This window comes from Pipistrellus kuhlii, unplaced genomic scaffold (genome assembly GCF_014108245.1).
Source record: "Pipistrellus kuhlii isolate mPipKuh1 unplaced genomic scaffold, mPipKuh1.p scaffold_m20_p_93, whole genome shotgun sequence".
Taxonomy (NCBI): domain Eukaryota; kingdom Metazoa; phylum Chordata; class Mammalia; order Chiroptera; family Vespertilionidae; genus Pipistrellus; species Pipistrellus kuhlii.
In genome coordinates this window covers 685,618-829,796 of record NW_023425599.1, presented here as the reverse complement: position 1 = coordinate 829,796, position 144,179 = coordinate 685,618, and the positions used below count along the sequence as shown (strand labels likewise).

The window sequence follows — 144,179 nt, the reverse complement described above, 5'->3', positions numbered from 1 at the left end:
TGGAGTGTTTTGGGGTTTTTATGTACAATATCATGTCATCTGCAAACAAGGATAACTTTACTTCTTCTTTATCAATTTGGATGCCTTTTATTTCTTCTTCTTGTCTAATTGCAATGGCTAGTTCTTCCAGTTCTATATCAAACAGGAGTGGTGAGAGTGGTCATCCCTGTCTTGTTCCTGTTCTTAGAGGGAATGGTTTTAGTTTTTCCCAATTGAGTATGATTTTTGCTGTGGGTTTATCATACATAGCTTTTATTATGTTGAGGTATGATCCTTATACTCCCACTATGTTAACAGCTTTTATTAGGAAAGGGTGTTGGATTTTATCAAATGCTTTTTCTGCATCAATTCATATGACTATATGATTTTTATCTTTCAATTTGTTTATGTGATGTATCATGTTTATTGATTTGTGGATATTGTACCATCCTTGCATTCCTGGAATATATCCTACTTGGTCATGCTGTATGATCTTTGTGATGTTCTGCTGGAGCCGATTTGCTAGAATTTTGTTGAGGATTTTGGCATCTATGTTCATGAGGGATATTGGCCTGTAATTCTCTTTAATTGAGTTGTCTTTATCTGGTTTTGGTATTAGGGTGATGCCTGCTTCACAAGAGGAGTTTGGAAGTGTTCCTTCCTCTTGAATTTTTTGGAATAGTATGAGGAGGATAGGTTTTAGTTCTTCCTTGAATATTTGGTAAAACTCTCCTCTGAAGCCATCTGTGAAGCCGGGGGCTTTTGTTTTCTGGATGCTTTTTGATGACTGTTTCAATTTCTTCCCAAGTCACTGCTCTATAGAGAATTTTAGATTCTTCCTGATGGAGTTTTGGAAGTTTCTATTTTTCTAGTAATATGTCCATTTCCTTCAGGTTGTTCAGTTTGTTGGAATAGAGCTGTTCGTAGTATTTTGTAACAATCCGTTGTATTTCAATGGAGTCTGTTGTTATTTCACGCCTTTCGCTTCGGAGTTTGTTTATTTGGGTCCTCTCTCTTTGTTTCCTGGTTAGCCTGGCTAGAGGGTCATCAATCTTGTTTATCCTTTCAAAGAACCAGCTCTTGGTTTTGTTGATCTTGTGTATTGTTTCTTTGGTCTCTATGTCATTTATCTCCACTCTGATATTTATTATTTCTTTCCTTCTGCTTACACTGGGCTTTTCTTGTTGCTCTTTTTCTAACTCTTTGAGTTGTAGAATTAGATTATTTGTTACCATTTTTTCTTGTTTTCTGCAATGGGCTTTAGAGATATGAACTTCCCTCTCAAAACTGCTTTTGCTGTGTCCCATAGATTTGGGATTGTTGTGTTTTCATTGTCATTTGTTTCCAGGATGTTTTTAATTTCTTCCTTGATTTCTCTGGTAACCCAGTCCTTGTTTAATAGCATGCTGTTTAGTCTCCATGAGTTAGATTTCTTTGGATTATTTTTATTGTAGTTAATTTCCAGTTTTATGTCACTATGATCTGAGAAGATGCTTGATATGATTTCTATCTTCTTGAATTTGAAAAGACTTTGCTTATGTCCCAACATGTGGTCTATCTTTGAAAATGACCCATGTGCACTTGAGAAGAATGTATATTCTGTGGCTTTGGGGTAGGATGTTCTGAAGATGTCGATTAATTTCATGTGGTCTAATGAGTCATTTAGGATTAATATTTCTTTGCTGATTTTTTGTTTTGATGATTTGTCCAAAGATGATAATTAGGTATTAAAATCTACTGTTATAATTGTATTGCTATTAATCTCTCCTTTAATGTCTTCCAGCAATTTTCTTATGTATATATTTGGGTGCTCCCATATTGGGTGCATATATATTTATCAGGGTTATTTCTTCTTGTTGGATTGCTCCCTTTAGTATTATGAAGTGGCCTTCATTATCTCTTGTTATATCCTTCACTTTGAGATCTAATTTTTCAGATATAAATATTGCTACCCCACAATTTTTTTTTTTTTTCCATTCGCCTGGAAAACCTTTTTCTATCCCTTCACCCTCAGTCTGTGTGTGCCTTTTTTTCTGAAGTGGGTTTCTTGTAAACAACAGATATACGGGTCTTGTTTTCATATCCAATCTGTTACCCAATATGTCTTTTGATTGGAGCATGTAATACATTTACATTTAAAGTTATTATTGATAGGTACTCATTTACACCATTTTTATTCTATACCCATGTGTTCCTTCTTCGCTTCCTATTCTTTATTTTTACAATAGACTCCTTGCATTGCTTGTTTAGTGGTGATAAATTCCCTTAGTCTATTTTTGTCTGTGAAGCTCCTGATTTCCCCTTCAATTTTGATTGATAGCCTTGCTGGGTACAGTATTCTTGGATTCAGACCCTTCCTTTGCATGACTTTGTATATTTCATCCCATTCTCTTCTGGCCTGATGATTTTCTGTTGAGAAATCCGTTGCTAGTCTGATGGGGATTCCTTTATATGTAACTTTCTGTCTCTCTCTGGCTGCTTTTCAGATTCTTATTTTGTCATTGGTGTTTACCACTTTAATTAAAATGTGCCTTGGCGTCGGTCTTTTGGGATTCATTTTGCTTGGGACTCTGTGAGCATCTTGGATTTCTGTGGGTTTTTTCTTCTCTATCTCAGGAAAGTTTTCTGTCATTATTTCTTTTTTTCCTTAATATATTTTATTGATTTTTTCACAGAGAGGAAGGGAGAGAGATAGAGAGCTAGAAACATCGAAGAGAGAGAAACATTGACCATCTGCCTTCTGCACACCCTCCACCAGGGATGTGCCTACAACCAAGGTACATGCCCTTGACTGGAATCGAACCTGGGACTTTTCAGTCTGCAGACAAACGCTCTAACACTGAGCCAAACCAGCTTTGGCTGTCATTATTTCTTGAAATACATTTTCCATGTCTTCCTCAGTTTCCTTTCCTTCTGGAATCCCTATTATTCGAATATTGTTTTGTTTTATATTGTGCCAAAGCTCCTGTAGGCTCTCCTCCTGCTTTTTAATTTTTTTTCTAGAAGCTGCTGTAACTGAGTATTTTTTTCCATCTTGTCTTCTAGCTCACTGATGCGGTCCTCTGCTTTTCTAGTCTACTCTTGATGCTTTCTATTGAGTTCTTCACAGTAGCAATGTCATTTTGCATTTCTTCTTGGTTCATCTTCATTTCCTCTTGGTTCTTTTTCAATTCCTCTTGGTTCTTCTTCATTTATTTTTGGTTCTTCTTCATTTCTTCTTGTTTATTGTCAAATTTCTCTTCTATTCTTTTTTAGCCATCTTATGATCATTACTCTGTATTCTTGCTCTGGTAGGTTGCTTGCCTCTAACTCATTTACTTCCTTTTCTGGTGATGCCTGGTTTTCTTTCATGTGCAGGCTATTTCTTTGTCTCCCCATGGTCTCTCTTTTCGGTATGTCTGGTTATGTGTTTTCTTTCTCCTGCGTTGATTTAAAGGGCACAAAATACAACACTACCAGGTACAACGCAAAAGGCACTGAACAGGAATGTATTTTCGATATTAATAACCTGTAATAAAGGTGACCACTAGAGAAAGGCAAATAGGGGATAGGAGAGAAAGAAGAAAGGTTAAAAAAAGAGAAGGATAAATAAAGAGATAGAAAAAAGAAGAAAAAAGTAGTATCGAGATGAAATTGGGGAACAGGAAGAGAGAGAGAGAGAGAGAGAGAGAGAGAGAGAGAGAGAGAGAGAGAGAGAGAGAGAGAGAGAGATATTATGGGGAAAATTCCCTTAGAACAACCACTAATCCCAGCAAATGCCAGCAACAATAGAGATTAATACAACCTACAATATCTGCTATTATTAAGCAAGGCTAGGATAAACAGAAGTAAAAAAACAAACAAAAACAAAGGAATTAAAAAATGCTAAGCAACAATAACAACAAAAGAATAAACATATCAATTTCACTAAAAAGCAAAAAAATTCAATATAATCAACATTCATGCAAACAACAGAAGGATAGAGAGGAAAACAGTTTTGTTTTTGTTTTTTTTAACTAGTTAATATAGTGAAGAGAGTGTTATTTATGCACTTGGTCTATAAGTATGGTGAGAATTTAGCAGGGGGTATACAGAAAGAATAGGGGAAAACTAAGGCCAGAAAGGGATAAGATAAACAGGAGATGAAAAGGGTAAAGGTTAGTAAGAGAGTGATGGCATAAAGATCGAGTTGAGATAGGGTTGAATGATGCTATAGTAGAGATTAAAATAGAATGTAAAATAAAAAGTAAATAAAATGGTACTTAAAAAAGGAAAAAATGCAAAATAGCAGTAGTAATAATGATGATTGAAATTGAAAAATGTAATAATTGAAAAGGTAAAATCAAGTGAGGAAAAAAGAAAAAAATTGTTTCTTAAGTAAAAGATGTAAAAAATGAAAATAAAATAAAAGATGTACAAAATAGAAAAATTAGCCTAAAAATGTGCAGTAATGGTCCTTCACTTCCTCTGTTATTTTATTTGGCATGCCTGTTTCTCAGTCCAGACAGTATTGCAGTTCCCTGCATTCCACTGCACCTCAGTTTTGTAAGCTAGTCCTTAATTTTAAGTAGGCTATTTATTTTTGATCAATTAAAAGTAATAAAAAAAAATAAATAAAAGAAAGAAATGGAAAAAAGGGGGGGGGGGTTCAGTTTGTAATTCAGCCCTAAGGTGGCAGTGTTTCTGGTTTGACTTCCCAGTCTTTTTGGCTGCTTTAGCCTTCTTTCTCTATGGCTATATGTTTTGTTAAGGTAGGCTGCCTGAGTGCCAGCTCCCAGATTGTCTCTTCTCGCTCTGATCCCCTGTTTCCAGGAAGGCAATTTCCCCCGACAGTCTCCCAGGATATGCCAAACTGGTCAGTCCTTCCCTAGTACTCAGAAGCAAGGGGGTGAAGGGGATAAGGCGCAGATGGGTCTGCGCCAAGGTGTCTAGATGTTCCACTTTTGGTGGGGCAGCCCCGATTCTTAACAATTTGTCCCACGTCCCTTGGCGTTTTAAAAAAAGTCCTGATTTTTAGGAAGATCACGCCAAACCCAGTACTGGGTCTTGCAGTGCACAATTCTCTCTGGAGCCACTGTCTCTTTAGGCGCAGCTCTGGCTGCGGAGCCACTTGGGCGCGCAGCAGCTACAGTCGCTGCCTGCACAGCGGGTATCCAGATCCCTCACATTATCCTCGCAAACTCTGACCTTTCCATGGGTGATTGAAGAACTCCCTTGAATCCACGTGTTTGTGATGATTGCGGTGTCACAGCTGTTCAATGGTCTCCTCTATTGTGAGTTTTTCAGGCCTCAAAGAAGATACTTTTTCTTGGTAAGATGGCGTAGTTTTCCCTCTCAGCCCGTAGCTTCAGGAGAGGTCTCCACCGCCACAGTGCTGGCTGCTTGGTCAGGAAATCCTGTCCAGCGGACCCTTACCTTCTTTTAGAGTTCTGCTACCCCTTAGCTTGCCAATTAATACTCTCTGAGCGACTCTCAGATGCTCCTTCTATCTGTTCTGGGACTAGGCTCAGCACAAGTCCATCTGTTTGGCCACCATGTTGTCTCCCTCTGTGATTATTTCTTGAAATACATTTTATTTCCTTCTGGAACCCCTATTATTCCAATATTATTTTGTTTTGTATTGTCCCAAAGTTCCCTTAGGCTCTCCTCCTGCTTTTCAATTTTTTTTCCAGAAGCTGCTCTAATTGGGTATTTTTTTCCATCTTGTCTTCTAGCTCACTGATGTGGTCCTCTGCTTCTTCTAGTCTGCTCTTATGCTTTCTATTGAGTTCTTCACAGTAGCAATGTCATTTTTCATTTTTTCTTGGTTCTTCATTTCCTCTTGGTTCTTACTCATATTGTCAAATTTCTCTTCCATTCTTTATAGCACCTTATGATCCTTTCTCTGAATTCTTGCTCTGATAGGTTGCTTGCCTCTAACTCATTTCCTTCCTTTTCTGGTGATGCCTGGTTTTCTTTTATCTGCTGGCTGTTTCTTTGTCTCTCCATGGTCTCTCTTTTCAGGGTGTCTGGTTAAGTAATTCTCTCTTTCCAGCATTGCTTTAAATGCACAAAATACAACACAACCAGGTACAACACACAAGGCACTGAACAGAACTGTATTTGCAATATTAATAATCTCCAATAAAGGTGACCACTAGAGAAAGGCAAATTAGGGGATAGGATAGAAAGAAGAAGAGTAAAAAGAGAAGAGGGAGGGAGAAAAAGAAAAAGATGAGGAAAAAGGGAGGAGGGTCAAAATGAAATTGGGAAACAGGGAGAAGAGAGAGAGAGAGAGAGAGAGAGAGAGAGAGAGAGAGAGAGAGAGAGAGAAGAAAGAGACTAAGAGAGAAAAGAGGAATAAACTATATATATATATGGGGAGAAAATTTCAATAGAACAACCACTACCCCAGCAAATGTCAGCAACAGTACCTGGAGATTAATACAAACTACAATACCCACTAATATCCAGCAAATCAAGGGAAAACAGAGGTAAAAGAAGAAGAAAAAAAGAAAAACAAAGCAAATAAAAAATACAAAGCAACAGCAACAACAAAAGAATAAGCAAAATAATCTTACTAAAAAGCATCAAAATACAATATAATCAACATTCACGCAAACAGCATCAAAAGGACAGAAAGGAAAACAATTTTTTTTTTGCCAGTTAATACAGCTAAGAGAGGGTGTATATGCACTTGGCACAGGGGATTGGAAATTAGATATATAAGTAGGGTAAAATTTTTAGCAGGGGGTAGACAGAAAGAGTAGGGAAAATCTAAAGCAGGAAAGGGTTAAGATAAAAAGGACAGCAAAAGGGGAAAGGTTAGGAAGAGAGTGATGGTGTAAATGTCGTGTTGAGATAGGGTTAAACGATGCTAAAGAAGAAATAAAAATAGAATGAAGAACACTAATTCCAATGTAAAATAAAGAGAAAATAAAATGGCACTTAAAAAAAAAGAAAAAGGAAATAAAAAAGTTAAAATAGCAGTAGTAATAATACTGATTGAACCTAAAAATGTAATAATTAAAAAGGTAAAATCAAGTGAGAAAAAAAGAAAAAAATGTTTCTTAAGTAAAAGATGCAAAAAAATGAAAATAGAATAAAAAATTTTAAAATAGCAAAAAAAAAAAAAAAAAAAAGTGTGAAGTTGTGAAGGCTATTGACTTCCTCCGTTATTCTGTTTGGCATGCCTGTTTCTCAGTGCAGACAGTATTGCAGTTCCCTGTTCCGCTGCACCTCAGTGTTGTAAGCTAGTCCTTAATTTTAAGATGGCAATTTCTTAGTTTCTTGGTTTTTGATTAAATAAAACTAATAATAAACAATCAGTTTGTACTCCAGCCCCTAGGTGGCAGTGTTTCTGGATTGATGTCTCCATCTTTTTGGCTGCTCTAGCCTTCTTTCTCTATGGCACTCAATACCGATTTTGCCTAAGAGCTGGTTCCCAGATGGTCTCTCCCCTCTCTGCTTCCCAGCATCCAGAAAAGCAGTTTCCCCCTGCTGTCTCTCAGGACCAGCCAATCTGGGTGGTCTATCCTTTGTAATCAGAAGCAAAGAGCTTCAGGGGAACCAGCCTAGGTGCGCGATGGGCCAGTCCGCATGCACTTACAAACAGATTGCATACCTTTCAAACTCCTATGCTCTCCCTCCGTGTCAGATCATAATGGGTTGCTCCTAGAGAACCCCACTATTAGCAACCTTGGGGACCTCTGTCCACTCTCACAGATCACGCCAGACCCAACAGTGAGGGGCTTTTGTGGACACAGATTTCCGCGGTCCTCTGGGTCTTGCAGCACGTGCGTCGCTCGCCGAGATGGCTGCAGCTTCTGCTGCCACCGTCTCTGCAGCTGCTGCCTCTGCTGCCAGGACCCAGACACCCCATGTTATCCCCGGCAAAATCCAACCTTTCTGTGGAATCCGAGTGTCCTCACTAACTAAAGCCCCACAGCTGCTCAGTGGTCTCCACAGTTGTGGTTTTCTCAGGTCTCAGATAAGATCCCTAATTACAATTTTTATGTGGTTGTGAGAGGCAGCAAGTACATGTGTTTACCTATGCTGCCATCTTCCCTCATTCCTACCTAGCTTATATTAATAACCTCCTAGTCTCAATTCAACAACACAAATATTAATTCATAATAAAAAGGGCCACACTTGAAAGCTTATATTAATCTTACTAATTATTTGTTTTGGTTTAACAAACTTATTAGATCTTTTACCCAATTCATTTACTCCTACTGCTAAACTTTCAATGAATCTTGGAATAGCTTTCCTTCTACTAGTATGAGAACACAGTATTTTTTGGCTTTTGACATGAAACTAAAGCACACTTGCACACTTTTTACTATAAGGAACCCCAATTCCCTTTATCTCCATATTAGTAATCCTCAAAACAATCAGCCTGTTCATGCAAGTACAACTGACAGCCAACATTACTGCAGATCACCTACTTATCCACTTAACTATCTTTACTGATGGATCATTGAATGAATTCAGACCGAGTCATACTGACAAGTCATACTTTCATACAAAGAATTGAATTAGAGGCTATTAAGGCTGCATTGCAGGATTTTTAAGAGCCTCTTAATATATCTCTGACTTTTCTTACCTGTGGGCCTAGTGGATAGAATTGAAACATCTCATTTAAAATGGCTTAGTAACCAAAGTTTATTTTTACTATTTAAACAAGTTCAGCAGATTGTACAACAGAGACAATATCTTTTTTATATCACTCACATCAGGGCTCACAGTGGCCATCTAACAAAATGAAATTCAAATGCTGATCAATTGGCTTTATTAAAACAGGCCTCAGAATCTCATCAGTTTTTATATCAGCCTGCCAAAATGTTGTCCAAATAATTCTCGATCATTCAACAGCAGGTAAAACAGATTATCAGATAATGTCTCACTTGCATGTTACATCTCTCACAAGGGAATTAACCCTTGAGGATTAATAATGGATGTAACACATTATACTGTCAAATGAATGTAACACATTATACTTTTTTTGGATGACTTGGGGCATTGCATGTCTCTGTAGATACTTTTTCAAAGAGCCTATGGACTACTGTATCTACAGGGGAAATGGCAAAACAGGTTATTAATCATTGCCTAGCTGCTTTTGCCATCATGGGAATTCAAAAAAATATTAAAACTGACAATGGCCTTGCTTACACAAGCTGTCATTTCCAGCAATTTTGTAAAAATAACCTAAAAAGTGTAAAATTCAGCACAATGCAGGAATACCATATAATTTGCAAGGACAGGCAATTATAGGATGCCAAAATCAAAGGCTAAAATCCCAACTTGAAAAACAGAAAAGGGGGAATATGGAGAAATTGCCTGTAGGTAGACTACACCAAGCCTTAATTACTTTAAATTTTTTCATTTGTGATGCCGATGGCAAGACACCATGGAAATATACTGGTGTCAGAGTAAGCCAAAGGAAAATGGTCTGGTTAAATGGAAAGATCCCGAGTCTGGTTTATGGAAGGGCCCTGATTCACTGTTAACATTTGGTCAAGGATATCCTTGCATATTTCCAGAAAATTTCTCAAACCCCACGTGGATACCCACAAGAAATAAACTTCAACATGGATCTGAGGGAGGAACTGGCCAGGTTAATGAGGAACTTGCATTTGGAGCCATGGCTTACAGCTTCATGGCTTACAGCTTCAGACAATCAACTACCTCAGTCACAGATAACAGCAGCCCCAAGCAACCCACTGAAGATAAGGAGCGGGGAGGACGAGACAAATAACCCAGAGGTCACCTGGGGGTTGGTGAAGAAGACAGTCCAGAAAGCTGAGCAAATTTGTAAGGAGACCAGAACCCCAAGAACACCTAATAGTGTCTTTCTTGCCTGCTAGCAGTCATTAGCTGTGCAGTAATGCTACCTGGGAAAACTGGAAGTATTTTGGACTTATGTTGTGATCCTCCATGGGTAAGACCCCTTACTTGAGCTGATCCCCTGCCTAATGTAGTCACCAATAACACCAAACACTTTGGTCACCCAGGAGGACCATGGGTGGGGCAAGGAAGTATATGGGAAAAGTATAATTACATGGGTGTTGACACCCAGCTTCCCTTTTATATGACACAGAACCAAACCACTCTCCTTTGTGTGCAAAATTAAAAAGAGGCTTCTGGCTAACAGGGACACCAAAGGTGGGGGAAGCAAAAGCCCAATACATCTACTATCACTACTTGCTGTGGGTAGAAGTGCAAAAACTGTAACTTTACTAAGACACCCACCACTAACCCATTATGTAAAAAGTCACTGAGGAAGAAATTAATTGGCAAGACTATTATAGTCATCCCTCAGGTGACCTCCGAGCTGTTTTTGGTCTACCTCATTCTCCTCCCATTCCTTATCTTCAGGAGGTTGCTTGGGGCTGCTGCTATCTGCAGCTGGGGTAGTCAATTGTCTGCAGCTGCAAGGTGCGACTCCAGGTGCAAGGTCCTTATTAACCTTGCCAACTTAATAATAGTTTTTCCTTTGTGGATAGGAGCCCCTACTGGTCTGCACACAGTAACAATTGCACCCTAAAATGGAAGGGGACTGCATCATATCATGTTGAAGCTAATCACTCCACCTCATGATATGGAGGAGGATTTGTTGTATCTCAATTATGACAATTGGCCCCTACAAAATACAAAATGGAAATTATCCGATGCCCTTGCACCTATTAAATGATATAGTTTTAATTACGGCTCATATAATTTCATTCGTACCTTATGGGGAACTCCCAATAAGACAGTATTTGACACCGCCTGTATATTTGATCTGTTTGTACTTTTCTCAGGCCCCATCCAGATGCACCTTAATATTACATCTGTATGAGGTGTCTTGCACTGGCTGCACACTATCTCACTGTATTAATTTTACAGTCCAGAAGGATTCCCTCATGATTTTAAAACAACCTGCTTTCACTTGGGTTCCTACTAACCTGAGCCTTGGGAATCGCACCAAACCTACTAACTGTTGTTACATGATCTGGTAAAAATCTTAAAACCACAAAAAAGATTTCTTAGAATGTTAATTGCAGGACTCTTTGCCCTTATAATGTTACTTAATCCTGTGGGCATTGCTGCTTCATCCATTGTACAAACTGTTCAAACATCTGTTTGTACAACCAATTAAGGAAAATGTAACTAAGACCTGCCTATACAAAAAAGAACTGACAGCCAGTTTGAGATAGAATTGTCAGCACTAAGGTCTACAGTCTTGTGGATAGGGGATAAAATCCACATCTTAGAGCAAAGAATATCCTTGCAGTGTCATTATAATTTTTCCCAGATTTGTGTTACCACCATTCCCTATAATAGTACCTTGTGCCCTTGGGAATTAATTTTAAAAAATCATCTTCTTGGTGCTTGGGGTAAAGGTAACACAACCCTTGATATTTTAGAATTTCAACAGCATATTGTACAATTATCCCAGGCAAACTTACAAACTAATTCTTTAGATGCCTGGCAACAATTTTAAAAAGACATGAAAGAATTTAATCTTTTCCACGGGATCTCCTTACATTTTGCCTCTTAGCATAACCACTATTGCCTTTCTCATTCTTGTTCTTATATGTTTATTTCTAGTCCTCAGGTACAGAATGAAGAATCTTAAAAGAACCTTTTAGGCAGCATTCACTTTTCAAGATTTATTATGTAAACAAAAAGGGGGATATGCTGGAAGCTACCTATTATTCTACACTATCAGGAAAGTGCAAACAAGAAATCCAGAAGACTGATGGACCTTGAGTTTTGGCAAGGGCTAAAGCTATGTACCCATTGTTTTGTTGAGACAATGGTGGCTCAAGCAATTTCCTGAACAAATAGTCTCAAAGTAAATCTTTACTAATATTTACTGACCTTTAAGATAGACTGTCTCCTACTGGAATTGCCTGCCTGACTAAGGGCAAGATATTTATGTAAAATTGAATAAAAAGCTAGCAGGGCTTAAACACCAGTGAATCCCTTCCTCTTGAGAAAGACTCTCTGCCTGGCCCCCTGTAATTTCAAAATTCATATTTCTTGTCTAGTCTCTTCATTTGTATGTGGTCCTTCTCCAGTTCCTGAACTCAGGCCACCCAGGTCATGGATTTCACAACCATTCACATTTCACAGCTCTTTAATCATGAATTCTCTGTCCCTATAGATTTCCAAGCTCTGTAAAGGTGAATTCTAAGTATTTCAAACACATTCCTAAATATTTCCCAGTTCTATCAATGATTTTTTTAAGTATTTCAAACACTCCCATAAACATTCCCCAGCTCATTCAATGATAATTCTAAGTGTTTCAACCACTCACCTACATATTCCAATATCTTGAAACGTGAAATCTAAGGATTTAAACGACTTTCCTACATATTTCCAAGCTCTTTCAACATGAATTATAACTGTTTTTAAAGACTTTCATACATATATCCCAGTGTTTTCAACATGAATTCTGTTTTCACATTTCCAGCTCTTAAACATGAATTCTCAGTAAACATTTCCCAGCATTTTTAAAGATATTTTAAGTGTTTCAAACAGTATCCTAACCATTTCCCATCTCTTTCCATGTGAATTTTAAGTCTTTTAAACATAATTCTACAAATTTCCCTACAACAAATACTAAAGGATACACCTAAAAGTAAGCCCTAACCCTAACTACTAACTCTAACCCTAATCCTAACCTTAACTTTAACCCTTACTTGAACACTATCTTACGCATTGTGAAGCTCTATCAATGTGAATTCTAAGTGTTTTAAACACTCTTCTACACATTTCCAAGCTTTAAATGAGAATTCTAAGGGTTTTGACAATGTTCCTACACATTTCACAGCTCTATAAACAGATTGAATTCTACATTTCAAACACTTTCCTATACATCTCCCATATATCAAAGTGAATTCTGAGTGTTTTAAACACTTTCCCACACACTTCACAGCTCTTTAAACAAATATTTTCAGTGTTTAAACACTTTCCTACACTTTTCACATTTCTTTATATATGAATTCTAAGTTTTTAACCACTTTCCTACATATTTTCTATTGCTTTCAACGTGAATTCTAAGAGTTTTAATCACTATTCCACACATTTCCCAGCTCTATAAATGTGAATTTTTGGCATTTCAAACACTTCCATATAAACATTTACCAAACTATTCAAAGATAATTTTAAGTGTTTCAAACAATATCCTAACCATTTTCAGCTCTTTCAAGTGAATTCTACATCTTTCAAACATAAACCTATACATTTCCCTAATCCAAACACTAAATGCTAACCCTAACAGTAATCCTTAGTGGTAGACCAAATCCTACTGCATAACCTCAACTCCTAATTCTAACCCTAACCCTATACCTATCCGTAAACCTGATTCTAATAATAACCCAAACCCAAACCCTAACTCTTACTCTAACTGTAAACCTAAAATTAACTGTAACCCTAACCCTACCACTCCTACACATTTCCTAGATCTTTTAACATGAATTCTAAGTGTCTTAAACACTTTTCTAGCCATTTTCAATTCTTTAAACATGAATTCATTGCTCAGTGGTTGAGTATCAACATATGAACTAGGAGGTCACAGTTCAATTCCTGGTGAGGGCATCTACCAGGGTTGTGAGCTTGATCCTGGTGTGGGGTGTTCAGGAAGCAATCAATCAATGATTCTCTCTCATCATTGATGTTTCTATCTCTCCCTCTCCCTTCCACTCTGAAGTCAATAAAAATTTATTTTTAAAAAAGATTAAACAGAATGAGGAACATAGTTAAAGGAGAGCCCATAAGTAGCTCTTCTGTTTGTTTACATAACATAGCTGTAGCAGAGATGGCCCTCATACAGGAAGAAAACCCCTTTGCTGTGGAGTTTGTTGGTTGACTATAATCTCCGATAGGTCTATGATGATCTCCATGTTGCTGACCTAGAACTTGTAAAGCATTTTCTTTATTTTTATGTGAAAAAGAAGAAAAATGTATAAATGCCCAGGAGCTGGAGCTTCACACAGAACTTCCTTTAGGACTTCTACAGCTTGTTTCCCCGCAGGGTTCTGTTGAATTGGACCAGGCGAATCTGACTTTAATAGGACACATAGACACTCTAAGGTTGAGGTTTCTCTCTCTCTCTCTCTCTCTCTCTCTCTCTCTCTCTCTCTCTCTCTCTTTCTCTCTTTCTTTCTCTCCCCCCCCCCTTTCTTGGTCTTTATCCTTCTCCACACTACTCACTACTCAATCTAAAACTCTATTAAAATAATAACAAAATAATAAATAATAGAATTAAAATAATTAAAAAAAAATAGGACACATAGAGTCTGGGCTTTTAATGAAAACTTTGAAACCCAGTTTTGATAATATCCAGTCCAACCCAGGAATCATCTAAAGTGCTTTATTATTTTGGGAAGAGGGAAAGACAGGAATCCTCCAAGTCTTTTAGAGATAATCAGTAGCCCGTCTTTAAATATGAGATGGTCAAGGTATTTTACATGAGGCAAGCAAAATGTAAGCTTACCTTTTGAGAACTATGTCCTTTTATAGCTAGCTGTTTTAATGTATAGATTATGTCCTTTTGGAAGTGAAATAATGTCCCAGAGCAAGGGTGGTGAACATCTGGCCTGTGGGCCACATAAGACCCAAGAAATAATTTGATCTGGCACTGCCAAGGCATTAGGGGTGATTTAATTAAATGTTTGACCAGAAAAAGAGATCCAAGATGGCTGCTCGGGTAGACACCTAACCGCAGCAGCACACAACAATTTCAATGGAATACAACTAAAATGTAGAGTGGACATCGCCCAGAGCTACAGGTAGTCGACTGACTGAAAATTCTACAACAAGAAGGAAAGAGAAAACCAGAAGAAAAATCAGAGGAGCTGAAAAAAAGCCTAAGGTACAGAGACATGCTGCATCCGCACGCACGCGCGCGCGGAGAGGTCGCAGCCGGAGAGGAGGAGAGGGCTGGGTGCTGCCTGGCGTTCCCTAGCAGGAAGGAAATAAAACCCCCAGCCTGGGCTGAACCCCCGAACCGGCAGCACTGAGCCCCAGTTATGGGCCAGACCCTGGGGACCCAGGCTCCGGGGGGGGGGGAGACGGGGCTGTGAGGCGGAACCCCAGGAGAACAGCGAAAATCAGGACCCCCAGAGTCCGTGCACATTGCACACAGAGGACTGAATGTTGACTCTGATGCTGGATTACCCTAGCGGGAAGAAACAAAGCCTCCGGCGGTGCTGAGCCTCAGTCTGGACTGCTCTGAACCCCAGTCCTGGACCAGACCCTGGGGACCCAGGCTCTGGCACGGGGAGACGGGGCTGTGAGGCGGAATCCCAGAGGAGTGGTGAAAAGCGGAGCCCCCAGAGTCGCGCGCACTGCGTGCGGAGGACAGTCTGTTGACTCTGATCCTAGACTCCCCTAGCGGGAAGGAGAAAAAAAAAAAAAAAAAAAAAGCTCCAGACTGGAGGAATGTGACAGGGAGCAGGAGCCCCGGCCGGACACCAGCCAGCCGGGGCCGGCAGGGAGCCGGGCGATGGGGCCCCCAGAGGGGGGATGCCCCTGAGCCTTCGACCTCTGAGCGTGGGCAATGGAGCCAAGGCCGGGGGCTGCTTCCTGGGCGGCGCCGACCCCGGCAACAGGCTGAAGCAGTGCAGGAGCCCACGGAGAACAAAGGGGTGCCACAGGCCAATCTGCTGAGCTCCCAGGACAAGGAGGAAGAAACCAAAGTTCTCAATGTGAAGAAATCAAGTGAGAGCAAAAGATAGTAAAATTACTTAAGAAAGAATACAAAGAAGATCTTGAAAAATCAAAGGCTAAGTGAGAACTCAACTCACCAGCCAACATTGCAACATAAATGCGTTTAAAAAAAAAATGGACAGAATGTTGGAACAGCGGCGGCCAGGCCTAGAGTGCCCAGGCACAAAGCAGTGGCAACCAGGCCCGGAGCAGCAACGGCCAGGCCCCAGAGCAGCAGCAGCCAGAACCAGAGCAACAACAGCCAGCACTGGAGCAGCCAGACCTGGGGCAGTGGCAGCCAGGCCTGAGGCAGAGGCGGCCAAGCCCAGGGTGGCCAGTCCAGGAACACCCAGACCTGGAGTGGCCGGGCTCGAAGAAGCCGGGCCCAGAGCAGCCGGGTTGGGAGCAGCCAGGCCCAGAACAGCAGTAGCCAAGCCTGAAGCATCCAGGCTGGGAGTGGCCAGACTCGGAGCGGCTGGGCCCGGAGCAGCTGGGCCCAGAGCAGCCGGGTCTGGTGCGGCCAGGCCCGGAGCAGCAGCTGCCAGGCTGGGAGCGGCCAGGCCCAAAGCAGCCGGGTCTGGTGTGGCCAGGCCCGGAGCAGCGGCTGCCAGGCTGGGAGCGGCCAGGCCTGGAGCAGCCGGTTCTGGTGCGGCCAGGCCCGAAGCAGCGGTTGCCAGGCTGGGAGCGGCCAGGCCCGGAGCAGCGGCTGCCAGGCTGAGAGCGGCCAGGCCCAGAGCAGCCGGGTCTGGTGCAGCCAGGCCCGGAGCAGCAGCTGCCAGGCTGGGAGCAGCCAGGCCCGGAGCAGCGGCTGCCAGGCTGGGAGTGGCCAGGCCCGGAGCAGCCAGGTCTTGTGCGGCCAGGCCTAAAGCAGCGGTTGCCATGCTGGGAGCGGCCAGGCCCGGAGCAGCGGCTGTCAGGCTCGGAGTGGAGCGGCCAGGCCTGGAGCAGCCGGGTCTGGTGTGGCCAGGCCCGGTGCAGCAGCTGCCAGGCTGGGAGTGGCCAGGCCCGGAGCAGCCGGGTCTGGTGCAGCCAGGCCTGGAACAGCGGCTGCCAGGCTGGGAGCGGCCAGGCCCGGTGCAGCAGTTGCCAGGCTGGGAGCGGCCAGGCCCGAAGCAGCAGCTGCCAGGCTGGGAGCGGCCAGGCCCGGAGCAGCCGGGTCTGGTGCGGCCAGGCCCGGAGCAGCGGCTGCCAGGCTGGGAGCGGCCAGGCCCGGAGCAGCGGCTGCCAGGCTGGGAGCGGCCAGGCCCGGAGCAGCCGGGTCTGGTGCGGCCAGGCCCGGAGCAGCGGCTGCCAGGCTGGGAGCGGCCAGGCCCGGAGCAGCGGCTGCCAGGCTGGGAGCGGCCAGGCCCGGAGCAGCGGCTGCCAGTCTGGGAGCGGCCAGGCCCGGAGCAGCTGGGTCTGGTGTAGCCAGGCCCGGAGCAGCGGCTGCCAGGCTGGGAGTGGCCAGGCTGGGAGTGGCCAGGCCCGGAGTGGCCGGGCCTGGAGCAGCCGGGCCCAGAGCAGCCGGGTCAGGGGCGGCCAGGCCCAGAGCAGCAGCAGCCAGGTCCAGAGCAACTAGGTCGGGAGCGGCGGTGACCAGACCCGGAGCAGCTGGTTGTGGAATGGACCAGAGCAACAGAGGCCAGGCCCGGAGTAGCCAGGCCCGGAACAGCTCGCTCCTCGCCTGCCCCTGCCCCACGGCTGCCTCTCAGACATGGCTGGAAACTTTTGCGGGAACTTGAGGGTCTGCTGAATCAAGTGATGAAGGCTTAGATCTGGATGTGTTGAGTTAGTATAGGACTGGGGTGTTGATCTGTGTTGATCTGTGAGTGCCTTGGGTGGGGCCTGGATGAGGCTGGTTAACCTATTTGGAAATGTCTTTTGTGTGAAATGCATCATTGGGCATGTGGAGGTATTATTGATATGAGAAAATGCTAAGTAACTGATTTACTGTCTGAAAAGGGATTTACTATCGGGGAAAGGGAGGGAGGAAGAGACTGAACATAAACTGCACCTATGGATGAGGACAATGGGGGATGGGGAGGGGTTGAAGGGTGGGGTGGGAACCTGATGGAGGGGGGAAGAAATGAGGAACCTTTGTAACAATATGAACAATAAAGATTGATAAAAATAAATAAATAAAAAAGAAAAAGAAAAAAAGAATATATAAAAATAAAATAAATAAATGATAAAAAAAAAAAAATGTTTGACCAAATACAACAGGATAATTTCTACGTTGATTATTTTCTATGGTCCATGAATGTTGTGGATTTATAGCTCTGAAATCCTGTACAAATTTCCATCCTTATCTATTTGGTTTCTCCTATCCATTGGCTGTGAGAATCAGCTGTATCTACAATGGGAAAACTTCTATGCCAGAGACACCCTTATGAGGCAAGACTTTCTTCAGTGGGGCTATGGTGCTCACCGAGTCTGGTGCTCACTGGAAGGATAGGAGAATTAGAGGGACTAGCACATGGAATTATAAGTCCCCTTTTTAGAAGAAAAATCAAGATGGCCGCATAGGTAAACACTTGAACTTGCTGCCTCATTCAACCACTTCAAAACTACAACTAAAAGACAAAATGGACATCATCCAGAACCACAGGAAGGATAGCTAAATGGAAATTCTACAATTAGAAAGGAAGAGAAAATCACACTGAGATTAAGAGAAGGTGCGGAAGTAAAGTGCAACGGTATGGAGGAGCGCATGTGGGGAAGACTGGCAACTGAGTACACGGCTGGCTTTTTCAATCCACAGGGAGTCACAAGCTCCCAACTGCTCTTAACTCCAGTTCCTGGTGAGACTTTGGGGATCCATATTCATATAGGGAGAAACTGGACTGTCTGACAGTGGGAAGAATGCGATGGGAGCTTTCTCTCATAAGTACTTGCAATGATTACCGATTACCATGGGACACTGAGATCCAGGGGCCTCTTAGGGCAGGGCTGATGGGAAGCCATTGCTGTTTTCTCTGCCCTGAGAATCCTCCCCATTCAAGTTGTTCGCAGAGGCTTTTGCATATGAATGGCCTGGTCCTTTGAAACATAAACCTAACAATTGAAGCTGAGTCAGAGAAACCAAGAACATCCAAATGAAGGCCCAAGGCCCCACAGCAGTTTGCATTGCTTCACAGCTGGGCTTCATCCAGGCACCTCCAAAACCCAAATAAAGAATAGGAATCTTCAGATCTCTCCATAGTTCCTGCTGGGTGGCCTTAGGAAAAGGCTAAATTATCACCTCCTTGGAGATCCAAGAGCCAGTGTACCCAGGGGTCAGATTAGGACCATCCAGATTAGTTCCATAAGGGACACATTCAGGGGGCAGACTCAGTGAGCACCAAAGCCCCACTGAAGCAAGTCTTGCCTCATAAGAGTGTCTCTGGCACAGAAGTTCTCCCATTGTAGATACAACTATCCTCACAGCCAATTGGCCTGGAGGTCAATTCCTCCCAGTGATACCAACAACAATCAAAGCTTAACTACAACAAGACTGTGCACACATCCCACAAAGGGGTGCATCAAGAGCATCCACCTCAGGTAACTGGGGAGAATGAGCCTAGCACACAAAGCCACTCTATCAACACAGGGAAGCAGCCAGAATGTGGAGACAAAGAAACAGGTTATAAATTATAGAAACGGAAGAAAGCAAAGGACTGGATATAGAGTTCAAAACCATGGTTATAAAGTTTTTCAAGAATTTTCTATAAAAAGCCAAAAAATTTAGTGAGATCCTCGAGGATATGAAAAAGGACACAGCAACCAGAAAAGCAAAAAGAAATAAGAAGAAAAAAATATGAAGATAGTGTAAGAAGCCTCTGGGACAACTTCAACCATACCAACATCCAAATTATGGAGATGCCAGAAGAAGAGAGAGAGCTAGATATTGAAAACCAATTTGAAAAAATAATGACAGAAAACTTCCCTCACCTGGTGAAAGAAATAGACTTACAAGTCCAGGAAGTCCACAGAACCCCAAGCAAAAGGAATCCATAAAGGACCACACCAAGACACATGATAATTAAAATGCCAAGAGCAAAATACAAAGAGAATATTAAAAGCAGCAAGAGAAAAGTAGTTAGTTACCTACAAGGGAGCACCCATACAATTGTCAGCTGATTTCTCAACAGAAACTATGCAGGCCAGATAGCAGTGGAAAGAAATATTCAAAGTGATGAATAGCAAGAACCTACAACCAAGATTACTCTACCCAGCAAAGCTATCATTCAGAATTAAAGGTTAAGGGGGATAGGGGGCAATGGAAAGATATGTACACATATAATACCTTAATAAAAAATGGGGGAGGGGAATTGAAGATTAGATAAAGAGCTTCACAGATAAGAAAAAGCTAAAGGAGTTCATCACTGCCAAACCAGTATTATATAAAATGCTGAAAGGTATTCTTTAAGAAGAGGAAGAAGAAAAAGGTAAAGATAAAAAATATGAACAACAAATATGTATCTATCAACAAGTGAATCTAAAAATCAAGTGAATAAAAAACCTGATGAACAGAATAAACTGGTGAATATAATAGAATCAGGAGCATAGAAAGGGAGTAGACTGATAATCCTCAGGGGGAAAAGGGCTGTGGGAAATTCGATCAGAGACTGGACAAAAATCATACACCTATGAATGAGGACAGTAGGGGGAGGGAGGGGGGCAGGGGAAAGGGTAGGGGGTTGGATGGGAATCGGATGGAGGGTAGCTATGGGGTGGGGGGGAGAGGAACTGTAATATTTGAAACAATAGAGATTTAATTTAAAAAAGAAGTTAAAAAAAAATAAGTTCCCCTTTTAAGTAATCTTGTATTATGGGGTTAATTCCAGCTAGTGTATCAGTCTAAAGGATATTGGTGAATATTAGGTAAAGGCAGAGTATTACCAATAGTTACTTTAAGAGGAGTGGCTGATTTGACCTTGTCAATGTCTGCTGCAAAGGGCCGAAAGTTGCGAGGGAACATCCTACAACAAATGTTCAGTTTCAGAATTATGTTCTTGTGGAAATTCCTTTAAAATCATTACTTTCCCAATTGGTTCAACTGTTGCAGAAGAACAAAGAAATATCAAACATGCTTCCTAGAGAAACAAGGGACTTTATAACCTTCTGGGGTCTTTGTCTTGCAGGTATGGTTCCACCTCTTTCATGAGCTTACAGGCAGGCCCCCATGTGTTGGGGATCCCCAGGCCATATCCAATTACCTGTCCTGGGGCCAGCGATAACAACCCTTCCCCCTCCTCAGGGCAGTGCATTGTTCACAGTTTTTATGGCCTGACATGCCTTGCAAGACCAGTTTCCTCCTCATTCCCCCCTTCGCCCCCCCCCCCCCCCCCCCCCCGAGTCCCACAAGCTTCTTTTAGCCTTATGGAACAACAATCATGGGATGTTATAGTGAACAGGGGTGATGACCACTCTTAGCTACTTCCTACTGGAAAGAGACAATGACCAAAGGGTTAGCATCCTGCTTCTTCCTCTCAGAGGGGTTTGTAGGGAGTTATGTTGTGTATGACCATTTGAAGTTTAAGGCATTCCTGTCCAGTTTGCAGGCAGGCAAAGGTAAGCAGTGGTCTCACAGGCATAGAATGTTACTGCAGGAGGCTTCAGGGTAGGTGGTATTTTCAGCCTTGAGGGTAGAGTTGCATAGTTCATCTGGCTGACGACCTGTTGGATGTTGGCCTTGGGTACTCCTGAAACAAATAGGAGCAACATTAATTAGTGCACATAGGTCCTATCGTTTTTTTCATCCAATACAATCCCCCCTCCCTCCAATGTGCATTTGGTGGTGGAGTCATAAAATGCCACAGGCTGATAAGTATAGCTAACAAACATCTGGCTTGATTGGGTTTTCTCATGGACTACCCAGTCTATCATATTTGGGTAGTGAGTTTATAAGCAAGGAGCAAAAGATGGCATGACAAGATGTAGTCCAACAATTTATGATGAGGCCTTTGTTTCCTTGCTGTGTTGGGAGCAGTAATTTTATTGTGCTTCTGTGTCCCAGTGTTAACGAAAAAAAACATTGAAACCTGTAAAGAATTTTTTTGTGAGTTTTTTTTGAGCCTTACTGTCAACATATGCCGGGAAGCAGGACCTCAATGGATTGAGATAATGTTCCGAAGAATGGCAGGTTACATTTCTATATTTATACATTGCAATCAAAGGAAAGGGATGTAGGTGAGTTACATGAAATTCATTGGTGATAGGGAGGTGGGACAAAGCGAAACGGGGAAACCTCTGGGATAGGGTAAAAGGTTAAATTGAGAAGGAATGAGAAGGAAACCCCTATTTGTAATAAACTGCTGTTTGGAATTTTCTGCTGTTATTCTTAGATAAAATGTTGCTTTCTAGTCTGCATTAGCCTGTTTAAAGAATGATGATAAAATTAGCTGTCTGACCTTGCAGGTCAAGACTAGGTATGCCCATAAATTTAGCTGTGTTTGTTTTCAAGGACAGCAGCAAGATAACCACTAATTGCACAGAGAGCTGGCTCCTTTATAAAAAGGGAAGCTCTTCTTGTACCTATGCTTAGAATTTGAAGTCATTTTCTCTAAGCCCATCCGATGAATAAACTAAGTCTCTCCAAACTCTCCTTCTGCATTGTTTGATTGTTTGGGAACTCTGCAACAAAATGATGGACATGAGCTTCTTTTACAGAGATGGATACAGGATACTCTGAAGTAATTAATAGTTGATAATTAATTTGATAACAATAACAATGAGGAATGTCTCCAGGCCATTTGTTGTGCCCTGAGGGATCCGGGGTAAAAAGGAAGTTACAAGTTACCCAGACATCTCACAGATATGTTATCTCAAATGCAGGAAGGCAGAGGGGCTCAGTAAAAGATCAAAGTTAATCTTTATCAGGTGAAATATCTGGGACATGACTACCTACTATAACCTGCGAGATATTTAATTTTCAAACCATCTTTTGTGATTATCTTACGTCTCTGGGTTTGCAAGACTGCCACGCAGGCCTTCCCTGAACTTGTCAGGTTAGCATGTGGCTCTTTTCTTTCACACCAGCAAGAGCATATGAGTTCTACTCCTGGTACTAGTGTCAGATTCCACTGCACTCATAAAAAGACAAAGTAAGAATTATTAGATAAAACCAGTGACTATCCAGAAATATTAGAACATGTTACATTAGGAGAAGATAAGAAAGATTAATGTTAGGGAGAATTTAGCAGAGTGTTATCTGAATTCCTTGGAGCAGGTTGATTGGCCAGATCTGCTGTCTTCTTAAGAGTGATCCTCACGAGGTGTTTCTGGTCAGAGGTCACCTTCCCCAGGATGTCACTCAGCTGGTGGGCTGCCTTCACCCAGGAGTGGTGGATCCAGGTGTTTAGTCCTGCAACCTTAAGAGCTGAGGGGGTGGTTAGTATGACTGGATAGAATCCCTTCCAGTCATATAAGATCTAGGCTTGAGGGGCTCCTTTTTCCAATCCTTTACCCAAACCTGGTCTCCAGGTTTATAAGGATGTATAGCTGTTCCTGTTGTCCTCAAAGACAGTTTTTTCAAGTCCTTGTAGTTGTTTCTGGATTTCTAAGTTCCCTATTTCCCCCCAAATATCCCTTTGTCCAAATTAAGGGAGGGGATCTGCCATATAGAATTTCAAAGGAAGAGAAACCTTCCCTGGCCCTTGGGGCACAGCATACCCGCAGGAGTACAAGAGGCAAAATATCTGTCCAGGGTAAGGTTGTCTCTCGGCATAGCTTAGCCATAGTCTGCTTTAGAGTCCGGTTCATGAGCTCTCCCTTCCCTGAACTCTGAGGCCTGTAAGCTGTATGTAGGTTCCATCTAATTCCTAAAGCCTTAGCTACCTGTTGTACTATTTCTGCTACAAAGGCTGGGCCATTATCAGACCCTCTGGTCAGAGGCATTCCATACCTTGGAATTATGTCCTTCGGCTATGCCTTAGTGACTTCTCTCACCTTTCAGTGTGAGTGGGATAAGCCTCGACCCAGCCTGAAAAGGTGCAAACAAAGACTACAGGTATTTATTCCCGCTGCTAGGCCCTATTTCTGTAAAATCTACTTCTAAGTCCTCAAAAGGAGCTTGCCCACAGTGCTGAACTCCTATCTGTTCCATAGGACCCTGTTTGGCATTATTCTGTGCACAGAGGAGGCAATGCTGAGAGACTGAGGCACACAAGGAAGGTAGATAGGCAATTAGTACCTGCATAACAAAGCTTCTAGGGCAGCCTTTTCTAAAAGAGTGAGTTCATGATGCTGGAGGAATACCTTATGTGCTAATTGTTCTGGGACATAGACCCTATGATCTGGAGTATCCACCAACCTTCCTCATCCTCTTACCCGCTTCTTGCTTAGCCCATTCCTCTTACTGGAGACTGTATTTCGGAGGTTCAGGTAATTTGGGGGCCAACATGATCCGTGCTGGGGCCACTTGTTCTTTAGCAGCCAGCTGGGCTGCGGCATCAGCACGCTGGTTTCCTTCTGACACTGAGTCTTTCCCTTTCTGGTGACCTTTGCAATGGATGATGGCTATTTCGTTAGGCTCCCAGACTGCTTTAAGATCTCATTCTGATATTTGATTCCTTTTCCTCCTGCTGTCAAGAGCCCGCTTTCCTTGTATATGGCCCCATGGATATGCAGGGTGGTGAAGGCATAGTGTGAATCAATATAGATGTTGGCACACTTATCCTTACTGAGTTCTAGGGCTCTGGCAAGGGCCCAAAGTTCTGCCCTCTGTGCTGACCATCCTTCAGGCAGGGCCTGTGCCTCAGTTGTCTCAAAGTTTGATACTACTGCATACCTGGCTCGTCTTTTTACTTCATCTAAGAAGTTGCTGCTGTCTGTGAACAATACCAAGTTCGGGTTTTGCAGGGGCCTATCCATTAGATCTGGCCAGCTGGGGTAAAACTCCTCTAGGACTTCCAAGCCATCGTGTTCAGGGGCCCCCTCAGCGATGGATAGAAAGGTAGCAGGATTAAGTGTTCTCACTGCTTCTAATCCTACCTGCAGACTCTCATATAACAGCCCTTGATACTGAGTCATTCAAGCATGAGTCAGCCAGTGCTGCCCCCTAGCTTCCAATAGGGTAACAAGAGCATGAGGTACTTTTACATTTAAGTTTTGTCCTAGGGTAAGCTTATTGGCTTCCTTGACTAATAATGCTGTGGCTGCAAGGACCCTGAGGCAACCGGGTCAATCTGCTTGGAGAGACAGGCTACTGGTTTTTGCCAGAATCCAAACTCCTGGGTTAGAACTCCTAGGGCTACCCTGCTGTTCTTGTGAACAAAAGAATTAAACTCTCATGTCACATGTGGTAGCCCTAGTCCCAGGGCCTCAGTGAGCTTTGCCTTTATGGTGACGAAGGTTTTCTCCTATTCGGGACCCCAGTTGATGGGTGCCTTCTCTTCTCCTTTAAAAGCTTCATAGAGAGGTTTACCCAGGTCTGAAAACCCTGAGATCCAAATTCGACAGAACCTTGCCATTCCCAGGAATTCCCGAATCTGCCGCCAGGTGCTAGGGACTGGGATGGCACATACTGCCTGCTTCCTTTCAGTCCCTAGTCTTCACTTCCCCTGGATGATCCAAAAGCCTACATACTTGACTTCTTTCTGAGAAATCTATGCCTTTTTCTTAGACACTCAATAACCTGTTTCAGTTAGTAGTCTCAGAAGGGCTCGTGTTCCCTCCCAACACTGAGCTCGTGTGTTGTTGGCGTGTAGGAGGTCGTCTACATACTGGAGTAGAACACACCCCAAGTCCTGTCCTTAGACAGATCAGATGCTAGTGCTTCACTAAAGAGAGTAGGGGAGTTCTTGAACCCTTGTGGCAGTAAGGTCCAGGTGAACTGCTCCTTGGCCCCTGTAGTTGGGTTTTCCCATTCAAAAGCAAACAGGGGCTGACTGGAAGATGCTAATCAAAGACAGAAAAAGGCATGTAAACCATTCAGCCTCTGATGGGATGTAGTGTAGGGGTTCAGAAGAGTGTAGGGGTTCAGCAGTGCTGAATGAAGGGTTATAACAGCCTCATTAACAGCCCGTAGATCCTGTACAGGCTTTTTGACAGGCACGAGAGGAATGTTCCATGGAGACCTGCATCGTTTAACAAGTCCCCACTGAAGCAGCCGGTCTAAGTGGACCTGGATACCTAGGCGTGCTTCTCTTGGAATGGGATATTGGCAGATTTTAACAGGCTGTGCTCCAGGCTTTAACTCAACTAGCACTGGGCATGGTCCTTAGCCAGGCCTGGAGGATTCCCTTCTGCCCAGACCAGTGGGAATTCTTTTTCTAATTCAGGTTCTAATGGTGAGGCCTTTGGCTGGGGAGTATAAAGTCTCCGTCCTTCCTCCCTCAGCACTGCTAAGGATGGGATCTCTAAAAACTGCTGCTATTATATTGGCCCTTCTTTGTATTCTCTTTTCTTCCCCCTTTCTTGATTGATGAAAACCTTGTTAGCTATCTCTAGCAGTTCAGCAGCATTCTTTCCTGCAGATCCTTCCAGTTTCTGTAATTTTCCTCACTTAGGTGAAGCTGTGCTGAGCCATTTGGAGCAAAAGTGATTTCTACCTAAACCAGTTTGGCTCAGTGGATAGAGTGTCAGTCTGTGGACTGAAAGGTCCCAGGTTCGATTCCGGTCAAAGCATGTACATCAGTTGCGCGCACATCCCTTGTAGGGAGTGTGCAGGAGGCAGCTGGTCGATGTTATTCCTCTCCCTTCCTCTCTGTGGAAAATCAATAAAAATATATATATTTTAAAAAATGATTTCTGCCCACATTTTGGCTAAAAGGTCTCTACCTATTAGAGGCCCTGAGCAGTCTGGCAAGTACAGGAATTCATGAATTACTTGATGACCACCAATTTGGCATTGATGAGGGCGGCAGCATGGTCTGCGGGTCTGGTCCCCAGTAGCTCCAATAATGGTGACCTCCTTTCCTGAGAGAGGCACTACTTTCTGAGTGACTACTGAGTGCTCCGCTCCCATATCAACCATAAAGTCCACAGTCTGGCCCTTGATTTTCATTCTGACCATGGGCTGGTGGGGGCCCAGCTGAAAAGAGCCTGGTCTGTCCTAGTTGGAATCAGCCATCACTAGCCCAACGAGATCTGCTTCAGGTGGCTCTGGTTGATAGCGCCTGGGCGGAAAAGGGGGCCCAGCTTTCTTACTTTGCTGTTTGGGACATTCATTCTTCCAGTGTCCTGTCTCCTTACAATAGGCTAAGGTGACCAGATTTTAACATTGGTAAAGTGGGACACTATTGGGGGGAGAGGGGGTGTTGTTCTTGATTAAAAATTTGGTCTGTATGAAGCAACAAAAATTTTCATAGACGGCAAAAATCGTATTGTAATATATTTTTTTCAATTTCAACAGTACAATTTACAAATGTAATAAATAAATAAAAATTATGTATAGTATTATTTTATTCTTTGGCATATTTCTCATTTGAGTGAATTCTAACAACTGATCAACAATGGGAACTTTGATAAGCAGTTCTCGATAATCAGTTCTCAACAATTATTTGTTATTAAAGTTTAACATTATAAAATTAACAAAAATAATATAAAACTCATATTCTGGCTAAATAGCCATATGGCCACTGAAAACCATATATTCCCTTCCCATTCTCCCACCGTTCCCTAGTTTGTCGTGCATTCTTTCAAAAAATTGGGACCTTTTCTGTTTTGTTTTTTTTAATTTTTTAAAAATATATTTTATTTATTTTTTACAGAGAGGAAGAGAGGGATAGAGAGTTAGAAACATCAATGAGAGAGAATTATGCCACCTGTGTCTTGGTGAGAAACTACCAGAGGAGTTAAGACTTCGTCTAGCTTCCCTTCTCTGTAGCAAATTGACTAGTCCAACACAAACAAACAGAAGAGTGAACACATAATTTCTTAATCAAATCTGAATTCACTCACCTAGGAAGGAGGGAGGTGGAGGGCAAGTCTGCACAAGGAAGCTAAGCGAGCAAAGGATATAGTGGAGGAACTATATAAAAGGGGAAGAAATGGGGTCTTGGCATTTAGTGGCTTCAGAAGCCATTTTCAGTTTAGAGACAGTCCTTAAATTTTTCTTAATTTTCTGAAGGAAAGAAATTTTATCTGAGACTCTCATACCATGTTTCCCCGAAAATAAGACATCCTCCGAAAATAAGACCTACTTACAGGTTTCCTTCTGAGTGAAATATAAGGCATTCCCCCAAAAATAAGGCCCCTCCAAGCTAAACATGAGAGATTTGGTCCACTGATTCTGAAAGAAATGGAGTCACAAGAAATTCACCAGGAAATTCAGAAATTGGATTGTTACGATGATGTTCCAGAAAATGATGACATGATTGTCATTGAATAAATGAATAAATTCTTGATACTGTAGGATTCACATTTTGTCTGGTTTGTGTTGACAACTACCGAACTACCGTACCGTATACAGGTAATAAATTTCCTTTATTTTCATTTAACAATAAATGTGTACCGTATTCTTCTTCATGAAAAAATAAGACATCCCCTGAAAATAAGACCTGGCACATCTTTGGGAGCAAAAATTAATATAAGACACTGTCTTATTTTCAGGGAAACAGGGTAGAGGCTTCTACTTTCCAATCAAGACAAGTTTCCCACTCATTCTATTTAAAGCTGGCTCTTTCTAATTGAGCACACATAATAATAAATCAGAAGGTATGAAAAAAATTTAAAGGTGTCAACAATTCCCTATTTGGGCTATTTCAAGCTAATATTAATTTAGTTAAAATTTCCCATTTTTGTAGACACTTGCAAGTTGAGGTACCATACAAACTATACATATAAATTGTGGGATTATTAATGGGGGACTGAGATTCTTGGGGTTCTTCAACCTTAGCAGCACAATTTCCCATTTTAATTTTAGTTTTTATTTGGATATCTGCAGTATCTGAACACTTTCTCTAGGGCTAGTGTGTTGCAGGTCGAAGTGAGCTGCTTACGGTTTGAGCGCCACAAGGATCTTATCCCCTGAGTTCCATCAACCCTCTTTTATGCCTCAGTTTCTCTCCTTGGCTGTCTAATTCAGCCAGGAGGATTCAGAGTGCTACGTGACCAACTGTTAAATGTGCAGGAAAATGAGTTGGAATTTCCCTATGAGGCTCCTTTAAGTCATGAGGATTGCCTTTGGACACCTCTACAAAGATTCCTAGTTGCCTAAGAATTCAGGCTGGAGGAAGAAAGTGCATTGTCTTAGGAACTGCACAAGTCAGGCTCTCATTTCAGTAAAAGATTTTGTTCAGAGTCAGAGTAAAGTAATTCCAATTGAAAAGTTGAAATTAAAACTAGCAACCCATCTCAACTCCTAACATTTAGTGCCACCCTGAGGATTTTCTAAGAACAACTCAAATAAAGTTAGACCCCACAACCAAGGGAAGGTCCTGGATTCTAAGAAAAAACTTACCCAAGTTTACCTGAGATGGCAGGGCAGCCAGTGGGCTCAATGGATCTCTTGCTGGATCCTTGCACTGGGTGCCTGTCCACAGGGTGGTCCTGGGTGAGTTTCTTTGGAATCCTGCCACACTGTGCCAAGTAAATGTAAACATAAGTAATGTTCATACTTGTGTAGAATTTTTGAGAGTTTATTTGAGTTAAATTGATGACAATTGCTGGGAAACAAAATCTCAACAGATTGAGAAAATGCTCTGGAAGATGACAGTTCTGCACCTTGATTTGTGCATTAAAATAAAAAGAGAAGATATAAGTGAGTTACAGGAAACCCATTGATGATAGATGAGGGAGGCGAGAAAAACAAAGCCAGGGGTGGAGGCAGGGAACCTCTGGGATGGGATAAAAAGTAAAATGAAAGACACATACTTTTTTTACATGGATGGGTACAGGATAGTTAACAGTCAACAATTACATCACAACAATAGCAATGAAGGCATTTATGGTTTCCTCTCTGGTGTGGTGACTACTTTGAGGGGTCTGGAAAAAAAGGAATTTACTTTGATATTCCAGAGGTATGTCATTGTAAAGACAATAGATGGGGCTCAATTAAGGTAAAGATTGACCTTTGTCAGGGGAGATTCTAACCTAGAACAATGACTATGTGCCATAAACAGCTTTTAGTTAAAAAGTTTTAATTTCAGGTCATTCTATGCGGTTACTTAGGACTCTGAGTTTGTAAGACTGCCATGCAGGCCTCCCCTGAAATTTCAGGTATAGTATGCGGCCAATTTCTATCCACATTTGGATGCTGTATGGAACAACCAAGAACCTACAGAATATCTCATAGCTATGTGTTAGTGACATTGTTTAAAGCAAAAAGCAGAAACTATACATCTTGGACTATTGCTGGTGTTTTGGCTTCACTATTTCATGCTTAACTAGCTATATTTTTTACCTGCTCTTACACATTTATCTGGAACTTGCTGTATAGATAGTCCTTCAGAACATGATTAATATACTTAGTCTTTGACTATAAACTACATGGCAACCAAAGAACTGGAAACATTAAAGCCTGTACCTGCATCTCCAGGTGTTGACTGTCACCTTCGGTCACTTATATTAAATGACACGAATAAAACTATGAAAAAAAGGTATATAGGTGGTTGTGCACAGTTAAATATGCAAGTACTTTGTCATTTAACTATGCACAATGGCCCATATACCTTTTTTTCATAGTTTTATTTTTGCTTTATTTTATTGTTGACAGTATTAGATATGTCTCCCATCTACCCCCACCTTTAACCCCCTTCTACCAGCCCCTATTCACCACCCCAGGTCTTCACCACACTATTGCCTGTGTCCATGGGCTATGCATATCCTATATAATAAAAGCCCAGTGACAAAATGGCAGAACGACCAGAGACCATAATGACCACAGCCCCTCACCTCAGCCAGTTACCCCTAAGTGAGCAGTTAGGGGCAATCAGGCAGACAGAGTGCTAAGGGGCAATCAGATAGGCTGACAGACTGGTTAGGGGCTAACAGGCAGGCAGGCAGAGTGCTTAGGGACAATCAGGCAGGCAGTGGCAGTTAGGATCAATCAGGAAGGCAGGCAGAGGCAGTTAGAATCAATCAGGAAGGCAGGCAGAGGCAGTTAGGGTCGATCAGGAAGGCAGGAAGAGTGGTTAGTAGTGATCAGGCAGGCAAAGGTGGTTAGGAGCAATCAGGCAGGCAGGCAGAGTTGGTTAGGGATGATCATGCAGGCAGGCAGAGGCAGTTAGAGGCCAGCAGTCCCAGATTGAGAGAAGGATGTCCACAACTGCTAGTTTAGTACTGATCTTCAGGGATACCTGTGGGATTAGGCCTAAACCAGCAATTGGACATCCCCTAAGTAATCCCAGATTTTGAGAGAGTACAGGCCAGGCTGAGACCACCCCCTCCCCAAGTGCATGAATTTCGTGCACTGGGCCTCTAATAAGTATATATATTCTCTGGTTTAAGTCTTATCCCCCACCCCCGCATCAAAGTATGTCAGTCTGTTCCAAGCCTGCTCTGGGTCTTTTGTTCATCAGTTCACTTTGTTCATTAGATTTCACAAACAAATGAGATCATGTGATATTTGTCTTTCTCAGATTGTCTTATTTCACACAGCACAATATTTTCCAGGACCATCCACGCTGTCCCTCTTTCACAGTTGCATGGTGTTCCATAGTGTGCAGTGTAAACGTCCCCATTTTGTTTTTTTTATCCACTTATCTACTGATCGAGACGGGCTGTTTCCAAACCTTAGCTATTGTAAATGAACATTGCAATGCCAATTTCCTTTCTGATTAGTGTTTTGGGGTTTATAGGATATATTCCCAGAAGTGGGCTCACTGGGTTAAAGGGAAGTTCCACTTTTAAATTTTTGAGGAAACTCAGGCAAAGGTGGTTAGGAGCAATCAGGCAGGCAGGTATACTGTTTTTCTGTAATGGCTATACCAATTTGCATTCCCACCAGCAGTGAACTAGGGATCCCTTTTCTCCATATCCTCTCCAGCACTTTCTATTTGTTAATTTGTTGATGGTAGCCATTCTGACAGGTGAAGTGATACCCCATAGTCATTTTAATTTGCATCTCTCTAATGATTAGTAAGATTGGGCATTTTTTCATATGTCTATTGACCATTTGTATGACCTCTTTGGAGAAGTGGCTATTCAAGTCCTCTGCCCATTTTTTATTATGTTTATCTTTTTATTGATTTCAGAGAGGGTGAGGAAGAGATAGAAGCATCAATGATGAGAATCATTGATCAGCTGGCTCCCTCCCCTCCCCACACTGGGATTGAGCCCATAGTCTGGGCACATGCCCTGACCAGAATCAAATTCAGGAACCTTCATTCCGAAGGCTGATGCTCTATCCATGAGCCAAACCATCCAGGCCATCTCTCTGCCCATTTTAAAATTTTTATCTTCCTTTTTTTGAGTTGTATGACTACTTTATATATTTTGGATATTAACCTCTTATCAGCTGAATCATTGGTAAATATGTTCTCCCATATAGTGGGCTCCCTTTCCCCATTTTGTTGATTTCTCTTGCTGTGCAGCTTTTCATTTTGATGTAGTTCCATTTGTTTATTTTTTCCTTTATTTCTTTTGCCCTATGGGAGGTATTGGCAAAAATACTGCTACCTGAGACATCTGAGATTATACTGCCTGTTTTTTCCTTAGGGTTTTTATGGTTTCTTGGCTTACATCTTTTATCCATTTTGAGTTTTTTCTTTATGATGTAAGTTGATGGTCTAGTTACATCTTTTTGCATGTATCTTCTCATTTTCCCAGCACCATTTGTTGAAGAGACTATCTTTACTCCATTGTATGTTCTTGCCTCCTTTGTCAAAAATATTGACTGTAATGATGTGGGTCAATTTCTGGGGTCTCTGTTCTGTTCCATTCATCTATTGATATATGCCTGTTCTTGTGCAAGTACCAGGCTGTTTTGAGTACAATGGCTTTGTACTAAAACTAGGTATCTGGTATTGTGATCCCTCCAATGTTATGCTTCTTTCTCAAGATTGTTGCAGCTATTCAGTCTTTTATGGTCCCATATAAACTTTTGGAGCATTTATTCTAGTTCTGTGAAGTATACCTTTCGTGTTTTAAGAGATTGCATTGAATCTATAGATGCATTGGGTAGTAGGGACATTTTGTTAATTCTTCCAATTCATGAACATGATATATTCTTCCTTTTTTTTTTTTTTAATATCTTCTTTTTCTGTAGTTTTCACAGGACAGGTCTTTTACCTCTTTGGTTTATTTCTAGGTTATCTTATTTTGTTATTGTTTTGTAACAATGGTAAATGGGATTTTTTTTTCTTCTGAGAATTCATTAAATAAGCTATGGCTCATCTCTACATTGAAATATTACACAACTACTCAAATGACTGGGACAGCTTTCTGGGTCCTGGTATAGAAATATCACAAAAATACATGAAACATTTTTATGGAGACAAGTTGCATTTCAATGTGTATGTACTCACTATGGAAAGGAAAACTTTGGGCTTGCAATGGTATAAGGTTACCTTTGGACACATATAGCCTATTTCTTTTAAAATGCTAATATTTAAACTCATATGCATATAGTGCATGCTATATGCCAGACCCTTTTCCAATGGTTAATTCATAACAGCCCCATGCAGTAGGTACTCATCTTATACAGAGATCACACAGCCAGCAAAATGGCAGAGCACACAAATATATTTAAGAAACAAAATCCTCACCCTGACCAGTTTGGCTCAGTGGATAGAGCATCAGCCAGGTTCAATTCCGGTCAAGCACATGCACCTTGGTTGCGGGTACATCCCCAGTAGGGGGTGTGCAGGAGGCAGCTGATCAATGTTTGTCTCTCATTGATGTTTTTAATTCTCTATCCCTCTCCCTTCCTCTCTGTAAAAAAGAAATCAGTAAAATATGTACTTTTTAAAAACCCTCTTGATAAACTTTAAGGGAGAAATTGACCCTTCACTGAAGTGTAGGTCTTCTGGTAGGTCTTCTAGACAAACCATCACCAAAGGAACAGATTCCTTAAATAACACACTAGACCACACAGATGTAACTGATTCTCATAGAACATTTCACTCCAAAACAGTACACACATTCTTCTCCAGCCTCCCCAGAGCAGATGAGCTGCACTTATGGGTCTCACCTGTGCATCTCAAGCCCAGGGACATTGCTATTGTTCCCGAAAGGGGACCGAGTTCTGCTCTTTTAGACCCCATTACAAACAACTCACACAGGCTGCTTCCTCACAAGGGACAAATACTTGCTCATACCTGTATGTCCTGTGTACTTTTTCAATGTTTATTGGAGTGAAATTTGAAAACCTAGACTCCAAACTGAACAAACACTTGGAATTTTTTTTTATATGTATTTTATTGATTTTCCACAGAGAGGAAGAGAGAGGGATAGAGGGTTAGAAACATCAATAAGAGACAAACATCGATCAGCTGCCTCCTGCACACCCCCTACTGGGGATGTGCCCGTAACCAAGGTACATGCTCCTGACTGGAATTGAACCTGGGACCCTTCAGTCCGTAGGCCGAAGATCTATCCACTGAGCAAAACCAGAATTCTTAAATATATTGGAAATTTACCTCCAATTTCCTATATCTGCAATGTATTTCTAGTATTCAATACAAAAACATAATGATCACAAGGCACTACAAATTCTATTTTGTATCACCAAATATTAATATATATTTAGTTGTTCATGTTGCCTCCATAAACCTTATTTTTTTATTTTTATTTATTTTTTTAAAAAATATATTTTATTGATTTTGTACAGAGAGGGAGAGTTAGAAACATCGATGAGAGTCATCGATCAGCTGCCTCTTGCACACCCCCTACTGGGGATATGCCCACAACCAAGGTACATGCCCTTGACTGGAATCGAACCCGGGTCCCTTCAGTCCCCAAGCCGACGCTCTATCCATTGAGCCAAACCGGTCTCGGCCATAAACCTTCTTTAAAAAACAACCTGGCAAACTGCTGAATCCCCCAACACACCTCAATCTATGGAATTCAAACTTATACTGCAAACACTGTGAGAGGAGTCTTAAACCCTCATTAGGAACTGGGCCACAATTCCCAAAAGAAATATTACAAATGCTTAATTAACTACTAAATTACAGTAAGGACTAAACAGCTTCATGTGTAGTGGCCTGACAATTAGCTACACTTCTAATAATTTAGTTAAGAAACTGTATTCTGAATCCAAGTAACTTAAGTTTAGGTACCCAGCCAGGCTGAAGAGGCGGTTGTGTGCACTACTAAATAAATGCACAGGAGAATGGTCAGTCACAGCAAGGAAGCTTACCCTCCTTGCTGTAGTTGTACGAGCAATGCGAAGAAAACCCACTATCTAAAATGAAGACAGCCAAATACCATGTTTATCCCTCAAATAGCCAGCATTAAGACTTGGAAGCCTACTCAACTGCAAAGACTTCTTGATGCAAACATCACTGACCACATATCAAGTACCATTACACCACATCGAAAGCAAAACTTGGGTAGCTAATGATACGGCCCACTTGTAGAAACACCCATCCCCCACCATGTGAGGGTGTGTTGTGCCTCTCTACGGTCAGGAGGGTGTGTTGTGCCTCTCTATGGTCAGGGTAACTGGTCTTGTCACAAAAGTTTTGTTACTGGGACGCACATTTCTTAGTGATTCACCGTCTGCCTGAGGCTCCCAACAGCACAAACCAAGCAACACAAAAAGCTCAGGGATAAACTCAGTACCTTGAAGAGAGAAGTAGTCTCACAATACATTTTCGTTTTAATAAATGTATTGCCTTTGGAAAAACCTTGACATTTACAAATAAGTTCAAAGACCAGATACTCAAATGCTCAATATTAAACTAAAGGGGAAAAAATATCTGTTGTTCTAAGACTGTTAGAACACAAGGGAACAGTATACTCTTCATTCTAGACAGCCAAGAAGCCAGACCTCTCTCCTAGTCAACTGAAGAATTAGTCTTACTATCATTAATTCAAAACACTGTATTAGCTATACCATCTAGTAAATGAAGTGTGGATAAGTGAAATTAAATGAGTTAAAACTCAAAAGTATTTCCATTTAGAAACATGCTAGTACCTACATTTTTTTTTTTTACTTCAGAATATCACCTCTTGTGCAATATCCTACCAAATAAGAGTAATATGCAAATTAACCATCACTCTACACCACAAAGCCAATCAGAGTGCATATGCAAATAAACCCAACCAAGATGGCTATAGCCATAGAGAGCAGGAAGGAGGCGTTTCCCCAGCAACAGAGAAGCCAAGCTTTCTGCCTGCCCAGGTAAACAAATCCAAACAGAAACAGCTGCTGCCACTGAGCCTGCAAGAGGCTTGGCTCTGCTCCAGGCTACAATTGTAGAAGGTAAATATATCCTTATATATTTAAAGTTTCAATTGTAGAAGATAAATATACCCCAGATCCCAGGGCCTCCGGTAGGGTCACTGGGTGTGTGTGACTGGCCTGCAAACCACCACAGGCCCCTCGCAATTGGGAGGCACCAGGCCTGCAAGGGAGGGCAGTTGAATGCTATCAACTCTGCAGGGGAGGGCAGTTAGACCAGGCTGGCAGAGGGAAGCCGGGGGCAAATGGGCTAGTAGGGGAGCAGTTAGACATCAGTCAGGCTGGCAGGTAGAAACAGTTAGGGGCGATAAAGAAGGCAGGCAAGTGAGCAGTTGGGAGCCAGCAGTTCTGGATTGTGAGAGGGATGACCAACTGCCCATTTAGTCGGACATCCCTCTAGGGGTCCCAGATTGGGCTGAGGGACAACACCCTACCTCCCACCTGCCCCGGTGCATGAATTTTGTGCACTGGGCCTCTAGTGTATCGATATAAAGAAATGAGAATCCAGAATTGAAAACAATCTCTCCACTTAGGGGGATTCTATTGATACACATCTTACCATGTAGTTGCCTGAAAGTGAGATTTCTAAAACTATTCTAAACAAATGTTAAAATTGCCAAGAGAAATTTGACATAGTAAATATAAATTGTCAGATGTTTAAATTGCTCAGCAAAAAACAATTGTCCATTCAACTCAGATGCACCCTCTTTGCAAAAACAGTGTACCACTTAAGTAGCAGAGCTATAATAAAGTAATGACTAATTAACCGTTCCTCCCTGTAGATCAGGGAATACTAATGGATGCTGGACTCTGAGGTCAGTAGGATGAGGGAAGCAGGGGAGGGCTTTGTGAATTACTACAGCAAAAAAAAATATTCCACACACACGTCTTCTAATTTATATTTTATTGCATTATGAAAATAATACATTTGGCAAAGTAATCTAGACTCCAAGTTGAATTAAAATTCTCCAAGTGTACTGATTTTTTAAATGTGAAATATTAGATGTATTCTAACATCCTAGCATTCATATTAGGCCAATAATCCAGTAAACTTAATAACTGCATATGAAATGACAGTGATTTTTGCATTCATCCATTTTAATAGCACGTATCACGAGAACTGAACTTCATTTGATCAAAATGAAAAAATTTTAAAAAATTCCTGTTCAAAGACAATTTGAAACATTACCCCCCCCCCCCATTTTATTTCTTTTGCTTCTACAAGTTGCATTTTCATCCTTACCGCAAGATACATTTCTCATAATCACATTATAGCAGTTTTAGATGCTGCCCAACTATTTTTATAGGTAAACTACTTTATTATTTTAAAAATAGCTAATTTTGCCCTGGCCTGTTTCCTCAGTGGCAGAGCCTCAGCCCACAGATGGAAGTGTCGTGAGTGGATCCAGCCAAGGGCATGGACCATGGTTGCAGGCTCAATCCTCTTGCCTGCCGAGGAAATGTGCAGAAGGCACCAAATCATTGTCTCTCTCTCACATTCATTTTACTGTCTCTCCCCCTCCCACTTGTTCTAAAAAAAAAATTTTTTTTAAATATCCTCATGTGAGGATTAACAGTAAAGTTGCTGATTTTACAAATGCATAAATACATGCCTATCTACACCAGCAAAGCAAATACTCTGAGCCTCAATGTTTCCACAGGCCATCCCTTCTGGCCACGATTTCATGGATGCCTTTCCATGCTGAAGGGTTATGGCCCCCTACCAGTGCTCAGATCACACTTTTGACAGATACAACTAATAATAAATCCTAACTGGATTGAATTTACCTAATAATTAACACTTTCCCACTAATTTCTCTCCTGCTATACAGAACTGAAAAGCTACGTTTTAAAAAATGTAGTAAGGATAATGTTACTTTTTTGACCAGCAAAATTTTCAAATTCTTTTTGCATGCTGGGTTCAGAATATTATAGTCTTATAGGTAAACAATCTGCTCCAAGCCAAAAAAGTAAATTTTAATCACTGAAATTAATATTAATCATTACAATTCTTTTAAAAAATATATATTTTATTGATTTTTTTTTTTTTTTACAGAGAGGAAGGGAAAGCGATAGAAATATTGATGGTAGAGAAACATTGATCAGCAGACCCCTGCATACCCCCTACTGGGAATGTACCTGCAACCAAGGTACATGCCCTTGACCAGAATCGAACCCGGGACCTTTTAGTCCACAGGCCGACGCTCTATCCACTGAGCCACACTGGTTTCAGCTCATTACACCTCTTTAGGTCTTTTAATATGACTTTGCTGATGGTATGTTAATAAAATGTGCCTAAAATTAGTAGTCTTTAAAAAAAAGTCTCATCTGACCCTGGCCAGGGTTCTCAGTGGTTAGAGCATCAACACATGGACTAAAGGGTGGTAGGTTCAATTCCCAGTCAAAGGCACATAATTTAATACAAGCTCAATCCCTGGCCCTGGCTGGGGCATATGCAGGAGGCAACCAATCCATGTGTCTATCTCATATCTATGTTTTTCTCTCTCTCTCCTCCACTCCCATCCCCCCTAAAAATTAAATTAAAATTTAAAAAAATCAACGGAAAAAATATCTTCAGATGAAGATTTTAAAAAAAATTCACATCTAAATCAGTTATGAGTAGAACCGACATTTTCATGAAGCAAAGTCTAAGTGCACCTATGCATATCTGTGGAAATTTACTTCCAAATGGGCATCGATATCTTAAATCAGCGGAACAAGGTTCCTCAGCTTAACTACAGAGGTAGTGCATCTATTCTAAAGATATTCATGAGCATTCTACAGTTTTCTGTATAAAAAGCAACAAATTTGATCTATGATCAATATATGAAACTTATAAATATGAAATTAAGCTTTAGATCAAAATGCAAATCTCTCATAGAGTTAAGTGACAGCATTTTGGTACATTCACCATTATTGTACTTTATTTAATAAAGATATACATTTGCCCTTGCAAAAATAACAATCGCAAGTTTACAAATGAATCACAGACCTCAAAGTCATGATTGTTAAAACTTCAACCTAAAGCAACAAAGTAAATCTATTTGTTTACAAATAGTCCATGGCACAATTAAAATAAAAATATCAAAAGTTCACAGGATCTTAAAGAACAGGTTTATTGACAATAATTTCATAAATATGCTAAAGAAAATTTCAAGATTTCTTAACATGTTTACAAATCTGTTCTCATTGGCAAAATACCCTTCAACAAAATAAGGTTAATAAGTCACTAAAAAGAATATTACATTTAAAATTTGCTTCATTTTAATATTTTTGCAACATTAAAAAATTTGTATGATTTTTCTCCGAGTACAATAAATCAGTATTGTTCTTATTTCGACTACTAGACATATTCATAAATATATCTAGCTGCTGTGAACCTGACAGTCAAGCCAGTCAGTAGTATGTTATCCTACAAACATAAACAGAGCCAAATCGTTCTAGTTTTTTTAGTCATAGCAATTTAAGTAGTCAAAATGCAAAACTGTAGTTGCCATTCAAATCACCCAAAAGCATATGATACAGTGTCAGAAATTGTTTGCATCAGTTTTATAAGTTCATCTGTGTACTTCAGGTATCTGAAACTAAAAAAGAGATTTTATTTTTGATAAAAATGTACTCAAATATTTCATAACATTAGTATTTATTGCTTTATATGAATACTGTATTGAAAGCCCAAGCACTCAATTTACACACAGAAATTATACAGTTATATATACGGCGTCACAAAGGCAGTGAACACATTACATCCTACAAAATCTACTTTACAGAAATTTAAAAATTCTAAATATCAAAAGGTACAGCCAAAGAAAACAGGTATAAATTTGGCAGCCAGTAATTTGACAGGAAAATTGCATCTTACATGACATCAGACATGTGAATTTGAAAATACTGAGTTTAAAGTAATTACTGTGCTTTGTGTTGATCTGAAAAATAGAACACTGGCTGTTGAAGAAGCATGTTCAAAAATATTTAATTCACTTCAAAATGTCATACAAATTATTGTGATTTCTATGCACCCCTAAGCTTCTGTCATTTAGCTCCAGTACATTAATAAAGTAATATATTAATTCTTCCGGTATAGTGGTGTTTCATATCATTGACATCTGTATACTCTAGAATAATTTAGAAAGAAATGTGTAATATTCACAATGTTCAGAAAAGCAAGCAAAAAGTTAAGGAAACTGCTCAGTTGTGAGATGTTCTCATGTCAGCTTTATAAGCGTTCGTTCTACAAAACAGTAAGCTCATGTTTGAACACAATTTCCAAGATAAAGCACATTTTCTCATAAATAATGAAGTCATTTTCTCAGGCACCTCAGAGGTATAGAAAATAATTTTAGTTTGAACAGATCTCTTGGAATGTGTTTAACCTGGTATTTAACCCTCTAGATTTCCAGGGTTTCACAAGGGACAAATTTTATTTGAATTACTTAGAAGAGAAAGAAACTGTCTTCTGAAAGAGTGAAGTCATGACCAATAGAAAAAGTATCCACTGTATTTATTCATCTTATAGAAACAGAAAAATATAACATTTCCCCCCTTAGAATAATATATGTGTGTATATATATGTATATATATATATGTATGTCTATATGACTTACAAGTTCCATTGTACAGTCAAACAATAAAATCTGGAAATCAGCATGAAACCCTAAAATTCACGTTAAAATGTTGAAACTATGACCAAAATATGAAAACTGTCAGAGCTGTCAGAAAAAGACAAGACAAAAAGCCTTTTTTGTGTATGTATAAGCTAAATAATCTCCAAAAGGTTTTCAAAATTATAATTACTTTCCAGTTAAAAAACTTTTAATTCTAAAAAAAAAAAAAAAAAAAAAAAAAAAAAAAAAAAAATCTATACACACAAACCACTGATTTGACCAAACCAAAACAGTCAGCGGTAAGCAGGACCCATGGAACTGATATTCATAGTTCTTACAACTCTTTCAGGATTTATCCCACAAAATACTTTATATTACAACCTGCTTCTCTTGTAAAACTAAAGGTCCACTTTATTACATAAAAGTTTTATACAGTGTAAAACCAGAACTATGTAAAATACTATATCTAATTAGTCTTGTTCCATTGGTTCCTCTGTGACCTCTGTGGCTGCATCATCATTTTCCATGGATGATTCTGAAAGAATCTCTCCAGTTTCACTAGAGCTGGATTCTACCAATTCCTCTGTTTCATGGCAATCAGAACCACTACTGTCAGGGCCTGTATTTTCACTACCTTCAGAATGTAAATCTTTCCCAGCTTGAGTCAGATCAGATTCCTCCATCTGCTTATTTTCCTCAGAAGTCTCTTCATTCACAGTTAAGGCATCAGATTCTTTTTCTTGATTTTTTCTTTCAGGGATCATTTCTCTTGATGTCATAAAAGATTCTAAAAATAAGCAAATATTTAGTTAAATTTTATTTTCAAAATACCTCTAAGAATTAAGTTTCATGAATTGTGATATTATATAGTTCAAAATCACATCCCCTGAAATTGAGCAGCAACTACTTAAGTGTGGGATAAAAGCCCAACATCAGCATTATGTTACATTCTTTATTTGAGGATCTCCTCACTCCACCCTTTTACAGATGGTTTCTAAATACCTTCTTCTTCTTCCTCCTCCTCCTCTTCCTCCTCCTCCTCTGTACAGTGTTGCCTGGTAGAACCACTTTCTTTGTCTTTATCCTGAGATGAAGATGATGCATCTGTTTCTTCTACTGTAACTGGAGGAATTTCACTGGAAGATGTCTGACTGGCCATCTCCCTGACTTCACTTTCTCTGTCAAACCGAAGCCTTTTTACCTCAAGCCCCTCCCCTTCCATGGCATCTTCATCCGGATGCTTAGTTTTCAAAGGGCTCACTGAGGAGCTTTCTGGTCCAGGTGTTGGAGAGTTACTGTAAAAGGTTTTTCAAAGTGTCATTAATAAAATTATTTTCTTCACCCTCTACATTCTCATTTTAAAGATCTAATTAATTTTTTAATTATATTTCAGTGTCAAGGTTAAATTATACCACCTGGGCCAAGAAAACACGAGAACATTTTCAAAAGAACCTAAACTGTTTAATGAATGTTTACCATTAGGAACTAGTCAACAAGTTATATGACCTTTCTGGTTCAATTCTCTGATAAGTTAAATGTTCTCCTATAATAGAACTACAAGTCTTCTATATGGGCATGCTCTTTAAATCTTCTCACTCATTCAGTCTTCTTTCCCTTAAGTGATGCAGAAAATTTGATAAGTTATAAATAAATGTTTCATTTTATGATCTATATAAGAAATTATTCACAAAATTTCAACTCATTTACAAATATATTTTCTAGTAATTTTCAAAACAAATTAAAATGCATCAAGACCACCTTATTTTCTTAAGAGCCTATTATAAAGAGGACCTCCATAATTTAGTTGTTTTAGTCTTTCTATGCCCATCTTCAGTGTGTACTAATAGTTCCTATAACCACATTAAAACCTGTGTATACCTCAAACATTAGTAAATTATGGATAGTAAACAATGAGTGCTGAAAATCACCAATGTTAACATTTTATAAACAATTTTTGTTTTTAAATATAAATCTCAAACACACCTGTGACTTTTGTCCTCAGTTTGCTGTAAGTTTGACTCTTTGTCATCTGTGCTCTCAGGCAAGCCATTGGTTGTCATGGGGACTGACAAAGAAACCTTTGGTCGATTAAGTGGCCTAGGTGTTCCTGGCCCATTTATATTAGCCCTGTGGTAAGACAAGTGAACATAATTTTCCCATTTTGCTAAAGTCATCCCTTTGAAGGTCATTCTGACTTTCAATCCACATTAACTAATATGTTCTATTATCCTCCTAATGACAAATTTAAAAATATATATATATTGAGCCTGCTACTCAAAACTAAGAATACGTTGCCCTAATTGGTTTGGCTCATTGGATAGAGTGTCAGCCTGCGAACTCAAGGGTCCCAGGTTCGATTCCGGTCAAGGGCATGTACCTTGGTTGCCAGAACATCCCCAGTAAGGATTGTGCAGGAGGCAGCTGATCGATGTTTCTCTCTCATTGATGTTTCTAACTCTCTATCCCTCTTCCCTACTCTTTGTTAAAAAAAAAAAATCAATAAAATATATTAAAAATATATATTTTAAAAAAACAACTAAGCATATGTAAATTCTTTCTTTGGATATTAAAAATCAAGAGTCTTACCTTTCAGTATAAGTTGGTGAATTTCCAGGAAACATAACACCATTCATTCGATTTAAACTATTAGCATTATTTTTCCTTTGAGACAAAACAAATAAACACTGTTATGGATGGTTTCATGTACTAGTTTTGACAGGAATCAAGAATTTTCATCTTTTATAAGATATCACTGTTGCAAAACCAAACAATAAGACCTCTGTGAAAAATAACAATCATGGGATTATCTTAATTCATAACATGTATAATCTTAAAAAAAAATTATAAAAAGAAATTCAGGGTTTTTTGTTTTGTTTTGTTTTGTTCTGTTTTTGCCTGACCAGTTTGGCTCAGTGGATAGAGCCTTGGCCTATGGACTGAAGGGTCCTAGGTTCAATTCTGGTCAAGGGCATGTACCTTACTTGCAGGCACATCCCCAGTAGGGGGTGTGCAGGAGGCAGCTGATTGATGTTTCTCTCTCATTGATGTTTCTAACTCTCTATCCCTCTCCCTTCCTCTCTGTAAAAAGTCAATTAAGTATATGAAAAAAAATATTCAATTTTTGTCTATTAAATCAGAGGTATTTTTAACCTTAACATGTTAAGCGCCCAGTCAATCACCAATGACTGACACTATACTTTCTGTCAGGAAGAAACAACAGGCTGGCGCTTAACCTTGTTAAATCAACTTTTCTCAATGAGAGTCAACTTCCTCCTCACAATCTCTCTACCACCCACTGCATCCCGGAAGACATTTGACAGTGTCTGAAGACTTTTTTTTTTTTTTTTTTTGGGGGGGGGGGGGGGTAGTGGAGAAGAGAAGGGGATGGGGATACTAGTGACAGTCAGGGGGTAGAGGCCAGGGACACTGCTAAACTTCCTGTAATTTCTAAGATATTCACTCATTAACAAAACGTAATAGTGCCAAGGACTGTGCCCTTAACCGGTATCTTATAAATCTGGAGAGGAATGTAATCAAGTAGCTAAATTTCTAAAGATGGCCTGGGAAAATTTATAGGATAGGATCACAGGGCCCTGAGAGCCATGACAATACTTAAATCCAACAATGTGAAGATTATGGTAAATCACAAATCTCAATCCAAATCCCTTTATTGCAGAAACACACAGGTAATATTATTGGTAATATTCAATTTTTAAAACTGGGTGGTGAATTCACAGGTATTTATAAATGTAATTATTTTTTATTACATATTAAATAAATGCAATTTTTAAAGATCAACATATAGAAAAGTTTCTCTACTTACTCTGAAGAAGGATATACACAGCTAACAACCATCACATTCTGCAAACAAAAATTGGTGATTTAGCTTGAGGAAAAGTACTACAACTAAGTTTAATCATTTGTTTCTAATTTTTCAAATTCATCCTAATAGGTTAAATTTCTATTTATTCTGATTTTACTAATAAAAGTTTTAAAATAAAAACTTACAAAACAAAAAAATCTAACCTAATATCCTATTAACGCATTTATTTTGACAGTCTTATTTATTTCTTTTTTACTCTAGTTTCTTTGGAGCCCTAACATTATATATTGCAAATAATAAAGTAGAGCCACCTTCTCATTTTAGTTAGACTCGCCCCCAAGCTACTTAGACATTAAAGTTCTAGGCCAAGTATGAATGAATTTCTTTATAAAGCAGTATCAAAGCATCACATGTAGTATCAAGTACCACAGAAATTAAACATTAGTCTGGTAAGGCCTTGATTATAAATGACTAATTAACAGTTTTGGATTCCAGCTTCCAGGGTAAATAAACTGAATTTGAATTATAACCTTAAAATGAACACTGGACTAGGATCAATTACCAAATGAGGGGATTAGCCACCCACTGATCCAATCTTGGTTTCCAAGGGCTCCTTCACCTTCTTTACACAAGTCAACTTCCTCAAACACCTTAATGTTTTTGCTCATCATGCTCTTCCCTCTGTCCAAAATATCCTTTCCTTATCACTAATATCTCCTCAACTCACAGAAAGCCTAATGTTTTCTTCATTCTTCAACCTGACCTTTACCTTTCACGACATCTAATTTAAATGCTTTGTATCAGTGATTTTCCAGAGTTGTGTACATTTGAATTCCAGAACTGAAATAAATGAATTCCATGGATTAAGAAGTTTGCAAAATACTCTATTAAAGTTAAAATATCAATTATAGAACTTCACAGAACATTAAATATACTGATGTATAGTATGAATATCCAGGAGAGAATTCCTAAGTTGCTTTCCTAAACTTAATTGATCATAAGCCTTCCTCTGCCCCTCTATTAACTCTCTCTGAAACTCTGACAATTCAAACAATAATTTGGGAAAAATTTCAAGTAGGTTGAGAAACTTATTTCAAGAAAAGGTGACTACAATTCTTACTCAATGCGTTTTTCTGAAATCTATTATGTTACAGTTTAATATAATTTCAATAACAAAATACATACCTTCTCTACTCCTCTGAGAAATTTGTCTGTTCCTGTATAATTTCTCCTTGGATCTGTAAGCAATTCACATAGCCGCTGAATAGTAAAAGGGATACTGCAAAAGAATATAATTTTATAATGAGATAGTTAATTAGAAATATTATCAGTCTCACTTTTTATCTAGTCAAGCATGTGTTAAACTATAAAATAAAATGCTACAATAGGGGAATGAATGACTCATTTAAAAACAGGCAAAACAATAGGCACACCTTTTTGTTTACAAAAAAAACCACCCCAAAACAAAAACAAAATACAATTTTCCCTTCCTTGTCTTAAAAAGCAATACAGAATATCCAAAATTAACAGGAAGTTTAAAAACTGAGCGAGAAAAAATTTGTTTCAACTCAAAATTTTTTCCTCATTCAATTAAAATTAAGGCATGGGTGGAGTTTCCTGGGATGTTGGCCAAGGGAAAACACACCAGGGGGCAGCTCCTGCATTAAGCACCTATCCCCTGGTGGTCAGAGCACATCATGGCTACTTAGCCGGCTATCCCATTGTAACAGTCGCTTAGGCTTGTGCATATAGATACCCTGTTTCCCCGAAAATAAGATAGTTTCTTATATTTTTTCTCCCAAAGTTGCGCTAGGTCTTATTTTCAGGGGATGTTTTATCTTTACATGCACTAGGTCTTATTTTTGGAGAATGTCTTATTTTCAGAGAAACATGGTAGATACATCTTAAGTATATTACATGATTTCAGAGTATTGCAATATACCTGAATCTCAGCCCTTCTTCTAGATCACTACTCTCCAATCTTAAACACACACATCATCACCACACCTGTTATTTTCTCAATAAATGTCTCACAGTGATACTGTAATTAAAAGGTTATCTATTAACAAAAAATAAACAAAAAAGCATTCCGTGTTAAGAATTTTAAATCCTTAACTGGTAAATATTTAAACAGATAATGTATTTCCTCAAAGTAAAATTCTTTCATACATCAAAAGCTAATACTTTTTTTTTAAATTAAAATAAGCTTTAAAAAATTAATATCGGGTGAAACCAAGATGGCGGCATAGGTAAACACCTAAAATGCTACCTCGCACAATTTCAAAACTACAACTAAAAGACAAAACCGACACCACCATCTAGTACAACAGGAAAGCTGGCTGAGTAGAAATTCTACAACTAGAAGGAGATAAACACATTGAAACTCAAAGGAGCTGCAAAAGGCTGAGGTATAGAGATGCGCATGCGGAGAGGGCGGGCAATTGAGTGTGTGGATCCTTACTCAAGCGCGAGACAGAAGCTCCTGAATTTGCTGAACTCCAGTTCCAAGGGAGACTCTGGGAACTCAGACTCAATCGGGGAGAAACTGGACTGTCAGGCAGCAGGCGAAACTCGAGGGCAGTTTTCTCTCAAAGGTGCTTGCAGCAATTACTGAGGGTTACTGAGACCCAGGGGCCTCATAGGGCAGGGCTGACGGGAAGCCAAGACTGTCTGCTCAGCCCTGAGACTCCGCCCTATCCAGTTGGGCACAGAGGCTTTTGCAATTTTGCAAGTCTTATCTCATAAGGCTGTATCCAACACAGAAGTTCTCCAGGCATAGACACAGCTGATCTTCACAGCCAATTGGCCTGGAGGTCAATTCCTCCCAGTGATACCAACAACAATCAAGGAATAACTACAACAAAGCTGTGTGCACAGCCCACAAAGGGGTGCATCAAGAGTGTCCACCTCAGGTAACTGGGGAGGCTGATCCACTAGGCCCTATAGGACACCTATCACACAAAGCCACTCTATCAACACAGGGAAGAAGAGAAAATGCAGAGACAAAGAAACAGATCACAAATGAAAGAAAAGGAGTAAAGTAAAGGTCTGGATCTAAAGTTCAAAACCAGTTATAAGGTTTTTCAAGAATTTCCTAGAAAAGGCCAATAAATTTAGCGAGACCCTCAAGGATATGAAAAAGACCAACTAGAAATTAAACATACACTAACTGAAATAAAAAACATTATACAGAGACCTAACAGCAGACTAGATGACTACAAGAAACAAGTCAAAGATTTGAAATACAAAGAAGCAAAAAACACTCAACTGGAAAAGCAAAAAAGAAAAAAGAATAAAAAATATGAAGATAGTGTGAGAAGCCTCTGGAACAATTTCAAGCATATCAACATCAGAATTATGGGGGTGCCAGGAGAGAAAGAGCAAAATATTGAAAATCTATTTGAAGAAATAATGCCAGGAAACTTCCCCCACCTGGTGAAAGAAATAGACTTACAAGTCCAGGAAGTGCACAGAACCCAAACATGAGGAATCCAAGGAGGACCACAACAAGAGCAAAATACAGAGAATATTAAAAGCAGCAAGAGAAAAAAACTTACCTACAAGGGAGCACCCAAAGGATTGTCAGCTGATTTCTCAACAGAAACTATGCAGGCCAGATGGGAGTGGCAAGAAATATGAAGAGTGATGAATAGCAAGAACCCACAACCAAGATTACTCTACCCAGCAAAGCTATCATTCAGAATTGAAGGTCAGATAAAGAGCTTCACAGATAAGAAAAAGCTAAAGAAGTTCACCACCACCAAACCAATATTATATAAAATGCTGAAAGGTATTTTTTAAGAAGAGGAATAAAAAGATAAAAATTATGAACAACAAATACATAGCTATCAACAAGTGACTCTAAAAATCAAGTGAATTAAAAATCTGATGAACAGAATAAACTGGTGACTATAATAGAATCAAGGGCATAGTAAGGGGTGTGGGACTTACAATTCTCAGGGTGAGAGGGGTGCAATAAGAGACTGGACAAAAATCATACACCTATGGATGAGGACAGTAGGGGGAGAGGAGAGGTAAGGGAACCAGGTGGAGGGGAGCTATGAGGGGAAAAAAGAGGAACAATTGTAATAATCTAAATAATAAAGATTTATTAAATAAAAAAATTTAGTATCTATTTAAGCTTCCCATTTAACAACATTTACACTAAATGTTTGGCTTTCTTTAGGAAGATAATTAAAACTGCAGTCAATTATGAACAATTCATGTGTAGGTGATTATCATTACTGCTTTCAGGAGGAAAAGGTACATTATGTTTGCACAGCAATGTCGGCAAAATTAGTTTTCATTCACAGACATTTACAGAAGCCTTTAAAGTCATTTTATCAAATGCCCAAGAGATGGCACTAAAATGTCATACAACACTTCCTCACTTGAACAGGATAATATATTATTTACTTTAAATAACAGAATCAATTGGAAATTTTAACATTGTAAAACTGACAACTACACTAAAACGTGTTTTTACATAGTTAGTATTTTCAAATAAATAGGAGAGCCTATTATATGCTGGAAAAACTTACTAGCCATGAAGACAAACATGTAAATAATTACAATAATAAAAGGTAATAATATTGTGTATCAGTGCAATGAAAATAGAATAAAATGCATGCCAGGGAAGTAAGCATGAACGTGGGAACATTTAATTTGAGGTAGGTCTTTGAAAGGAGGCATAAGAATAAACCAGACAAATCCAAAAATGAATGTTTGGTCCAACTACAAGAAAGGTTTGGTTTCTGTTACTCTTCTATTAGACATAGTACAAAAAATAATTTATCTCCTGAAAATATTAAGGCTCTTCCCAATAAAGTTCACTAAACTAAATTCAGATACATGTGCCAAAAAGGAAAAGGACGTGACTCACTTTCAATGAAAAACATGAAACAGAATCCCTAAATTTGGTTAAGGGGGGAAAGATGTTCATTAGAAAACGTAGACAGTAAAATAAATAACTTAATAGAAATAATATTTTGGGTTATTTTAAAAAATAATGCATTCAGTTTACTTTGTAATGTATCACCTTTATTCTGCCCACATTGTAAGATGGAATTTTTTTCCAGTATTTAAGAAAAATACCAAGAAATGCTACTGAACATAAAGACATCTAAGCATAAGTCAGCAACCTAATGCTATTTTTTTTTTTAATTTTAAACAATATGGCTAAGGTCTAAAGGAGCAATTTCTTATCTTTAAAATTGCACTTCAGATTTAGAAAGGACAACCAAAATGGCAGCATAGATAAACACCTGTACTATCATGTTTCCCCGAAAATAAGACATCCTCCGAAAATAAGACCTAGCGCATGGAAAGATAAGACATCCCCTGAAAATAAAACCTAGCACAACTTTGGGAGAAAAAATTAATATAAGACACTGTCTTATTTTCATGGAAACAGGGTAGCAGCCGCTCACAACCACATCAAAATTAAAACTATCCCTAGCTGGTTTGGATCAGTGAATAGAGCATTGGCCTGTGGACTAAAGAGTCTCAGGTTCGATTCTGGTCAAGGGCACATGCCCAGGATGCAGGTTCTATTCCCAGTAAGGGGCGTACAGGAGGCAGCCAAATATGATTCCCTGTCATCATGTCTCCGTCTCTCTCTCTCTCTCTCTCTCTCTCTCTCTCTCTCTCTCTCTCTCTCCCCGTTCCTCTCTGAAATCAATAAAAATATGTCCTATATAATAAAAGGCTAATATGCAAATTGTCCCCTCATCCAGGAGTGGGGCCAGCAGGCCAACTGCCTTCAGCCCCTCCCTCTGACCCCATGGGGCAGGCCAGCCAGACCCCACCCATGCACAAATTCATGCACCGGGCCTCTAGTATAAAAAAAAAATTTTAAAAAACTGCTGAAACTGGTTTGGCTCAGTGGTAGAGCGTCGGTCTGTGGACTGAATGGTCCCAGGTTCGATTCCCGTCAGGTGCAAGAGACAGCTGGTCGATGTTCCTCTCTCATCGACGTTTCTAGCTCTCTATCCCTCTCCCTTCTTCTCTGTAAAAAATCAATAAAATATATTTTAAAAAATAAAAATTAAAATTTTTTTTAAAAATTTAAAAACTACATTCAGAACTGCCTAAAATCTGACTGAATGAAGTCCTACAACTAGAGAAGCAAAGAAAAAAGCACATTAAGATTGATAGGAGAGGTGGAAGCTTGGTTAGGGCTGGCCCAACACCCATGTGTGACATTTTTTTAGATCAGGAGGGAGACAGTCCCAGTAGAGGCTGTGTGTGAGGAGCAAGGGGACCCAGCCCAGAGTTCCAGAACTGGGAGGAGCAATGGGTCCCAGCCCCAAACCAGACCCCAGCCCAGTGTTCCAGAGTTGGCAAGAGAAAGCCCTATAAACTATGGACTAGCTGTAAAAACCAGCAGAGATTGGGGCTCAGGGACACTCAGGGAAGCTGCTGAAGACCTTAGGTTCTGCTCTTAAAAGGCCAGCACACGAACTTACTCAGACACACTTCCTCTGATCTCCATTACATAGGGGAGGGTCTAGATTATCTGGCATTAGGGTAGGAACTTAGAGGTGGCTTTCTCCCAGACTGAGGGTGCTTGTAGGGGTCACTGTTCCTGTGCTGGGACCTTCCCTGTCACAAGGCTGACTGGCAGCCATATCTGAATCTTGGCCCTGGCAATTCCCTGAGAATCCGCCCCACCCAAGCTGTTTGCAGCAGCTTTTCCATATGAATGGCCTCTCCTGGCTTAGGCTTCAGACTTTGCTAAAATCTCTCAAATAAGCTGCAGCTAGTGACAGTGTCTCTCAAACCTATGAGGGCTGGCTGAGGCTTGCACTGCTCGTAGAGGCAGCAGAGGTGCGATGGGCATCACCTTCCCCTGATTGCAGGGTTGCCTTCCGCCCCTAAGGGCTCCTAGAGAGGGAGAAGGGACAGGCCGGGCTGAGGGACCCAACCCCCGGCCAGTGCATGAATTTTCATGCACCGGGCTTCTAGACAACAATAAAATGGCAACAGGAGATCCTGAAAATGGTTGCCAACAGGACAGCAGGGAGAGAGTGTGACAGAGTAAAGAAGTGAGAAGAGCATGTGTGGATGTGTGTGGTGTATGCATGGATGAGTGAGGGAGGACATATAAATATCTCAGGAGTGCCAGGGACTGGCAGATTTGAGCTTGCCTGGATGAGGAGCCCTTGCTATCGCCACTGGCATCCCCACGCCAGTTCGGCTGTGACTTGGAAAGCATGCCATCTTGTAGAGGGGAACAAAGGAGGCCAAAAGTGCTGCCCCACCAACATCCAGACTGACCTGGGGCAGCACCCTCAGACCTGGGCAGGGAGCCACTTGCCAGCCATAACCCATGTGGAACCACCACTGTGCCCCAGACGTCTTTAGTGGGAGAGATCAGACAGACCTCCGAAGCTGAGCTTCCTATTTAGAGCCCAAACCCAGCATCCCAGGATACCATGCTTCAGGTCCTCGCTCTGTGAGTGCAAGCTATGGTCCCCCACTCCCTGCTCAATCCTTGACACCAACACAGAACCTCAGCCTGGTGTGTCCTCCAGCCCTGCTCAAATGGAACCCTAGCCAGGCAAGTGTGCAGACCCTTACACAAAGCACGCTCACCAACAGTCCAGACAGAGCTCTCACAGAGCGAGGACCGTACCCCTTGCGCAAAACTAAATGTGCTCTGTCATGAGCTTTGTGCTCCGCCAACTTAGGCAAAGCCTGTGAAGGGCAAGTCCCCTGCCTCTGGCTCAGCCAAAGTGCGCTCCACTGCCAGCTTTGCCCTCTACCTCCAGCTTAGGCAGAGCCCTTGAAGGGCAAGCATTCCACCTCTGGCATAGACTAAGTGCGCCCAGCCACCAGCATAGACTGAGCATGCTCGGTGGCACCCCAACAAAGACAGAGCTGCAGCCCAGTGTGTGCTACGCATCTGGCTGAGATAGAACTTGAGCCAGTGGGTGCTCTGCTATCAGCACAGAAAGAGTCTTTGGCTGGTGCATGCCGTACCCACAGCCCAGGTCAGAGCTGCTGGCGCCAACTGGTGTGCCAAATCACAGGTCACAGGTCCATGCTGCAAGTGCACTACCAGAGGGACTTACGATACCATCCTGCCTTAGAGGCTGGACGAGCACAGCCAACTGCATGTCAGAGGGCTCTGGGCTCTTACAGAGAGTTGCACACTAAAGATGCTATGCACGTGCCCCCATCAACCTCAAGAAATGGAAAATTAAGGGACCAGAACTGTGGGAGAAAGGGGTACAACTTAGACACACACACACACACACACACACACACACACACACACACACACACAAAGGTGTTAACCAAAGGCAGACCCAGGCCCAGAGGCTAGTGAGTCCACAACCATTGGACTGAGAGGGGCCTCAACCCTTGAACACCAAGCAGGTAGCCTAGGGACCGAAAGAGACAGCAAAAATGGGGAGACAAAAGAAAAAAACACCCCAAAGGAAATAAATGAAGGAATCACCAAAAAGAATTTAAATGAAATTGAGGCATGCAATTTATCAGAAAAAGAATTCAGAATGAAGAGTCATAAAATCCATAAGCCAGATGGATGAGAAAATCAACAATGAACATAAGAATCAGGAAGAAATAAAGTGTGATAATGCTAAAATAAAAACCTCCATGGAAGCTTTCAAAAATAGACTAGGAGAAGCAGAGGACCAAATTATCAAATTAGAAGCCAGGGAAGCAAAACACCCACTCTGAACTGCAACTGGAGAAAAAAATCAAAACACAGGAGGACAGCCTGAGGGAGTTTTGGGACAACATGAAACGAAGCAACATAGTATTAATATATAGCAGGGGTGTTAGAAAGACAAGAGGAGGAGCAAGTGTTAGAACACCTATTTGAATGTCAGAAAAATTCCCTGAGTTGGGGAAGAAACAAATTACACAAGCTCACAGAGTCCCCGTCAAAAGAGATGAAGCCCAAAAGACCCACACCAAGACACGTTGTAATTACAATGGCTAACGTTAAGAACAAAGAGAGAATCTTAAAGGATGCAAGAGAGACAGAAAGTTACTTACAAGGAATCTCCCATGAAATTATCAAATGATTTCTCAACAGAAAGACACAAGAACGGAAAGGAAGGGAATATACAAAGTGATGCAAAGCAAGAGACTGAATTCAAGAATACTCTATCCAGCAAGGCTATCATTCAAATGGAAGGGGAAATAAAAATAGGCTAAGGGAGTTTATCATCACCAAGCTAGCAATACAGGAAATGCTAAATGAACTGGTATAAAAAGAATAAAAAGAGAAGAAGAAACACAGGCACAAAAAATAAAATGGCTACAAACAAGTACCTATCAATAATAACTTTAAATGTAACTGGACTGAATGATCCAATCAAAATAAATCAAGTGGCTGAATTGATAAGAAAACATGACCCATACATATGCTGTCTACAAGAGACTCACCTTTAAACAAGGAACTCACACCGACTGAAAGTGAAGGGATAAAATACTATCTTCCAGGGGCAAATGGGAAAAAAAAAAGCTGCGATAGCAACACTTATGTCGGACAAAATAGACCTCAAAGTGAAGACCATAACAAGAGATAAAGATGGCCACTTCATAATACTAAAGGGATCGATACAACAAGAGGATATAACTCTGGAAAACATTTATGCATCCAATACAGAAGCACCCAAATACATTTATAAACTCCTCAAAGATATCGAGGAAGAGATCAAGAACAATACAATCATACTAGAGGACTTTAATACACCACAGGCATCACTGGATAAATCGTCTAGACAAAAACAAACAAAGAAACAGCAATCATAAATGACTCACTAGATCAGATGGACTTAATACCTATAGAACATTTTACCCCAAAGCCACGAATAGACCCCCATACTTGTCACGGGCAAAATCTCTCCAAATTCAAGAAGATTGAAATCATATCAAGTATCCTCTCAGATCACAATGGCATAATACAGTGGTGCCTCGCATAAAGAACGCCTCGCACAGCGAACGCTGCACACAACGAACTTCATTTCATGATTCATACAACGAACTTCGTTTCACACAACGAAGTCGCCCGAGCTTCCACGACTGCTTCGCCCGAGCTTCCACGATCGCTGCCGATGTATTGCATCCTTCCGCGCAGGCACTGCAGGCAGTCGTTAGTCACTGCGCTTAACTTAAGCACGTATCGCGGCAATCGTTCTTCATTACGAATTAAATCACGCACGTATCACGGCAGTCGTCCTTTTAAGTTAAACTCAATATTTTTTTTATATCATGGCTTCTAAAAAAAGCAGGAAGGTGATTTCTGTTGAAATGAAACAGGAAATAATTAGAAGGAGTGAATGTGGGGTAAAACAGTGTGACCTCGTCAAAGAATTTGGCCTCAGCAAGACCACCATTTTCACCATTTTGACAAATAAGGATGCAATCAAATCAGCCAAAGTAGCCAAAGGAGTATCAAAACTATTTCATGAAAAACATAGGTCTTCAATCCACGAGGAAATGGAGAGGCTATTAGCGATTTGGATTAAGGACAGGCAGGTGAAAGGTGACGTAACAACCCAAGATATTATCTGTCACAAAGCCAAGAGAATTTATGACGATCTAAAGAAAAACGTCCCTGGAAGTAGCAGCAATCAAGATAATGAAGAAGAATTCAAAGCCAGCAGGGGGTGGTTTTTTAGATTTAAGAAAAGGTGTGGAATCCACAGCGTTACTATGCATGGTGAGGCTGGCAGTGCTGACAAGAAAGAAGCAGAAAAGTTCTCTATTAACTTTCAAAAATGTATTAAGGATGAAGGATACTGCCCACAACAAGTGTTCAATGCCGATGAAACGGGTCTTTTCTGGAAAAGAATGCCGAGCAGAACCTTCATTACAAAAGAGAAGAAATTGCCAGGACACAAAGCCATGAAGGACAGACTTACCCTTATGTTTTCGTCTAATGCCAGCGGAGACCTCAAGATCAAACCTCTATTGGTTTATCACTCTGAAAATCCAAGAATTTTCAAGAAAAATAACGTTATTAAGTCCAAACTGCCCGTTCATTGGAAGTCCAATCAAAAAGCCTGGGTGACCCAAGTTATCTTCAACGAATGGATTCTGGAAACCTTTGCTCCTGCCGTGAAGAAATTCTTGCTGGAAAAAGAACTGCCGCTCAAAGCCCTTCTGATACTACTTGACAATGCCCCTTCTCACCCAAAAGACCTAGAGGAAATATTGCAGGAAAATTATCCTTTTATCAAGGTGCAGTATTTGACACCAAACACCACATCCATTCTTCAGCCAATGGATCAGCAAGTTATTGCGAACTTTAAAAAACTCTACACTAGAGCCCTCTTTAATAAGGTGTTTGAAGAATGCGAGTTTGGTGGAGACAATATGACTGTCCGAAAGTTTTGGAAGGAGAAATTTGATGTCCTTATGGCAATACGACTTATACAGAAGGCCTGGGAAGAAGTGTCACAAAGGACCCTCATTTCTGCTTGGAAGATGCTTGTGCCTTCGTGGACCCAGGAAGAAGCAGTACAGTAGTTGATGACACAGAAGTGGTGAAGGACATCATCACAGTGGCCCAAAGGTTGGAATTAGAGGTAGAGGAAGAGGATGTAGAGGAGCTTATTGAGGAACACGAAGAAGAGCTGACAACTGAAGAGCTCCAAGCACTTCTGGTCCAGCAACAGGACAATGCTCAAAGGGAAGCGTCATCTGATAACGAGGAGCAACAATCAAACAATCAACCAATCCCAACTGCTGACATCAAGAACATCCTGGTCAAATGGAAAGCAGTTCAGGAGTTTACCAATGCCCACTATCCGGATTCAGCTGAAGCAAACAGGATCAACGATCTTTACTCCGATACTCTTGTCCGTTATTTCCGGCAGATGTTGGAGAAAAGAGAAAAACAAACGACTTTGGACAGGTTTTTCATGAAACCATCGGCCAAAAAGCAGAAAATGGATGAAGATGTGCAAGATTCGGTAGACTCTACTTAGTCTGTCTTAAAATTAAAAAAATGTGTTTTTTTTAAAAAAAAAAATTATGTTTTTAGATGTATCTAAATAAAAATAATAACAAAAAATTTATCTTTTTTTATGTCATCTTAGCATATTTTATGCTACAGAACGAATTATTTTTTTTAACATGTACTGTATTGTTATGGGAAAACGCGTTTCACATAACGAACTTTTCGCATAACAAACTTGCTCCTGGAACGAATTAAGTTCGTTGTGTGAGGCACCACTGTATTAGAAATAAACTACAATAAAAACATTCAAAAAAATTCAAACACTTGAAAGCTGAATAGCATGCTATTAAACAATGATTGGGTTACCAAAGAGATCAAAGAAGAAATTAAAAATATTCTAGAAATGAATGACAATGAAAACACAACAATCCAATATCTATGGGGCACAGTAAAAGCAGTCCTGAGAGGGATGTTTATAGCTCCACAGGCCTACCTCAAGAAAACAAGATAAATTGGTAATAAACCATGTAATTATGCAATTTAAAGAATTAAAAGAGAAAAGCCCAGAGTGAGCAGAAGAAAGGAAATAATTAAGATTAGAGTGGAGATAAATGACATAGAGATCAAAGAAACTATAAAAGATCAACAAAACCAAGAGCTGGTTCTTTGAAAGAATAAACAAGATTGATGAACCTTTAGCCAGGCTCACCAAGAAGCAAAGAGAGAGGACCCAAATAAACAAAATCAGAAATGAAAGAGGTGAAATAACAACATACCCCACAGAATTACAAAGGATTGTAAAAAAAAAAAAAAAAAAACTATGAAGACCTCTACTCCAACAAACTGTCCAACAGAGAAGAAATGGACATATTCCTAAAAAAAAAATACAATTGTCCAAAACTCAATCAGGAAGAATCTAAAAATCTCAATAGGCTAATAACTATGGAGGAAATTGAAGCAGTCATCAAAAAAGCGTCCAGCAAAAGAACGACCTGAGCTGGATGGACAGCTTCACAGGTGAGTTTTACGAAACATTCAAAGAAGAACTAAAACCTATCCTCCTCAGACTATTCCAAAAAAATTCAAGAGAAAAGAACACTTCTAAGCGCATTCTATGAAGCCAACATTACCCTAATACCAAAACTGATAAAAACACAATGAAAGAGAATTACAGGCCAATATCCCCCATGAACATAGATGCCAAAATCCTCAAAATTCTAACAAATCGGATCCAGCAGTACATCAGCAAGATCAAACACCATTACCAATGAGAGATAAAAATCATAGTCATAATCAATTCATAAAAAGTATTTGACAAAATCCAATCCCTTTCTTGATAAAAAAAAAACCTAAGCAAAATTGGAATAAAGGGATCATACATCAACATAATAAAAGCCTTCCTTATACAATCTGCAGCTAACATCATACTCATGGGCAGAAACTAAAACCATTTCACCTAACAGGAACTAGAAAGGGATGTCCATTTTCACCACTCCTGTATGACATAGTACTGGAAGTGCTAGCCATAGCAATTAGACAAGAAGAAATAAAAGGTATCCACACTGAAAAGATGTAAAACTGTCATTATTCCCAGATGACATGATACTGTACACAGAAAACCATAAGACTCCATCAAAAAATTATTAGACTTAATAAATGAATTCAGCAATGTAGGATACAAAATGAACACCAAGAAATGTATGGCATTTTTACACACCAATAGTAAACTTACAGAAAAGAGAGATTAAAGAAAACAAAAACAATCCCACTTACCATCACACCAAAAAAATTAAGATACCTTGGAATAAACTTAACTAAGGAGGTAAAAGACCTATACTCAGAAAACTAAAAGACAATGAAAAAAGAGATAGAGGAAGACATAAACAAATGGAAGAACATATCATGTTCATGGACTGGTAGAATCAACATCATTAAAATGTCCATACTACCCAAAGCAATCTATAGATTGAATGCACTCCCCATTAAAATACCAACTGCATATTTCACAGACCTAGAAAAGAACTCTCCAAAAATTCATCTGGAATAAAAAGACCCTGAATAGCTGCAGCAATCCTGCAAAAGAAAAATAAAATAGGAGGGATCTCAATACCAGATTTCAAGCTGTATTACAAAGCTACTGTTCTCAAAACTGCCTGGTACTGACACAAGAACAGACATATAGACCAATGGAATAGAACAGAGAACCCAGAAATCGACCCAAACCACTATGCTAAATTAATATTTGATGAAGAAGGCAAGAGCATACAATGGAATCAAAAGTCTCTTCAATAGCCGAAATCAGTTTGGCTCAGTGGAGAGTGTCGGCCTGTGGACTGAAAGGTCAGTCCCAGGTTCAATTCTGGTCAAGGGCATGTACCTTGGTTGCGGGCACATCCCCTAGGCAGCTGATAGATGATTCTCTCATCGATGTTTCTAACTCTCTATCCCTCTCCTTCCTCTCTGTAAAAAAATCAATTAAAAAAAAAGTCTCTTCAATAAATGGTGTTGGGAAATTGGACAGATACATGCAAAAAAAAAAAAAAAAAAAGGAAAAGAAAAAAGAAACTAGACCACCAACTTACACCATACACAAAAATAAACTCAAAATGGATATAGGACTTAAACGTAAGATGAGAAAACATAAAAATATTACAGGACTCCACAGGCAGCAAAATCTCAGGCATATATCAAAGCAATTTCTACAAATACTGCTTCTATGGCAATGAAAATCAAAAGAGAAAGTAAATAAATGGGACTACGGTACATCAAAATAAAAAGCTTCAGCACAGTGAAAGAAACCATCAACAAAACAAGAAGAAAGCCCACTGTATGGGAGAACATATTTGACAATGTTATCTCCAACATTTAGAGAACTCATACAACTTAAAAGGGCACACCACTGGGTTGTGGGCTCCATATCCAGTGAGGGGGTGTGGAGGAAGCAGCTAATCAATGATTCTCTCTCCTGAATATACATCAACTGATGTCTCTATCTCTTTCTCTCCCCCTTCCTCTCTGAAATATATATATATATACATATAATTTTAAAAGATGCAAATCAAAACAACAATGTGGTACCATCTCACACCTGTAAGAATGACTGTCATATCAACAAATCAAAAAATGGCAAGTCCTGGCTAAGATGCAGAGAAAAAGGAACCCTCGTGCACTGCGAGGGGGAATGCAAACTGGTGCAGCCACTGTGGAAAACACTGGAGTTTCCTCAAAAAACTGAAAATGGAACTGCCATTTGACCCAGTGATCCCCCTTCTAGGAATATATCCCAAGAAACTAGAAACACCAATCAGAAAGGATATATGCACCCCTATGTTCATAGCAGTACAATTCACCATAGCGAAGATTTGGAAACAGCCTAAGTGCTCATCAGCAGATAAGAGGATTAAAAAACTGTGGTACATCTATACAATGGAACACTATACTGCAATAGAAAATGAAAAAAAGAAATCCTAGCAGCATGGATGGAACTAGAGAGCATTATGCTAAGCGAAATAAGTCAGTCAGAGAAAAATAAATATCACATAATCTCACTCATTTATGGAATATAATGAACATAAACCAATGAACAGAAACAGATCCAGAGACAGAAAAGCATCGATCAGATGATCAAACCTCAGAGAGAAGGTAGGGGAAAGTGGGGGTAAAGAGGAGAGATCAACCAAAGGACTTGTATGTCTGCTTATAAGCATAACCAATGGACACAGACACCAGGAGGGTGAGGGCATGAGCAGGAGTGGGAGGCAGGGAAGGGTGGTGGTGGTGGTGGGAACAATGGGAGAATAAGGACACATATGTAATACCTTAATCAAAAAGAAAAAAAAGTGAAAAAAAAATGGCAGCAAATAGATATTTATTAACAAATGAATCTAAAAATAAAAATGAACAAGAAATCTAATGGACAAAATAAACTGGTGAATAAAACAGAATCAGAAGCATGGATTCATGGAACAGACTGACGAATCTCAGAAGGAAGGGAAGAGGCAGGGACAGGAAGAGATTAACCAAAGATCTTACCAATGGACACAGACAGTAGGGTGGTGAAGGCCTGGGGTGGGACAGGAATGGGGTAGCAGGGCAATGGAAGAAATCTCTAATACTCTCAACAATAAAGATTAAACAAAAAATAAAATAAAAATATAAAAAAACAAATATGCATTTGACTTGAAGTCTAAGAAAAACAAATTCAGATAATTAACTATGTGTATATACATATCATCTCTATGTTTATAAGCAACTTTCTTCACGAAAAAGATAAATACAGCCCAGCAGGTGTGACTCATTGGTTAAGTTTGACCCAGGAACCAAGAGGGCACAGTTTGATTCCCTGTTAGGACACGTGCCTGGGTTTCAGGTTCCATCTTCAGTAAGAGGGTATGCAGGAGGCAGCTGTTTCTCAGTCGTAGATGTTTTTATATCTCTATTCCTCTCCAATCCTCTTTAAGTCAATAAAAACAAATTTTTTTAAAAAAAGATAAATACAAAATATAACAGGCCAGCAGTGTAAAAGGCTAAGGAGATAATCATTAAATCAAACATCTTATTTAAGAAAAAAGCTAAAATAGCCAATTCACTTTTGTGCTTTAGTTAACACTATTTAGGTGGAAACTAAGTTAAATATCTCATAATTTTTAAAGGCTGAATGGGTTCAGTTTTGTTTCCTCTGAAGTTCCCACAAAAGACAGAAATGTCACTGGTTTTCTGCAACATTAAACTGCAAGCATGTCACACTCACGACCTGGGAACAGAGTTTGACATGCTTGAAAGCAATAGGTTCTATACTCGGACGTTAACATGTGGATAAAATATACACATATATCAATATTCATATACATATACTAGAGGCCTGGTGCATGAATTCATGCACAGGTGGGGTTCAGCCGGCCCACCCCAATTAGGGTCAATAGGGCAGGGCCCACCCCCTGGTCGAACTCTAGTCAAACTCCCAGTGATGGGGACAATATGCATATTAACCATTTATTATATAGAAGGATTTTATACCTTAAACCAAACTCCAGAAATTCTGAAATTTATTAAGATGTTATTGTGAAATGCTAAGTATAAAAAATGAAGAAAATAGCCCTAGCAGTTTGGCTCAATGGATAGTGTCTGTGGACTGAAGGGTCCCAGGTTTGATTCCTGTCAAGGTCACATGCCTGGGCTGTACACTCAGTCTTCAATAGGGGGCTTGCAGAAGGCAGCCAATCAATGATTCTCTATCACTGATGTTTTTATCTCTTTTTCCCTCTTTCTCTCTGAAATCAATAAGTATGTATTTTTTTTTAATTAAGAAAGTAAAGAAGCAGTCTCTTGCAATAAGGGTAAATAAACTAATACTGTACCTTTTCCCATCCCAAAATAAATCTCTAGCAATTTTCAATACTTTTAATCAAAAGCCCACAGTAGTATTAGTATCAAAAGCCCAAACTTTATTTAACTTGCATCAAATAAAGTTGTCAAGAAAAAATTCATTAGATTTCTGCTAATTCCTACCTTTCAATTTAAAATTTTTTATTAGAGAGAGCATCACCTCAGACCATATTTCCATGAGACAACATTTTCTTGGGGGAGGGGAGTAGGGTAAGGAGGGGAGGTTACTAAATTAATCTGATTAGCAATTAGTTATGCTAAATAGAATGAAAGGGAGTGAAGAAAAAGTAAATAAACACATTTGAACTACTAGAATAAATATGTTCAACCAGCAATGACACAAATACTTTTAAAAGTACAAAAACTCTATTTTTCCAAACCAACCAACCAGCAGAAAATCCAGTAAGTACTAATAGGTCAGGTAAGTAAGAGAACAAAGTAACAAAGAAGGCTAGAATAATCTTAAACTGTAAAGCAAACAAAAATAAAATATGAAGTGATTTATATCTAAAAGGCAGACCTAAGAGTATAAAAATCTCACGTGACTTAAAAGACGTGGAAAGAGGTTTTGAAGTGCAGCAACTTACAAGAAATGTCTGTGTGTGTGCATACACATAATAGACTAAGCAAAATCTCATTAATCATGTATATTAGAATAACTTTAGAGAAGAAATTTAAAAGTTGGAAAGACTATCATGCCAGAAGATGAAAGCACCTTAGTTATGACTATGCCTGCCTTAGAGATGATGTACCAAAGGTTTTTAGGTATCAGATGGTTCTGTCCTTTATCCAGACCCCCCTTGCATAGCCACAATATATTTTAGTCAACTACCCAAAATAATAAAACTTCCTGCTTATTGTCGGGGTCGTGAACAACTGACCAGCAGGGGGGAGGGGCCACAGGTGGTTGGCAGCCAGCCCTGCCCCCGATCGGGGTATTAGGGACTGATCAGGACCTGGATCAGGCTAGTTGGCTGCTGCAGTGTACGCCATAGCCACAGGTCGTTCTGCTGTTCTGGTCACTGGGCTTATACATTTAGGCACCTGTTGCAGGAATATGCCTGCAAGACTTCCAGCGGGCTTCCCTCCTGCCACTGCCACCTCTCTTGCTCCCCCAACTCTCCCGCTGTGGCAGGCAGTGCCACGCCCGCTGTCGCGTGCCTCTGGGGCCGCTGCCCGCTGCCGTGTTCCCCAATGCACCCATCCGACCCACTGCCCCGATGCCTCCATCTGCCTCCGTGGCCAAGCGTGCGGCAGCTGCACACCTTACTGCCAGTGCTTTTCCTGCTTTCCACTTTCCCTCCCTCTTCCATCTATGCTGTCTTCAGTCTTCACTTCTCCCTCCCTCCACGTATGCAAATTAGCTGCCATCCTTGTTGGGTTAATTTGCATACTTGCTCTGACTGGCTGGTGGGTGTGGGTGATGGGTGTGGTTTGAGCAGCAGAGTGATGGTTAATTTGCACATTAGTATATTATTAGGTTAGACTAGAAGCCTGTTGCAGGAAGATTCCTGCAAGAACAGGGCTTCCCTCCCACCAACACCATCATCCCCCCCCTCCCCCGCCACGTGCTTTCCCTGCCGCCTCTGCCCTCCATCCCCCACTTTTCTGCCCGCCTCTGCTGCCCCAACCCTACACACTTTCCCTCCTGCAGACGCCTGGCGCTTTCTCTTCCCTCCCGCTGTCTCTGCCCTCCACCCCACGCTTTCCCTCCCGCCACTGCTGCCCCATGCTTTCCCTTCTGCTGCCGCCCTGCACTTTTCCGCCACTCTTTCCCTACCACAGCCTGCTTGCTTTCTGCCTTCCCTCCCTATTCCTTCTATGCTGTCTTCAGTCTTCACTTCTCCCTCCCTCAGAGTATGCAAATTAACCACCATCTTTGTTGAGTTAATTTGGATACTTGCTGATTGGCTTGTGGGCATAGCGAAGGTACAGTCAATTAGCATTTTTCTCTTTTATTAGTGTAGATACATATTTATTTATTTTTCTTCCTGCTTATTTTAGAGAGGTTGTAGGACTAACATTATTGTCAAAGGAGAGACAAGACTTAATTGACTTACGTTTCCATTCATTAATCCTTTCTTTCTCAATAATTCAGAAAACAATTTTTTAAAACCTCTAGAAATATGTTACATTTCCTCTACCCCTCAAAACTAGGAGTTTCTAAATTATATTCACAGTGTCCATGATAAGAGGAGGATTTTAAAAAATGGCCCTGGTTTAATAGAATTCAAGTCCATATACCGTATTTTTCTGACCATAAGACGCACCGGACCATAAGACGCACCAGTTTTTAGAGAAGGGAAATGAAGAAAAAAAAGATTCTGAAACAGTGTCCTAAAATATTTAATGTGCATTAAAACCCAACATCACAGTCATAAACACATGTAATCAACCCTGTAAAGTAAACAGCAGCATTTAGAACCATTTTAGAGCTGGGCAAGCACACAGAAACCACACAGAGCCGGGCAAGTAAAAAAACTTTTTTTTTTAAAGTATATGTGTAGGCTATATTTGGACCATAAGACGCAGGGATTTTTCCCCCCCACTTCTGGGGGGAAAAAAGTGTGTCTTATGGTCCGAAAAATACGGTACTCTTCTTGTTTATTATAATACCAAACAGAGGGCATAAAAGGGCAACAAATATGTTTTAATTGACCGTCCCATTAAGTTTCTAGTTTTATTTTAATTTTTAGTGCCTTCTCTCCTAAAAAAAAAATAATAATTTCAGTTCTGGAGAATAACTATAATCTATCTTCTCTTATAAAATCTTAAAGTTCAAAAGTAATCTGAAAAGAACTAAATTAAAAGGACCTAACTAAACATTCAACCCTGTAATTCTATTTAACATGCCCCATTAAGTCTATTTAACATGCCTCATCAAACCAAATACAGATATAGAAATGTGCGTGCCGCCTTTATTCCTTCAATACTTGTATTACAGTTCAGGAAATCAAACAAACATGTGAATAGACAATTTCCACTTCAAAGTGGGAAAATTTTAAGATGACAACATACAAAAGTTATTTTTAAAAATTGGTAATATTTTTCATGTCCAAAAACCATGTAGCACTTACTAAAACCATGCAGTTTTTACTAATTAAAAACAAAAGTAAAACAAGATGAACTTGCCTATTAGAAAATCAACCAAAAGATAATAAAAAAAATATATAAAACAAATTCATAGGAGTTAATAAGAACATAAAAAGATGTTCAATTTCACCTGCAATCTAAAAAAACAAATCCATGCACATATACCCCAAAATAAGGAAGAATTCCACTATCTGCACTCATGTACACATGGAAACCTTCATTTATGAGGTCAATTTGGAAGTATCAATGAAAATTTTAAGTGTACATATAATATGACCTAGCAATTCCATTTCTACAAATTTTAAAAAGGCAACAATAAATCTGTATTTATAATCAATACATGACATTTATCAATACAAGAAGGTGTGTACCAGGATGCTCGTTATAAGTACTGATAACAGCCAAAAATTAAACAGTTGCCACCAAAGGGAAAAGAGCAAATGAATTATAACCTGTTCATATAATAGAAAATAATGCAGCCATTTAAAAACAAACAGACAAACAAGACAGAGCTGTAAATGTACAGATATTGAGATTATCAAAGCTCTTCCCAAAGGAAAACACAACTAGCATCTAACAAAGTCCTCCTTTGATTCTTTTAGATACTCCTGTTGTTACAGGATAGTGAGAAGCTAGGAAAATTCCAGGGCATGCATGAGGAATAGAGAAACTGAGACACAAAGAAATTAAACAAGGCCAAACATGTAGGCGAGCTTGCTGCAAAACCTTATACTGAAAACAAATGTTTCTTCTCACTAACCAAAGAATGCAGGAAAGAGAGGGGAGTTTTTAATGCCTCTTCTCCTCAACCAGAGTATGTACACACAGTGTAAATCATCCTGGAACTGATAAGGCAGAAGGGGGAAGAAGGAAAAAAAGGAGGGAGAGATTTATCTCAAAGGCAGCCTTTTTGGAGAATGGGGAAGGAAGAGGGAGTGTTCACTGTTTAAACAATTTATATTCAAAACATGAAAATAAAGTTGAAAGATATGGACATGTTTTAATGTACCAATATATGATATTATAGTACAGACAAAAGGGGTAAATTTAAAAAAATATTAACAAATCACTAATAAACATTGGATTATGCTTGATCAGAAAATAATTCATAAATGTACATTCATAAATGTACAATCTAAAAATTAAAGTTCAAAGATGAAAAATATTTTAAAAGTATGCTTAGGTCTTTGGTGATCATTCAAGTCATTTTTGAAAGTAGGTCAGTTAACTGTTTCACAGATTAACAAATCCATTTAGATTTATTTAATAGTCTACATATATCAATGTCTGGTCCAATTTAATTTGAAAGAATTGAAAGTGGTATTACTAATTCAGAATCACAAATAAATTAACTTAACATTCACAAAGCAGTGGTATAATTTGACCAGTTTCACCTTAACTCTTATGTTTAAATAGTAGCCATAACCCTGGTTGGTTTGTGTGTCTGCCCATTGACTGAAGGGTCCCAGGTTCAATTCCCACTCAAGGGCACAACCAACTGATGTGTTTTTCTCAGGTAGATGTTTCTCGCTCTTCCCCCTCCCTCCTTTCCCTCCTATTCTCTCTAAAAGACAAAGAAAAAAATATCCTCAGAAAATTAAAAAAGAAAGTAAAAAAATGGTAGCTATAATTTACTGAAAAGATGAAACACCTTAATGTCTAATATCTATTTGCCTATGCACTATTATAAACACCCCAAAGCACTCTTATCTTGAACACATTTCAATCAGTAGTAAATCTTATGCAACATATTTCTAATAAACACTATGTGACTTCTTGTGGGTATGTGCATAAAAAAAGTAGCATCAATAATATATGTATAATAGAGACTCGGTGCATGAATTCATGCTTAAGTCCCTTGGCCTAGATCTATGGGGGTGTGAGGGAACAGCAGGTTGGCTGTGGGAGCACACTGGCCACCAGGGGGCAGCTCCTGCACTGAGTGTCTGCCCCCTGGTGGTGTGTGTGTGTCACAGTGACTGGTAGAACAGTCATTTGTTTTAAAGGTCACTTAGGCTTTTATATATATTTATACTAGAGGCCCAATGCACAAAATTTGTGCAAAGGGGGGAGGGGGGAGCAATGTCCCCTCAGCCCAGCCTGCACCCTCTCCAATCCAGGACATTCCTCTCACAATCCTTAACTGCTGGCTCCTAATCACTCACCCACCCGCCTGCCTGGTCACCCCTAACAGCTTCCAGCTGCCAGCTAGGTCGCCCCCAACTGTCCCCTCCTTGCCAACCTGGTTGCCCCCAACTGCATCCCCCCCACCCCCACATTGCTGGCCTGATCACCTCTTACTACCTCAACTGCTGGCCTGTTTGCCCCACACAGCCTGTTTATTCAATCATTTGGGTCATCCCTCACTAACCCCCTGCTGGCCTACTCACCCTACACAGCCTGCTTGTTCAGTCATTTGGTAGTCCCTCAATAAACCCCCTGCTGGCCAGGTTGCCCCATGCAGCCTGTTTGTTCAATCATTTGGTTGTACCTCAGACCAGACCTGGGTGGCTGAGCAGACACCATCTGAGGCTTGCCTACACCTCGGGCCAGCCCTGGATGGTTACAGGGCTAAGAGAACTGGGTGCTGCATCTTCTAATTAGCATATTCCCTCTTTATTAGGACTAAAGGCCCAGTGCATGAAATTAGTGCATGGGGAAGGGGAAGTCTCCCTCAAGGCCCAGCCTGAACTCTCTCCAATCCAGGACTCCTTGGGGGACATCCTTCTCACAATCCTGGACCACTGGCTCCTAATGGCTCACCTGCCTGCTGGCCTGGCCATGCCTAACTGCCTCCCCACCCCACCCCCACCAGCCTGATTGTCCCCCACTGCTTCTGTGTGCTGATCTGGTCACCCCTAACTACCGTGTTTTCGCGAAAAGAAGACATCCTCCGAAAATAAGGCCCCCCAAGGCTAAACATGAGAGTTGGTCCACTGATTCTGAAAGAAATGGAGTCACAAGAAATTCACCAGGAAATTCGGAAATTGGATTGTTATGATGATGTTCCTGAAGATGATGACATGATTATCACTGAATAAATGAGTAAATTCTTGATACTGTAGGATTCACAGTTTGTCTGGTTTGTGTTGACAACTACCGTACTACCGTATACAGGTAATAAATTTCCTTTCATTTAACAATAAATGTGTACCATATTCTCCTTCATGGAAAAATAAGACATCCCCTGAAAATAAGACCTAGCACATCTTTGGGAGCAAAAATTAATATAAGACACTGTCTTATTTTCGGGGAAACAGGGTAGCCCGCCGCTGCCAGCCAGGTTGCCCCAAACTGCCCCCTCCCTGCCAGCCTGGTCGTTAGTTGCCCCCTTCCCCTGCTGGCCTGGTCACCCCTTACTGCACCCTCTGCTGGCCTGGTCCCCCCCAACTACTTCCCCCCATCACCTGGTTGCCCATAACTGCCCCCCACCCCCCACTGGTCTAACCACCCTTTCACAGCACTCCCCCATGCTGGCCTAATCGCCCTAACTCCCTTCCCTGCCAGGCTGGTTGCCCCCAAATACACCCTCCTCCCCACTGGCCTGGTCACCCCTTACGGCCCCCCACCCTGCTGACCTGATTGCCCGCAACAGTCCATCCCTGCTGGCCAGATGGCCCCCAACGGCCCTCCCCTACCACAACCTGCTTGCTCCATGTGAGGCAGCAGAGATGCCAGGACCGGTCTCCTCCACTCCGCCCAGAGCTGCAGAAGCCCCAGGCCTTACTTTGCAGAGCTGCTGCCAGGCCCTGCCTCCACTGTGCCTGCGGCCATCTTGTGACTACATGAGGGCATGATGACCACCAAGGCTATTATGAGTATAGATGGTTAAATAACCTTCAACAGTACAGCAGAGTACACACTGAAAATAAGTCTTTCCCATCCTAAATCCTCAAGGTCAACTATCATTAATGGAACTCAAAGCTGTAATTTTCCTCCATTCCCCCAATAAAATATTTTAGGAACAGACCTGGCATCAAAGCATAAGGATTTGGTATTTTAGACAAAACTCCTAAAACTTAAAGGAACATGGAATACTGAATTACACTATCTATTGGAAATCACATGCGATAAAATGGCTGAAGGAGAGACTATTATGCTAAATAAAAATACTCACAAGTGAAATCCCTTCAAATAAAATCTGTCCCTAATATAAATTTATAGTTAACCTACCCACAATTCACTAAATTTGGTATTGTCATTCCACACTCTAAATTGTTAATGCCAAACTAAATAATGAACAATTCAACTTCACAAATACTACTCTCCCCTTCAATTAAGAAAACCCTAGCTGAGGCCGTTTTGGCTTAGTGGATAGAGCATCGGCCTGCAGACTGAAGGGTCTCAGGTTCGATTCCGGTCAAGAGCACATATGTTGTGGGCACATTCCAGTGGGGGTGTGCAAGAGGCAGCTGATCGATGATTCTCTCTCATCGATGTTTCTAACTCTCTATCCCTCTCTCTTCCTCTCTGTAAAAAAAAAAAATATATATATATATATATATATATATATATATATATATATATATATATAATTTCCTTTATCATGTAAAACTGTCCTACAGGGACACCACCACATATATATATGAAAACTCTAAAAATACTGCCCTGGAAAGTATTTAAAATGACACAGAATGAGACACAGCAACATTTTTAAAGTATCAGTTTTATTATAGTGAGAGTATCTTTTCAAGTGCATTATTTTATATAGGGCTAAAAATGGTTACTTGGGAAAAAAGAGGGGAACTCCCAAAATATTTTTTTTAAGTCACTAAAACAAAATACTTAACATAAATTGTTAATTTTTGTGTTTTCTTAATGTGACATCTCATGTGTAAGTTATATACAAAGTATGATTTATAACACTAAATATAAAATGCAAAAAGGAAGGACCCATTAAAATATTTCCTGTTTGATTATTATACCCATTTCAAGTCTGAAAGCCTCTGATATCCATCCATTAAGGTAGTACAGGGAGCATTTGAGATCTTTGTTCCAAGCATATGTTGTCAGTTTGACTCAAACTCATAGAAATTCTCTAAAAGTTTGAATGTTTAGGTCAACATTTATTTGACATAGTCGACAGGATTCTGAAGGACAACCCTGCAGGTAAAAGTAAGGGTTCACTGTGCCCACCAGTTCCCTGCTTCACATCGGGTAAACTGGGTGAGACTTCTGGAATTCTGGGCCTCCTTGCTTTAAGCAGTAGGCCATGACTTTATTTGAACTGTTCTTAGAAAATCCTCAAGTTGGATAAAGGTTGAGATAACTGAGGGAAAGGAAAACGAAATAGGTTGCTGCTTTTAATTGGATTGCTTACTAAGAGTATGAAAAAAAATCTTTGCTGATCAAATGAGACTAAACTCTCTTTAGCTCAGAGAGAAGACACTTTGCTTCCCCAACCTGAACAGCCAATGGGACAATAGCTGCTCAGATCCCCAAATCCAGAGTGCAGAGATGGGTGCCAGGGGACATTTAGTGCAGCTGATACCAGAGAAGCCAGAGGGAGCCCCAGGGGAAAGGGCAGGGCACAATGAAATGGGTTCAGCCTAAGAAAGGGTCTGAGGGAGGGCCCACACCTTGAAAAGCATTCAGGTTCTGGAGGTGTCTGGTAAGCTCTTGGTGGCCCTTGCTCAGGTATTCTTAGGGGACTAAGACTCTGCGGTGTTGCCTGAGGAAAAATTTCCTTTATCATGTAAAACTGTCCTACAGGGACACCACCACATCTGGCTCCCAGAAGGACTGGTTTGCATGTAAGGACAGTTTTCCCTAGAAGTTTGTTCAAACTCTACAGATCTCAAAATTAATGGAAAAATGCCTCCCAGGACAAGAAGGCTCATGACAGTCAGCCTCCCATTAATGCCAGGCATACCTGTTCATAATGTGGCTTTTGTAATCAAAGAAAACACGGTAATTTCAAGAGGAACATCAAAAGTGCTTTATTCAAAGTAACATTCATCGCTAGCTATGCATTTCCCCATCTTCCAGGTAATCTGTGGATATCGTCCCAATAGAACTTTTCTTGTTTTAAGGCAAACCATTCAGAGACCCAATGTTCCACTTCTTCGTACGTTTTGAGGTGCTACTCAAAAAGTGTGTGCGCTATGGATCAGAACAGTGGTAATCTGAAGGAGCAAGATCTGGTAAATACAGTGGAGGGATAAAACTTCCCAGGCAAGATCTTTTAAGGTGTCTTTGACTGGTTTTGAAATGTGTAACAGTGCATCATCATGAAGCAAAATTACTTTGCCGTGTCTTCTGGCCTATTCTGGTCATTTCACGATTAAAGTGTGGTTCCAATTTTTTATTGATTATTTGTTGTAGGTAGCAATCAGCAGTAACAGTTTCACCAGATTTTAGAAGTTCATAATACACCACACCTTCCTCATCCCACCAAACACAGAGCATTGTCTTCTTTCTGAATCGATTTGGCCTTGCAGTCAATGTTGATGGTTGACCTGGATCAACCCATGATTTTGTGCGCTGGAATTCTCAAAATAAATGCACTTTTCATCGCCAGTCACAATTCTATGCCAAAAAGACTTTCTTTCCTGCCACTGAAGCAACATTTTACTGATGGTTTTTCAGTTTTCCATTTGTCTTTCAGTTAATGTGGCACCCATTTTTCCTACCTTTAAAATCTTTCCCATTGCTTGTAAATGATCGGAAATTGTTTGCTGAGCAACGTTTAATCTTTCTGCAAGTTGTTTTTGAGTTTGACACACATCTTCATCCAATAATGCTTCTAATTATTGGTCTTCAAACTTTTTCGGTTGACCTTTGTCTTTCACATTGAAATCATCATTTTAAAAGCGTTTAAACCAGCATTCCCAAGTATCCTGAGATGGAACATGTTTACCATAAGCTTCCCGAAGTACATGATAACTTTCAACAGCACTTTTCTTCAAAATAATGAATTAAAACTTCTCGCAAATGCTTTTTTTTGGCATGAAATTCATTTTTTTAAGAGTAAAAGTATCTATGATGTTAACACCTTCAAAAAACTTGACATATGAAATTTTAAAGCTTGTTATCAATACAACAAAAGAGCATACATATCAAATCATATATATCAACATATGTGTAACTCCATCTATTGAAAAAAATCCACATTATTAGCCGGTACACCTGGTATTAAGATTTTTGCATACACAATTAGAAAAGAGCAGCTTTAAAATTAGGCAGTAAGAATGGAAACCATATTTAATTGGTCTCTCAAAGCTTCAAAAAGTGTTTAAATAAATAGATCAATCTATGTCTTTTAGGTGTCAACCCAATTCTTTGATGTATTAAAAACATGAAAGGTGCCGAAACCGGTTTGGCTCAGTGGTAGAGCGTCGGTCTGCGGACTGAAAAGTCCCGGGTTCGATTCCGGTCAAGGGCATGTACACTGGTTGCGGGCACATCCCAGGTGGGGGATGTTGCAAGAGGCGGCTTGTCGATGTTTCTCTCTCATTGACGATTCTGGCTCTCTATCTCTCTCCCTTCCTTTCTGTAAAAAATTAATAAAATATATGTTAAAAAAAAATAATAATAATAAATAAAAGTAAAATAAAATCTTAAACAAAAAACAAAAAAAAAACATGGAAGGTCATTTGGAACTTGACGTGAAAATAAAATTTGAATCCAACAGTTTTTTATTTTCGTCTATTCTGTACATTATATGTATATTGTATAAATGTGCAATTTCTATATCTAAATGGTATTGTTACAATTAATTGAAAGGCAAGTGCTTATAAGGACTGGGTATTCGAAAATTCTTAGAAATATGGAAACACGGTAAGGGCAGAGATTGGGGTGGGAACCGGGTAGATGGGAGTTAATGGGGGATAGGGGGGGGGGGGAGAGAAGAAACTATTGTAATAATCTGAACAATAAAGATTTATTAAATTAAAAAATAATAATAATAAAATACATGGAAACGCAAATGCTTTTTAAATTCCCATGACTTGAGAAAAATACTTGTAAATAAAAGCTAGCTTAACTTTGTAGGTTTAAGTAACATAGACATATCTTTATTTTTACCTGGGTTTTGCAAAAATAAGTGTATGTTAACATCTGACTTTGATGTCTATGAAAGGCTTATTGAGGTTATGCAATGCCTTAAATATATCTGCCAGTAAAATGTCTGTTTCTAGAGGTTATAAAATGTATTCACATATCTGCCAAGCTAAAGAAGGGTACCTGGAGCACCTCAAAGGATTTTGTCTTTTATGCTAAACTGTATGATTAAAGCAAGTAACGAATAGTTGGGGCTATGGGAAATCCAAGAGACAGCCGCTTGGTTCTTTTCTACTCTCTGGCTCCCCATTTTTCAGTTTTTTACATTCCTCTATGCATCAGAGTGCATTTAAGCTGAACTTACTTGAAGGAACTTATGAGCTGACATTATTGAAAAGAAATATCTTATACTATTGTCAAGGTTTGACAGAGACACCTCAAGAAAATCCCAAGCCCTAACTGGTTTGGACTAAAAGGTCACAGGTTCGATTCTAGTCAAGAGCATGTACCTTGGTTGCAGGCACATCTCCAGAAGGGGGTGTGCAGGAGGCAGCTGATTGATGTTTCTCTCTCATCGATGATTTTAACTCTCTATCCCTCTCCCTTCCTCTCTGTAAAAAAAAATTAATAAAATATATTTAAGAAAAGGAAATGCCAAGATGGTAGCTGCTTCCTTTCACAGTTAATTCTAAGGAGACACCGACTTTAGATATTACTTTCGGGAAGGACATCCATCAAGTAAGAGACACTCTCCAACCTGTTTGGCAGGCAACTTATCAGGCATCTAAACACAAATGAACACTTACCCCTGCCTCTGACACTTGCCTCCACCTACAACAAACATCAAAGACTCCTCAAGGATGAGAACTTGCTGACATCAGAGGTAGACAGTGATCCCAAGACATTGACAAAGCCTACATGCATATGGATTGATACTGAACTCAGAATCCACTTTGTCTTTACCTGTCTGCTAATGATTAGTCATAATAGTTACTTGTGTTCTTTGTGTTTTTCTATATAGCGCAACTATTTATGATTACCGAACATGTATTAAATAACTGTTAATCCTCTTTTCATGGCTTACTGTTTCCCAAACTTTTGACATATGTGTACCCCTTCTATAATTTTCGTAACGCTGAGTACCCCTCGTACTCATGAAAACATAGAATTAGGCACAGCTAAGCACAGTGCAGTGTATATCCCCACCAAACTGCGATGCAACACGTACCCCCACCAAACTCTTCCCATACCCCTAAGGGTACACGTACCACACTTTGGGAAACACTGGAAATGTTATACTAAATTCCAAATATATAAAAATGAGACATGACAAAACTCAGATCATGCTAGTTATAGAAATGACCCAGAGTTGTATTTTTTAGCCTTATGACTGCCTTCCATCTACCTGCCCTTCCCTTTGAAAGAAAATTTACCTTAACTCAGATTCCACCCCCAATTGTCAACAGGACAATGTCCATATTGAGACTCCCTAATAATGAGCTCTCCTAGTGCGGTGAGGCCATACTATTGACAAAAGGTTCACCAATGAATCCTTTGAATTGATTTATGACCAAATAGAGGAACTGTAAATGTAAATGAGGTTCTTGGAATATAACCTAACAGGGTGATCTGAGCATAAATTCATCACTGGGCAGGTCATGGTTGGTAGTCAAACCACAGCCATAGAACTTCTTTACTGAACAACTTATCTTTGCCTTCAACAAGCCCTGTCCACTGTTTCTTTGCATGTGGGATTACACCTTTTGAAATGTCTCTTTACAGACCCCTCCTTCTGGAGAGCAAATGATCTATGCTGCAATTCAATCCCCAACTTGCTTTTTCTCACATTCTCTAATCTTCCTTACTCCCCTCCTTAATTTCAAATGCATGAAAGAAACTGTAAAACTGTCATCTGCATTTGAGATCTTGCTTTCCAGCATGTTTCATCAGTTTAGCTCAAATAAACTCTTAACAAAAAAATTTAATACTGTACATATTTTAAATATTTGTAAACTGAAAATCAGTAACTACTATATATATATACACAGAACTAAATCGAATGGATAGTCAAACAACCAGATGCATCAAAACTTAAAGAAAAATCTAAAGAACAAACCTTTAAAATAGTATTAAGTGCATACCCATTAAATCCAGTGACAATTTTCAGTATTCTTTCCTTCATTTCATCAAAGGGAATATATTCGACATTAGGGTTGGGTGGACCTCTTGGTTCAGGAGCTGAAGTTCTGAAATCATCCATTACTTTCTCCAGTTTGAAAGTAAAATAGCCTTTAAATTGGGACCACTGAATCCTACAAGCAAAAAATAAAAAAGAAATATAATACCATGTAGCTTTATTAATTCTTGAACACAAAGCACAAATTCAGAATTTATCATCACTAATGCCACCAAAATGAAGTAGTGGAAGTAAGAATGTCTTTGTTCAGCAATATGCACTATGCCTGATCAATCAGGCTCATAAGCACCAAATGGTCCCCTCCATTTCTCCCAACTCTTGACCCAAATGAAATCTAATCTGATGAAATTTTTTTAAATGAAGTACCTCTGGCTGAAAGCCATTTATGTGCTACACCCTATTATTAGCATTTCATAACACTATTTTGTTTATATTCTCTGCCACATAAAATCTAACCAGGAAGGTGTAATTACCCCACTTAAAACACATTATTAGATATTGGCCCAAGTTCATATTTATAATGTTAGTGTATAAGTCAAAATGATGCCATACCCTAAGCTATAATACAATTTAAGAGGAATATGCAAATTAACCATCACTCTGCTCAAGCCACGCCCACCAACAAATCCGAGCAAGTATGCAAATTAACCCCAACCAAGATGGCTGCAGCCACACAGAGCATTTGAGAGGCGTGGGTTTCAACAGAGGAAGCCAAGCTTTCCACACACCCTGGCCCCATAGGCCTCCACTCAAGGATACAATGTTTCTTTTTTTAAAAATATATTTTATTGATTTTTTACAGAGAAGAAGGGAGAGAGATAGAGAGCTAGAAATGTGGATGAGAAACATCAACCAGCTGCCTCTTGCACACCGACACCCCCTACCGGGGATGTGCCCGCAACCTATGTACATGCCCTTGACCAGAATTGAACCTGGGACCTTTCAGTCTGCAGACTGACACTCTACCAAAGTTTCAATTATAGAAGATAAATCCCAAGAAAAATGGCAGCAGCCACAGAGCTGAAGAGAGCAGGGTAGGGTTTCCCCAGCAACAGAGGAAGCAAAGCTTTCCACCTGGCCTGGCCAGCCTAGGCCTCCACTCAAGGATACAAAGTTTCAATTATAGAAGATACATAAAACCAAACAAAGTTTTAATTGTAGAGGTAAATAAATTCTAGATACCAGGGCCTCTGCTTGGGTCACGAGGGGATGTGACTGGTCTGCAAACCACCACAGGCCCCTTGCCCAGGCGGCCCCACACCCCAAGGCAACCCCCACCCTGATCCAGGACTCCTTTCAGGGCAAATCAGCTGCCCCCCACAAATGCACCAGGCCTCTATCCTATCTAATAAAAGGGTAATATGTAGATTGACCATCACTCCAACACACAATAGCTGCCCCCATGTGGACACAAAATGGCCAGTAGGGGAGAGCAGTTGGGAGGCACCAGGCCTGCAAGGGAGGGCAGTTGGAGGCAATCAACCCTGCAGGGGAGGGCAGTTGGGAGGCACCAGGCCTGCAAGGGAGGGCAGTTGGAGGCGATCAACCCTGCAGGGGAGGGCAGTTGGGAGGCACCAGGCCTGCAAGGGAGGACAGTTGGGGATGATCAACCCTGCAGGGGAGGGTAGTTAGGGGTGGCCAGGCTGGCAGAGGAGGGAAGTTGGGGCAAACGAACTGGCAGGGGAGCAGTTAGACACCAATCAGGCAGGCACAGGAGGGGTTAGGGGGTGATCAGGATGGCAGGCAGAAGTGGTTAGGGGCAATCAGGAAAGTAGGCAGGCGAGCAGTTGGGAGCCAGCAGTCCTGGACTGTGAGAAGGATGTCCGACTGCCCGGGGAAGTTTAACATCCCTCGATGGGTCCCAGATTGGAGAGGGTGCAGGCTGGGCTGAGGGACACCCCCTCACCCCGTGCATGAATTACGTGCACCGGGCCTCTAGTCCTATATAATAAAAGCTTAGGTGCTGTTACATCCTCATGTGACACTGCCACAAGATGGACGCCCTCAGGTTGTCACAAAATGGCCACCACAAGATGGCTGACAGGGAAGGACAGTTAGGGGCAAACAGGCCAGCAGGGGAGGGCAGTTGGGAGTGATCAGGCCAGCAGGAGGATATTTTTTCATTGATTTTTTTTTTTCAGAGAGAGTGGAAAGAAGGGGGAGAGGAGAGAGAGAGAGAGAGAGAGAGAGAGAGAGAGAGAGAGAGAGAGAGAGAGAGAAAGAGAGAGAGAGAGAAAGAGAGGGGGGGAGGGGGGGAGAGAGAGAGAGATCCTCAATGTAGCCAGGATAGAGCCTGCAACCTGATATATGAGAAAACACAGATCTATTCAGTAAGATTACAAGATTATATTAGAGTTTTAAAATAAAAGATGTGTGTGGGTTTTTGTTTTGTTTTGTTTTTTGCTGGTTATATCAACAGTAATCATTATAAAGAAGTAGAATTTACAGAAACATAATAAATACGTTCCATAATCTGCCTAGCGATCAAGTACATTTTAATGTATTTTTCACTAACCTTTTTAGTACTTAAATTGGCACACTAGTTTAATATGCTTTAGCTCCTCCACCTTATACATGGGATAGTCTCTAAAGACTTTTAATTTGCATCACATATGGTTACACCATTACTTAACGCTACCATTAAAAAAAAAGAAATCTAGGCCTCCTTGGTCTCTGTCCTGTAAGTTACAACTTGAACAGCCATAGTTTAACTCTGCCCTGTATGTTACAACTTGCTCAACACACAAACATTCCTGAGAGATTTGTGCATTGAAACATCCAAAGATGAGAGAGTAGGAGAGTCCAAGGGAGGAGGAAAGAGAAAACGCTGAATTGACACCCAGGAAACAGCCAGCAGCCCAAAGGTGTAACTCCGATCTCACTTTCCAGTCCCAGGAGGAACAGAAAGATACAGTGAGCAGATATGAGTGAGTGTTTGCAGTAGGAGTGGTCAGTAGGCCCAATGCTGAACCAAGGAACCTGGGCAGAGAGAGCACAAAAGTGCCCCTTTGGTTGTCTGCTAACCACCTTCTCTTGACAGATAAACAAAGCCACAGAGCCTGGCAGTCTCCTTCTCAGAACTGGTGTGTTGGGGGTGAAGGAGGGTGGTGGAGGGCAGCAGAGGAAGCTGTACCAGTGAGTGTCAGGTTGCAGAGCTTACCCTGTTTTCCCGAAAATAAGACAGTGTCTTATATTAATTTTTGATCCCAAAGATGCGCTAATTTTCAGGGGATGTCTTATTTTTCCATGAAGAAGAATACGGTACACATTTGTTAATTGAAAATATAGGAAATTTATTACCTGTATACGGTACAGTAGTATGGTAGTTGTCAACACAAACCAGACAAACTGTGAATTCTACAGTATCAAGAATTTACTCATTTATTCAATGACCATCATGTCATCATCTTCTGGAACATCATCATAACAATCCAATTCCTGAATTTCTTGGTGAATTTCTTGTGACTCCATTTCTTTCAGAATCAGTGGACCAAATCTCTCATGTTTAGCAATAGCAATGTCTTTAAATGAGTACTTCTTGTCAAGGTAGCCTGCTCGCCGTGCATTTGCAATGCAACTGTCAGTGATTTTCTCCCATGAATTCACCCAAGTCACAACTTCTTGCAGTTTAGGTTTCACAAAGTTTCCACGATGATTTCTCTCCATTCTATTTTCAATGTAGTCATTAATTTCCATGCACAAATTGTCTTTGAATGGCTTGTTTATTGCAATATCAAGAGTCTGGAGATAGGTCGTCATTCCTGCAGGAATCATTATCTGATCTATTTTTCTTTCGTGAAGAAATGTCTTCATGTCTTTAGCACGGTGAGTGCTGGCTGCATCCCAGACTAGCAGACCTCTTTGGCTCCCTCGCATAAAAAGCGGCAGCATTAAATCGACCCACTTCCTTATAACTGCTTGTGTGGCCCAGGCTTTTACAGTTTCAAGAATAAAAACGCCCAAAACACGCTCAATCTTTTCTTTCTTGCTCTTAGAAATGATTAAAGGAGGGATTTTAGTGCCATCCAGACGAATTGTCAAAATACAGGAAACACGTGCACATTCGTAAGCAGTGGAGGGAATATACACTTAGGCACCCCGCTGTTCAATTGATGTTTGAGATGATTGGCCCATAAACACTGCAGTTTCATCCATAGCAATCATGTTGGAAAGATTGTATTTAGAGAAGTCAGCATCATCAATAAAGGACTTGAATGCAAGTGCTCGCTTAATAACTTGTGTATCTTCCAACCTAAAAAATGTTGTAAATCTTTTTAAACACAGTTCACTTCGCTGAAGGAAATTATCCAGCCAGTGCTGTAATGCTTTGAAGTCTTCAGGGACTATGTTAAACTGTGGTGCTATTGCAAGGGCAAATTCTTGAATCTGAGCCCTATTCACAACCAAAGCCTTTGCTCTCCTGTCAACACCCCATTCACAGATTAGGTCTTCCAGCTCGGAAAATAATGGCTGCCGACCTGATCCACACTTGCGCTTTTTAGCGTTTCCCTTGTCCACTTGTTCAATGAGGCTACCATAACTCAGTTCGCCATTTTCAGACCAATTGAATACTCAACATCTTCTCTTTGCAGAAAGCAGTAAGATTTTGGCCCCAAGAGTCTTCCACGATTCCTTTCTTGTACTCCACGGAGTAGCTTTTTCTTTTTGCGCTCATTTCTAGGGGTAAAAAAAAGGAATTGGGGTATCAAAGTGGGGGGAAGGAGATCACTTAAAATGACACGGGGGATTAGAGGGAGGAATCAAAATGCACAGGAGAATCAGAGGGGAATTACCATTTTAGTAATCCCTTTTGATCCTCCTGTGTCATTTTGATTGCCCCCTCTGATCCTCCTGTGTCATTTTAAGTGATCCCCCTCCTCCCACCCCTGTGCCACTGAACATCTTCACCAGACATCCCCCTACCCCTTTATCAAACATTTACCCCCTGGGGCCTGCCTGGAGACTGTCACTGGGCTTGCTGGGGCCTGGATCTGGGCTGGAGCAGGGTCTGCCACTGACTGAGAACCTTCAATCATCATGAGGGCAGCCGCGAGCATCAGGTAGTGTCACCAGAGACAGACCAGCTCTCACCACCTTCGCCGCGCCCCGTCTGCTCTAATCCTCCTGTTCTTCTACATGCACGCCCCACACTCACCGCTCACTCCGACCTCCGTTCCGCCTACACACAGCAGTGATGTCAGGACTCCGCATAACGTCACTGGTTGCCTGACGCTAGTCGGGGCAGCCCTAGCAACCAGTTTACGGTAAATGAATTTTCATTCTGAGACAGCCTGGGGGGGGCCTTTTTTTTTTTTTTTTTTTTTTTTTTTTTTTTAGGGGGGATGCCTTACATTTCACTCAGAAGGAAACCTGTAAGTAGGTCTTATTTTCGGAGGATGTTTTATTTTTGGGGAAACATGGTATTATCGCAAACCTGAGAACTAGAGCCACAGAAACATTTTCCCGAGAGACAGGTGGGGATAATCCCAGGGTGGAGATACACAGGTGAGGCTTCTGAGTTCTGCAAATCACCATGATGGGAGAATAAAGCCACAGAGGCAGGGGGAAGCATTAGGGTATCACTTTCTTTCTTTTTCTTCTTTTTTTTTTTAAATATATTTTATTGATTTTGTACAGAGAGGAAGGGAGAGAGAGAGTTAGAAACATCGATAAGAGTCATCGATCAGCTGCCTCTTGCACACTCCCTACTGGGGATATGCCCGCAACCAAGGTACATGCCCTTGACCGGAATCGAACCCGGGACCCTTCAGTCCCAAAGCCAACGCTCTATTCATTGAGCCAAATCGGTCTCGGCCAGGGTTTCACTTTCCCCAGAAGGACGATGCCCTGAGACCAAGAAAGCCTGGTCATAGAAGAGATGTCCACTTTCCCACTGAATACAGGTCATTTTCATCCACCCTTAGCACTCCCACAAAATTTGAGAAGCCAATCCACTGCAAAAGAAATGAAAAAGACTTTTGCTTCATCACCACCTATTGGAAAACAAAAGCAGGACTTTTTATCAAAGTATTACAGATATACCACTCTAAAAAAAAAGAGAAAAAAAAACACACACACACACACACCCATTTCATTTCCATTGATGTCTAGACAAAGAATACACCAAATACAATGGATAACTAAGGAAACAGGGCAGCTCAAAAAGAAAATGAAAAAAAAAACCTTCAGAAAGTAAACTTAGTCTTAAAAATGTGATTTAAATGGTAGAGAATTCAAGACTGCAGTTCTGAAACTCAGAGATGCAAGAAAATACAGATAGTTAAATGAACTCAGAAGTAAAATCAACAAACAAAACGAATACTTTATCAGGTAAGAACTTTAGAATGAACTAGCAAGCTTAAGAAATAGAATTGATCAGATGGAAAAAAGAACCAGTGATATGGAAGACGTACCTAGAAATGAGGCAGATGAAGAGAAACTGTCTTCCTCTACCAGAAAGAGTAATCCTGAGAGAGAAAAACCAAGATGGTGGCATAGGTAAACACCTAAACTGCTGCCTCGTACAACGGCAAAACTACAACTAAAAGACAAAACGAACATCATCCAGAACCACAGGAAAGCTGGCTGAGTGGAAATTCTACAACTAGAAGAGGAAAGCACATGGAGAAGCAGAGGAGCTGCAAAAGGCTGAAGTGTGTAGATACACACAAGGGTGGCTGAGTGCCTGGCTGTCTTTCTTTAGCAGGAAGGAGACAAAGGCTTCCAATTGTGCTGAATCCCAGTTCCAAATGCATGGAACTCCAGTTCCAGATGAGAATCTGGGAATCCAGAATCATTGGGGGAGAAACTGGACTGTGGCAGTGGGTAAAACTTGAGAGAGCGTACTTTTAGAGGTGCTTGCAGCGATTAACAAAAAATACTAAGGCCCAGGGGCCTCATTGGGCAAGGCTGACAGGAAGCCAAAACTGTCTGCTCAGCACTGAGACTCCGCCCCATCCAACTGAGCACAGAGGCTTTTCCAATTTTACAACTCTTGTATCACAAGGCTGTCTCCAACACAGACGTTTTCCCAGTGTAGATACGGCTTATCCTCACAGCAAATTGGCCTGGAAGTCAATTCCTCCCAATGATACCAACAATCAGACTTAACTACAACAAGGCTGTACATACAGTCCACAAAGGGGTGCACCAAGAGTGTCCACCTCAGGTAACTGGGGAGGCCGAACCACTGGGCCATACCCAGCACACAAAGCTACCTCACCAACTCAAGGAAGCAGCGAAAATGCAGAGACAAAGAAATACATCACAAATAAAAAAAAGGACAACAAGCGACTGGATAAAGTTCAAAACCATGGTTATAAGGTTTTTCAAGAATTTCCTAGAAAAGTCCGGTAAATTTAGCGAGACCCTCAAGGATATGAAAAAGGACCAACTACAAATTAAACATACATTGACTGAAATAATGAATAATATACAGAGACCCAACAGCAGACTAGAGGACCACAAGAATCTAGTCAAACACTTGAAATACAAAGAAGGAAAACAAAACAAAACAAAACACCACTCAACCAAAACAGCAAAAAGAACCCCAAAATTTGAAGATAGTGTTAAGAGCTTCTGGGACAACTTCAAGCATACCAACATCAGCATTATGGGGGTACCAGAAGAAGAGAGAGAGCAAGATACTGAAAACCTATTTGAAGAAATAATGCCAGAAAACTTCCCCCACCTGGTGAAAGAAATACTTAAAGTCCAGGAAGCGTACAGAACCCCAAACAAAATGAATCCAAAGAGGACCACACCAAGACACATCATAATTAAGATGCCAAGGACAAAAGACAAAGAGAGAATCTTACACGCAGGAAGAGAAAAGTAGTTGGTGAGAGAGGACAAGATGGCAACCGATCAGATGGACTTATTCTGAGCCTAGTCCCAGAACAGATAGAATCAGCTTCTAAAAGTCACTCTGGGAGTACACATTGGCGAGCTAAGGGGTAGCAGAACTTAAAAAAAAAAAAAAAAAAAAAAAGGGAAGGGGCATCTGGACCGGATTTCCTGACCAAGCAGCCAGCACTGCAGTGGCGGAGACCTCTTCCGGAGCTACGGGCTCAAAGGGAAGGCTGCGCCATCTTACCAAGAAAGGAGAACCTTCTCTGAGGCCTGGAAAACCCACAGCAGAGGAGACCATCCAGCAGCTGTGACGCCCCAATCAGTGCAAACACGTGGATTCAAGGGAGTTCTTCAGTCACTCACAGAAAGGTCAGAGTTTGTGGGGAAAACGTGAGGGTTCTGGGTTACCGAGGCGCAGGCTGTGACTGTACCCTGGGCACGCCCCATCGGCTCCGCCCCCCAGCGCCTTGCACCACCACCGGCCCTAGCCCCTAGCCCCTAGTCCCGCGCGGCCCCAGCCCCACACCACAAGCGGCCCTAGCCCTGTGCAGTCTCGCGCCACCAGCTGCCACGCACCACAGACGACCCTAGCCCCCCACGGCTCCCCGCCACCAGCGGCTCAGCAGCCCTAGCCCTGCGCAGCCCAGCGCCCAGAGCTGCACAGAGGGAGACAGCGGATGCAGAGGTAGTCACACACTGCAGGACCCAGCACTGGGTATGGTGTGATCGTCCCCAAAATCGGATCTTTTTAAAAAAACACCAAGGAACACGGGACAAATTGTTAAGAATCGGGACCGTCCCGCAAAAAGCGGAACTTCTGGACACCTGGGCACACACACATTCTGTGCCTGATTCACTTCACCCCCTTGCCTCTGAGTACTAGGGAAGGGCTGCCCAGTTTGGCATATCCTGAGACTGCACGGGGAAATTGCCCTCCTGGAAACAGGGGATCAGAGTGATAAAGGACAGTCTGGGTGCCAGCCGGCATCCTGGCAGCCTACTGGGACAAAACATAGAACCACAGAGAAAGAATGCTAGAGTAACCAAAAAGACTGAAAAGTCAAACCAGAAACATTGCCACCTAGGGGCTGAATTACAAACTGACTTTTTTTTTTTTTGGTTCCCCTTTTTTCCTTTCCTTTATTTTATTTTATTTTTATTACTTTTAATTAATCAAAAATAAATGGACACAAATAACTAAGATACAGCCTACTTAAAATTCAGGACTACCTTACAAAACTGAGGTACAGTGGTACACTGGGAACTGTAATATTGTCTGGACCGAGAATCAGGCGTGCCAAATACAATAACAGAGGAAGTGAATGACCACTACTGGACATTTTTAGGCTAATTTTTCTATTCTTCATTTTTTATTCATTTTTTGCATCTTTAACTTAAGAAACGAATTTTTTCCTTTTATCCTTACTTGATTTACCTTTTCAATTATTACATTTTTCAATTTTCAATCATTATTACTAATGCTATTTTGCATTTTTTGTTTCCTTTTTCTTCATTTTTTCCCTCTTCAGAAACATTTTACTTTCTCTTTATTTTGTGTTGGGATTAGTCTTCATTCTATTTTAATCTCTACTATAGCATCGTTCAACCCTATCTCAACTCGACCTTTAGGACATCACTCTCTTACTAACCTTTACCCTTTTTGTCTCCTGTTTATCTTATCCCTTTCTGGCCTTAGTTTTTCCCTATTCTTTCTGTATACCCCCTACTAAAACTCTCACCATACTTACAGACCTAATTTCCAACCCCCTGCTCCAAGTGTATAAATACCACTCTCTTCACTATTTTAACTAGTTAAAAAAAAAAACAACCAAAAAAACCTATTCTCCTCTCTATCCTTTTGTTGTTGTTTATGTGACTATTGATTACAGTGAATTTATATGATTTTTAGTGAAATTGTTAGGCTTATTCTTGTGGTGTTGTTATTGATGCTTAGTATTTATTAAGTACCTTTGTTTCTGTTTGTTTTTTACTTCTGTTTATCATAGCCTTGTTTAATAATAGTAAATATTGTAGTTTGTATTAATTTCCAAGTATTACTGCTGGCATTTGCTGGGATTAGTGGTTGTTCTATGGAAATTTTCTAGACATATATTTATAGTTTGTTCCCCTTTCTCTCTTAAGTCTGCTTCTTGTCTGTCTCTCTCTCTTTTTTTCTTCTGTTTCCCAACTTCATTTCAACATTGCTTTTTTTCCTTCTTTTTCTATCTCTTTATCACCTATTTATTTATTTATTTATTTATTTTTACCTTTCTTCTTTCTCTCCTATCCCCTAATTTGCCTTTCTCTAGGGGTCACCTTTAGTAGAGCTTATCAATATCGCAAATACATTCTTGTTCAGTGCCTTTTGTGTTGTACCTGGTAGTGTTGTATTTTGTGCCCTTTAAATCAATGCAGGAGAAAGATAACCACATAACCAGACATCCAGAAAAGAGAGACCATGGGCAGACAAAGAAATAGCCCGCACATGAAAGAAAAGCAGACATCACCAGAAAAGGAAGTAAACGAGTTAGAGGCAAGAAACCTACCAGAGCAGGAATTCAGATTAATGATCATAAGAAGGCTAAAAAGAATGGAAGAGAAATTTGACAATAACCAAAAAGAAATGCAGAACAACAATAAGGAATTGAAGAAGAACCAAGAGGAACTGAAGAACCAAGAGGAAATGAAGATGAACCAAGAAGAAATGAAAAATAACACCACTACCATGAAGAACTCAAGAGACAGCATCAAGAGTAGACTAGATGAAGCAGAGGACCGCATCAGTGAGCTAGAAGACAAGATGGAAAAAAAAAAAATAGCCAATTAGAGCAGCTTCTAGGAAAAAAAATTTAAAAACAGGAGGAGAGCCTACGGGAGCTTTGGGACAATACAAAACAATAAATAAACAATACAAGACAAAAAATAGACAATACAAAACAAAAAATATTTGAATAATAGGGGTTCCAGAAGGAAAGGAAACTGAGGTAGACATGGAAAACGTATTTCAAGAAATAATGACAGAAAACTTTCCTGAGATAGAGAAGAGAAAACCCACAGAAATCCAAGATGCTCACAGAGTCCCAAGCAAAATGAACCCCAGAAGACCAACCCCAAGGCACATTATTAAATTGGCAAACAACAATGACAAAGAATCTTAAAAACAGCCAGAGAAAGATAGAAAGTTACATACAAAGGAACCCCAATCAGACTAGCAACTGATTTCTCAACAGAAACTTATGCCAGAAGGGAATTCGATGAAATATACAAAGTCATGCAAAGGAAGGATCTGAATCCAAAAATACTGTACCCAGCAAGGCTATCAATCAAAATTGAAGGGGAAATCAGGAGCTTCACAGACAAAGACTGAAGGAATTTATCTCCACCAAACCAGCAATGCAAGAAATGCTAAAGGGTCTACTGTAAAAATAAAGAAATAGGAAGGGAAGAAGGAACACAGGAGTATAGAATAAAAATGGTGTCAAATGAGTACCTAACAATAATAACTTTAAATGTAAATGGATTAAATGCTCCAGTCAAAAGACATAGGGTAAACAGATTGAATAAGAAAACAAGACCCGTACATCTGTTGTCTACAAGAAACTCACCTCAGAAAAAAAAAATGCACACAGACTGAGGGTGAAGGGATGGAAAAAGGTTTTCCAGGCGAATGGAAATGAAAAAAAAGCTGGGGTAGCAATACTTATATCTGACAAATTAGATCTCAGAGTGAAGGACATAACAAGAGATAATGAAGGCCACTCCATAATACGAAAGGGAACAATCAAACAAGAAGAAATAACCCTGTTAAATATATATGCACCCAATACATTAAAAAAAAAAAACCAAAAAAAAAAAACTGCTGGAGGACATTAAGGGAAAGGTTAATAGCAATACAATCATAGTAGCAGATTTTAATACCCCATTGTCACCCCTCGACAAATCATCTAAACAAAAAATCAGCAAAGAAATATCAGTCCTAAATGACTCACTAGACCAGATGGAATTAATTGACATCTTCAGAACATTCCACCCCAAAGCCACAGAATATACATTCTTCTCAAGTGCACATGGGTCATTCTCAAAGATAGACCACATTTTGGGATATAGTCAAAGTCTCTTTAAATTCAAGAAGAAAGAAATCATATCAAGCATCTTCTCAGATCATAGTGACATATAACTGGAAAAAACAAAAAAAATAATCCAAATAAATCAAACACATGGAGACTAAACAGCATGCGATTAAACAAGGACTGGGTTACCAGAGAAATCAAGGAAGAAATTAAAAACATCCTGGAAACAAATCACATTGAAAACACAACAATCTTTGGGACACAGCAAAAGCAGTTTTGAGAGGGAAGTTCATATCCCTACAGCCCTATTGCAAAAAACAGGAAAAAATGGTCACAAATTATCTAACTCTACAACTCAAAGAGTTAGAAAATGAGCAACAAGAAAAGCCCAGTGTAAGCAGAAGGAAATAACAAAAATCAGAGCGGAGATAAACGACATAGAGACCAAGGAAACAATACATAAGATCAACAAAACCAAGAGCTGGTTCTTTGAAAGGATAAACAAGATAGATGAACCTCTAGCCAGGCTAACCAAGAAACAAAGAGAGAGGACTCAAATAAACAAAATCAGAAACGAAAGAGGTGAAATAACAACAGACCCCGCCGAAATACAAAGGATTGTTACAAAATACTATGAACAACTCTATTCCAACAAACTGAACAACCAGGAGGAAATGGACATATTCCTAGAAAAATACAACCTTCCAAAATTCAATCAGGAAGAATCTAAAAATCTCAATAGAGCAGTGACTTGGGAAGAAATTGAAACAGTCATCAGAAAGCTTCAAGCAAACAAAAGCCCAGGGCCAGATGGCTTCACAGGAGAGTTTTACCAAACATTCAAGGAAGAACTAAAACCTATCCTCCTCATACTATTCCAAAAAATTAAAGAGGAAGGAACACTTCCAAACTCCTTCTATGAAGCCAGCATCACCCTAATACCAAAACCAGATAAAGACAACTCAATGAAAGAGAATTACAGGCCAATATTCCTCATGAACATAGATGCCAAAATCCTCAACAAAATTCTTGCAAATCAGCTCCAGCAGAGCATCACAAAGATTATACAGCATGACCAAGTAGGATTTATTATGGGAATGCAAGTATGGTACAATATCCACAAATCAATAAACGTGATACATCACATAAACAAATTGAAAGATAAAAATCATAGTCATATCAATTGATGCAGAAAAAGCATTTGATAAAATACAACACCCTTTCCTGATAAAAACTCTCAACAAGGTGGGATTATAAGGATCATACCTCAACATAATAAAAGCTATATATGATAAACCCACAGGCAACATCATACTCAATGGGCAAAAACTAAAACCATTCCCTCTAAGAACAGGAACAGGACAGGGATGTCCACTCTCGCCACACCTCTTTGACTCCTCTTTTGGTACTGGAAGAGCAAAAGACTCCATTAAAAAAATAATTGACTTAATAAATGAATTTGGCAAAGTAGCAGGATAGAAAATTAATGCCAAGAAATCTATGGCATTTCTATACACCACCAGTAAACTTATAGAGACAGAGACTAAAAAAGCAATTCCATTTACCATCGCACCAACAAAATTAAGATACCTAGGAATAAACTTAACTAAGAAAGTAAAAGACCTATATGTGGAAAACTACACAACGCTGAAAAAAGAGACAGAGGAAGACGTAAACAGATGGACGAACATACCATGTTCATGGATTGGTAGAATCAACATAATCAAAATGTCCATACATACTAAAGCAATCCATAGTTCAATGCACTCCCCATTAAAATACCAACGGTATATTTCACTGACCTAGAAAGACCTCTTCAAAAGTTGATTAGGAAAAATAAAAGATCCCAAATAGCCACAGCAATCCTGAGAAAGAAGAGTAAAGTAGGTGGGATCTCAATACCAGACTTCAAGCTGTATTACAAAGCCACTGTTCTCAAAACAGCCTGGTACTGGCACAAGAACAGACATATAGATCAATGGAATAGAATTGAGAACCCAGATATCAACCCAAATCACTATGCTCAATTAATATTTGACAAAGGGGGCACAAATATACAATGGAGTCAAGACAGTGTCTTCAATAAATGGTGTTGGCAAAATTGGACAAATACATGCAAAAGAATGAAACTAGATCACCAACTTACACCATACACAAAAATAAACTCAAAATGGATACAGGACTTAAACATAAGATGGGAAACCATAAAAATACTAGAGGCATCCACAGGCAGCAAAATCTCAGACATATGCCAGAAGAACTTCTTCACTGATACTGCCCCTAGGGCAATGGAAGCTAAAGAGAAAACAACCAATTGGGACTACATCAAAATAAAAAGCTTTTTCACAGCAAAAGAAACTATCAACAAAACAACAAGAAAGCTCACTGTATGGGAGAACATATTTGCAAATGTTATCACTGGTAAAGGTTTAATCTCCAACAACTATAGACAGCTTATACAACTAAGTAAAAGGAAAATGAACGATCCAATTAAAAAATGGGCCATAAACTTAAATAGAATATTTTCAAAAGAAGACAGAAGGCCAAAAGGCACATGAAAACATGCTCAAAGTCACTGATTTTCTGAGAGATGCAAATCAAAACAACAATGCGGTACCATCTCACACCTGTCAAAATGGCCAACATCAAGAAATCAACAAATGACAAGTGTTGGCGAGGTTGCAGGGAAAAAGGAACCCTCGTGCACTGCTGGTGGGAATGCTGACTGGTGCAGCCACTGTGGGGAACAGTGTGGAGTTTCCTCAAAAAACTGAAAATAGAATTCCCATTTAACCCAGTAATCCCACTCCTAGGAATATATCCCAAGAAACTGGGAACACCAATCAGAAAGGATATATACTCCCCTATGTTCATAGCAGCACAATCTACAATAGCTAGAATTTGGAAACAGCCTAGATGCCCGTCAGCAGAGGATTGGATCAAAAAACCATGGTACATCTACACAATGGAATACTATGCTACCATAAAATGAAGGAATTCTCATCATTTGCAGCAACCTGGATAGAATTAGAGAACATCATGCTGAGTGAAATAAGCCAGTCAATGAAAGAGAAATACTACATGACCTCACACATTTATGGATATTAAAGAACATTATATACTGATGATCCAAAAGACAGATATAACGACAGTAAAGCACAAGCAGACTGTCAAATTACAGCCAGGAGGGTAAGGATATCTGGGGGAGATAAGAGATCAACCAAAGGACTTGTATACATGCATATAAGTACAACCAATGGACACAAAACTCTTGGGAGGGAGGGTATGTATGGGGGGTGGGGGACAATGTTAAAATATGTATACAGATAACTTAATAAAAATATTTAAAAAATAAATAAAATATATGATTTCCTAAAATAAAAAAAATAATTTAAAAAAAGAAAAAGAAAACTAGTTGGTTACCTATAAGGGAGCTCCCATACGACTATCAGCTGATTTCTCAACAGAAACTATGCAGGCCAGACAGGAGTGGCAAGAAATATTCAAAGTGATTGAGGGGAGAAACCAAGATGGCGGCATAGGCACAACAGTTTCAAAATTACAACAAAAATGCAAAATGGACATTATCCAGAACTACAGGAAAGTTGATTGACTGGAAATTCTACAACTAGAAGGAAAGAAAAAAACAGAAGGAAAACCAGAGAAGTTGTAAAAGCCTAAGGTACAGAGACACGGTGCATGCGTGGGGAGAGGACGGAGCCGCAGAGGAGGGGCGGCTGAGTGTCTGGTTGGCATTCCCTAGTGGACAGGAGATAAAAGCTCTGGGCTGCACTGAACCCCAGTTCTGGGACAGACTCTGGGGATCCAGGCTCATACGGAGGGAATCTGGGCTGTAAGGCCGAAACTCGGAGATTGTGAAAGACAGAGCTCCGGAGGCTTGCACGTGAATGTGCACAGAGGACGGACTGTTGACTGTGCCACTGGATTGCCCTAGCAGTAAAGAGAGGAAAGCTCTGGACTGCACTGAACCCCACTTCCAATTGCATTGAACCTCAGTTCTGGGCTCATTGGGGGAGAGACCAGACTGTTTGGTAGTGGGCAAAACTTGAGGGCACCCTTCTCTCAGAGGTGCTTGCCTGCAGAGAGTACCGAAGGACACTGAGGAATGCTGAGACTCAGGAACCTCATAGGGCGGGGCTGACAGGAAACCAAGGCTGTAGGGTCCACCCTGAAACTCAGCCCCATCCATGCTTAGCATAGAGGCTTTTACAATTTTGCAAGTCTATTCGAATAAGGTGGTCTCCCGGCATAGACACAGCTGATCCTCACAGCCAATTGGCCTGGAGGTCAGTTCCTCCCAGTAACACCAACAACAATCAAGACTTAACTACAACAAGGCTGTACACACAGTCCACAAAGGGGTGCAACAAGATTGTCCACCTCAGGTAACTGGCAGGCTGACCCACTGAACCATATAGCTCACCTTAGCGCACAAAGCCACCCTACCAACTCAGGGAAGCAGCGAAAATGCCGAGACAAGGAAACATCACAAACAAAAGAAATGGAGGACAAGAAGCGACTGGATATAGAGTTCAAAACCATGGTTATAAGGTTTTTCAAGAATTTCCTATAAAAGGATGATAAACCTAGTGAGACCCTCGAGCATATGAGACCCTCGAGGATATGGAAAAGGACCAACTAGAAATTAAACATACACTGACTGAAATAAAAATTATTATACAGACACCCAACATCAAGCTAGAGGAAGGCAAAAATCAAGTAAAAGATTTGGAACACAAAGAGTCAGAGGACACTTCTCCGCAGAAGCAAGAGAAGAGAATACAGAAAGTTGAAGATAGTGTAAGAAGCTTCTGGGACAACATCAGAATTATGGGGGTCCCAGAAGAAGAGAGCGAGCAACATATCAATAGAATATTGGAAGAAATAGTGACAGAAAACTTCCCCCACCTGGTGAAAGAAATAGACTTACAAGTCCAGGAAGCACACAGAACCCCAAACAAAAGGAATCCAAAGAGGACCACACCAAGACAAATCATAATTAAAATTCCAAGAACAAAAGACAAAGAGAGAATATTAAAAGCAGCAAGAGAAAAGCAGGTAGTTACCTATAAAGGAGCACCCATATGATTGTCAGCTGATTTTTCAACAGAAACCATACAGGCCAGACGGCAATGGCAAGAAATATTCAAGGTGATGAATAGCAAGAACCTACAGCCAAAAATACTCTACCCAGCAAAGCTATCACTCAGAATCGAAGGCCAGATAAGAACTTCACAAATAAAAAAAAAGCTAAAGGAGTTCATCACCCCCAAACCAGAATTATATGATTTGCTGAAGGGGGTTTTTTAGGAAGAGGAAGAAAATAAAGATAAAAATTATGAACAACAAATACATAACTATCAACAAGTAAATCTAAAAGCCAAGGGAATTAAAAAAATCTGATGAACAATATTAACTAGTGAATATAATAGAATCAGAGATATGGAAGGGAGTGGACTGACGATTCTCAGGGGAAAAGAAATGGGGGGGTGCAGGAAGAGACTGAACATACAAACTGTGCACCTATGGATGAGGACAATGGGGGGTGGGGAAAGAGCAAAGAGTAGGGTGGGAACCTGGTGGAGGGGAGCAATTGAGGGGGGGGTAGAGGAACTTTTGTAATAATATGAACAATGAAGATTTATTTTTTTTTAAATTCAAAGTGATGAATAGGGAGAACCTACAACCAAGATTACTGTATCCAGCAAAGTTATCATTCAGAATTGAAGGGCAGATAAAGAGCTTCACAAATAAGAAAAAGCTAAGAGTTCATCACCATCAAATCAGTATTATATGAAATGCTGAAAGGTATTATTTTTTAAAAAAATATTTTTTACTGACTTTTTACAGAGATGAAGGGAGACAGAAACATCGCTGAATTTCAGCTTCCCCTTGCACGCCCCCTACTGGGGATTTGCCCTCAACCGAGATACATGCCCTTGATCAGAATTGAACCCAGGACCCTTCGGCAGTATTCTTTAAGAAGAGGAAGAAGAAAAACAATAAAAATTATGATCAACACATACATATATATTAACACGTGAATCTAAAAATCAAGTGAATTAAAAATCTGAGGAAGAGAATAAACTGGTGATTATAACAGAATCAGGGGCAAAGAAAGGGAATGGATTGATAATTATCAGGGGGGGAAGGGTGTGGAGGGTGCAGAAAGAGAAGAGACTGGATTAAAATCATACAAACCCGCCATTGGATGAGGACAATGGCGGGTTGGGGGGTGGGGGGTGGTAAGGGCAGAGGGTGGGGCGAGAACGGGGTGAAAGGGAGCTATGGGGTGGGAAAAGGAGAAACAATTGTAATAATCTGAGCAATAAAGATATATTTTTAAAAAATAATAACTTTAAATGTAAATGGATTAAATGTCCCAATCAAAAGACAAAATGTGGCTGAGTGGATAAGAAAACGTGATCCATATATTGCTGTCTACAGAAAACCCACCTCAGAAAAAAGGACTTACACAGATTGGATGGAAAGAATTTTTTCAGGCAAATTGAAATGGAAAAAAAAAAAAAAAAAAAAAAAAAAGCTGGGGTAGTAATACTTATATCTGACAAATTAGATCTCAAAGTGAAGGAAATAATAAGATATCGGGGATGCCACTTCAAAATACTAAAGGGAGCAATCCAAAATGAAATACCTCCGGTAAACATATATGCACACAATACAGGAGCACCCAAATACATGTGCATGTAAAAAAATACTTAACATTCTTACAAGGAATTATATTGGTGGTGTATAATGTTCAAGTCAGTAATTATGGAATATGGAATATACTAACTCTACTAAGCCCTTAAGAACCAGGATTTTTGGTGTGGAAGTAAAAAAACCCTGAAGTACTAATTTCGAATTTGAAGTAATATGAATCATAAAGTATTTTATCTAGTTCTGTCCACTGAAGAGACTAGAATGACCAACTCAATATAATAAGCATCTCTAGCACCCAGATTGTAGTCTTAAACTTCCATTTTCTATTAAAAGAACACAGGGCTTCTTCAAGAAATGGCTGATTCCAGGTCTGGGGCTGGAAATGAACTTGAACATATTATTATACCAGAGATAAGGATCCTACAAAAATTATTATGCTCAAGTCAAAAGACTCTACAATCAATTAGAAGAGGTTCCCACTGGCCAAAGACAATTTGATTATCAAGAAGAAAACTGCAACTAAAATCCACCAAATTATTTATATTGTTATTAAAACCACCACGTTTTTGTTTATTCACCACCGAAGTGTTGCTCCATTTCCAGGAGAAAGTAACCTTTTCAACATAAAAGTAATATTTTTGAAATTGCCAAAAACAACCTAGGGGTTGTTATGGATAGACAGATAAGTTATCTCCCTTTTCATAACAGTTTAATACCCCATGTTTTGGCATCTTCCCCAACTTCCTACAACATATGTTCACAGGTAGTTTTTAATAGACTAGGAAGGAAAATTGTTCCAAAGCTCTTTAATCTTCCACCAACTTCCTCCCCAGTAAGAACCTATACTTACACTAAAATCTCTCTAAAGCTAAAAACACCAAAGTCAAATCAATTTAAAAAAACAGCCTAGGCTATCACCAATTTTCATTCTATAAACAATTTTGCATATTACTGATGAGGATAAAAACAGAACTATAGAATTCTTATCTTAAGCAGCTCATCCATCCTAAAACATTGGAGACCCGACTTCCTATTCTTGACATTTTCATTTTATATTATAACCTTAGAAGTCAGACAAAGCTCAGTTTAGCCATAAATGACAGAAACTGCAAATTTCAGTATTATGATAATAATTAAGGCATACCCATGTTGATTAAAAAAAAAACAAAGGCTAAATGTATAATAAAGCTAAATATATAAACATCATTTACTTAAATATAAATTTTAAAACATTTCCCATACACTCAATAGACAAACTACCACTACCAATCATCCTTTACAATAAAAACCCAATATACTAAGTCGGCCATTCAACCAATCAAAGAATAATATGTTAATGATATGCTAAGGCCATTCAACTGCTCGCTATGACATGCACTAACGACCAGGGGGCGGTACAGAACAAAGGCAGGCCCTGGCTAGGGGCTTCTAGGGACCCTACCTGTGCATGAATTTCGTGCACTGTGCCTCTAGTTTTAATACAAAATACTCTTTTTTTAATTAATTTATTTTTTTTTTACGTATTTTAATGATTTTTTTTTTTTTGCCCCCCTCCCTCCCTCCCACATATCTCCTCCCGGCCCAGAGTTTTATGTCCATTGGTTGTACTTATATGCATGTATACAAGTCCTTCGGTTGATCTATTATTAATACAAAATACTCTTAAAATAAATTCACAAATACCTCACAAGAATGGCAGAGACATATTGTTTAAGTCTTCTAACAAGAACAAAATAATTGTCTAAAAACATCAGGTTAAATTTAACCACTCCCCTGCAAGCCTGATTGATGCCTAACTGCTCCCCAACCAACCTGATTGCCCCTAACCATCCTTCCCAGCAGGCTTGGTCACCCCTAAATGCCCTTCCCTGCAGGCGTGGTCACAACCAACTTCCCTCCTCTGCTGGCTTGATCGCCCCAAACTGCCCCCCCTTGCTCCCAACTGCCCTCCCCTGCTAGCCTGGTTGCTCCCAACTGCCCTCCCCTGCTGGCCATCTTGTGGCACCCATCATTTCCACCTGGAGGCAGCCATCTTGTGTGTTGGAGTGATGGTCAATCTGCATATTACTCTTATTAGATAGAGTGGCCAATGAATTTTATCCGAAAGGGAAGGCAGTTTATTCATACCTGATAAGCAGAATAATGGGAGAGGTTTTAAAGTATTTATCTCCAGATAATTTAACATATCTTATATATCAAAATTCTGAAAGTAAAAAATGCTTTTTGTAGAAAGGGGTAAAGTATAGCCCAAATAGCGACTAGAAAGCAAGAGTAGCAATCTAAGCATTTATGATTTAGACATCAATTTATTTTTGAAACCAAGCATGTACTCATTTTTAAGCTTATCTATATGGGCACCAGTCAGTCATTTGGAATAATTTTTTTTTTTAGTTTATATTGAGTTTTTCCCCCTAAAACCTAAATGGAAGACAACCAAGATGATGGCATAGGTAAACACCTGTACTTGCTGCCTCTCATAAATACATCAAAACTACAACTAAAAGACAAAACAAGTAACATCCAGAACCATGGGAAAGATAGCTGAGTGGAAGTTCTACAACTAGAAAAGCTAGCTGAGTGGAAGTTCAACAACTAGAAAAAAGAGTATTGACTGGTAGGATGTTTGGTGGTACGTGCAAAACAAACTGGCCAACTGGGTGCACTGTTGTTTTTAATCAGGAGGGAGATACAAGCTCCTAATTGCTCTGAACTCCAGTTCTGGGCAAGACTTCGGGGACCCAGATTCGTAAGGGGAGAAACTGGACTGTTTGGCATTGGGCCGGAAGGCAAGGGTGGCTTTCTCTCAGAGGTACTCGCAGCAATTCTTGTTCCTGCATGGAGGCATAGGGACACAGAGACCCAGCGACCGGTCCAGTGCAGGGTTAACAGTCAGCCACTGCTGTTTGCCCCCCACTGGTAATTCCCAGAGACCCCGCCCCACCCACTTTACAACCCCACCCAAACTGTGCACAGAGGCTTTTTCATATGAATGGCCTGTCCTTTCTGAAGCCTAAAACCTAATAATCTGCAGCTGGATTAAGGAGTTCCAAAGCTTCCAAAAGAAGGCCCAACACCTGACAGCAGTAGCCTGCCTTGCTTCACAGCTGGACCTCATCTGGGCACTTCTAAACCCCAAACTAAGAGGAGGAATCTGCAGATCTCTCTGTAGCGCCTGCTCAGTGGCCTCAGGCAGAGTGGCTGACTTTGCACCTCCTTGGAAATCTAAAAGCCTCAGTGTACCCAGGATTCAGTATGAGACCATACCAGATTATAACTCTTTCACATCCATAAAAGACACACTCAAGGGGCAGACTCAGTGAGCAACAAAGCCCCACTGAAGCAAGTCTTTCCCCATAAGGGTGTCTCCAGCACAAAAGTTCTCCCATTGTAGACACAGCTGGTCCTCACAGCAAATTGGCCTGGAGGTCAATTTCTCCCAATGATACCAAGAGCAATCAAGACTTAACTACAGCAAAGCTGTGCACACAGCCCACAAAAGGGTACACCAAAAGTTTCCACTTCAGATGATTGGAGAGGCTGTCAATGGGTCCTATAGGACAGTGTTTCCCAACCTTCTCTCATGATGAGAATCACCTGGTGGAGTTGTTAAAACACAGATTCCTGAATCCCAACTAAGAAGTGCTAAACTACTGTAGAATTTTTGAGAACATATAGGTAAAATTGCATACCTAACTTAGTGCTCTGTATATAAAATCTGTTTTAGAGCACTAGTTAAGTATACAATTTTACCTATATGTTCCCAAAAATTCTAGTTTAGCACTTCTTAGTTGGGATTCAGGAATCTGTGTTTTAACAACTCCACCAGGTGATTCTCATCATGAGAGAAGGTTGGGAAACACTGCTATAGGACACCTAGCACACACGGCTACAACACAGGGAAGCAGCCAAAATGTGGAGACAAAGAAACTTGTCACAAATGACAGAAATGGACATCCAGGGAGAATCCAAGATGGCTGCTTGGGTAGGCAACTAGCCACAGCCGCACACAACAATTTCAACAAAATACAACTAAAATATAAAATGGACATTACCCAGAACTACAGGAAAGTTGACTGACTGGAAATTCTACAACAAGAAGCAAGGAGAAAACCAGAAGGAAGCACGGAGGAGCTGTAAAAGCCCAAGGTACAGAGACACACACGGCGCGCGTGGAGAGGACAGAGCCGGAGAGGAGGGAGGCCGAGTGCCTGGCTGGCGGTCCCAAGCGGGAAGGAGAGAAAAGCTCCGACTGTGCTGGGCCCAGCTCCAACTGCTCTGAACCCCAATTCTAGGCCAGACCCCGGGGACCCAGGCTCATCCATAGGGAGCCGGGCTGTAAGGCGGGACTCCGGGGAAGCGGCGAAAGGAGGTTCCGGAGGCGCGCACACTGCGCGCAGAGAAGGGCCGGCCGGCTCTGCCCCGGGATTGGCCTGACGGGAAGGAGACAGGGGCTCCAGACTGCTCTGAACGCCACCTCCAATCCCACTACCAACTGAACTGAACCCCAATACCGAACTCATTGGGGGAGAGCATAGACAGTTTGGCAGCAGGCGAAAATCGAGGGCACCTTTCTCTCAGAGGCGCTCGCAACAAGTACTGAAGGACCCTGAGTCTCAGGAGTTGCATAGGGCGGGGCTGACGGAAGCCAAGGCTGTAGGCTCCACCATGAAACCCCGCACCATCAGGAAAGCTGCCTGCGAAAATGCCTAAACCAAATAGATCACAAACGAAAGAAATGGAGGACAAAAAGCGACTGGATATAGAGTTCAAAACCACACTTATAAGATTGTTCAAGAATCTCCTAGAAAAGGCCAATAAAATAAACGAGATCTATAAGGATATGAAAAGGGATCAACTAGAAATAATAAGGGATCAACAAGAAATAAAAAATACATTGTCTGAAATAAAAAATATTTTATGGAGTCCTAAAAACAGAATGGAAGATCGCAAGAATCAAGTCAAAGATTTGGAACATAAAGAGCCAGAAGACACTCCTCCGCAGACGCAAGAAGGCCAGAGAATCCAGAAAGTTGAAGATAATGTAAGAAACCTCTGGGACAACTTCAAGCGAACCAACATCAGAATTATGGGGGTCCCAGAAGATGAGAGAGAGCAAGATATCAAAAACATACTGAAAGAAATAGTGACAGAAAACTTTCCCCACCTGGTGAAAGAATTAGACTTACAAGTCCAGGAAGCGCACAGAACTCCAAACAAAAGGAATCCAAAGAGGACCACACCAAGACAAATCATAATTAAGATTCCAAGAGCAAAAGACAAAGAGAGAATATTAAAAGAAGCAAGAGCAAAGAAGGTAGTTACCTATAAAGGAGCACCTATACAATTGTCAGCTGATTTCTCAACAGAAACCATGCAGGCCAGATGGGAATGGCAAGAAATATTCAAGGTGATGAATAGCAAGAACCTACAGCCAAAGATAATCTATCCAGCAAAGCTATCACTCAGATTCGAAGGTCAGATAAAGGGTGAAGCTCTTTCACTAATAAAAAAAAGCTAAAGGAGTTCATCACCACCAAACCAGAATTATATGAATTGCTGAAGGGGGTTCTTTCAGAAGAGAAAGTAAATAAAGATTAAAATTATGAACAACAAATACGTAACTATCAACAAGTGAATCTAAAAACCATGGAAACTAAAAAAAAAAATCTGAGGAACAATATTAACTGTTGAATATAATAGAATCAGAGGTACGGAAGGGGAGTGAACTGTTTATTCTTGGGGAAAAGGGGAGAGGGGGATCTGGGAAGAGACTGAACATAAACTGTGCACCTATGGATGAGGACAATGGGGGTGGGGAAAGGGCAGAGGGTGGGGTGAGAAGGGGGGGGAAAGGAACATTTGTAATAATATGAACAATAAAATTTATTTTAAAAAAATAAAATAAAATAAATGCAAACTATGAAAAAAAAACAAAAAACAAATGACAGAAATGGAGGAAAGCAAACTACAGGATATAGAGTTCAAAATCACGGTTATAAGATTACTCAAGAATCTGCCAGAAACCTCCAAGAATTTTAGTGAGACTCTCAAAGACATGAAAAAGGACCAACTAGAAATTAAGAATACAATGACTGAAATAAAGAATATACAGAGATCCAACAGCACACTAGAGGATCCCCAGAATCAAGTCAAAAATTGGAAACACAAAGAAGCAAAAAAAAACACTCAATTGGAAAAGCAAAAAGAATTTTAAAAAATGAAGATAGCCTAAGAAGCCTCTGGAACAACTTCAAGCATACCAACATCCAAATTATGGGGGTGCCAGAAAAAGAGCAAGATACTGAAAACCTATTTGAAGAAATAATGACTGAAAACTTTCCCCGCCTGGTGAAAGAAATACACTTACAGTCCAGGAGTGCACAGAACCCCAAATAAAAGGAATTCAAAGAGGACCACACATCATAATTAAAATGCCAAGAGCAAAAGACAAAGGGAGAAACAGTTACCTATAAGGAGGGAGTACCCATAGGAATGTCACCTGATTTCTCAACAGAAACTATGCAGGCCAGACTGCAGTGGCAAAATATATTCAAAGTGATGAATAGCAAGAACCTACAACCAAGATAACTCTACCCAGCAAAGTTCTCATTTAGAATTGAAAGTCTGATAGAGAGTGTCACAGATAAGAAAAAGCTAAAGGAGTTCATCACAACCAAACCAGTATTATATGAAATGCTGAAAGGTATTCTTTAAGAAGAAGAAGAAAAAGGTAAAGATAAAAATTATGAACAACAAAGTGGCAACAAATACATATCTATCAACAAGTGAATCTAAAAATCAAGTAAATAAAAAATCTGATAAACAGAATGAACTGGTGAATTTAATAGAAACAGGGGCATAGAAAGGAAGTGTACTGACAATTCTCAGGGGCTGAGGGAAGAGGATTGGGGGTGCAGGAAGCGACTGGGCAAAAATCTTACACCTCTGGATGAGGATAGTGTGTGTGTGTGTGGGGGGGGGTGAGTTTAAGGGCCTGATGTGGGGTGGGAACCAGGTGGAGGTGAGTATGGGGAGGAAAAGAGGAACAGCTGTAATAATCTGAACAATAAAGATTTATTTTTTTTAAAAAAAACACACACCTAAATGGTTCCATTTTTAACTGCAACAAATATAAAATTGAACAACACATCATAATCACATTCTTAACACAGTAGTTTTATTGCTAGCTTTACCCAGTGGCCAGATAAGGTTCTACTGAACGAGTACAAAAAAACATTTTACATAAATGTTAAAGGTACACTTTAAAATTAAATACCCATTGCATCTCGAAGTTGTTTATTACATGTTCTTACAAGCTAATCACTTTTAAAAGAAGTCTTGTAATTGGCCACAAACCTTAGAACAAAAAAAATGAAAATTCTCATGATCCGTCTGCAATATGTTAAGTTGGCTGGTAATTTTAATAAAGCATTAAGAAGGTTCAGCTTGTCCATATTACCACTAAAGCAAAGAGTTGTTTTTTTCTTTCTACCTAAAATTAGGCTAGTTAATGCCCTAGCTTAGTGATTGGCAAACTCACAAGCCACATGCGGGTCTTTGGCCCCTTGAGTGTGACTCTTCCACAAAATACTATGTGCAGGCGCGCACGTACAGTGCGACTGAAACTTCGTGGCCCATGCACAGAAGTCTGTTTTCAGCCTGGGCAAGTCTATTTTGAAGAAGTGGCATTTGAAGAAGTGGCATTAGAACACTCAAGGGACCAAAGAGCTGCATGTGGCTCAAGAGCAACAGTTGCCGACCACTGCCCTAGCTGGTGTGGTTTATTGAAAAGCAACAACCTGCAGACTAAAGGGTCCTGGGTTCGATTCTAATCTGGGGCACATGCCTGGGTTGTGGGCTCGGTCCCCAGAAGGGGTCATGCAGAAGGCAGCCAATCAGTGATTTTCTCTCATCATTGATGTTTCTCTCTCTCTCTCTCTCTCTCTCTCTCTCTCTCTCTCTCTCTCTCTTCCTCTCTAAAATCAATAAAAATAGTTTTTAAACTAAATAAATAAAATTAGGTTAAGGCTACATTACAACCATAAGCAAATCTTGTGAGAAACAAGCATCCTAAATAATAAAAGGTTAATATGCAAACTGTCCCCTTGACCGGGAGTTTGACCAGCGGGCAGGGCTGACTGGCCAACCTCCCACATCCCCTGCTGGCCCCCCTTCCCTGGCTGGCCCTGCCCCTGATTACCCCCAATCAGGGCACCCAGCCAGACCCCATCTGTGCACAAATTGTGCACCGGGCTTCTAGTTTGTTAATGAAGCCAAAGTAAATATTCATCACTTGTTGAAGCTTATATTCTTATAGCATAGATTTCAAAAAGAAAATTTTAAAATAGGCAAAAAGTAGGGGAGCCCAAAGAAATTCCACTTATTAAACCTGCATCCAAAGAAACCTTTCCCCCTCCAGCTTCCCACTTCCTATCCAAATACAAGACTACAAGGAAGTCACCTAAACTACACTGCTCTCTAGGAATTAACTTTGAGTGTGAAAACAATTCCTGTTAACCAAATCCTCACACAACAATGCAATGAAATGTTCCTTTTGAAAACAGAACTTAATTGTATAAGTTTTAGATTTACAATATTTGGAAACAAGCCTAATAAAATGCTAAGCAGATATAACAAGTTAGCTATCCTAGAAAGTTTACAGGACACTCTAACTGTAGCATCTGGAATCTGTCAAATTTATCACCGTGATTTCTGAAGAGACTATATAGAAATGACACCTTAAATACCCATATACATAAATATGAAAACAAAAGGTTGGCTCTAAGACAATATGAGAAAATACCACCAAAAAAAAATCTGAAATAGAAGCAAGCCACAAAATCCTGGAAAAGCCTGTTATGGGGGGGGGGGGGGGGGGATCATAAATGGAATACCTATCCTCCCTTCCTCAAGCTCTTTCAGACAACTAAGCTTTCTAAATGTACCAAGGCATTTTAAAAAATTCATTACAAATCATGCATAAAGTAAGTATATCTGCACTTAGTAACTGCTTTAAATGACTGGGGTTTTACACAGATTATTCAGTTCTTCTGAAATACCTATTTCCCCCTTTCCCAAACAATTCTGAATGATACATCGGTCTATAACAAGGAATATGTTCTCAACTCACATTGTTTCTCCAGTCTTGGCCACATGACAAAGAAATTGATCCAGGACCGGACAAACTTCCTTTTTCCCCCTCTTCTCAAAATCTAGGTAAGGGAAGAAAGAACAGTTATCAGTATTCCTCATAAGCCCACCAACCATTTCCAATGCCCTCTAAAAACACAGTTTATTTCCAGTCCTTCCTCATATTAAGAACAAGAAAAAAAATTAGCCTCTCAACCAAATATCCACTTCAACTCTCCTACTTGTACTTCCATGTGTTAATCTCTCCACAGATAACATCTTCCTAAAGAGGGCACTAACTTCACAAACCATCCTTAACTCAATGTTTCTCAAAGTGTGTTTCAGGGGAACAACAGCGTGAGCTTCATTTGAAAATCCGATTAAAACTAATGTCCACGGACCCAATGCATTGTTTATCTAACTGATGTTCAAAACATCTGCATTTTAGGAAACACCAGCCATCTCACGCAGCTGTCCCCAAATGATACCGGATATTAAAGCATAATTCTCAAAAGGCTGAAATCACACTGTTCTGTTAGAAACCAGTTCTCAAACCTGTTGCTCGGAAGACGACCACCTTAGAATTAGGACCGAATGATGACTCCAGAAGCTCTAAATTTCCTGAGACACAAATTTTAAGCTGCTCCCCCAACCCCCATACCTTCTGCTCTTTTCCTCTAACTCCGCGCCTAGCGAGCGGGGCTGCCGAGAACGGAGCCGGAGGGAGCGCGGGCGGCGGGCAGGGTCTGGGCCGCGCGAGCCCCGCTCCGCTCCGCCCGCCCCCTCCCCCGCCCGGCGCGGCGCGGACACAAAGCCGGCTCCGGGAGGGCCGCCGCAGGCTCCGGCGGGAGGCGGAGGGGGATGGGAAGCGCACCTGCCCCCGCGCCGGCCCGGCCCCAGCAGCCACCCGCCCCGAGGCGAGGAGAGAGGGCCGCGGCGGGTGAGGAGGGAGGGAGACGCGGCTACCCCCACCTTTCAGCGCCTCCTGCAGCCTCTCGACGTCCATGGCTTTCCGGCGTCCCTCGCAGCCTCCGCCGGTCTCCGGGGTCCGGAAGGCCTACCCCCACCCCCCGACGCCCTCCCCCTGCCTCGCACACACTCCCGCACGCAGGCGACCAGGGGGTGGGGGGACCGAAGGGAGCCCGGGAGGCGAGCGAGAGAGCGAGACCGAGAGAATGAGCACCTCCCCGAGCCGCTACCGCCAGCCCTCCAACATGGCGCCGGCACGTCACCGCGCGCACGCACCCCGCCGCCCCGCGCACGCTCCCGCGGTCCCCGGGCACGCTCCTTGCCGTCTCCGCGCACGCGCGAGCCGACCCGGAACCGGAAATGGCGAGGCGGAGGCGGGTCGCCAGACGCGGGCCTCACTTGTGGGTGGCTCCCAGGTGCCGGAGGCCGCTGCAGGCGGACTGGCGGAGCCTGCTGGGAGGCGGAGCCCTTTGCCCTCGGGCCTCTCCCTTCGCTACGGTGCGACTCGGCAGTTCGCGGGCGTGTCCTCGCGTTCCGCACGGAGATCGCGGACACCAGTGCGGACCCTAGGCAGCTGCTGTGAGGATTGAGTTTGGCCCGCGGTTGAGGACGCAATAGAAATGCACTAAGTATTAAGAGTAACCGTAACGAGAACCTCTCCCTGCCGGAAGCTAGCCTTCCTTACCGGTCGAGCCTTGGAGAGAAGCAACCTATACAGCAAAGGAATTAAAAATGTAGGGATTGGAACCAGCTGGAATCAAAGCCAACTCAAGTATTTACTCCCTGTGTGGCCCTGGACTACTTACTTAAAACTCTGCGAGCAAAGGCGCAGTCTCCTTATCTGAAAATGGAAGTTTGTAAAATACCCATGAGGCTTGAGTAAATGGTATGGAGTATTTAGCACAGTGTCTAGAATTTGTAAGCTCTCTGTTAACTAGCTGCAGTTTTCATCATAATTTTTATTACAATACATGAGCGCCAGGAAGTTAGGGCAGAGACCTCAAAAGTCCTTTCCAGCCCTGATATTTTGCAAACGTGTAGCTGAGGTGTAGCTAACTGGCCTGTAAAACAGCACCAGAACCCAGAACATTTGGCTCCCGGTCAGTGTGTGGACATTTTTACTATCTACTCTTTGTCTGTAAGCTTCTGGGGGGGGGGGGGGGGGAGATAATGATTCCACCTTTTCTTCTGTCAATGGTCATTGACACCAATTCAATGCCAATAGGAATCAGCAATTTGGAGTGCAGTAAAGAAGGAAACTATTCAGTGGAACAGCAGGACTGCAAGGCACCTCTCTGACTGGGCAGCTCTGATCCAGTAGGAAAAACACAGTCTTCACCCCTGGTGGAAAGGTAAAGTGGCTCCCAGCGTCAGAGGGGAGCTAACAGAGCCAGCAGCCCTAGGTCCTGCTCATCCTTATGCAAATGAGGATCCCAAAACCTCACTGTCTGATTGATCTAAAAAGCACTACCATGGTTGCTCAGAATGGAGCTGTTTTGCAGGCTTCTCGGGTAAAGATTCTAAGGAGGATATAGCTGCTCAGCTCTGATCTGACAAAAAAAAGTTTTGGTCCTATTTTTTGAAATACAGTTCCAGGCACTTTTACAAAGGTTGGCTCAGCCTGTAGGCAGACAGTTCAGGGTCTGATTTTCCCTGAAAGGCTCAATCATGTGAGAGGCCCCAGTTTAGACAATTGCCCAGTTTTTTTTAGCCCAGTTTGCCACAGTTTGAGCCCTTTGGTAGGTAACTTCTCAAAGCCATGAAAAAAAAGAAGGGAAAGAGAGGGAGGAAAGAAGGCTATTTCTGGATTTGTCTTAAAAGGTGCAAATTTGGAGACAGCCATTACAACTGTTGACCCTCTTAAAAGACAGTGGTTCTGACCCTGAAGCTAGGTGGCAAATGTGACAAAAGCTTCCCTCTGTCCATGCCCCACAAAACAAAAACAAACAACAACAACAACAAAAATCTCTTGATATTGCCATCAGACAACCAATCTCTGTCTTTAGACCCTTTAATTGTTCAGAGCATCCAGTTCAATCACAAATAGCCTTGCAAAAGGTTATAATACTACTTGGCAAGCACTTATCTTGCACTAGATTTAGTTTATCATGGTTGCTTCTGAAGGGGCCTACTCTCCATGTGGCGAAGCTTAGCCTCCAGTTCTTTCCACTACCCTATCCTCTATTCAGTCAGGTCTGTTCCTTTAAGAGCTGTGTGGGACAATACAGTTCCTGAGTCTTTCAATAGAATTCAGTTCTTCAGTCATACTAGCTTCATTTCAATTCGATAGCCGCATGTGGCTAGTGGCTTCTGTATTTTACAGCATGAATGAAAAACATCCTATTATCACAAAGGGTAATTTTGGAACTTCTATTTAGAATATCCATGCTTATTTCTTGCACCTTATTTCATCCCTTTTCATCAGATGTTCTCACTTGTGAATGCCTGAATTTTAAACACTGGATAAGGTCCTTTTCAGGAGACAAAGTACACACAACAGTGATAGCCTAAGCCTTTGGGCCCTAAGGGAATCAGGGGAGTTTCCCAGAGAAAGTAGTGTTTAAGCTGAGTCCTGAGTTATGAGGAAGCAGCCAAATGAAGAGGAGAGGAAGGCTTTCAAACAGAAACACCATCGATGCACAGGCCTTACAATGAGAGAGAAGAGCCAGGTGGGCTCTGAAGAGCCACAAGAAATTCAGTCTGGCCCTAACCGGTTTGGCTTAGTGGATAGAGCATCAGCCTGTGGACTGAAGGGTCCCAGGTTCAGTTCCGGTCAAGGGCATGTATCTTGGTTGTAGGCACATCCCCTACTGGAGGCAGCTGGTTGATGTTTCTCTCATCGATGTTTCTAACTATCTCTCTCCTTTCCTCTCTGTAAAAAATCAAATAGAGCCGGGACCGGTTTGGCTCAATGGATAGAGCATCGGCTTGGGGACTGAGGGTCCCGGGTTCGATTCCGGTCAAGGGCATGTACCTTGGTTGCGGGCATATCCCCAGTAGAGGTTGTGCAAGAGGCAGCTGAGAGATGACTCTCTCATCGATGTTTCTAACTCTGAATCTCTCTCCCTTCCTCTCTGTACAAAATCAATAAAATATATTTTTAAAAATCAATAAAATATATTTTTAAAAAAGAAATTCAGTCTGACTTAAACTGAGAGTACAAGGAGAGAAGAGGAAAAAAGATGAGGCTGTAGAATTATTTCCTTTGGTTGATTTCCTTGAAGTTCTCTAGGCAACATGTATCCCAATATCTGCAGTTACTGAAGCCTCATATTTATGCTAAGACCCTTGGAGGAAAACAATATAAATGTGACAGCCAGCCTCCAGAATCACCCTCAAAGACTTCTCTCCTGGGATCCATGCCATAGAACAGTGTCCTTCCACTCTAATAGCTGGTCTGGGTGATCAATAAGAATATGGCAGAAGGGTCCTGGCTGGGTGGCTCAGCTGGTTGGAGCATTATCCAGTTCAGCAAAGTTTCATCCCTAGTCAGGGCACATACATAGGTACTGGGCTTAATCTTCAGTTGGGGGGGTATGGGAGGCAACCGATGTTTCTCCCTCACATCAATATTTCTCTCTCTCTCCCCCTTCCTCTTTCTCTAAAATCAATGGCAAAAACATATCCTCCAGTAGGGACTTAAAAAAAAAAAAGAGTATGGCAGAAGATATAGTGTTTGACTTCTGAGGCTAGGTCATAAAAGGCACTGTGGCTTCTACTTGAGCTCTCAAATTGTGCATGCTAGAGAAAGCCAGCTGCCATGCCATGAGAACATTAGAGTAACTCCAAAGGGAGAACTGAAGCCTTCGATCTGGGTCTTTCAAATCCAGGAAGCCCTTAGGATGACTGTAACTGACATCTAGACCATGAACTTAGGAGGATACAAAAATATGTAATTTGTCCTATCTGATATGGCTCAGCTGGTCGGATGTTGTCCCATGTTTCAAAAGGTTGCTGGTTTGATTCCCAGTCAGGACACATGCCCAAGTTGTGGGCTTGGTCCCAAAGGGGAAAAGGGTATGCAGGAGGCAGCCAATTGATGTTGCACTCTCACGTCGCTATTTCTCTCCCTCTCTCTCCAAAGATCCATAAACTATTCCTTTATCTATATATATAAAAGCCTAAGTGACAGTCTGACCGTTTGACTGTCCAACCAGTAGCTATAATGCACAGTGACCACCAGAGGACAGATGCCCCAACCGGTAGCTATGACACCTATTGACCACTAGGGGGCAGGTGCTCAAGCAGGAGCTGCCAAGCTGTGGTGATTTGGCAGCTGCAGTTCTCAGGTGATGCACCCATAGCCAGAGAGGAGGGAGCCCGATTCTGGGGTGCATCACCTGAGAACTGTCCTCTAGCAATCTGGGACCCATTGGGGGATGTCAGCGAGCCAGTTTCAGCCTGATTCCCACAGGCCAAGCTGAGGGACCTGCCGGAGGGACCCCACTCACTTCACAGACACCCTTTAAGCCACAGTGCTGCCCCAGGTGTGGCCAGGCAGGGAGGGGCCACAGGGGGTTGGCTCCAGAGTGTGTCTGGCCTGTCTTGCCCACTCCCGCCCGCCCCCCACTGGCCACCTTCTAATTAATTTCCTTTCAGGGTGCAGTAGTCTATAATAATAAAAGCATAATATGCTAATTAGACCCAATGACCTTCCAGATATCCTTCTGAACGAAACTGAGGTGGTGGTGCCAAGCTAGAGGCAGGCAAACAGGAGCCAGTGGTCCCAGATTGCGAGAGGGTACCATGCACAAATTTCGTGCACCAATCCTCTAGTATGTGTATATAATTTAATCCTTGCAAAAATTACATGAGATAGGTGATACTATTATCCTCACTTGTCAGTAGAGAAAACTGAGGTATAAAGAGTGAACTAACTTTCCCAAGATCATACAACTGCATACAAGTGACTGACCCATGATTCAAACTTAGACTTCAAAGTTCCCAAACACTTTCTTATACTCAAAAAGTTGCAAACTACCGGGAGAGATTAATATGTGAGTATTAATTCTAAAAAAAATAGAAGGCAAGTGTGCAAATCAGGTGATCAGAGACCTGTGAAATCTCTTCCAGACAGGAATAGAAGTTGCTCTTTAGAGAGGCTTCACTTAAAGACCAAAGATTCGCACCTATGAGAAAGAGTCTAATAGGAGATGGAATGGAATTAACCAAGAGAATAGTCTGTGAGGGCCTCCTAGATGCGAGGGAGAACTACATGGAACCTCTTCCTCCCTATGGAACTCAAGGTCTAATGGAAAAGATGAACCTTAAACAAACGTGAACATGCAGAAAGACTGGTCTATTATTATAGACTGCTCTGGGTGAATGCAAGAAGGAAAAACCCTAAACTTGAGAAGACTGAGTAGGAGGTAGAAGGTGGAAGATGAAAACAGAAAGAGAAATGGGAGAGAGAAAACAGCTAGACTATTTCACAGAAAATATGCAAGAGTCTTCTCATAACTCCAGGGGGAATTACTGGAATTTGGGCATCCCTCATATAGGAGTCTGTGGGAAGGGACAGAAGAAGAAACTGAAGGAAAGTATAGAAAAACCTACACCCTGCCCGGAAGAGCTGGAGAACAGGGAAGAGGGTGAATTAAAATATCACTAGAGAAAAGCATTGGAGCCTTTCCAATTTTCATGGCCTTTATTCATGACTTTTCATTCTTATTTGTATATCATCCTGGGTACTAATGTGAGTGAACCAGCGGTCTTTTCTGTCAAAGAAAGGAGCTCACCACCATCTTAGGTCCCGCCATTTTGACATGACCTTCAGATTCTCAGGGAGCTGCCATCTTAGGCTCTGTCTTACTCCTCCCCTTCCTCTGAATTAGTCAATTGTGCAATAATGGGAATCTGAGCCCTGAAGCCTGACCAATCAAGTCAGAGTTCAGAGTGAGGAGCAGGGCACACCCACATCAGGAAATAAAATCCAAAAGGATTTCTGTTGGGTGTGCTTTGCCCATGATTTCCAGCTGGCAATTGCAAGTGTTCCCCACCTCAACCCCCACGTCCCACATGGTTCAGGGTTCGGGCTCTGGAGGAGGCCACACACAAATAAAAGAGACTAGAAAATATTAAATTGGAAATATTGGGGGCCAGGCTGGAGCCCAGCTCAAGGGGAAGGACTCCACCCACTCTGGCATTGCTATACCTTTTATTCAGATTGTGGGATACACTTATAGTCCTTAGGCAATTCCAATAATAGCCAATCAGCAAGGATTTACATAAAACTAAAAGCTCAAAGTTGTTTTAGCTACCATTGTCTCAACTAGAGGGTGCTTGGCTCTGACCTTCAGAACTTCAAGGTTGACCAGCCTTCCAGGTCCCTTGTCCACACCTCTCTGCTAGTGAAGGCAATGGGCGGCTTCCAACAGGCAACAGCACTCTTCTGCACAGGAGTAAATTTGGCTTGCTGATCCAGTTGTAGTGTTTGTCTCTTTCCCACGACATCATTGAGAGCATTTCTAACACTGGAAAAAAAACCAAGGTGGGAAAATGGAAAAATGCCATTTTCTAAATGAGAGTAGCTTCCCATATCATCAGGTTTAACTTTTTTCCAGAGACTTTTGAAACTAAACACCTTTTTTCTTTAAATTGGAAATAAGGGTGACAAAGGGTTTGAGCCAAAAGACCTGGTTTGTTTTCAGTAGTGACAGATTGTTCCTGGTGGCTGCTGGCAGTCATGCTGGATTGAAGAGCAGTGCTGCTGGAGAAGGCTGACAAAGAGGAGTAAAGTGCTCCCTAGCTGGCTGACTTAATTTTGATAGCAATAATGAGAGATCACTTCAGGTTCTATGAAATAAAGTTGGAATTTATTAAGAGAGAAGGACATCCAGGACGCCAGTTGAACCCAATAGCCATTCTCTTCTTCAACTGTGCACATTTTTTAAAATTTAATTTTATTTATTTTTATTTTTTATTAAGGTATTATATGTGTACATATCTTACCTTTGCCCCCCCCACCCTATTCCTATACATGCCTTTACCTCCTCCCCCAGTGTTTTCCGTCCATTGGTTATTCTTATATACATGCATACAAGTCCTTCGGTTGATCTCTTATCTCCCGCACCTCTCCCTAAACTCCCTGCTCTAATTTGACAGTCTGTTTGATGCTTTACTGCCTTTGTATCTATCTTTTTGATCATCAGTTTATAATGTTCTTTATTATCCACAAATGAGTGAGATCATGTGGTATTTTTCTTTCATTGACTGGCTTATTTCTTTTTTTTTTTTTTAAATCAATCTTTATTGTTCATATTATTACAAAGGTTCCTCATTTCTTCCCCCCTCCACCAGGTTCCCACCCCACCCTCCACCCCCTCCCCATCCCCCATTGTCCTCATCCATAGGTGCACAGTTTATGTTCAGTCTCTTTCTCCCTCCCTTTCCCCGATAGTAAATACCTTTTCAGATAGTATATGAGTTACTTAGCATTTTCTCATATCAATAATAACTTCACATGCCCAATGATACACTTCACACAAAAGACATTTCCAAATAGGTTAACCAGCCTCATCCAGGCCCCACCCAAAGCACTCACAGATCAACACCCCAGCGCTATACTAACTCAACACATCCAGATCTAAGCCTTCATCACTTGGTTCAGCAGACCCTCAAGTTCCCGCAAAAGTTTCCAGCCATGTCTGAGAGGCAGCCGTGGGGCAGGGACAGGAGAGGAGCGAGCTGTTCTGGGCCTGGCTGCTCCGGGCCTGGCCTCTGTTGCTCTGGTCCATTCCACAACCAGCTGCTCCGGGTCTGGTCACCGCCGCTCCTGACCTAGTTGCTCTGGACTTGGTTGCTGCTGCTCCGAGCCTGGCTGCACCCGACCCGGCCACTCCAGGCCTGGGTGCTCCCAGCCTGGCAGCTGCTGCTCTGGGCCTGGCAGCACCAGACCCGGCTGCTCTGGGCCTGTCCGCTCCCAGCCTGGCAGCTGCTGCTCCGAGCCTGGCCACACCAGACCCGGCTGCTCTGGGCCCAGCTGCTCCGGGCCCGGCCGCTCCGGGCCTGGACACTCCCAGCCTGGCAGCTGCCGCTCCGGGCCTGGCCGCACCCAACCTGACTGATTTGGGCCCGGCTGCTCAAGGCCCGGCTGCTCTGGGCCCGGCTGCTCCAGGACCGGCTGCTCCGGGCCTGGCTGCTCCCAGCCTGGCAGCTGCTGCTCCGGGCCTGGCCGCTCCCAGCCTGGCAGCTGTTGCTCCGAGTCTGGCCGCTCCCAGCCTGGGTGCTCCGGGCTTGGCTACTGCTGTTCTGGGTCTGGCTGCTCCCAACCCGGCTGCTCTGGGCCCGGGTTCTCCGGGCCCGGCCACTCCGGGTCTGGGTGTTCCTGGACTGGCCACCCTGGGCTTGGCCGCCTCCGGCTCAGGCCTGGCTGCCACTGCCCCAGGTCTGGCTGCTCCAGTGCTGGCTGTTGATGCTCTGGTTCTGGCTGCTGCTGCTCTGGGGCCTGGCCGTTGCTGCTCCGGGCCCGGCTGCCACTGCCTTGTGCCTGGCCACTCTAGGCCTGGCCACCGCTGTTCCAACATTCTGTCCTTTTTTTTTTTTTTTTTTTAAAAAAAACAAACAACGCATTTATGTTGCAATGTTGGCTGGTGAGTTGAGTTCTCACTTAGTCTTTGATTTTTCAAGATCTTCTTTGTATTCTTTCTTAAGTAATTTTACTATCTTTTGCTCTCACTTGATTTCTTCACATTGAGAACTTCTTTGGTTTCTTCCTCCTTGTCCTGGGAGCTCAGCAGGTTGGCCTGTGGCATTCCTTTGTTCTCTGCGGGCTCCTGCACTGCTTCAGCCTGTTGCCAGGGTCGGCGCCACCCAGGAAGCAGCCCCCAGCCTTGGCTCCGTTGCCCGCGCTCAGCGGTCAAAGGCTCAGGGGCACCTCCCCCCCGGGGGGCCCCGTCGCCTGGCTCCTTGCTGGTGCCCGGCTGGCCGGTGTTCAGCAGGGGCTCCTGCTCCTCGTCGCGTTCCTCCAGTCTGGAGTTGTTTTTCTCCTTCCCGTTAGGGGAGTCTAGGATCAGAGTCAACAGACTGTCCTCTGCGCGCAGTGTGCGTGACTCTGGGGGCTCCGCTTTTAGCCGCTCCCCTGGGATTCCACCTCACAGCCCCGTCTCCCCCTGCCTGAGCCTGGGTTCCCAGGGATTGGCCTAGAACTGGGGTTCAGAGCAGTCCGGACTGAGGCTCAGCGCCGCCAGAGGCTTTGTTTCTTCCCACTAGGGTAATCCAGCATCAGAGTCAACATTCTGTCATCTGCACACAATGTGCGCAACTCCGGGGGCTCTGCTTTTCGCCGCTCCCCTGGATTCTGCCTCACAGCCCTGTCCCCCCCTACTCGAGCCTGGGTCCCCAGGGTCTGGCCCATAACTGGGGCTCAGCGCTGCCAGTTCGGGGGTTCAGCCCAGGCTGGGGGTTTTATTTCCTTCCTGCTGGGGAATGCCAGGCAGCACCCAGCCCTCTCCTCCTCTCCGGCTGCAGCCTCTCCGCGCGCGCGCGTGTGCGTGAGCGCGCAGAAAATCTCAGTACCTTAGGCTTTTTTTCAGCTCCTCTGATTTTCCTTCTGGTTTTCTCTTTCCTTCTTGTTGTAGAATTTTCAGTCAGTCGACTACCTGTAGCTCTGGGGGATATCCACTCTACATTTTAGTTGTATTCCATTGAAATTGTTGTGTGCTGCTGCGGTTAGATGTTTACCCGAGCAGCCATCTTGGATCCTCTCGACTGGCTTATTTCACTTAGAATTATGTTCTCCAGTTCCATCCAGGTTGCTGCAAATGGTAAGAATTCCTTCTTTTTATGACAGCATAGTATTCCATTGTGTAGATGTACTATAGTATTCTGATCCAGTCATCTGCTGACAGGCACCTAGGGTGTTTCCAAATATTAGCTATGGTAAATTGTGCTGCTTTGAACATATCCTTTCTGATTAGTGTTTCCAGTTTTGAAGGATATATTCCTGGGAGTGGGATTTCTGGGTCAAATGGGAGTTCCATTTTCAGTTTTGTTTTTTTTAAAATATATTTTATTGATTTTGTACAGAGAGGAAGGGAGAGAGATAGCAAGTTAGAAACATCGATGAGAGAGAGTCATCTATCAGCTGCCTATTGCACACCCCCTACTGGGGATGTGCCCGCAACCAAAGCACATGCCCTTGACTGGAATTGAACCTGGGACCCTTCAGTCCCCAAGCCAACGCTCTATCCACTGAGCCAAACCGGTTTCGGCTCCATTTTCAGTTTTTTGAGGAAACTCCATACTTTTCTCCACAGCTGCTGCATCAGGCTGTATTTCCACCAGCAATGCACGAGAGTTCCTTTTTCTCCGCATCCTTGCCAGCACTTGTCGTTTGTTGATTTATTGATGATTGCCATCTGACAGGTGTGAGATGGTACCACATTGTCATTTTAATTTGCATCTCTCTGATAATTAGTGACTTTGAGCATTTTTTCATGTGCCTCTTGGCCTTCCTTCTGTCTTCTTTTGAAAAGATTCTATTTAAGTTCATTGTTCATTTTTTTTATTGGATCATTTATCTTCCTGGTATTAAGTTGTGTAAGTTTTCTGTAGATGTTGGAGATTAAACCTTTATCAGTGATACCATTTGCAAATATGTTCTCCCATACAGTGGGCTTTTTCGTTGTTTAGTTGATGGTTTCTTTTGCTGTAAAAAAAAAAACTTTTTATTTTGATGTAGTCCCATTTGTTTATTTTCTCTTTAGCTTCCATTGCCCTAGGGGCAGTATCAGTGAAGTTATTTCGGCATGTGTCTGAGATTTTGCTGCCTGTGGATTCATCTAGTAATTTTATGGTTTCCCGTCTTATGTTTAAGTCCTATATCCATTTTGGTTTGTTTTTGTGTAAGGTGTAAGTTGGTGGTCTAGTTTCATTTTTCTGCATGTATCTGTATAATTTTCCCAACACCATTTATTGAAGAGACTGTCTTGATTCCATTATATGTTCATGCCTTCTTTCTCAAATATTAATTGAGCACTGTGGTTTGGGTCGATATTTGGATTCTCTATTCTATTCCACTGATCTATATGTCTGTCCTTGTGCCAGTACCAGGCTGTTTTGAGAACAGTGGCTTTGTAATACAGCTTGAAATATACTTTGTTCTTCTTTCTCAGGATTGCTGTGGCTATTTGGGGCCTTTTTTTTTTTTTTTTTTTTTTTTAATTCCAGATGAATTTTTGGAGAGTTCTTTTCTAGGTCAGTGAAATATGCTATTGGTATTTTAATGGGCAGTGCATTGAATCTATAGATTGCTTTGGGTAGTATGGATATTTTAATGATGTTGATTCTACCAATCCATGAACATAGTATGTTCTTCCATCTGTTTACAACTTCCTCTATCTCTTTTTTTCAGTGTTCTGTAGTTTTCCGCATATAGATCTTTTGCTTCCTTGGTTAAGTTTATTCCTAGGTATCTTAATTTTTTTTTTTTTTTTTTTTTTTTTTTTTTTTTTTTTTTTTTTTTTGGTGCAATGGAAAATGGAATTGCTTTTTTAGTCTCTGTTTCTGTAAGTTCACTGTTGGTGTATAAAAATGCCATAGATTTCTTGGCGTTAATTTTGTATCCTGCTACTTTGCAAAATTCATTTATTAAGTCTCTTAGGTTTTTCTTTATGGAATCTTTTGGGTTTTTTATGTATAATATCATGTCATCTGCAAATAAGGACAGCTTTACTTCTTCTTTTCCAATTTGGATGCCTTGTATTTATTCTTGTCTGATCACAATGGCTAATTCTTCCGGTATTATGTCAAATAGGAGTGGTGATACTGGGTATCCCTGTCTTGTTCCTTTTCTTAGGGGAAATGGTTTTAGTTTTTGCCCATTGAGAATGATGTTAGCTGTGGGTTTATCATATATAGCTTTTATTATGTTGAGTTATGATCCTTCTATTCCCACCTTGCTGAGAGTTTTTAATCAAGAAAGGGTGTTGGATTTTGTCAAATGCTTTTTCTGCATCAATTGATATGACTATGTGATTTTTACCTATCACTTTGTTTATGTGATGTATTATGTTTATGGATTTGCAGATATTGTACCATCCTTGCATTCCTGGAATAAATACTTCTTGGTCAGGCTGTATGATCTTTCTGATGTATTGCTGGAGCTGATTTGCTAGAATTTTGTTGAGGATTTTGACATCTATGTTCATGAGGGATATTGGCCTGTAATTCTCCTTCATTGTATTGTCTTTATCTGGTTTTGGTATTAGGGTGATGCTGGCTTCATAGAAGGAGCTAGGAGTGTTCTTTCCTCTTGAATTTTTTGATGAGGATAGGTTTTAGTTCTTCCTTGAATGTTTGGTAAAACTCCCTTGTGACGCCGTCTGGCCCCGGGCTTTTGTTTGCTGGAAGCTTTTTGATGACTGCTTCAATTTCTTCCATAGTTATTGGCCCATTGAGCTGTTTAGATTCTTCCTGACTAATTTTTGGAAGAGTATATTTTTCTAGGAATATGTCCATTTCCTCCAGGTTGTCCAGTTTGCTGGAATAAAGTTGTTCGTAGTATTTTTTTTTTTTTTTAACAATCCTTTGTATTTCAGTGGGATCTGCTGTAATTTCACCTCATTCATTTCTGATTTTGTTTATTTGGGTCTTCTTTCTTTGCTTCTTGGTGAGCCTGGCTAGAGGTTCATCAATTTTATTTATCCTTTCAAAGAATAAATTCTTGGTTTTGTTGATCTTTTGTATTGTTTCTTTGATCTCTATGTCGTTTATCTCCACTCTAATCTTTATTATTTCCTTTCTTCTGCTTACACTGGGGTTTTCTTGTTGCTCCCTTCCTAACTCTCTGAGTTGTAGGGTTAGGTAATTTATTACCATTGTTTCTTGTTTTATGCAGTAGCCTTGTACAGCTATGAACTTCCCTCTCAAGACTACTTTCATTGTGTCCCATAGATTTTGATTGTTGTTTTTTCATTGTCATTTGTTGCCATGATGTTTTTTATTTCTTCCTTTATCTCTCTGGTAACTCAGTCATTGTTTAATAGCATGCTGTTTAGTTTCCATGTGTTTGATTTTTTTATTGTAGTTGATTTCCAGTTTTATGCCACTGTGATCTGAGAGGAAGCTTGGTATGATTTCTATCTTCTTGAATTTGAAGAGACTTTGCCTATGTCCAAGCATATGATCTCTCTTTGAAAATGACCCATGTGCACTTAAGAAGAATGTATATTCTGTGGCTTTGGGGTGGAATGTTCTGAAGATGTCAATTAATTTTGTTTAGTCTAATGAGTCATTTAGGATTGATGTTTCTTTACTGATTTTTTGTTTAGAAGATTTGTCCAATGGTAATAGTGGGTTATTAAAGTCTTTTACTATGAGTGTATTGCTGTCAATCTCTTCCTTGATATCCTTCAGAAGTTTTTTATATATTTGGGTGCTCCTGTATTGGGTGCATACATGTTTACCAGAGTTATTTCTTCTTGTTGGATTGCTCCCTTTGGTATTATGAAGTATTTGAGATCTAATTTGTCAGATATAAGTATTGCTACCCCAGCTTTTTTTTTTTTTTTTTCATTTCCATTTGCCTGAAAAAACTTTTCCCATCCTTTCACCCTCAGGTGTGTGTGTGTCTTTTATTCTGAGGTGGGTTTCTTGTAGAAAGCAGATATACGGGTCTTGTTTTATTTTTATTTTTTACTCCTGTGCTCCTTTTTTGCTATATATATATATATATATATATATATATATATATATATATATAAATAATATTACAGCAGACCCTTTAAAATTTCTTGCATTGCTGGTTTGGTGATGATAAATCCCCTTGGTTCTTTTTTTGTCTCTGAAGTTCCTGATTTCATCTTCAATTTTGATTGATAGCCTTACAGGGTATAGTATTCTTAGATTCAGACCGTTTCTTTACATGACTTTGTATATTTCATTCCATTCCCTTCTGGCATGATGAGTTTCTGTTGAGAAATCAGTTACTAGTCTGATGGGGGTTCCTTTGTATATAACTTTCTGTTCTCTCTGGCCACTTTTAATATTCTTACTCTGTCATTGGTGTTTGCCAATTTAATTATAATGTGTCTTGGTGTTGGTCTTTTGGGGTTCATTTTGCTTGGGACTCTAGAGCTTCTTGGATTTATGTGAGTTTTTTTCTACCCTATATCAGGGAAGTTTTCTGTCATTATTTTTTTAAATAGGTTTTCTATCCCTTGCTCAGTTTCTTCTCCTTCTAGAATTCCTATTGTGCTGATGTTGTTTTGTTTCTTGTCCCAAAATTCCCTTAGGCTCCCCTCCTGATTTTTTTTTTTTTTCCTAGAAGCTGCTCTAATTGGGTATTTTTTCAAAACTTGTCTTCTAGCTCACTGATGTGGTCCTCTGCTTCTTCTAGTTTACTCTTGATGCTTTCTATTGAGTTCTTTACAGCAGCAATGTCATATTCATTTCTTCTTGGTTCTTTATTTATTCTTGGTTCTTACTCATATTATCAAATTTGACTTCTATTCTTTTCAGCCACCTTATGACCATTTTTCTGAAATCTTTCTCTGAAATGTTGCTTGCCTCTATTTCATTTACTTTCTTTTCTGGCAATGCCTGCTTTCCTTTCATATGCGTGCTGTTTCTTTGTCTCCTTATAGTCTCTCTTCTCCAGATGTCTGGTTATGTAGTTCTCTCTCTCTTGTGTTGATTTAAAGGCATAAAATAGAACACAACCAAATACAACACACAAGGCACTGAACAAAAATGTATTTAAGATATTACTGACCCCCAATATAGGTGACTACCAGAGAAAGGCAAATTAGGGGATAGGAGAGAAAGAAGGAGAGGAAAAAGAAAAAAGAAAAAAAAAAAAAGGAGTGCCAAAATGTAATTGGGAAAAGGAAAGAAAAAAAGTAAGAGAGTAAAGAAAGAGACTAAGAAAGAAAAAAGGGAACAAAAACAATATATATGGGGAGAAAACTCCAAGAGACCAGCCACTAATCCCAGCAAATGCCAGCAACAAGTACCTGGAGATTAATATAAACTATAAACAACAACTAATATCAAGCGAGGCAAGTAAAATTAGAAGAAGAAAAAAGAATAAGCAAAAACAATCTCACAAAGAAGCATATAAAATCAATATAGTCAACATTCAAATAACAACCTAAGGACAGAGAAAAAAAGATTTTTTTGGATAGTTAAGACAGAAAGAGGTGTGTATGGACTTGGAGCAGGGGGTTGGAAATTAGATATATAAGTAGTGTGAAATTATAATGGAGTAAGTAGAAAGAATAGGAAAAATCTAAAGCAGGAAAAGGTAAGATAAACAGGACACCAAAAGGGGAAAAGTTAGGAAGAGAGTGATGGCATAAAGTAGAGTTGAGATAGAATAAAATGATGCTAAAGGAAAGCTGAAAATAGAATGTAGAACACTAATCCCAAAGTAAAATAAAGAGAAAATGAAATGATACTTAAAAAAAAAACACAGGTAAAATAGTAGTAATAATAATACTGATTGAAAATAAAATGTAATAATTAAAAAGGTAAAATTAAGTGACAAAAAAGAAAGAAAAAAATTAGTTTAAGTGAAAGATGAATAAAATGACAATAAAAAATAATAAAAAGTAAAAAAAATAAATAAAATTGCAGTAGTGAAGGTCATTCACTTCCTCTGTTGTTCTGTTTGGTGCACCCATTTCCCAATCAGGACAGTGTTGCAGATCCCTGCATTCCACCACTCCTCAGTGTTGTAAACCAGTCCTGATTTTTAAGCAGGCATCTTAAATTTCTGGTATTCCTTTATTTTTATTTATTTTTTTTATATATTTTATTGATTTTTCACAGAGAGGAAGAGAGAGGGATAGTGTTGGAAATATCGATGACAGAGAATCATCGATCAGCTGCCTCTTGCACACCCACTACTGGGGATGTGCCTGCAACCAAGGTACATGCCCTTGACCGGAATCGAACCCAGGACCTTCCAATCCGCAGGCCGATGCTCTATCCACTGAGCCAAACCAGTTTCGGCGGTATTCCTTTATTTTTGATTATACAAGAGTCAATTTGTGATTCAGCCCCTGGGTGGCAGTGTTTCCAGATTGACTTTCAAATCTATTTGGCTTCCCTAGCCTGTGTTTTGATCCTTCTTTCCCTATGGCACTCAATACCAGTTTGTAGGAGTGGGCTGCCTCAGAACTGGCTCTCCGATGGTCACTCCCTGCTCTGATCCCCCGGTTCCAGAAAAACAATTTCCCCCTGCAATCTCCCAGGGTGTCCCCAAATGGGTGATCCTATGTATTGGGCTTAGTAATCAGAAGCAAGGATTTGAAGAGGAAAAAGCCCAAGTGTACGAACAACAACGAGGCTGCAGACAAGTATGTGCAGTCCTCATTTCCTCCTTGGGTCCAAGCAGCTGATTCACTTTTAGTACTCATAGGCCATCCATTTGTGTCAGAACAAAATGGGCCACTTTTTAGAGATCCCTCATGTTAGCGTCTCTGCGGACCCCCCTCCACATTCACAGATCACACCTCACAGCCACTAATTTTTCTAGGCCCAGACTTCCCCGGTCTTCCAGCTCCTGCAAAGCAGGCATTTCTCTCTCCCACTGGGGCCAGAAACCTCACCTTATCCCAGGCTAAATCTGACCTTTCCGTGGTGGGGTGCAAAGCTCCTCCGAATCCACGTATTTGCACCAATTGGGCCTGGTGTTCTGGGGCTTGCAGCTGTTCGGTGGGTGGTGCAGTTGCAGCTTTTCAAGCTTCCAATAAGATCCACTTTCTCCTTCAAGATGGTGCGGTATCCGCGTACGAGCCCGCACCTCCAGTAGAGGACCCAGCAGCAGTGGGGGCTGCCCAGTCAGGGAAACCTCGTCCAGCAGTCCCCCAACTTCTCCTGGAGCACAGCTGTGCCTTAACTCACCAACAAATGCTCCCTGTGCAACCCTCACCTATTCTTTCTTTCTCCTCCAGGACAAGGGTCTGCACTCGTCTGTCTATTACACCGCCATCTTTCCACTCGCAAAGTATTTTTATATATCCAGCTGTGCACATTTCTCTTTCTCGCTCTGAGTCAGTGTTTAGTGCTCACAAATAGATGTCCTCATTTCCAATGATTTTCTAAGACCACTGACCAGCATTTTTCAGTCACAACCATAGTATCTAACCCAATTTAGACCAAGTATCCAGTCACCTATGGCCCGGAGCACAGGGTCTCCAAATGTAAAACTGTAATTATTATGGATATCAGGGCAGTGAGGCCATGTAATGGGGAGTTATCAGAGCACTAGGGAAAAGGGTGACCAGAGACCCCCAAGTGTGACTACATCAAAGAATCAGATTTACTCTAACCAAACTAATATAGGAAGCAGGATGGTATCATGGGGAACCCAAACAAATGAGCGATATGAAAGTTCACCCTGACTGTGAGTGTTGTTTAGAAATACAATCCCATCACCATGTGAAAGTACCACACCAGTGTTTGCAAGAAATGGCATCTCCCTTTCACTCTCAGACTGGGCTGAATAGACACTAGTCAATTCTTGTTATCAATGTCCACTTTTTTGCCTAGTTCGTTCTCTCTCTCTCTCTCTCTCTCTCTCTCTCTCTCTCTCTCTCTCTCTCTACACACACACACACACACACACACACACACACACACACACTTTACCCTTAAACAACATGGAAGTTAGGAGAGCCAAATCCCAAGCACTTAATTCCTCTTTGTCAGCCTTCTCTGGCAGCAATGCTCTTCAATCCAGCATGGCTGCCAGCAGCCACCAAGCACACTCTGTCACTACAAAAAATAAACCAGGTCTTTTGGCTCAAACCTTTTGTTACCCTTATTTCCAATAAAAAAAGTGTTACTTTCGAAAATTCACATACAGCTTTGACTCCCCCAATATTAACTTCTAACAGCTGACCAGAAGCCTTATCCATAACATAAATAATTGCTTAATACATATTTTGTGTTATATGCATTATTTTAGAAGCCTGGTGCATAAAAATTAATTCACTTGAGGGGGGGTTCCTCAGCACAGCCTATACCCTCTCAGTCCCGGAGCCCTGGCAATCAGTGGAAGGCGACACTCTCATCACACCTCTGCTGCTGCCACTGCTGGAAGCACAAGCCTTGACTGGCCCTGTTTACCTGAGCCTCAGGCTTGTCTGTGTCTCGGGCATTGGCTGGGCAGCCGCCATTTGAGGCTTGCTTGTGCCCCGATCTTGCCCTGGACAGCTGGTAGACTGAAGGGACTGGGGAACTCCAGAGGCAGGCACACGGCAAAACATCTTGCCATGTACCTGCTGCCCCAGTAAGGCTGAGGGGACTGGGCACCACCATCTTGTGGCTGTGGGTGCTACCATCTTTGAGGGTGGGGCAGTCAATTAGCATATTCCCTCCTTATAGGCTGTGGGAGCTCACATCTTTGGGGTAGGGGCAGTCAATTAGCATATTCCCTCTTTATTAGATAGGATAATGTATTTTTATAATAAAATAAGCTAAAATGTTAAGAAAATCATTTAAAAATGCATTTACAGTATTTACTAAAAAAAAATCAGTGTATAACATGATCTCACTCATATGTGTAATCTAATGAACAAAATAAACTGAAGAACAAAAATAGACCTAGAGATATAGGATCGTGAAATAGACCATCTAACCTCAGAGGAAAGGCAAGAGAGGGTGGGAAGAGATCAACCAAAGAACTTGTATGCATACATGCATACAGATAATAGGGTGTGGGGGTTGAGGGCAGCTGGAAGAGATCAATGGGGGGAAAGGGAGCATATATAGTCATTTCAACAATAAATATATTTTTTAAATCAATGTATAAGTGGACTCTTACAGTTCAAACCTTTGTTGTTTGAGCATCAACATATATACTGTGATGGCTAATTTTATATGTCAACTTGACTGAACCACAGAATGCAAGATATTTGTTCAAACATCATTATGGGTGTTTTTGTGATGGTGTTTTGATGAAAATAGTATTTAATCAGGACTAAGTGAAGAAGATTGTCCTCTCTGATATGGGTGGGCATGATCCAATCAGTTGAAAGCTGAATAAAACAGGAAGAGAAAATAAACTTGAATAAAATAAAAAGAGAGTCACCCAAGAGAAAATTCTTTCTGCCTAATCTCTTTCAAACTGGGACATTGGCTTCTTTCCTGCCTTTGAACTCAGTTTGAAACATTGGCTCCTGCTAGATCTCAAGTGTGTTGGCCCTTTTACTGAAACTACACCATTGGCTCTCCTGGTTCTTCAGACTCAGTATGAAATTAAACTATTAGTTCTCCTGGGGGTCCATCTTACAGAGTGATCCTGCAGATCTTGGAGCTTGATATCTAATAATTACCAATTATATTATTTTAATTCAATTCCTTATAATAGACACAAACATCCTTATTGATCCTGTTTCTCTGGAGAACCCGACCATATATATATATATATATATATATATATATATACACACACACACACACATACATATATACAATATATGCACACATATAGACACATCCATAATTACACAAAATCCTACCTAATAAAAGAGTAATATGCAAATTAACCATCAATCTGCTACACCCACCAGCCACGCCCACCAGCCAATCAGAACAAGTATGCAAATAAACACAACTAAAATATCTACAGCCACAGAGAGCAAGAGAGAGGCTTGGATTTCCCAGGCAATGGAGGAAACTAAGCTTTCCACATGCCCTTGCCGACCTAGGCCTCCACTCAAGGCTACAAAGTTTCAATTATAGAAGATAAACAAATCCAAACAGAAATGATGGCAGCCACAAAGTTCGAAAGAGCAGGAGGCTTAGGTTGCCCCTGGAAATGGAAGAAGCAAAGCTTTGTGCATACCCTGGCTGGCCCAGGCTTCCACTTCAGGCTAGAAAGTTTCAATTATAGAAGATTCATAAACCCCAACAGAAATGGCTGCCGCCACGGAGCCCACAGGAAGTGTGGCTCTGCTTCAAGGCACAAAAGTTCAATTGTAAAGGTAAATAAATTCCAGATCTTAAGGCCTCCGCTTGGGTCACCAGGGGGTGTGGCTGGCTTGAAAACCACCACAGGCACCTCACTCAGGCAAACCCACACCCCAAGGGAACCCCCACCCTGATCCAGGACACCCTTTAGGGAAAATCAGTTGGCCCCTACTCATGTACCAGGCCTCTATCCTATCTAGTAAAAGAGTAATATGCAGATTGGCCATCACTTCAACACACAAGATGGCTGCCCCATGTGGTCAAAGATGGCTGCTTCCATGTGGACACAAGATGGCCACCACAAGATGGCCACCAGGAGAGGGCAATTGGGAGGCACCAAGCCTGCAAGGGAGGGCAGTTGAGAGGGACCAGGTCTGCAAGGGAGGACAGCTGGAGGCGATTAACCATGCAGGGGAGGAAAGGTAGGGGTGACCAGGCTGGCAGAGGAGGAAATTTGGGGGCAAACATGCTGGCAGGGAAGCAGTTAGACATCAATCAGGCTGGCATGGGATGCAGGCGTCCTCAAACTTTTTAAAGTGGGGGCCAGATCACGGTCCCTCAGAGAGCTGGAGGGCCGGACTATATGAACTACTAATTCCTACTGTAACACCTTGGCTGCGCTCACTGCCCAAAAAACCTGGCGGGCCGGATCAGACTCCTCTGCAGGCCGCATGTGGCTCGCGGGCCGCAGTTTGAAGACCCCTGGTTAGGGGTGATCAGGCTGGCAGGCAGAAGTGGTTAGGGGCAATCAGGAAGGCAGGCAGGCGATCAGTTGGGAGCCAGAAGTCCTAGATTGTGAGAGAGATGCCCCAGGTTGGAGACAGTGCATGTTGGGCTGAGGGACACCCACCCTGCACCACTGCACGAATTTCGTGCACCAGGGCTCTCGTACTAAATAATTGAATATGATAAAATTTATTGTGTACTGGCTAAGAGAAAGGGGTCTAAAGTCAGAGAAATATGGGTTAAATTCCTGGTTTATCACTTCCTAGTTGTGTGAAGTCTGGTAAGTAAGATCAAGATGCTTGTTTTCTCATCTGCAAAGTGGAGTCAATAGTGGTACCTCATTATTGGTGTTCTGTGAAAATTAAGTAAATAATCTGACTCAATCAAATTTAGCTATTATTATTCACTTAGGTTAAAATAATCTTTGTGATGTTATTTTCCTCTTCTTTTGAAACACTTTCAAACTAAAAAAATAATGGAATAACTAATTGCTCTGAAACCTCTATCCATCTTGATTCAGGAGAAGTTCTTCCTTTTGAAAACTGCCCAGATATTTTCTTTAATGTCCAGCACTTTACTAAAGTGCTTACCTATGTGTCTCATTCCACCTGATGCTCCAAGTGAGAGTCTGGTTTGTCTTCCCTTAATAGAAGAGACTTGTTAAATGTGTTGAGTGAATATGTAAATAACAAATAATGAATGAATGAGTGAAAGTTACTTCTGATAATAGTAGGGGAAAAACTTTGAGTTAATTTTCCTACTATACAAATTACAATATGAAAAATTTGCAGGACTCCTTGTAGTTAGGGCATGTGAACCTGGTCGAGAGATTATAGCCATGCAACACTCTGATGAGAAAGATAATTTCATAATTTGAGAATGAATGATTGTTATGCAAATGCTTATAGATATATAATAACAGATTTCTATACCCTATATTTTAAGATGTTTAAACTACATAATTCATCATTGCACAAATCAATGAGTGTGCTTTGTCTGAGATGTTGGTGAATAAGAGTCCTTCCCCCCCATACACGTATGAAATAACAACAATGTTTTTGTGTACCAATTATGTTCAAAGGCTTGAAGTGTGTCTCCAAAAATGTATATGGTTAAGTCCTGTGGGGAGCATGGGACTTGGTTGGAAAGTATGTAAGGAGGATTCTACAAAAGGTTTGGGGCCTCTAGTGGAAACTTGCCTAAAGTGGCAGCCCCTGCCTTGACTTTTCCAAATAAGTAAGAGCCCCCAGGTGTTTTACTAGAATCTCTATGTTTGGTCTTTAAAGACCTGACCTTGTTGAAGCATGTGCTTTCTCAAGGATATTTACCTGCTGATTGTATCTAGAGGTTAATTTTAGTTCAAGCTGTTGTGACAATAAAATCCTAAGAAGGCAGGAGAACATGGCAGTCTGGTGCCTCTTGCCAGGCAGCCCCTTAGCCCTCTCACAGAAACATGTGTCAGAGTAATCCATTCATCCATCGCTCAGGGTCTGCTGGTCAGTTCTGGCAAATGGTGCCCTGTGTGAGGACTTAGACACAACAAAATGCAGCAAAACCCTCAAAAACAAAGAGGAAGAAAACAAAAGTAACTGCACAATAAGTCATTGAAGCCTGTTTGGGATTTCCAAGTTCGAGAGATTTTTTTTCTCAACTAAGGTTTCATAATGGGACAACAGTTGTCCACAGAATAGCAGCAATATATAACAGTGCTGAAACAGTTATTAAAAGTAGGTGATGCCTCTGTTACTGAATAACAACTAAAACGCTTATTACAAACTGTTATAATTTATAATACTTGGTTTTCTGATGCTGGAACTCTAGACCTTAATCTCTGAGAACAAGTGGTCAGGAATTTAAAGAGAAATCAGGCCCAGGGAGAACAAGTGCCCCATCATCAGTAACTGTGTGGGCTCTTGTTTGAGCTGCACTGTGCCCACTTTATATAGAGGATCAAAAGCCTACAGAGCGACAGGAGGATTTATCACCGCCCCCTCCTCCTGAAGCAGAGCCTCTGAGCCTGTAATACCTAAAGCCCCGCTGCTGGAGGAAATACTTCCCAACCCTCCATCTCCAGTGTGGGAAGGCTCATCAACTAGATCACATGTGTCAAACACAAGGCCCGCGGGCCAAATCCGTCCCGCCAGGCCTTGCAATGTGGCCCGCACCGCGCTGTCATCACTGCACTCCGCTGCGTTTCCATCACAATGACAGTTTATGACTGTTCAGTAAACCATTTGGCCTGCGATTTAGGCTGGATTTTAGATTTTGGCCCCTTCTCTGATTGAGTTCGACACCCCTAAACTAGATACTCAGTTATGGGGTCCTGTGTCAGGCAAGCCAGGTTAGAAGGAAAGCTTTTGGCTTGCCCAGTTATGCAAGATCAACAAGGTAATAGAATTCAAAAGCCACTCTCCTTTAATACCTTTTTAAGAATAAGAAAAAATATTAGAGAAAATGGAGCAAACAGTCCATTTACAAAAGGACTCCTTAATGCCTTGTCTGAAAAATATCACATGACTCCTCAGAGTTGTTTGTGGTAATTTTGGCCGAAACAACTCTAGATGCCAGTCAACATTTATTATGGAAAGCAGAATATAATCTATATATATGAAATCCTAATAAGCAAATAGATCGAATGGTGGAACAACCGAACAACCAGTTCCTACCACGTGCGCTGACCACCTGGGCACACGTGGAACATGGCAGGTATCGGTGGCAGCAGGATGGTGGAGCAGGTGAGCAGGGGCACCAGACCAAGGTGGGGCACTGGGTGCTGCCATTGGGGTGAGCCTCTGGTGGTTACTGAAAATTTTTTGCTGGGTAATCGCACCTGCTGCTGGCACTGGCCCCAATCGCTCCACACTATCAGCCTGTGAGTGGGGCTGACACTGTCAGCTGTGGGAGTGGCGGTAGCAGGAGCAGGAGAGGGGCTGCCACCAGACAGGGGACTGGGCCATGGTGGGAGAGGCCAGGTAGGGTGGCAGAAGATGGGCCGAGACTCCCCTCTGTGCCCACCACAGCCTTACGACCCACAGTTCCTTTCAAGGTGCATGCATTCGTGGGCTAGGCCCCTAGAAAAATATATAAACAACAGATTATTTGTAGGTGTTCACTGACCACCCCATCCAGAACCCTCTGGGCCACATTCTGGTTTTAACTCCCAAGCACTATAAACATCTTCTAAAAGACCCATGAAAAGGACTCTGGTTTATTAAGTCTTGTCTATAAATTATGCATACCTATAACTATTGAACATAATGTCCCTATTAATTATTGTTTTTTAGCTTTGTCATTTCATTTAACTTGCTTAAACATGGGACATATTCCACTTTACTAGGGGCCACAGCTACTTGTAGCAGACTGAACACATGTCAAGAATTGCAAGAACTTCACAGCAGCTGCCAAGAATTCTTAATCTTGGGGACCCTTCCTACTCTCCCTCTCAAAACATCAGCCACTAAAAACTCTTAGCTAGTAGAAGTTCTTGTCTGTCTATAATAAAACTTAGTTACTAATTAATGTTCTTTACTATACTGGATTAATCCTATATAATAAAGAGGTAATATGCAAATTAACCCTCATGCCCCAAGGCCGGCAGGGGTATTAGCGAGGGATGACTAAAGGACTGAACAGCAGGCTGCATGGGAGACCAGGCTGGCAGACGGAGCAGTTGGGGGTGACCAGGTTGGCAGGGGGGTGTAGTTGGGGGTGACCAGGGGGCACAGTTGGGGGTAATTGGGCTGGCATGGGGGGCAATGAGGGGTGACTAGGCTGGCAGTGGGGGGCCAGTTAGAGGCAACCAGGCCAGCAGAGGGGGCCAGTTGAGGGTGGACAGGCCATCAGTGGAGGGCAGTAAGAGGTAACCAGGCCAGCAGGAAGGGAGCTGTTGGAGGTGACCTGGCTAGCAGCGGGGACAGTTAGGAGTGACCAGGCCCACACACAAAGGCAGTGAGGGATGATCAGGCCATTGGGGTTGGAGGTGCAGTTAGGGGCAATCGAGCCAAAAGAGGAGCAGTTAGGTGTTGATCAGGATGGCAGGGAAGTGGTTACAGGGGGTTATCAGGCTGGCAGGCAGAAGATTGTTATGGGCAATCGGGCAGTCAGGTAGGCGAACAGTTGGGGGCCAGCAGTCTGGGATTTTGAGAGGGATGTCCAACTGTCCATTTAGGCCCAAACCACCACTGGAATCAGGCCTAAATGGCAGTCGGACATCCCTTGAGGGGGTCTCAGATTGCAGAGGGTTTAGGCTCGGCTGAAGAATACTCTCTAGCCCCGTGCATGAATTTCATGACTGGGCCTCTAGTACAGTGGTCAGCAAACCGCGGCTTGCAAGCCACATACGGCTCTTTGACCTCTTGAGTGTGGCTCTTCCACAAAATACCACATGCAAGCATGCATGTACAGTGCGATTGAAACTTCGTGGCCCATGCACAGAAGTCAGTTTTTGGCCTGAGTGAGTCTATTTTGAAGAAGTGGCATTAGAACACTCAGGGGCCAAAGAGGAGAATGTGAGCTGCAGTTTGCCAACCACTGCCCTAATATAAAATAAAATTCTAAGGCTAATGTCCGAGCCCGCCTTGTGTGGAAGATTTTTTTCCTGTTTTTAAAATCTCTTCTTATATACAAAATTTCATATCACTAGTCTACTCAAAAAGAGAAAAATATGAGATATAATTATTTAAACTCCCAAGTATTTATCTTAAAGGACTGGAGTTATAAAAATACCGTTAAATAGGTTGCAAAAAAAACAACAGTAAGGTGTTGGGGGAAAGAGATAATCTCCTTACAAAGAAGGGAAAAAAAAGGTACTTTTATCTAAAGCCATTAAAGATCCCAAAATTGCTACAGTCCTGGGAACAAACCCCAGGACCTGTCATCTCCCCACATAAACACCTACCCTTTCTCCAGGCTCCTAAAAATTGTCAAGGTCATATTATCTCTATTATACTTTTTAAAAATGTAAATATATTTTCCATTGAAAAATTAAGCCTTTGTTTAAAAATAAAAGGGAAATTTCTTCCCTATATTTGCCTAAAAACAAAAATTATATATATATTATTGAGATGATTATATTATAATAAAAAACTTAATTACTTTAAATAAATAAATTACTTAATACTATTTAATAATAATATATAATCTTTTAATGTAATATATTTAACTACCTTCCCAAAGTTTAAACTTTAAAAAACATTTTCTTGACCTAAAATTGACTTTAATTCATTCCAATAGACTCTAAAATGCCTCAAATATTTATTTTATTTCTCATAAGTTTTTTTCTACCTAAAATACATAAAACTTTGTCAAATAATAACTATATTATATTTTTATTTATAACTTTAATTATTTTAAAATATTATATTTTACAAAAAAAAAACAAAATTCCACATCATTTAATTACTCTATAAAATATCTAAATTTACAAAAATACTAACAAAAAATGAAAAATAATTTTATTATAACACTAACTAAATAAAAAATATTACTAGTTCTTAAACTTTTTTACTTTTCAAATATAAAAAATTAATAAAACAATTTAATAAATTATATGCTTCTTTCCCTATCTGTCTCTCCAAAATTTAATAATTCTTAATAAATAACAATATATTTCTTTACACAAATTCAATAAAATCTATTTCTAGTTATAACTATAACCAAAATAAAAACTAACAATAGGCCTGCTTATAGCAGCCATGACTTTACTCCTTTTATGACTTAGTCCATTCAACATTCCATAAAAATCCCTTACAATTCACAAAGATAGGCCATTATTAAACATGCCCATTCAACATTAAAAAACATACTAATAAAACAACAAAAAATAGGGCTCAAGGACCCAATGAATTATTAACATAGATACAAGGATATTCATGTGCTTCTACCCCCACAGGCTCTCTATGGATTCCAGCTCGTCGGATTAAACCCTATCATGGCATGGCACTGTGACTGCCAGATCTCCTCCAGCCACTATAATATAACCTTTACTAATAATCTTACTGACAATAGCCTAACTTGCACCATTTACCCCTATGTCTTTGTTATGGGCCCCGATCTATTAATAAGCCATAGTGCATCTTTTCTATTACATGTTGAAAAAGGAGCTTATTCTGCATCCTGTATTAGCACCCAGAATATTATTTCATTGAACATCAACACTATTATGATACTTAAAGACAAGCAAAAATCCTAATACCTATTAATCTCACCAGGAAATGGCAAGGGTCATTAGCTATCAAAGTCTTAAAAAAAAGCATTAAGCCAATTATGGCCCAAAAAATTTTGAAGAATGCTATTGCAGCCATTATCTTGGCTGTTGTTATTTTTACTACTGCTAGCATCGCCGTGATGGCCCTTTCTGAGTCTGTACATACTGCCACATTTGTAGACAACTAGAGACTCGCACAAAATTATGCAAGGGACTTGGCCCTTGCAGCCCTGGCTTCGTCTAGAAGGTTGTCTGGGAGGACGTCCGGTGTAGCATATTACAATTTTATTATTATAGATATGGCCTATAACATAACTAGAATATTCACTATAGAATAGCACATAAATAAAAAAATATTAACTAGACTACAGACAATAGAAACAACCATTAAATATCTGGGGGAATAACAGAACACCATAGCACACAGACAAGTGCTTAATTGTGATTGGAAACATAAGCACATATGTGTCAACACTTTAAAATGGAGTAGTAGTCACCATCAGTGAGTTGATGTTAAAAAGCATCAATTGAGGGGCCTCCTAGTGCTTACCACAGACTGTTCTTACCCTGACTGTACAGAAATTAGAGGCAGAGTAAACTCACGCCATATACATCTAGGCTCAGGCCCTTTGCCTGGTCTGTATTATAAATGGGGAGATAAAAAAAAAAAAAAAAAAAAAAAAAAAAAAAAAAAAAAAAAAGCATCTGTGGAGAATCCTATATAATAAAAGCCTATTAGGTAAAGTGTCTGGTCATCTGTTCAACCAGTCAAAGCATAATATGCTAATGATATGCTAAGGCTGCTCAACTGCTCACTCTGATGTGCATTGACTACAGGGGGCAGATGCTCTGACTGGTAGGTTAGCTCGTGTTGGGGTCCAGCCTATTGGGGCTGAGCAAGACAGGGCAGACATGCCTTGGAGCCCTCCCATGGTCCCTTCTTGGCTGGCCAACATCCCGTGTCCCTCCCTAGCCCTGACCAGTGGGGTCCCTCGGCCCAATTGCAATCCAAGACCCCTCAGGGGGGTGTTAGAGAGCTGGATTTGGCCTAATTCTGCAAACCAGGCTGAGAGACCCCACTGGTGCATAAATTCATGCAACGGGCCTCTAGTTTTCATAATAACCTTACTAAAAAAGTAAACATATTACAAAGATAAATTAAAAAGTCATTATTTACTATCAATAAACATGAAAAACAAACTACTACTTGAAATATGGTAAAGGACATTTAGAATGAATAGACGCCACCACATAGTTTTCTAACATCAATTGGTACTTGATCAGACTAACCATTGCTATCATTGTAATTCTCTTTGTTTTTCTTACAGTCTACAAAATTAAAACTCAACCAATGAACATGCTTCACAGACCCCAATCTTCCAAAGCAAAAAGCTTACTGCCTCACTCTGTCTTCTGTAGCTAGCAAAGTTCTTAGTCTCAGTACCTCAGAATGTGACCTTATTTGAAAACTAGAGGCCCGGTGCATGAAATTTGTGCACTTGGGGGAGGATCCCTCAGCCTGGCCTGCTTCCTCTTGGAGTCTGGGACCCCTCAGGGGATGTCTGACTGACTGCTTAGGCCTCAAGCCATCAGTTGGACATTCTCCACACTGCTGCAGAGGCAGGAGAGGCTCCTATCACCACCACTGTGCTCACCAGCCATGAGCCTGGCTTCTGGCTGAGTGGTGCTCCCCCTGTGGGAGTTCACTGACCACCAGGGGGCAGCTCTTGTATTGAGAATCTGCCCTCTGGTGGTCAGTGCACATCATAGCTACTGGCCATTCCACCATTTGGTCGATTTGCATTTTAGCCTTTTATTAGATAGGTTTTATGTAAATATATTGACTATCACTCCAACACGCTAGATGGCTACCCCCATGTGGTCACAAGATAGTCGCCACAAGATGGCCAGCAGGGAAAGGCAGTTGGGAGGGACCAGGCCTGCAAAGGAGGGAAGTTGGGGGTGATCAAGCCTGCAGGGGAAGGCAATTAAGGGTGACCAGGCTGGCAGAGGAGGGAAGTTAGGGGCAACTGGGCCTGCAGGGAAGGGCAGTTGGGGAGGACCTAGGCCTGAAGGGGAGAGCAGTTAGAGGTGACCAGGCTGCAGGAGAGGGCAGTTAGGGGCAATCAGGCTGGCAGGGGTGTGGTTAGGGGTGATCAGTCTGGCAGGCAGAAGTGTTTAGGGGCTATCAAGAAGGCAGGCAGGCAAGCAATTGGGAGCCAGCAGTCCTAGATTGTGAGAGGAATGTATGACTGCCCGTTTAGGCCTGATCCTACTGGGACCTAGAGGGGTCCCATATTGGAGAGGATGCAGGCTGGGCTGAGGGACACCCTCCCCCCAATGCATAAACGTCATGCACCGGGCCTCTAGTTACAGACATAATTGGTTTAAATGAGTTCTTATAAGTATAGGCCAAGGCCCTAATCTAATATGTCACTTTATAATGAGAAATTTGGGACACAAACACATAAACAGTGAGACAACCATTGAACACGATGCAACAGGAGCCACAGAACACCAGAGATTGCCAGAAGTCCCCAGAAGCTATGTGAGAGTCCTGGAACAGAGTTTCAAAGTTTGAACAGGAACCAATTCAGTTGACACCTTGATCTCTGACTTTTATCCTCCAAAACTATGGGAAAGTAAATTTCTATTGTGTTAAGCCATATAAAAAGGTTGGAAGTACAGTACAAAGGATAGTTTTGTTCTAAACCATTTGAAACAAGTTGCTGAACACATCCCCCAAGTCCCTGAAAACCTTAATATATAATTCTTACAAGGACATTCAACTACATAGTCACAATGCTATCAAGATCAGGAAATGCTAAACATGACCTCCATCTGATCCTCAGACCTTATTTTAAGTTGTATCAACCCACTCAAAAATGGTCTTTAGAGAGGGATCCAGTCCGAGATAAGATACTTCCTTCATTCATTATGTCTCTTTTTGTCCCCTTTACACCAAGAGAGCTTCTCAGTCGGTCCTTGACGTGTATTACCCTGATCCTGCTAAAGATCACCATAAGAGACTGTCTGTCACTTTGGTTTGTTTGACATTTCCTCATTATTAGATCAGGTGATGCATCTCTGGCAATAATGGCACAGATAGGATACTATGTTCTCATTTCATTCTAGTGGATCGCCCAAATTTCAGTTTGTTTCATTATTGACCACATGATTAAGGTAGTGCCTGCCAGACTTCTGCTCTGTAAGATTTCCCCCCTTTGTGGTTGTATTAGTTTTCTGTTCTTGCTGTGACAAGTTACCACAAACTAGGTGGTTTAAAATAACAAACATATTCTCTCATTGTTCTGGAGACTAAGAGTCTGAGAGCAAGGTGCCAGGAGCGCCAAACTCCCTCTGGAAGGTCTAAAGGAGAATCCATTCTTTGCTTCTTCCAGCTTCTTGCTGACTTTGTTGGCATTCTTGACTTACGACTGCATCACTCCATAACAAAGTGGAATTTATTCTGGGATGCAAGGCTGGTACAATACTCACAAATCAATAAATGTGATACATCACATTAATAAAATGAAGGATAAAATTACATGACCATATCAATATAGGCAGAAAAGCATTCAACAAAATCCAGCACCCTTTTTGACATAAACCTCTCAGTAAAGTGGGATTAGAAGGATCATACCTCAAAATAATAAAGGCCATATATGATAAACCTACAGCCAACATCATATTCAATGGGCAAAAACTAAAACCATTTCCCCTAATAATAGGAAGAAGACAAGAATGTCTGTTTTCACCATTCATATTCAACATAGTACTAGCCACAGCAATCAGACAAGAAGAAAAAATAAAAGGTATCCAAGTTGGGAAGAAGGAAGTAAAACTGTCATTATTCACAGAAAGACATGATATTATACATAGAAAACCCTACAAAATCTACCAATAAAGTACTAAAGTTAATAAGTGAATTCAGCAATGTAGCAGCATAGAAAATTAACAGCCAGAAATTGATGGCATTTTTATACACTAATAATGACCTATCAGAAACAGAAACTAAGAAAACAACATTTACCATTGCAACAACAAAAATATACCTAGGAATAAATTTAACCAATGAGGTAAAAGACCTTTACTCAGAATACTATAGGTCCTATAGTATAGGACATTGAAAAAATAAATAGAGAAGGATGTAAACAAGTGGAAACATATTCTGTGTTCAAGGATTAGAAGAATTATCATTAAAATGTCCATACTACCCAAAGCAATCCATAGATTCAACACAATCCCCATTAAAATACCAATGGTATATGTCATAGATCTGGAAAAATTATCCAAAAAATGTATATGAAATCAAAAAGGACCCCGAATAGCCACAGAAATCCTGAGAAAGAAGAACAAAGTTGGAGGAATCATAATACCAGTTATCAAACTATACTACAAAGCCATTATAATCAAAGCAGCCTGGTATTGGCACAAGAAAAGGCAAATGGATCAATGGAACAGAACAGAGACCCCAGAAATCGGCCCAAGCCATTACGCTCAATTAATATTAAAAAAATATATATATATATATATATATATATATATATATATATATATATATATATAAAATATATATTTTACTGATTTTTTACAGAGAGGAAGAGAGAGGGATAGAGAGTTAGAAACATCGATGAGAGAGAATCATTGATCAGCTGCCTCCTGCACATCCCCCACCAGGGATGTGCCCGCAACCAAGGTACATGCCCTTGACCAGAATCGAACCCAGGACCCTTCAGTCCCCAGGCCAACGCTCTATCCACTGAGCCAAACCAGTCCTGGCTACGCTCAATTAATATTTGACAATGGGGGCAAACACATACAATGAAGTAAAGATAATCTCTTCAATAAATGCTGGTGGGGAAATTAGACAGGTGAATGCAAAAAAACTTAGATCATCAACTTGAATCATACAGAAAAATAAACTCAAAATGGATAAAAGATTTAATTGTAAGTTATGAAACCATAAAATCTTAGAAGAAAATATAGGCAGCAAGATCATAAATATCTCACATAGCAGAATTTTCACAGATAAACTTCCCAGTGCAAGAGAAACAAAGGAAAAATAAACAAACTGGTCCACATCAAACTAAAAAGCTTCTGCACAGCAACAGAAACCATGAACAAAATGCAAAGGGAACCCACTGTATGGGAGAACATATTTGCAAATGATACATCTTATAAGGAGTAATTCCCAAAATATCTAAAGAACTCATACAATTCAATAAAAGGAAGACAAACAACCCAACTTAAAAATGGCTCAGTGGATAGAGCATCGGCCTTTGGACTGAAAGGTCCCAGGTTCGATTAAGATCCAGGTCATGTACCTTGGTTGCAGGCACATCCCTGGTGGGGGGCATGCAGGAGTCTGCTGATCAATGTTTCTCTCTCTTCGATGTTTCTAACTCTCTATCCCTCTCCCTTTTTCCTCTGTAAAAAATAAATAAAATATTTTTTAAAATGGGCGAAGGACCTAGACACTTCTTCAAAGATAGCAAAAAGATGGTAAAGGGACATAAAAAAGTGCTCCAAGTCTCATGCAAGCCCCCTACTGTGGATTTAGCCTGCAACCCAGGCATGTGCCATCGTTGGCTGAGACCTCTTGTTTCATACATTGGTTGATGCTCAACCACTGAGGCACACCAGTCCGCTTTCCCCATCTTTAGAGAGAGATCTTGCTGTTTATGGCTAATAAAGGTAGTGGGAAAGAGTTATGCTACACCAATGTACACTTGGTATTTTTACTGCCAAAGGTGGGGGTGTGTGAAGTCCATTTTCTCAACCTCCCATTGGAGGCAACTCGAGGCCACATCCTGTGCTTTAGTAGCATTGGGCTATGGTAGCTTGAGACGCTTGGTTATGAGGTAACTTCCCCAGGTGGCAGATGTAGAAACTAGTAATTTTAGATCTAATGACAGAGCCTTGCAACCTTGTTCTCAAATACAGAAACTACTGCTATAGTGAATCTGAAAATGGAGAAGATAACCCCACTTCCTGCCTTCATAATCAGTAGCAACATAAAGCTTGGGTCTCGTGGGACAAGCCTTTTCTGCTAACGGTAGTTTTCATATTGCCTGCCCCTCCTGTTATCTTTCTGTTTATCATGGCAAATGATTTTAGATCCCATCTAGGTTTGTGCCTTCTGTCAACTTAAATCCATAGATTCTTCCTGACTTAGACTGGAGACATCTGAAGCTGCTGCACCCCAGAATTTAATTTAATTTAACAGAAGATTAGTTTAGCGCTCTGTGGTTTATTTATAAAACACGGCTTACCCTTGCAAGCCTGATGGTTCATCATGGAGCACCCCTACTAGAGGTCAAGTTTTGTTTTTCTTGACAGCTAGTTCTCCAAACCCCTGGGAAAGTTCCCCTGATGTCCAGTAGAGGCATCCTCTTCCTTGGGAATTGTTCTAAGGAACATGGTGGTTTTCAGGTAAACAGCCCTGTGGTAGAGGCCCCTGATTGTCCTATAACGTTTCTGGGAGCACTCAGGCCTCTGAGAGAAGGTTCCAGAACTGGGAATCCGTAGCTACCATAGGGACAATCCACAGAGCCAAGACACAGAGTCTCACCAGACTTGAGGCAGGTTGCCATAGTGGTTTTAACAGGTGAGCTCCCTCCCACATACACTGAAAAATCCAGCTGAGATGAGCCCTTGCTATAAAAAGCTGTACCTGAAAAGACATGGACATGTTTATTAGTCTCTAAGGCCCTGGCAGTTGACTATATAGAAGAATGTCAGTGTTCTCAATGAAATTTAAATTCAGAAATAGCAACAATGTGAAAACTTACATTCATCAAATAGTAGCATTTAAAATATCCATGACTAATAAAGTGAACATTCAGAGGTGCCACTGCTCAGCATGTACCATGTTAGTCAGTTGAGGACAGTGATCTCATCCAAACAGAACAGAAGTTTCAAACATCTGAGTAGTTTAAGTTGAAAACAGGAGAACGGAGAAGTAAGAGAAGATAAATGTCTTCAAAGGGAGAGTAGCTGGTGCCATAAGCAGTCTGACTTCAGCAGTTACTGATCACAGACGTGTGATGAAGCCAGGCTGAACCTGGGAAACCGCATGTCCACAGGCTGACAGGCATATGGCATGGACCAATGTTGCCATAACTTAGGATGAATCTTTGTTCCCAGTTAGTGAAAATAATTTTTAAAAATAATTTCAATTTAAAAAAAGTGCTCCAAGTCACTAATTATCAGATAAATGCAATTACAATGACAGTGAGATATCACATTGTACCTGCCAGATTGTCTACCATCAACAAATCAGCAAACAAGTGTAGGTGAGGATGTGGAGAAAGGGGAACCCAGTACACTGCTGGTGGAAAGTACTAGTAGACTGGTATAGCCACTATGGAAAACAGTGTGAAATTTCCTTTAAAATTTAAAAATAAAACTACCATTTGACCCAGCAATCCCACTTCTAGGACTATATCCTAAAGTTCCTGAAACACCAACCAAAAAAAACAAAAACAAACACAAAAACAAACACAGAAAAACACCTTTGTTCATAGCAGCACAATTTACAAGAGCTAAGACCTGAAAATAGCCCAAGTGCCCATCAGCAGATGAGTGGATAAGAAGCTGTGGTACATCTGCACCATGGAATACTATGCAGCAGTAAAAAAAGAAGGACCTCTTACACTTTGAGACAGGAGGGACCTGGAGAGTATTATGCTAAGTGAAAAAAGTCAGTCAGAGAAAGTCAAGATTCACTTGATCTCATTTATATGTGGAATCTAATTAACAATTTATACAACTGAACAAAATGGGCTCAGAGACATGGAAGCACGGCATGGTCTGATGGATCTCAGAAGTAAGGGGTGTGGGGGAGAAGCCAGAGAATACCCAAAGAAATTGTATGCATATATGCATAATCCTTAGACACAGACAGTAGTGTGTGAAGGCCTGTAATGCACTCAACAATAACAATAAATATATTTTAAAAGTAAAATTTATTGATTTTTTTAAAATCCATACTACCCAAAACTATTCTATTGATCCAATCAAATTCCTATCAAGATACCAATAGCATATTTCACAGAACTAAAACAAATATTCCAAAAATGCACACAGGAATCACAAAAAAAAGCAACAATCTTGAGAAAGAACAAAGTTGGAAGAATCATGCTACCTGATGTCAAACTATACTGCAACTCCATAGCAATCAAAACATCATGGTACTGGCATAAAAAGAGACATATAGATCAAAGGAACAGAACAGAGAGCCAAGAAATAAACCCACGCCTTTATAGTCAATTCATATTTGACAAAGGAGGAAAAACATACAGTAGAGTAAAGACAGTCTCTTCAATAAATGGTGTTTGGAAAATTGGACAAATACATGCAAAAAAAAAATGAAACTAGACCACTTTATTACACAACAAAAGAATAAATCAAATAGATTAAAGACTTAAATGTCAGCCACAAGCACAGTAGGAGAGTTGTACAGGTGCTGACAGGGAAAAGCAAAACAAACAGGAACATACAAAACATCCTGCCAACAGCAAAAACAACCACAAAAGAAAAGAGAATTAAAAAAGAGAATAAGAATAATCCTATATATAAAGAGGTAATATGCAAATTGACCATCACTCCAACACACAAGATGGCTGTTCCCATGTGGTCAAAGATGGCCACCTCCATATGAACACAAGATGGCCACCATGAGATTGCCAGCAGGGGAGGATAGTTGAGAGGGACCTGGGCCTTCAGGGGAGGGCAGTTCAGGGAAACCAGGCTAGCAGATGAGGGCACTCAGAGGTGACCAGGCCAGCCGAGGAGGGCCGTTAGGGGCAATCAGGCTGGCAGGGGAACATTTAGGTGTCAATCAGGCTGGCAGACGAGTGGTTAGGGGGTTATCAGGCTGGCAGACAGAAGCAGTTAGGGGCAATCAGGAAGGCAGCCAGACAAGCAGTTGGGAGCCAGCAGTCCTGGATTGTGAGAAAGGTGTCTGACTGCCCAGTGGGATTGGGCCTAAATGGGCAGTTGGACATTTTTCGAGGGGTCCCAGATTGGAGAGAGTGCTGGCTGGGCTGTTGGACACCGCCTGTGCACGAATTTTTTGCACTGGGCCTCTAGTAAACAATGAAGAAATAGAGAAAAAGACAATAGTATTAATAGTAAACTAACAAATAAAGATAATACTGGAAGAGAAAGGGGACAGAAAAAAAAATTCTGAAAGAAGGGAGAGCAAAAGATAAGAGTAGAGAATAGCAAAAGGGAAATGGTTAAAAAAAAGACAAGAAAACAGAGAAAGTAAGTTAATAAACTATGCAAAGGTAGAAGACAAGAGAAGTGTGAAGTGAAAGAATTAATGGAAAAGAAAAATAGAATAAGAAAAGGAAGGAGGGCAATAAGAAGTATGAAACAGGAGAGAAAAGAGCAAAAATATCAACAATAATACCCAAGCAATACAGACGAAAATCCTATATAATAAGAGAGGAATATGCAAATTGGGTTGGGACTTCGTAATGGTCATGACTGATAGGCAGAGGGCAGGGAGGGGGACAGAGGAGGTGTGGGGTCTGTGGCCAGGACATGAGCCTGTGGTACCTCCTCTGGAGTTGGGGAGCTAATGACCAATTGGGCTCCAGTCTGCCCCTAGCATCCCTTTCCAGCAGTCATGTGGCCTCTAGCCACAGCTTCGTGGAGACAGATTCTACCAGGCCACCGGAGGCCATGTTGCTGGGCCGCAGGGTGCTCATTCAAGATGTGACACAGAGAGGAGGTGTGGGAGGAAATCCAGAGAATAGGATGTGACAGTTCAAGACTCACTTCCTTTGGGCTTTGTCCTTCTTGGCCTTGTTACTTTTCTTTTGGGCCTGGAGTGCAAGCACTGCAAGAGAGAGGGATGGATGAAGGGAGAATGTGGAAGAAAGGAGGTGACCCAGGGGAAGGTGGAGCCCTAGCAGAGGCACGGCTTTCGCAAAGCAGCTGGCCAGGAGGAGGGCGGCCTAAGGGGCACAGAACGGCGCCACACCGTCCCTCTATGAGGACACCCCACACAGGCGCTGCCTTCGCCAGCAGGCGCTGGGCGACATCTGCAAATGCACCTGCAACCTCTAGCATTCTGGGCAAAGAACTGACCCTGTGCCCCTCTGGGTACCAGGCTTGCTAGGAGTGCGCTGTCACCAATGCCACAGATCTAAGGCACAGGAGGGGGCTCAGGCTGGGGCAGGGGCCAGTGGGCAGGGATCTGCCTCACGGAGAGAGAGATTCTGCAGTGGCCCCAAGACACAGGTGGGCCTGATGGGGGACAAGGGGCATGGGAAGACGCCCAGGCTGAGTCAAGTTCCACAGCCAACTGGAACTGGCCTCAATCTCCTGGTCTATAAAATGGATTGAGCATGTCCCAGTGCCTTCAATCAGCTTTGAGACCAATTGAGATACTATATAAAGAAAGTGAGGGAAGAAGTGAGAAAGAAAAGGAAAGACAAACAACACAAAAGACTGGAAACCCATTGTCATTTAAATAGGGAATACAGTCAATGTGTTGTAATGATGGTATGATGCCAGGTGGGTCCTGGAAATACTGGGGAACTTTGTAAAGTATAGGATTGTCTAACCACTATTCTGTAACTATCATAAAACCTGAAACCAATACAAAATAATAATGAATGTAAAGAAATGAAAATAGGAGTGAAATTTTTATAAATTTCAAAGTTTAACAAAAAGTTGTAAAGGAAGAAAGGGGGAGAATAAAAATCATGTTTTTCATTTTACCACTTTATTGTCTTTATATGGTGCTTTTATACTTTTCTAAGCCATTATCTCATTTAAATTTCAGAGCAATTTAAAGACAAGATAGTAATTCCCTATTCCAGTGTTTCCCAAAGTGTGGTACGCGTATCCCCAGGGGCACAGGAGGAGTTTGGTGGGGGTACATGTTGCACCGGAGTTTGGTGGGGATATGCACTGCATCGTGCTTAGCTGCGCCTAAGTCTATGTTCTCATGAGTACAAGGGGTACTCAGCGTTACGAAAATTATATTGTAGAAGGGGTACACATATGTCAAAAGTTTGGGCCTATTCAAAGAAAGGAAATCTTGATGTCTGGTCCCAATGATTCAATTGTCAAGCCCTTGTTATAAGTCAGGATTAGTAAAATTTTCTGTGAAGGGCCATATCCTATATAATAAAGAGGTAATATGCAAATTAACCCTCATGCCCTCACAAGATGGCTGGCAAGGTGTTAGTTATACTTGCATCTAACAAAATAGGTTTCAACATAAAAAAGTTAATGAGAGACAAAGATGAACATTTAAAAATAATCTTTCTTGTTGAAACTATTACATAAGTTCCCCTTTCTCCCACATTGACCACTTCTAGCCTGCCTCTGCCCTCAACCCCAGGCCTTCACCACCCTATTGTCTGTACTTTCACCACCCTATTGTCTATGGATTTTGCATATATGCATATATTTTCACTGGTTGATCTCTTCCCACCCACACACCTCCCTTGCCTTCCATCTGAAGCTCAACAGTCTGTTCCATGCTTCTGTGTCTCTGGATCTATTTTAAAATATATATATATATTATTGATTTTTTACAGAGAGGAAGGGAGAGGGACAGAAAGCCAGAAACATCTATTAGAGAGAAACATTGACCAGCTGCCTCCTGCACACCCCCCACCAGGGATATGCCCACAACCAATGTACATGTCTTTGACTGGAATCAAACCTGGGACTTTCAGATCAATGTTTTATCCACTGAGCCAAACCGGTTTCAGCTGGATCTATTTTTTATTCATCTTTTTATTTTGTTCATTAGATTCCACATGTGAGTGATATCGTGGGATCCTTATCTTTCTCTGACTTGCTCATTTCACTTAGCATAATACTCTCCAGGTCCCTCCATGCTGTTGCAAATGGTAAGAGTTCTTTCTCTTTTACAGAAGCCAAGTATTCCATTGTGCAAATATACCACAGTTTTCTAATCCATTCATCTGCTGATGGGCACTTGGGCTGTTTCCAGATCTTCACTATGGTGAATTGTGCTGCTATGAACATAGGGGTGCGTATAATCTTTTTTATTAGTTTTTTGGGTTCCTTAGGATTTTTCCTAGAAGTGGGATCACTGGGTCAAAAGGCAGTTCCATAATTAATTTTTTGAGGAAACTCCACACTGTTCTCCGCAGTGGCTGCACCAGTCTGCATTCCCACCAGCAGTGTACTAGGGCTCCCTTTTCTCCACATCCTTGCCAGCACCTGTCATTTGTTGGGTAGAGAGTAGAGAATAGAGAATAGAGAATAAGATGATAGCTATTCTGAAAGGTATAAAATGGTACCTCACTATTGCTTTGATTTGCATCTCTAAGATGATTAGTAACTTTGAGCATTTTTTCATATGTGTCTCTTGGCCTTCTGTATGTCCACTTTGGAGAAGTTTCTATTTAGGTCCTTTGCCCAATTTTTAAATCGGATTGTCTTTCTTTGCTAAGTTGTATAAATTCCCTATATATTTTGGAAATTAACCCCTTATCAAATGTATCATTGGCAAATATGTTCTCCCATGCAGTGGGCTCCCTTTTCATTTTATTGATTTTTTTTTCTGTGCAGAAGCTTCTTACTTTTTTATATAGTCCCATTTTTCCCCCTTAGTTTTCATTGTCCTAGTAGATGTATCTATAAACATGTTGCTAGAAAAAATGTCTGAGAATTTGCTGCCTATGGTTTCTTTCAGGATTTTTAGGGGTTCATATCTTATATTTAAGTATTTTATCCATTTTGAATGTTTGAGTTTACTCTTGTGTATAATATAAGTTGGTGGTCTAGTTTCATTTTTTGGCATGTATCTGTCCAATTTTCCCAATATCATTTATTGAAGCGACTGTCTTTGCTTCATTGTATTTTCTTGTCTCCTTTGTCCAATATTAATTGAATATAATGGCGATTTCTGGATTCTTTGTTCTGTTCCACTGATCTATACGCCTGTTCTTGTGCCAGTGCCAGGATATTTTGATTACAGTGGCTTTATAATATAGCTTAATATTTGGTTTTGTGATTCTTTCAACTTTGTTCTTCTTTCTCAAAATTGCTGCAGCTATTCAGGGTCTTTTTTGGTCCCAATACAATTTTGGAGTATTTTCTCTAGGTCTGTGAAATATGCCATTGATATTTTAATAGGGTTGCATTGAATCTATAGTTTGCTTTGGGTAGTATGGACATTTTAATGATGTTGATCCTACCAATCCATGAACACAGTCTATTCTTTTATTTCTCTCTTATCTACATCCTATATTTTCCTAAGTATAGACCTTTTACCTCCTTGGTTAAGTTTATTTATAAGTATCTTATTTTTTTTGTTGCAGTGGTAAATGAAAATAATTGTTAGTTACAAAGATGCCATAGATTACTGGGTGTTAATTTTGTATTCTGCTACATTTCCAATCATTTATTAAATCTAATAGTGTTTTGATGGTGTCTTTAGGATTTTCTATGTACAATATCATGTAATCTGTGAATAATGACAGTTTTACTTCCTCCTTTCCAATGTTAGTACCTTTTATGTTTTCTTCTTGTCTGATGACTGTGTACTGGAAGTCCTGTCCTATATAATAGAAGCCTGGTATGCAAATTGACCAAACAGCAGAACCACTGGCAGAACCACGGGTTGCTATGATGTGTGCTGACCACCAGGAAGCAGACACTCAATGCAGGAGCTTCCCCCAGCCCACAAG

The 144,179-nt window shown here is 41.0% G+C and overlaps 1 protein-coding gene, 1 long non-coding RNA gene and 1 other non-coding gene across 10 annotated transcripts; 1 reads left to right on the top strand and 2 right to left on the bottom strand.

Moving 5' to 3' along the window:
• Positions 1-39,513: 39,513 nt before the first annotated feature.
• PPP4R2 (protein phosphatase 4 regulatory subunit 2) lies at positions 39,514-103,916 on the bottom strand. Of its 8 annotated transcripts, none has more exons than XM_036428837.2 (9): positions 103,638-103,915; positions 102,667-102,748; positions 74,876-75,046; positions 45,500-45,593; positions 44,315-44,352; positions 43,078-43,152; positions 42,475-42,618; positions 41,499-41,786; positions 39,514-41,280 (listed from the first exon to the last, which is right to left on the bottom strand). In XM_036428837.2, the coding sequence occupies exons 1-9, from the start codon at positions 103,669-103,671 to the stop codon at positions 40,962-40,964; spliced, it is 1,245 nt and encodes a 414-aa protein (XP_036284730.1). In that variant the 5' UTR covers positions 103,672-103,915; the 3' UTR covers positions 39,514-40,961. The 8 variants fall into 8 exon arrangements, with proteins under 8 accessions (XP_036284730.1, XP_036284729.1, XP_036284731.1 ...); XM_036428836.2 differs by having other exon boundaries at positions 39,514-41,278; positions 41,494-41,786; positions 103,638-103,914; XM_036428838.2 differs by lacking the exon at positions 103,638-103,915 and adding an exon at positions 103,221-103,614 and having other exon boundaries at positions 39,514-41,278; positions 41,494-41,786.
• Positions 95,827-101,174, bottom strand: LOC118713999. Its single transcript, XR_004986461.2, has 2 exons — positions 100,637-101,174; positions 95,827-95,954 (listed from the first exon to the last, which is right to left on the bottom strand). It is a non-coding gene; the product is annotated as an uncharacterized LOC118713999 (long non-coding RNA).
• Positions 103,917-131,018: 27,102 nt separating the features above from the next.
• LOC118714015 lies at positions 131,019-131,148 on the top strand. The gene has a single exon (XR_004986466.1). It is a non-coding gene; the product is annotated as a small nucleolar RNA SNORA51 (small nucleolar RNA).
• Positions 131,149-144,179: the final 13,031 nt, after the last annotated feature.

What these genes read in the sequence shown, in the direction of transcription:
- PPP4R2 (XM_036428836.2), bottom strand. Translation starts at nt 103,671, where the DNA reads ATGGACGTCGAGAGGCTGCAGGAGGCGCTGAAAG. An exon ending in GCCAAGACTGGAGAAACAAT is followed by an intron (nt 75,047 to 102,666) that starts GTGAGTTGAGAA and finishes TTTTGCTTGTAG; the next exon opens with GATTCAGTGGTCCCAATTTA. An exon ending in ACTGAGGACAAAAGTCACAG is followed by an intron (nt 41,787 to 42,474) that starts GTGTGTTTGAGA and finishes AACCTTTTACAG; the next exon opens with TAACTCTCCAACACCTGGAC.